We start from the raw sequence: 144179 nt of genomic DNA on the forward strand, positions 1-144179 counted from the left end.
CATGTTCAGATCTAACTTTGCTAATAACCTTTTAAGAAAACTTGTTAATTATCTAATTTGTCTGGCAAATTAGGTTAAGACCCCCAATATACCTGCTACATTCTCCTTATAGTTTAGAATGTTCAAAACTTATGAGAAAATATGATTGGCTTGATTTTTCCATTATGGAAATATAATTCTTTATTAGATTCTACCCCATCCCCCACTCCAATTCCTAAATTATCTTTGATGAGGCATCAAGAAAGACAGGACTTTGGAGAGGGCCACTAGGGGTTACACTGGTTGAATACTGCTATCAAAACTAAGGAATCAGGAATCTTGAAGGTATTCAATTCTGGCACAGAAAAAGAGACAATGCATAGCAAAAAAGAGAAAAAATGAAAAGGAACTGAAGACACATTCAAGTCAGGGTGAACATAAGCACATCATTCTGGCTAATTTGCCCTCATCCAGCCAGCACTGGACAAGACCCAAAGGAGTCAAAGTCTTTATGAAAGAAATTAAGATGACCGATAAAATGTCTCGAAGGTAAGAAGTGGTTAAAAGGGAAAGAGTGGTGGAGTTTTGCAGCTAATGTGGATTAAAAGACATTCTAGGCTCTCTTTTCTTTCTTTTTCTTTTCTTTTAGTCTCCTCCCACCCTATGCTCCTGCATCACAAGACAAAAACATCTTGAAGTGGTTTCTTCTGTGTTATGTTCTTAGAGGGAAGGGAGGAGAAGTCTTGGCATTTCAGCCTTGCTTGGAATATGACAGCAGTGTATAACCCATGACACCCCTATTGCCTCACCTGCGCACTGAAGTATTTAAAATGAAGGTGTTAGTCGCTCAGTCGTGTCCGACTCTTTGCAAGCCCATGTACCATAGCCCAACAACTTCTCTGTTCATGGAATTCTCCAGGCAAGAATACTGGAGGGTTGTCATTCCCTTCTCCGGGGAATCGAACCTGGGTCTCCTGCATCACAGGCAGATTCTTTACTGTCTGAGCCACCAGGGAAACTGGGAAACATTTAAAGCATATGCTCATTGTAGACCTGTCCTTCTCTAGACAGAAATAGAATAAAGTTGAGGAAGGATAAGGAGGGACAGGAGACCTGAGCTGGCATCTAGGGAGGTGTGAACTCAGAGGACTCCCTGTCTCCTTTGCTGCAGGATCCTCGTCTGTTAATAGGTATAAAGTAGTGTGAAGTGCCATGTCATAGGGCCACACACACCTGACTCTTGCCTGGATTTCATTGTGGAGGGATTCTGGCTTTCAGCAAAGTGGTCTTGTCGCACTCCAGTAGTGAAAGTCTTACTCTTTGGAATATTTTAGACCTGATTTTAATTCAGGGCCCATATCTTATGAAAAATGAATAATCCTTCAATCGCCTTATCTCTAAGGTGTAGACAATAAGTTTTTCAGTGTTACTCATGTGTGTGCGTGTGTGTATGTGTGTGTGTATGAAAACTAAATGAGATAAACACAATGCCTAATGAAGAGTAAGTCTCTGATGAAAAGACAGAGTCTTTTACAGAACGTGGTTTTTTTGTCTTAGGATCCACTAGTGTGAGTATTGGGATCTGGTGCTTCAGAAGCCTTTGTAAAACCATGAGATAACAAGTACACAGATGAAATCCTGGGTCCCTGATGGCATCACTGACCCACAGAACCAGCCCTGGGATTGTCAAATACCAGATTTCGTGATCAATCAGTTAATACGTATGTGCATGCTCAGTCACTGAGTTGCGTCTGACTCTCTACGACCCCATGGACTGAAGCTCACAAGGCTCCTCTGTCTCTGGGATTCTCCAAGCAAGGGTACTGGAGTGGGTTGCCACTTCTAAGGGATCTTCCCGACACCTCTCCCATGTCTCCTGCTTTGGCAGGCTGATTCTTTACCACTGAGCCACAGTGGATACATATCTGCATTATTTTAATGACTATTACTCAGAATTTGCTTAGTTATAATTGACATTCTAGATGGTACATGATAAGTGCCTAATTGTGGAGAGGTCGTGGTAAAAACTCAAGTATGGCCTTTTGAAATGATAAGTATTCAGAATGGTAGTTGTAATTTAGGTGCCACCTAAAGGCTTCATTTTTCTCCCTTTTCCCAACTTGACTCTGAGCTCCTTGGGAGCATTAATTTCTGTCACCAGTGTCCAACAACTGAAGATGACACACTGTAAAGCTTCTGGTCTATTGGCAGGAATCAGATTCACTTTTACAATGCAATTTTATTATAAAGTCTGACGGAAGAGAGGTAGGTAAATTTGGGTTAGAATTCCAGTCTCACTCAGACTTTCTTGCTGTGTCACTTTGGGTAAGTCACCAAAACTCTCTAAATCTTATATTCCCCCTGTAAAAAAAATGGTGACAATACTTTCTATATCTTAGGGCTATAGGCATTCCAAGATATAAAGCAGAAGATGCTAAAAATATTATAAAACTTTAAAGTGTGTCCCCACTCTGATTTGAGTTATTACCCAGAATTTGGTCATTGGAACAAACTAGAAAAATGAGGATCCTCTTTAAATCTACATCTCAAATGTGGTTGAGCTTGGTCATCCCTGTACATTCTCTAGCATGTTTGGAGGCTTTGCTCCAACACATCTGGCTGTTTTATGACTTTAATCCCAATTTAAAATTCCACAATGCCTCACACAAACATTTTTCTTCATCCAGAAAATGTTTTGCATCAGACCAGATAAGGAAAGCAAAAGCCTAATGTGTAATCCTTCCAGTTGTCTTTTGATCTCTATTCTGCTTCTACCAAGAGTTCAATACATAAGTCATTTCTCCACCACTAAAGTAAGGGGTTGTACCATAAAGGCCAGTGATTCTTTTATTTCATAATGGTAAAAGCATTTTAGCAAGTCAGCTAGGTTTAGGTCTCTGTTCTGACACATAGCAACTATGGGATCCTGGGAAGACAGCTCGCTGAACTACTATCTTCTCATGAATAAAATAACATGGAAAATACAGGCTTGATGTGGGAACAAAATGAGATCATGCATGTGAAAGAAAGGTCCTGGTAAACAAAGAAGTTCTGCACGCCATTATCTGTATTAAAAATCACATGATTTGTGAGTCATTTCAGTGGCCTGTTTCTTTTTCTACAAAAAAGCAACTGGAACGATGGTTTGCAATGCACTGTAGGTGCTTCCCCTGATTTTCCCAAGGAAATTTATTTTAAGAACTCTTTCTTGTGTAATGAAATCAGCGGATCCAGATAGGGCTTGCAAAAGAACAATCAGATATCAGCTATTTTCTTTTTGCTCTTTTTCTAACCAGTGCCTATAGAATCTTCCTGCAGAGGTACTCCTTGAGGCTAAAGAAGGAAACGTATATAGAAGAAGATATAGGATGTGAAAAAAACACACCCACATGTATATTCCTTTCCTAGGACTGCTGAAACAAACTATGAAAAACTTGGTGATCTAAAGCAACAGAAATTTATTCTCTACAGATCTGGAGCCCAGGAGTGTGAGGCTTGGCAGTGATGGATCTCTTTGGAGGGCCTGAGGGACACTCTCTTCCATGCTTTTCTCCTCACTTCAAGTGGCTGCCAGCACCCTTGCCTTATAGCCACATCACTCCAGTCTCTACCTCTGTTTTCACACCACCTTTGAAAAATAGTCTCCCTGCCTTCTTGTGCAGAGAAAGGCTAGGAGCTGGAACACAGAGATTATCCGGACAGTCACAAAATGATGCATGCAACCAGGCCTGGCTGTGTAATCCATGAGGCTTCTTGTTCAAAATCAGGACAAAAATGCCATTAGGTACTGAAATATAATAGCTTCCTTCCGTCCACAGTCTCTCTCAAGCTATCAGAATGCTGTATGTCTGCTAATGAATGCTGTACTCCCTCTGGCAGGAGGATGCTCATCGCATGAGGGCAGACCTTCCTGGGTGCCCTGGGCCCCATCACACGCTTGTGTGCACTCACCTGGCTCTTGGTGGGATGCTCCAGACTGATGCAGTGTGCCCTGACTGGAAGCTGAGATGCAATCTTCCTACCCAGGGGCCTCTGCTCCAACCACCAGCGGTGCACAACCATCAGAGAATTGCGGCCTTCACACTGAGTGACATTTGGTAGCTGGATCATGGGTGGGTGAAAAGTTCACCCCCACCTCTGACTTCCCTGGAGGCTGAGACAGTAGAGAATCTGCCTACAATGCAGGAGACCCAGGTTTGACCCCTGGGTAGGGAAGATTCCCTGGGGAAGGGAATGGCAACCCACTCCAGTATTCTTGCCTGGAAAATTCCATTGACAGAGGAGCCTGGTGGGCTACAGTCCATGTGGTTGCAAAGAGTCAGACACAACTGGGTGACTAGCACTACCACCACTGACTCACCTGTAGAATGGGCTGAGTCCCTGCCTACCTGGGGCACGGAATGTTGCTGCCACACCCCTCGCAGATTCACCACAGAGCATGTGTGTTCAACCGCGTGGCATCCTGCACTCGGGACCCACAGGAGGTAGAGAGCAACAGTGGATGAAAGGGCCTTACCCTGTCCACCATGATCTGGTCATCATTCTGGATGAAGGAGGCAGAGGGTGAGGCTAGGATGGGGAGGTCTGTTTGGAGCTCTGACTCCAAACCTCTGCTGTATCGTCCATTTTCCCATCAGACTTCACTTAGACCATACAAGTCTGAACAAAACATTAGGGATTTCAAGGCAGTGGCTGGGGTGCATTAAACCTAGATTGTGGGACCCTTCTGAGTGTAAGGTCTTTGTGACTGCACTGGTCCCACATCCATGGAGCTGGCCCTACTAGCAACATAAGTATGAATTCCAGGAACTGATCTCCTTTGGATGTGACTTATTCGATCTTCCCCTCTCAATTAAAGAAGAAGACGTTTCCCTGGAATTTGGGAATGTTTCGAGAAGCCCCTTTCCACTCATCCTCCCACGTAAAGTTCTGTGAGGCTCTAAGAAGGACTCAGCTATCTTCCAAATTGAGATTTGATAGAAAAAAAGAAAAAAGACAATATTTAGCTTCTGGATGGACATAGGAAAGATTGTGAGGGTCCTGGCTTCTTTAGTAGCTCAGCTGGTAAAGAATCCACTCTCAATGGAGGGACCCCAGTTCGATTCCTGGGTCAGGAAGATGCCCTGGCGAAGGCAATAGCAACCCCCTCCAGTATTCCTGGGCTTCCCTGGTGGCTCTGACAGTAAAGAGTCTGTCTGCAATGCAGTAGACTTGGGTTTGATCCCTGGGTTGGGAAGATCCCCTGGAGAAGGGAATGGGTTACCCACTCCAGTACTCTGGCCTGGAGAATTCCATGGACTGTATATATAGTCCATGGGGTTGCAAAGAGTCGGACATGACTGAGTGACTTCATTTTTTTTCACTTTGAGAGACTTTGAAACTACTTAACCAACTGTGAGCTCCCTGAAGGTCACTGTGTGGCCTCATGTTTCTATGTGAGCTGTTTGACATGGGACAAAGAACTCATGAATCCAAAAGAAGCCATACTTTCTTTTATACCAAAATTACTGTAGCATGTACTGTTCAGTTCAGTTCAGTCACTCAGTCATGTCCCATTCTTTGTGACCCATGAACCGCAGCATGCCAGGCCTACCTGTCTATCACCAACTCTGGAGTCCATACAAACCCATGTCCATTGAGTCGGTGATGCCATTCAATCATATCATCCTCTGTCATCCCCTTCTCTTCCTGTCCTCAATCTTTCCCAGCATCAGTCTTTTCAAATGAGACAGCTCTTCGCATGAGGTGGCCAAAGTGTTGGAGTTTCAGCTTAAACATTAGTCTTATCAATGAACACCCAGGATTGATCTGCTTTAGAATGGACTGGTTGGATCTCCTTGCAGTCCAAGGGACTCTCAAGAGTCTTCTTCAACACCACAGTTCAAAAGCATCAATTCTTCAGCACTCAGCTTTCTTCATAGTCCAACTCTCACATCCACACATGACCACTGGAAAAACCATAGCCTTGACTAGACAGACCTTTGTTGGCAAAGTAATGTCTCTGCTTTTTAATATGCTGTCTAGGTTGGTCATAACTTTCCTTCCAAGGAGTAAGCGTCTTTTAATTTCATGGCTGCAATCACCATCTGCAGTGATTTTGGAGCCCCCAAAACTAAAGTCTGACACTGTTTCCACTGTTTCCTCATCTATTTCCCATGAAGTGATGGGACCAGATGCCATGATCTTAGTTTTCTGAATGTTGAGCTTTAAGCCAACTTTTTCACTCTCCTCTTTCACTTTCATCAGGAGGCTTTTAGTTCTTCTTCACTTTCTGCCAAAGGGTGGTGTCATCTGCATATCTGAGGTTATTGATATTTCTCCAGGCAATCTTGATTCCAGCTTGTGCTTCTTCCAGCCCAGTGTTTCTCATGATGTACTCTGCATAGAAGTTAAATAAGCAGGGTAACAATATACAGCCTTGATGTACTCCTTACCCTATTTGGAACCAGTCTGTTGTTCCATGTCCAGTTCTAACTGTTGCTTCCTGATCTGCATATAGGTTTCTCAGAAGGCAGGTCGGGTGGTCTGGTATTCCCATCTCTTTCAGAATTTTCCACAGTTTATTGTGATCCACACAAAGACTTTGGCATAGTCAATAAAGCAGAAATAGATTTTTTCTGGAACTCTCTTGCTTTTTCGATGATCCAGTGGATGTTGGCAATTTGATCTCTGGTTCCTCTGCCTTTTCTAAAACCAGCTTGAACATCTGGAAGTTCATGGTTCACGTATTGCTGAAGTCTGGCTTGGAGACTTTTGAGCACTACTTTACTAGCGTGTGAAATGAGCACAATTGTGCAGTAGTTTGAGCATTCTTTGGCATTGCCTTTCTTTTGGATTGGAATGAAAACTGACCTTTTCCAGTCCTATGGCCACTGCTGAGTTTTCTAAATTTGCTGGAATATTGAGTGCAGCACTTTAACAGCATCATCTTTCAGGATTTGAAATAGTTCAACTGAAATTCCATCACCTTCATTAGCTTTGTTCGTAGTGATGCTTTCCAAGGCCCACTTGACTTCACATTCCAGGATGTCTGGCTCTAGGTGAGTGATCACACCATCATGATTATCTGGATCATGAAGCTTTTTTTGGTACAGTTCTTCTGTGTATTCTTGCCACCTCTTCTTAATATCTTCTGCTTCTGTTAGGTCCAGACCATTTCTGTCCTTCATCGAGCCCATCTTTGCATGAAATGTTCCCTTGGTATCTCTAATTTTCTTGAAGAGATCTCTAGTCTTTCCCATTCTGTTGTTTTCCTCTATTTATTTGAATTTATCACTGAAGGAGGCTTTCTTATCTCTTCTTGCTATTCTTTGGAACTCTGCATTCAGATGCTTATATCTTTCCCTTTCTCCTTTGCTATTCACTTCTCTTCTTTTCACAGCTATTTGTAAGGCCTCCCCAGACAGCCATTTTGCTTTTTTGGATTTCTTTTCCATGGGGATGGTCTTGATCCCTGTCTCCTGTACAATGTCATGAACCTCCATCCACAGTTCATCAGGCACTCTATCTATCAGATCTAGGCCCTTAAATCTATTTCTCACTTCCACTGTATAATCATAAGGGATTTGATTTAGGTCATACCTGAATGGTCTAGCGGTTTTCCCTACTTTCTTCAATTTCAGTCTGAATTTAGTAATAAGGAGTTCATGATCTGAGCCACAGTCAGCTCCTGGTCTTGTTTTTGTTGACTGTATAGAGCTTCTCCATCTTTGGCTGCAAAGAATATAATCAGTCTGATTTTGGTGTTGACCATCTGCTGATGTCCACATGTAGAGTCTTCTCTTGTGTTGTTGGAAGAGAGTGTTTGCTATGACCAGTGTGTTCTCTTTACAAAACTCTATTAGCCTTTGCCCTGCTTCATTCTGTACTCCAAGGCCAAATTTGCCTGTTACTCCTGGTGTTTCTTGACTTCCTACTTTTGCATTGGAGAAGGAAATGGCAACCCACTGCAGTACTCTTGCCTGGAGAATCCCATGGACAGAGAAGCTTGTTGGGCTACAGTCCATACGACTGAGCGACTTAACTTTCCCCTATAATGAAAAGGACATCTTTTGGGGGTGTTAGTTTTAAAAGGTCTTGTAGGTCTTCATAGAACCGTTCAACTCAGCTTCTTCAGCATTACTGGTTGGGGCATAGGCTTGGATTACAGTGATATTGAATGGTTTGCCTTGGAAACGAACAGAGATCATTCTGTCGTTTTTGAGATTGCATCCAAGTACTGCATTTCAGACTCTTTTTTGTTGACCATGATGGCTACTCCATTTCTTCTAAAGGATTCCTGCCCACTGTAGTAGATATCATGGTCATCTGAGTTAAATCCACCCATTCCAGTCCATTTTAGTTTCCTGATTCCTAAAATGTTGACATTCACTCTTGCCATCTCCTGTTTGACCACTTCCAATTTGCCTTGATTCATGGACCTGACATTCCAGGTTCCTATGCAATATTGCTCTTTACAGCATCAGACCTTGCTTCTTTCACCAGTCACATCCACAACTGTGTATTGTTTTTGCTTTGGCTCCATTCCTTCATTCTTTCCAGAGTTATTTTTCCACTGATCTCCAGTGCATATTGGGCACCTACTTACCTGGGGAGTTCCTCTTTTGGTATCCTATCATTTCGCCTTTTCATACTGTTCATGGGGTTCTCAAGGCAAGAATACTGAAGTGGTTTGCCATTCCCTTCTCCAATGGGCCACATTCTGTCAGACCTCTCCACCATGACCCTCCCGTCTTGGGTTGCCCCGCAGGCATGGCTTGGTTTCATTGAGTTAGACAAGGCTGTGGTCTGTGTGATCAAATTGTCTAGTTTTTTTGTGATTATGGTTCCGGTGTGTCTGCCCTCTGATGCCCTCTTGCAACACCTACCATCTTACTTGGGTTTCTCTTACCTTGGACATGGGATATCTCTTCACGGTGGCCCCAGCAAAGCACAGCTGCTGCTCCTTACCTTGGACGAGGGGTATTTCCTCACGGCCACCCCTCCTGACCTTGGACATGGAATAGCTCCTCTCGGCCCTCCTGCACCCACGCAGCCACGGCTCCTTAATGGGGGAGCATTGCAACCCACTTCAGTATTCTTACCTGGAGAATCTCTGTGGACAGAGGAGCCTGATGGGCTATTATCCATGGGGACATTCCTGTCTGACTCTCATATTAACCCTACAGAGGTACTAATATTGCTACCTCTACTTTACAGAAGAGAAAACTGAAGTCAAAGGAATAAAGTGATTATCTCAGGCTTACATAACTCCTCTGCATCCTGAAATGCAGGTATCCTGAGCCTCTGGTAGTTTGCTGATAAGACAAAGAGTCCTGGAAAAATCTCCCTGTGTATAAACCTCCAGGAGGCTTTCTCTCCATCACTCTACATCAGCCAGACTCTGACTCACAGCTGGAGAATTAGCCTCCTTATTATCTAGTGAGTTCCATGAGTACACACCAAGTGCTGTTTTCTATAACAGACTGAAGTCTCTCCCCATCTCTTTCTTCCATTGTAGTTGCTGTTCAGTAGCTAAGTCATGTCGAACTCTTTGTGACCCCATGGACTGCAGCACACCAGGCTTCCTTGTCCTTCAGTATCTCCCAGGGTTTGTTCAGATTCATGTCCACTGAGTCACTGTTGCTATCTCACCATCTTATCCTCTACTGCCCTCTTCTCCTTTTGCCTTCAATCTTTAAGCTTCAACTAGTTTTCCTTGGAAAACTATGCCCAGGTTAATGGGACTTCTGCCTAGTTTTGCATAGATGCTTTGATATGCTCCAAACTCAATGACCTTCCTTCAATCCCTGGGGCTTTGGGAACAGCCAGCCCACATGTGGTGGGAAGCAGGGCAAGAGGGAAGGAGGAATGGGATGGAGACACAATCACAGCACAATGTTTTCTTTCTGAGAAACTTCATCAAGGCTCTGATTCCAGTGACCTCACCTTCAAGCAATGCCAGCTCCTTTGCTCCAAATCAAAGTTCACTTGTGGTGGTTCACATGTTTGGAGTCGAATGAGCCTACAGCTTCTGAGGTTGCAAAAGAAATCCTGAAGTTAGTCTGCATCTGTTCTTTGAAATCAGGACAATCCATGATCCTGACATGCTTGACATGCTTGTTGACATGTTTCAGTGCAGAAACCTGAAGGATGTTGTACATGGGATGCTAGTCTGTCCACATGGTAAGCCTCCTTCAAACAGGGAGACTTACTGAAACCTAGCAGGGCTTATTCTGTACTCTCCTTTCAAGTCCATGAAACTAATTATATAAACAGGCTCTCAAGGTAGCTCCATGCTTTCATTCTCGTCCCTTCATGTAACTTCTCTGTACATATTCTTCTAGTGCTGACTTTTCAGAATTAGAATATAATCTATGTGTTTTTGGTGTCTACAAGGCAATTCATAACCTGATCCCTGGCTGTACCTCTGACTCCTTTTATAGCAATTTCCAATACTCATTCCCATACAAGTTGCTCTAGTTTTCTTGCTATTCCTAAAACATATTTAGGATTCTCTGAAAACACTGTTGCCTTTCCAAATGAACGGAAACTCTTTCCATGAGTCTCATGGCTCATTTCTTCAGCACATTCAGGTTTTTGCTCAGATATGACATCTTAAGAGAACCCTGATATTATTATAGTGGTCTCCGATAGTCCTATAATGACTAATATGGTCAACTTGATTGGGCCAGGGGGTGCCCAGATATTTTCTTAAACATTATTTTGAGGGCATTTTTGGATAATATTAACATTTAAATCTGAGCAAAGCAGATTGCAGAACCAGAGATGGAATTGGCAACCTCTTTGGATCATAGAAAAAGCAAGGGAATTCAAAAAATTTATATATACTTCTGTTTCATTGACTATGCTGAAGTCTATCACTGTGTGAATCACAGAAAACTGTGGAAAATTCTTATAGATGGGAACACCAGACCACCTTACCTGTCTCCTGAGAAACCTGTATGCAGGTCAAGAAGCAACAGAACCAGACATGAAACAATGGATTGGTTCAAAATTGGGAAAGGAGGGCATCAAGGGTGTATACTGTCAACTTGCTTATTTAACTTATATGTAGAGTACATCATGGGGTTGCCCTCATAGCTCAGTTGGTAAAGAATCTGCCTGTAATGCAGGAGACCCTAGTTTGATTCCTGGGTTGAGAAGATCTGCTGAAGAAGGGATAGGCTACTCCTTCCAGTGCAAAATGCTAGGATGGATGAATAACAAGCTGGAATCAAGACTGCTGGGAGAAATATCAACAACCTCAGATATGCAGATGATACCACTCTAATGGCATAAAGTGAAGAGGAACTAAAGAGCCTTTTGATGAAGGTGAAAGAGGAGACTGGAAAAGCTAGCTTAAAACTCAACATTCAAAAAACTAAGATCATTGCATCCAGTCCCATCACTTCATGGCAAATAGATGGTGAAAAAATGCAAACAGTGGCAGATTTTATCTTCTTAGACTCCCAAATCACTGCAGATGGTAACTGCAGCCACAAAATTCAGACACTTGCTCCTTGAAAGAAAAGCTATGACAAACATATATAACATATTAAAAAGTAGAAAAATCATTTTGCCAACAAAGGTCTGTGTAGTCAAAGCTATGTTTTTTGTTTTTTTTTTTTTTCCAGTAGTCATGTACAAATGTGAGAGTTGAACCATAGAAAAGGCTGAGCACTGAAGAACTGATGTTTTGAAATTGTAGTGCTGGAGAAGATCAAACCAGTCAATCCTAAAGGAAATCAACCCTGAATATTCATTGGATGGACTTATGCTGAAGCTGAAGCTCCAGTACTTTGGCCACCTGATGTGAAGAGCCAACTCATGGGAAAATACCTTGATACTGGGAAAGATTGAGGGCAAGAGAAGGGAGTAACAGAGGATGAGATGGTTGGATGGCATCACTGACTCAGTGGACATGAGTTTGAGAAAACTCTGGGCAATGTGAAGGATAGGGAAGCCTGGTGTGCTGCTGTGTGGGGGGTTACAAACATTCAGACATGACTTAGCAATTGACCAATAGCTAATCAAATTGCTCTCCCTAATTTGGGTGGGTCTCAACAATCAGTTGAAAGCCTGAATAAAACAAAAAGGCTGACCCTCCTTGATAAGAGAGGATACTTCTTTTCTAATAGTTTTTAAACTGGGATATCAGCTGTTTTTCTGCTGGATATTCTTTGAACTAGGACATCTGATTTGTCTTTAGATTCAAACTGAAACATTGTCTCCTCCTGAGTCTCAAGCCTGCTGGCCTACTGATTAAAACTACACTACTGGCTTACCTGATTTCAAGCCTTGAGACCAGATTGGAACTAAACCATTGACCGTTCTGGGTCTCAAACTTGCTGACTCATTCTGCCCATCTTAGGACCTCGTTGGCCTCCATGACTGCATGAGCCAATTCCTTATCATCATCCATCCTAATTGTTCTGTTTTTCTAGATAAGCCTAATACAAATACCAAGTTAAGAGTAAAGTAAGATAAAACGTAGCAAATGTAAAGGGTTTTTAGTTAAATACCAATGTACCATCAGATGTCTAGATTGCATTGTTAATATTTTAATTACTTGTCTCCTCTGATATGAACTTGAACACCTCAAAGGAGTCTAAGAGATCATCAACAACTGTGACAGTCTAAATTTATGCCTTTTAATGAATCTAAATCTGCCTTTAGTGTCAGCTTATTGCTTATAATGTTTGTCATTTAAATACTAAATTACTAAGAAAGCATCTTTTAAATGCCAAACCATAAGCTGAATATTTATGACAAAGTAAATTAATTCCTCTTTGCCAATTTTATATAAACTTAAATACATTTTTATAAAATATTTTTGCATTAATATGTTTTATTAGGATTTCATTGAGTCTACTGGTCAGTTTGGCAGTATTGACATTTTAATAACATTGAGTGTTTGACCCACAACACAATATACTTCTATATTTATTTAGTCCTTATTTAATTTTCTCAGCAATGCTGTGGAATTGGCAGCATACAGGTCTTTGTCAGATTCATTCCTAAGTACATCATATTTAGTCTGTTAATATGAAGAATTGTATTAGTTTACTTTCAAATGTTAAACTAACCTTGCATTCCTGGGATAAATCTTACCTGAATATTGTGCGTTATCTATGTCACATATTATTTTTTTGATTTACTAAAAGTTTATTTAGAATTTTGCATTTATATTCAGAAAAGATACTGGACTATGTACTTTTATTTTGTTATTTTTGGATAAGAATACTGTTTGGCTCATAGAATGAGTTGGGCAATAGTCCCTCCTCTACAGTTTTCTGGAAGAGGTCAAGTAGAATGGAATATTGTTCCCATAAATGTTTGGTAGCATTATCAGTGAAGGCATTGAAAACTGGGATTTTCCCTGTGGGATATTTAAATACAAAGTCAATTTATTTAGTAGATAGAGATTATTTACTTTAGCTGTTTCTTCTTGAATGAACTTTGGAATTTTCTGTCTTTCAGGGATTTTTTTCCATTTCATTTAATTGTTGACGTTTTTAGCATTAAGTGGTTATAATATTTCCTGATTAACCTTTTAACATTTGTAGAATGTATAATGATGTCAATTCTCTGATTCACAAATGATAATGTGTGTCCTCTCTCTCTCTCAGTAGCTCATAGTCTCTCTGTCTCCATCTGTCTCTCAATCGCTCTCAATTAGTCTTAAAAGTTTGGAAGTGAAAATCGCTCAGCCATGTCTGACTCTGTGACCACGTGGACTGCACAGCCCATGGAATTCTCCAGGTCAGAATGCGGGAGTGGGCAGCCTTTCCCTTCTACAGGGGATCTTCCCAACCCAAGGATCAAACCCAGGCCTCCCGCATTGCAGGCAGATTCTTTACCAGGCTTTCCTAAAGGCTTTCAATTAGCCATACTAGTTATTAATTTTATTGATATTGTAAAAGAATCAGATATTGGGTTCAATGATTTTATCTCTATTATTTTTCTATTTTCTACTTTATTGATTGTTGCACTAATTTTTAATGTGTCCCTTCTCTAGCTTACTTTAGATTTAGTTTATTCTTCTTTTTCTAGTTTTTAAAAGTGGACATGATATCATTGTATTGGGATCTTTCTTCTTTCCTAATAAAGATATTAATGCTATGTTTCCCATAAAGAACTGCATTAGCAGTAACTCACATATTTTGATATGTTGTTTTTATTTTTATTAGTTCATTTTTTTCCAATTTAATTTTTAATTTTCTCTTTGTCCTATGGTCACTGAGAAGTGAGTTATTTATTTCCCAAAGTTTTTGGGTTTTCTGGAGATAATTCTAATTTAATTCTACCTTGATCAAGGCAATGCTTTGTATGAATTGAATCTTTCAAAATTTATTGATACTTGTCTCATGGCCTAAAATATATAAGTCAAGTTGGTTAATAGTTTTGTTCAAATCTTTTGCATCTCCTCTTATTTTTTGTCGACTACTTCCATTAATTACAGAGGTGAGTATTAATATCTTTAAGTATCATGATTGATTTGTCTACTTTCTAAAAGAAATATGGGAGTATAATTTAGTTACAATGTGTTACATTCCAGTGTACGGCACAGTGAACCTGGTTTACACGTATCCGCTCTTGCCTAGACTGTTTCCCCATATAGGCGAGAAGTGTCTTGGGTAGAGTTACCTGTACCATACAGTATGTCCTTCTTAGTTCAGTCATTTCAGTCACTCAGTCGTGTCTGACTCTTTGCGACCCCATGGACTGCAAGCACGCCAGGCTTCCCTGTCCATCACCAACTCCCAGAGCTTACTCAAACTCGTGTACACCAAGTCAGTGATGCCATCCAACCATTTCATCCTCTGTCGTCCCCTTTCCTTCTGCCTTCAATCTTTCCCAGCATCAGGGACTTTTCCAATGAGTCAACTTTTCACCAAAGATGGCCAAGTATTGGAGTTTCTGCTTCAGCACCAGTCCTTCCAATGAATATTCACGGTTGATTTCCTTTAGCATTGACTGGTTGAATCTCCTTGCAGTCCAAGGGACTCTCAAGAGTTTTCTCCAACACCACAGTTTAAAAGAATAAATTCCTTGGCCCTCAGCTTTCTTTATAGTCCAACTCTCACATCCGTGCATGACTACTGGAAAAATCATAGCTTTGACCAGGTGGACCTTTGTCAGCAAAGTAATGTCTCTGCTTTTGAATATGCTATCTAGATTAGTCATAGCTTTGCTTCCAAGGAGCAAGTGTCTTTTCATTTCATGGCTACAATCAGCATCTATATTGATTTTGGAGCCCAAGAAAATAAAGTCTCTCACTATTTCCATTGTTTCCCCATCTATTTGCCATGAAGTTATGGGACCAAATGCCATGTTCTTAGTTTTTTGAATGTTGAGTTTTAAGCCAACTTTTTCACTCTCCTCTTTCACTTTCATCAACTGACTCTTTAGTTCCTTTTTGCTTTCTGCCATTAGGGCGGTGTTATCTGCATATCTGAGATTATTGATATTTCTCCCAGCAATCTTGATTCCAGATTATGCTTCATACAGTCTGGCATTTTGCATGATGTACTCTGTATATAAGTTAACTAAGCAAGGTGACAGTACACAGCCTTGATGTACTTCTTTCCCAATTTGGAACCAGTCTGTTGTTCCATGTCCTGTTCGAACTGTTGCTTCTTGACCTGCATACAGATTTCTCTGGAGAAAGGTAAGGCGATCTGGAAAATTTAAGAATTTTCCACAGTTTTCTGTGACCCACACAGTCACAGGCTTTAGTGTAGTCAGTGAAGCAGAATTTTTCTGGAATTCTCTTGCTTTTTTCTATGATCCGCTGAATGTTGACAATTTGATCTCTTGTTCCTCTGTCTTTTCTAAATCCAGCTTGAACATCTGGAAGTCCTCACATCATGTACTGTTGAAGCCTGGCTTGGAGACTTTTGAGCATTACTTTATTAGCATGTGAGATGAATGCAATCATGTGGTAGTTTTAACATTCTTTGGCATTGCCTTTCTTTGGGATTGGAATGAAAATTGATCTTTTCCAGCCCTGTGGCCACTGCTGAGTTTTCCAAATTTGCTGGAATATTGAGTGCAGCACTTTCATAGCATCATCTTTCAGGATTTGAGATAGCTCAACTGGAATTCCATCACCTCCACTAGCTTTGTTCATAGTGATGCTTCCTAAGGCCCACTTGACTTTGCATTCCAGGATGTCTGGCTCTAGGTGAATGATCACACCATTATGATTATCTGGGTCATGAAGATCTTTTCTGTAGAGTTCTTCTGTGTGTTCTTGCCACTTCTTCTTAATATCTTCTGCTGCTGTTAGGTCCATACCATTTGTGTCCTTTATTGAGCCCATCTTTGCATGAAATGTTCCCTTGGCATCTCTAATTTTCTTGAAGAGATCTCTAGTCTCTCCCATTCTGTTCTTTTCCTCTATTTCTTTACATTGATCACTGAGGAAGGCTTTCTTATCTCTCCTAGCTATTCTTTGGAATTCTGCATTCAGATGGATATATCTTTCTTTTTCTCCTTTGCCTTTTGCTTCTCTTCCTCTCTCAGCTATTTGTAAGGCCTCCTCAGACAACCATTTTGCCTTTTTGCATTTCTTCTTCTTGGTGACGGTTTTGATCACCACCTCCTATACAATGTCACTAACTTCCATCCATAGTTCTTCAGGCACTCTGTCAGATCTAATCCCTTGAATCTATTTGTCACTTCCGCTGTATAATCATAAGGGATTTAATTAGGTCATACCTGAATGATCTAGTGGTTTTCCCTACTTTCTTCAATTCAACTCTGAATTTTGCAAGAAGGAGTTCATGATCTGAATCACAGTCAGTTCCTGGTCTTGTTTTGCTGACTGTAGAGAGCGTCTCCTTATTGGTTACTTACTTTACATATAGTATGCGTTTGTGTTGATCCCAATCTTCCAGTTTATCCTTCCCCCTCGTATCCCCTGGTAACTATAAGTTTGTGTTCTATATCTATAACTTTGCTTCTATTTTGTATACAGATTCTTTTCTACTTTTTTTTTTTTTTTTTTTTTAGATTTCACAATTCCAGGTAATCTTAAGGTATAGTCAGGTTTGGGAACACTGAATTAAAGATTAGGAGGAGGGTAGTGAGCAGAGTAAAAGTGATTTGAAAACTTCATCAGGGTTCATCGTTGAAAAAGTCATCAGGGTTCTGACTTCATTGAGACCTGAAAGCCATGTAAATGAGTTGGATTTAATCTAGAGGGCAATTGGAACCACTGAAGTTTTAAACAGAGAAGCAACAAAATGCCATTCCCATTTGAAGCTGCCATGTGGAAAACTCATTGATCAACAAAGAATGGCACTATTAAGAAGTCAGTTGCAAAGATAATAGTGGTAACATATACAACCAGAGATGGAAGAAAAATAAAAGTATTTGAGAATGTTGGGTGTTAGGAGTATAAAGACTTGGAAAATGATTCTTTGTGAAAGGTACATCAGAAAGAGGAGTCAAGAATAATTCCCCACATTTTTGTCTTGCATTTGTCACTCATTGAGATAAGTCAACATGGATAATGGAGGAGATTTGAATAAAAATTATTAAATATTGAGCATTTTGGTTAGGAGTACTTGTGGGATATTCAGGTAGAAATATTTGAGAGGCACCAAGCACACAAGTTGGGAAGATCCCTTGGAGAAGGACCTGGCTACCCACTCCAGTATTCTTGCCTGGAGAATCCCATGGACAAAGGAGCCTGGTGGGCTACAGTCCATAGGTTTGCAAGAATTGGACATGACTCAAGGAACTTAGCACAAGCACATAAGAGTGAAGCCCCTGAGGAGAGCAACCTGCCCCGGGTCTGTGGAGTTAGACGTCCTTTGCAGTAGGTGGGGATCGAAACCGTGTGTTTTCTGGTGGTGTTGCTGGTGGTTGGTTGGGTGTTTGATTGGTTTTAAGAATTTGCTTTTGGAATAAAAGTATGTGTAAGTAAAACTGAATCATTCCACTGTATACCTGAAAGAAACACAACATTGTAAATCAACTGTACTGCAATAAAAATAAAAATTAAAACAAAATGAATTTGCTTTGTTTGATCAGATTTTATAATTATTATTATTTTGGTATTTGCTTGTTTGGTTATTACAGCTGTTGGAGAAAAATATTCTAAAAAGGAGAGAGCAGATAGGGTTTATAAAATGCACCTGCTTGTAACTTGTTGCTCTTTTGTCAGTTTCTGTTATTTTTGTTTTCCTTGGAGAGAGAAATAATTCAAGCTTATTTATAGGTTTATTCATGCTTTAAAGTCATCTCCTATATAATACAGGTGAAATGGTAAATGTTAAAAAAATAAATTTTTGTGGCAGGAGAAACATGTGCGTCATGAATATATACATTCAGTCTGGTCATAGTGGAAGGTAAGAATAAATTTCAAAAATTAATTTTTGTTCTCCTGGCAAATGCTTCGAAGTAGAAGAGCTTATTCTGCTTTTGGCCACAAAACCGATGTTCACTTTCTATACTGTGGATACCATTAGATATTTTGCAAAAGAATACCATAAATTGGGTTCTGTGCCTGTGGCCAAGAGTTTAGCAGATAACCACCTCTCCTGATGCTTTCTAAAGTGCTCTGAGAAATGCCTGAACAATATTTGAGTAGCTGTGATGATGTGGGCAATTAAAGACTACTACTCAGACAAAAATTTAGTGAGGTGGAAGTAAAACATGTTGAATATTTTATGAAATATTTGTTGAATATTTTGTGTAATCCTAATCACATTAAATACTCTCATTTTACATGTGGGGAAATTGAATCTAATGAGGGGAAGTCACATGCCTGAGGGTGCAAAGCAGGGATCAAAGCGTGATCTGTCTGGATCCAATGTTCTCATTACAAATTTCCTAAACTGGGAAGAGTGGGTCTAACTTCCAAGCACAAATGAGAATAAAGAACAGTATACAAATGGGATTTAGTTGGCCTCAACTGGGCCAGATGATGGACTGTGGGACACAATAAACTTTTGTTATTTTAGTTAAACTATGTAGGACAGCACTCCCACTGAGAATTTTTCCTCTCCACATACGGTTGTAGAAAAGAGAAGACTTTGCACACAATTACATTAGTACTTGATGTTGTCTAATGTGAATTTGGAAATGGAAAAATTAGATTAAATCAGTAAGTGAGGCCTAGTCACCTACTGGGTGAGACAAAGAAAGTCAGGAGGTAAAAGAAAGGAAGTCAGAGGGTGGGACGGGCTGTCCCTTTCAAGCAGAAACACTGAATTTCTTTAAACCAGTGGATCTCTTGAATTCCCCAAGAGAGGAAACAGTGCTAAAAGGGAAATATAACCCTTCAGATGGAAAGAAAACATATGATTCCAGCACATTTGTTTAGTCTTTCTGCAACTCAGATAAAGCAAAAAGCTCATTAATTTAGAATTGGTGATAATTTGTACAGGGCCTATTCTGAAGTTTACCTTTGCTTTATCTGGCTAAAAGGATTTGGAAAGCAAATTAACAGTGTAAACAGGATGGCAGGCAGCAATATTTAACCTCTTTAAGAGAGCAAACTTTCTCCCAATATCTTTAAGACACAATTTATACATACAGATATGACATGCTAGTTATAGATTATTTTTATCTATTGTGTGTAGCAGGACCCTGATGATTTCTACCTAGGACACTTCACTTAGTTTGACCCAATGTGTGGGTTTCTAAAAGAAGTCAATTTGCATTGACTTTATAATCATCATACTTTTAAAATATTGATACTAACTTGGACAGGCTTTGAGTATCATAATTAGTTCCATTTAATAACCTCTGACTTTGTTTCTATCAAGCAAGAAACACCAGGTTTTAACCAGCATGTGGTATAAAACAAAGAGTCAGTATAGAAACCAAAGTTCTTGAGTTCAAGTCAATGTTCTTGTGTTTATTTGAGCAATGTCTCCTTGAATACACTTTAGATGGGGCTTAATCTTCTTTGTAGAACCATCTTAAATAGGAATAAAGAGAGTTCTGCTGTTAGACTCACGGTTAACTCAAAGATGAATTTTGCTAACAGATATGAAAGTTCATGATGAGGCAGTATCAGAATGCAAAATAATTCTATTAGTACATTTAGCATTATTAAAGACTGAATGCTGAAGCAAAAAGAAAGACTCTCATAAACCAACTTGTTGCTTTCTTCAGGAATTCCATTGTTTGGCCATTTCTTGCTAGCATAAACTCTTAGCTAAAAGTTCACATCTTTGGAGTAGTTAGCTTCACTAAGCTATTATTAATCATTGCAACCTCCGTTAAGAGTTCCTAAGGAATTCCCTGTCAGTCCAGTGGGGCTCCACATTCTCACTGCAGAGGCCTCGGGTTTGATCCCTGGTCTGGGAACTAAGATCCCACAAGCTGTGTGTTGTGGGCACAAAAAAGAAGACTTCTTTCAATTAGGGAGTCTAGGTGCCTTTGCCTTCCTCCTGCTCCTCTCTCAGGCTCCTTTTCTATATAAAATTGGCCCTCTTTAATTTTGTATGTGTGCTTTGACATACTTCCATGCTTGCACCCTAAGGTGCCTTTATTAATCTCCCTGTATATTTCTGTATCCACACCAATACCATGGATTCCTTTCTTCCTATCTTATGTCTAATTCATTCCTGTGTCCAAAGTGCTTGGCACACAGTAGGCAGTCAACAGAGGCTTAATAAATGAACAACTGAATAAGTGAGAGAGATGACATATAGAAGGTGAATGGGTAAGAAAGGCACAGGATCATGGTTCTAACAACTCCTTAAACCCCATCTGAAGATAAACGCTCCATTTACAGTTGCTGCCACAGAGAAATGTACATTTTCTACCAAGTGGTCTCTTGACCACAATTTACTGGATTTATAGTGGGTACCAGATTTAAGAGTAGACACATCCATAGGTTAGCTAGACAGCGAGGATGTGCCCACATAGCATCCTACTTGGCCTTGGTCATGGACAAAAGGATAGGAAGTGGCCACTCAATCCAAAGTCAGCTGAATCAAATACCATTACCACCAGTATCTAAATCCATCTTCTTCTTGATAACATAATCTGATGTTTGTACAAGTATCAGTCATTTAGGAGAGTTGACTTTATCTCCTGCTCAGAAGGGAAACCTAAAGCCATCTTAGTAATCTGGTTCCCTTTGATAGCATTTGTTTTAGACATGGCATGTGTCATAGTTCCAGTAAACGAAATGTGAAGCTGATGTGGGAAATTCTCCTGATGAACTTCTGGGAAAAGTTTCCTCATTCTTAAGAAGCAAAACTTAGTGTTGTCCTGTACAGGATGTTGCGATGTTTGGTTGAGATGCTTAGACTCAGCTACTACAAAGATCATGAGGGGAGAGTCAGCCTTAGAACAGATCTAGCATCCAAAGAGAGCAAAGAAGACTGAAATAAAGAACCCAGATCCTTGGGTCATCAAAGAGATGCTGAATTAAAGGACCTAGGAGAAGTCCTACTGTAGGACCTCATAACTAGAAGGCAGACTTACCTTGCTGTTTAAGCTAATTGAATTAGGGTTTTCTGTTACGGGTAACCAAAGGCACAGTAATGAATAAAAACCTCAGTCCATATGCAGAGCGATTATCTATGTGGCTATCTAGTGTAAAATGAGGAACTGACCTTTTAGATTCCTTTTTTATTTTTTCAGAAACTAGAACTTGGGATTACTGAAAGAAGAAAAATGTAAGTTTGGAACTAAATCCCTAACATTGCTAATTAGAGAAAGAATTTAGAATTGCCTTAATGAGTCATGAACAAACTCAACTCTTAAGGAAGTAATAATTGTGAGTAAGAAAAAGGTAGCCAGATGGTGGAAAGAAGACAACAGCACAAAAGGTCAGACAGACATCAAAAGGCTGACTGTGAGCCCCAGAAGGACAGAGTGATGGTGGGAGTATTCAGTTCAGTTCAGTCAGTTCAGTTGTGTCCGACACTTTGCGACCCCATGAATCGCAGCACGCCAGGCCTCCCTGTCCATCACCAACTCCCGGAGTTCACTCAGAGTCACGTCCATCGAGTCGGTGATGCCATGCAGCCATCTCATCCTCTGTCGTCCCCTTCTCCTCCTGCCCCCAGTCCCTCCCAGCATCAGGGTCTTTTCCAATGAGTCAGCTCTTTGCATGAGGTGGCCAAAGTACTGGAGTTTCAGCTTTAGCATCAGTCCTTCCAATGAACACCCAGGGCTGGTCTCCTTTAGAATGGGCTGGTTGGATCTCCTTGCAGTCCAAGGGACTCTCAAGAGCCTTCTCCAACACCACAGTTCAAAAGGATCAACTCTTCAGCACTCAGCTTTCTTCACAGTCCAACTCTCACATCCATACATGACCACTGGAAAAACCATAGCCTTCACTAGACAGACCTTTGTTGGCAAAGTAATGTCTCTGCTTTTGAATATGCTATCTAAGTTGATCATAACTTTTCTTCCAAGGAGTAAGCGTCTTTTAATTTCATGGCTGCAGTCACCATCTGCAGTGATTTTGGAGCCCCCCAAAATAAAGTCTGACACTGTTTCCACTGTTTCCCCATCTATTTCCCATGAAGTGATGGGACCAGATGCCATGATCTTAGTTTTCTGAATGTTGAACTTTAGGCCAACTTTTTCACTCTCCTCTTTCACTTTCATCAAGAGGCCTTTTAGTTCACCTTCTGCCATAAGGGTGGTGTCATCTGCATATCTGAGGTTATTGATATTTCTCCCAGCAATCTTGATTCCAGCTTGTGTTTCTTCCGGCCCAGCATTTCTCATGATGTACTCTGCATATAAGTTAAATAAGCAGGGTGACAATATTCAGCCTTGACATACTCCTTTTCCTATTTGGAACCGGTCTGTTGTTCCATGTCCTGTTCGAACTGTTGCTTCCTGACCTGCATATAGGTTTCTCAAGAGGTAGGTCAAGTGGTCTGGTATTCCCATCTCTTTCAGAATTTTCCACAGTTTATTGTGATCCCCATAGTCAAAGGTTTTGGCATAGTCAATAAAGCAGAAATAGACGTTTTTCTGGAACTCTATTGCTTTTTCCATGATCCAGCAGATGTTGGCAATTTGATCTTTGGTTCCTCTGCCTTTTCTAAAACCAGCTTGAACATCTGGAAGTTCACAGGTCACATATTGCTGAAGCCTGGCTTGGAGAATTTTGAGCATTACTTTACTAGCATGTGAGATGAGCGCAATTGTATTGTAGTTTGAGCATTCTTTGGCATTGCGTTTCTTTGGGATTGGAATGAAAACTGACCTTTTCCAGTCCTGTGGCCACTGCTGAGTTTTCCAAATTTGCTGGCATATTGAGTGCAGCATTTTCACAGCATCATCTTTTAGGATTTGTAATAGCTCAACTGGAATTCCATCACCTCCACTAGCTTTGTTCATAGTGATGCTTTCTAAGGCCTCTTGACTTTGCATTCCAGGATGTCTGGCTCTAGGTGAGTGATCACACCATTGTGATTATCTGTGTAGTGAAGATCTTTTTTGTATAGTTCTATGTATTCTTGTCACATCTTCTTAATATCTTCTGCTTCTGTTAGGTCCACACTATTTCTGTCCTTTATTGAGCCCCTCTTTGCATGAAATGTTCATGGTGGGAGTATTAAGTCCTATAAAATACCTTTATATTTAATGTCATCCCCCCCCATTTCCTGTACATATGAATTCCTTACCTAGAGTTAAACTGGGCCTCATTGGCTTTTTATAATCAAAATAACTGAACAGAAACACATATCTACTGAGTAAACAGAGTCAAATAGTCTAATGAACGATTCTGAAATTTTTCATTTAATGAATAAAATGGAACCAAACATACAAACAAACAAAAAAAAACACCTACCTGACATCCCTTTCTCCGTATTGCATCTCTAAGTAGTATTATTCACTATCTGCCTAATATCCCTAGACATGGAGTGAATTCTCTCCTTTCAAGGACACATTCTACCATTATTGAGTGGTATTGACTGATAAAATGTTCCCTCTCAGGTAGAAATTAAATTGATTCTGTGAATCCCTGTGATCATCTCCAAACATATAGATCAGTAGTTATCGAATAAAACTAATCTCTCTCCCACCTCAAAAAACATCCTGCCAGTGGAAAATTTGTAAAAAAAAAAAAAAAATAGAGACATTTTTAGCTGTCAGGACTGAGGAGTTGCTGCTGGCATCTGGCAGGTGGGAGAGGGGGATGCAGCTCGATTGCCAGCAATGGACAGAACAGCCTTTAAAAATAATTATAAATAATTAACCAGCCCCAAATGTCAACAGTGCCAAAGCACAGAAGCCCTGATCTAAATGGGATCTTATGTTGTTGATTTAGTTACTAAGTCATGTCCAACTCTTGAGACTCCACGGACTGTAGTTCACCAGGCTCCTCTGTCTGTGGGATTTTCCCAGGCAAGGATACTGGAGAAGGTTGCCATTTCCTTCTCCAGGGGATCTTCCCAACCCAGGGATCAAACTCATGTCTTTTGCATTGGAAGGCAGATATTTTTTTACCACTGAGCCACCAGGGAAGTCCATAAAGGGCTCTCATATATACCAAATAAATCCCTTCTTTGGAAGAGAAGACAAAAATGAATACTGTGATTTTGAAGCATTTCTATTAAGCCTTTCATATTTTCCATTAGTACCGAGGCCTGGGTATTAATTAAATGGTCTTGTATACAATACCTGGTCCCCAGGTCCTAAAATACAGTTGACCATTGAACAACATGGATTTGAATTGTGTACATCTACATATATAATAAATATGTACTATAGTACTACACGATCAGTGGTTGCTTGAATCCAAAGATGAGAGGACTATGGATACAGAAGGCAAAATGTATAGTTACAAGCAGCTTTTCAACTGGGCAGTGAGTTGGTTCTCATTCCCCTCTGAGTTGTTCAAGCATCAACCATAGTTGGAGGTGAAATAGTCCTTGTTTGGAGAGCAGTGGAGCAAACAATACTGAGGAAGAGGTGCGTCAGAGACTTAGAGGTACCCAGGCTTTCCTTGCTTTGGAGCTAAGGCATCAGCAATGCACAGGGAACTCACCCAATGAGAATTCATGCTGTGGTCTCTGAGTAGATGCTTCATGGCTCTCCTTTGGAAATGCCTGAGTCATATCCTTGGCTTTGTTCCTGCAGTGGACATCTGTTGTTTTTGTCTCCCTTCTCCTTTCTTTTTTGGAATAGCATGCAATTTTCCTTTGGGAAAATACTTCTCCCTATAGAGGTATTTCCTAAAATGTCTTGAAGGAGCCATCCATCAGGGGCTCATATTTTCTTGTCATGTGTTGGCAAGTGTATCAAGCTAGGCCGATCAGTCTTGATCTCCTTGGGATTTAATCTTGAGTGAAGTAATATAAGAATGGGAAATATTTGAAACTGATTTATAATGAGCTGTGATGGTGTCCTAAAGAGACAGCCTGCAATTCCTTCTAGATTCCCAGTTGTTCCTTGTTTCTGATCCAATTGTTCCATTGTTCTCTAAGTCTTACAAATTGCCCCTGCATTCTACCCCCACTTCAGGACTAGTTTTAGTTTCCTATAGTTAATAATCCCTTTACAGCAAGAGAATTGGGTACTAGTAGGAAGTCAATACATGCGGATTCTCTGTCTATGGCTGCTCTTGACTGACTGTAACATTCATGAGAAGGGTACTGTTGCTCTCCGAGTCTGTCTCCTCATGCATAAAATAGAAATAACAGACTAGGTCATTGCTAAAGGTTCTTCTAGTTCTAAGGTCCCAAATTGCTAGTGTTAAATATTGGATCTTCTTTGACTGGTAAAGGCAAATAAGACCTCAAATACAGCCAGGAGGTGGTGCTCCAGGACCACAATGATCCAACCACTAACAATGTCAAAGTAGTACTGCCCTTGCTGGGGAAAAGGGCTTCCAAGAATCCTGCAAGGTCATTTCCACACTGTCTGGTTGATCAGACACATTTTCCTTCTCTATTGCTAAACACAACTCTGTGTGTGGCAAGCGTGAGAAGTCTTTGCTTCATCTCTGTTGGGATAGATAAACGTTCTTCCCCAAATATTTCCCTATTGGACAGTGGAAATATTCTTTCTCGATATTTGGTGAGTCACAGTGATGGTTGATAGAGATGGGTGGTAGAATTATGCATGTATCAGAAATATCAGCAGACAAGCAGTTCCAAATGCCATGGGAGATAAAAACAAATATGGACCTTGCATGCTGGTATCAGCTCTGCCATGTATTTGCTGTGTAATATTGGGGAAATGACCTTGTATTTTCCTTCAGTTACCTCCTCTGTAAGCAATTACATTGGATGAGATCAGCAGTTCCCAAATTTATGTTTTGTCAGAGAAAAACAGTGGAAAAAATCTTTCCTTAAATAAAGTCATACATGAAATACCCATATATAAATACATCTCAAAACTTTTTACATTACAAGTGGCAGAAATGGAATTCAAACAAGTTTAAAAGTAAAACAAGAGGGAAAAAAATCAAAGCATGCCAGACATGACTGGGTCGGGGATCAAAAGCTGTCATCAGAGATCCATTTCTCTACCCGAAATATACCTATAACTACTTGGCTTCATTCTCAGCCAGAACTTCAACGTGTGGTAGCAAGATGGTCCTAGAAGAGAGACGGAGGGAGAACATATCTGCTTCCCCCACCCCTACTCCCTGTCTCTTATGTTCTGAGAAATTCCAGTGAAATGGCACATCTCTGCTGCTAAAGAAGCAAGACTGCATGCTTGCCAGTTCTTTCAGAATAATACAGAGTTAGAAAGGGAATATTCCACATGGCAGACAAGAAGAAGGAAGGAAAGATATTCAGTATGAAAAATATACGTAAAACTGGGGTTTCTCTCATTGGAGAGGAAGAATGAACTATAGTTTTACCAGCTTATGGTGGAACAGAAACTGAAAACCATAGGAATAGGAATCTATAACATTTCTTAAGGCTCTGAGGGTCCAGACCGCTAAACTGAGCAAAAGGAGACACAGTTCCTTTCTCACTCTTTGTCATGTTAACTCTGAGGCTTCCTCATTTTCTATGGGCTAGCTATTTATTTAGAAAACAAACTGATAACTTACCATCTTGGCTTTTTCTCATTTTTCAAAATTATTTGTGACCTTGTTTACATGATAATCTTCCTTTGCACATGGTTGAAAATCCAGAAATGATTCTATTATTCAAATAATGTAATTGAAGAACAGATAATTATACAAGCCAGTTACAAAAGTATTGGTATAAAATGTTAATAACATACCTGTAAAAACCCAATGAAATCACCTTGTCCAGCTCAATCATTTTCTACTGGAGGAGAATGAGATCCCAATGTCATGCAAGATTTTGTCCCCAGATAAGAATTAGAAATTCAGATTGCTATTTCCAAACCCATTGCTGTTGCTGTTGTTCAGTCGCTAAGTCATGTCTGACTCTTTGCAACCTCATGGGCTGCAGCACACCAGGCTTCCCTGTCCTTTACTACCTCCCAGAGTTTGCTCAAGCTCCTGTTCATTGAGTCACTGATGCTATCTACCCATCTCATCCTCTCCCACCTGCTTCTTCTTTGCCTTCTATCTTTCCTAGCATCAGGGTCTTTTCCAATGAGTCAGTTCTTAGCATCAGGTGGCCAAGAAGCTTCAACCAAACCCATTAGTCCCTCTAATTGTTGCCTTGGTGTGTGTTGTTACCAATGATATCTTTTTCCTAACACAGTTCTGATCATGTCACTTCTTTCCTTAATTATTTACATGATTTCCATCTTTATTGAATAGTGTAAACACTTTAGCATCAAGACCCTTTTTGATACAGGCCCTTGCTTACTTACAGCTTTATTTCTATCGCTCCTTGTTTTCCCTTTAAATCCACTGCTTTTCCCTGGCATCTCTCATACATTGTGGTATCTCTGGCTTCTGGTTTCACCCAGACAATCTCTCCGTCTAGAACACTATGCTCTCCTGCCTCTCATCTCGTGAAACTCTCCTCCTTCTCCAAGGCTCGGTTCATTTGTTAGTCCCTTCGAAGCATGCTGGGACACATTCTCCCAGAGTTTGCTCAAGCTCCTGTCCATTGAGTCACTAGTTGTGATGCCCCTCTGTTTCCCTTACGGCAATTCTGTTTATGGTTTCTCTTGCTAAATTGAATAGAATTGTCAGTTTATTGACTCAGCACTGTGCATGTCATTTTGAATAAATGAATCATATGATGTTAGGCTTTGTGAGAGAGGAAGCTGGGGGCAAAAATGCTTTCCCAGGACCTCTGAAAATACACTAGAACAGGCTAATGATTCTCTTTCTTAAAAGCCTGAGCAAAACCAGAATCCTCCTCTACAACACAGTGTGGCCACTACCACTGAATTGGAGTTGGTTACTAAATGGAAATATAACTTACCATCCCTATCTTTATCTAAAATAAAAGGCTTTAAAAAGGTATATTTCTTCTAAGATGTCACATTCATTTGATACTGGTTATTGAAGGCTACATCTGAGCTCAAAAACAATCTCTGTGATTTGATAGTCCTGTCTGTCAATGAAGAGGAAGATATAATAGTGATGTACATTAGTTCACTTGCTGCTCCACCTCAATTCAATGGCTCTCAATCTTTTAGTCCCTTTTTCACATTTGAGGTTTCGTTTTCACTGCTTTACACACCTTAATCGCATCATAGTGATGGCTCACTGTCGGCCATGCTTCCATAAGCATTCTTTACCAACTGAGCCACAAGGGAAGCCCCATAGGTACAAGCAGGTTGCAATTTACATGCACCCCCTACCTCTTACTATAATAGCACCCATTTCTCTTTCTCTGAAAAAAGTGAAATTAGCCTTTCTGCAACCCAGACCTTTCAATGATTTGACTCTCCACAAAGCATCATCACCGACTCAAAGAACATGAGTTTGGGTAAACTCCAGGAGGTGGTGATGGACAGGGAGGCCTGGCATGCTGCAGTCCATGGGGGTTACAAAGAGTCAGACATGACTGAGTGACTGAACTGAACTGAACAAAGCATCATAGTGACTGGGGTTCTCACCTACCCCAGGTATATATGGTACTCAAAGTAAGAGAAGCTATTTTCCCATCTTTGCATCCAAAGTTCCTCCTTAGGTAAGATAAGCTCAAACTATTTAACTTGTTTCTGTCTTTGCACCAGTGCCTTACAAATATGATCCCATTTCATCTTTATGGCAATTCTATACAGTAAGTATAATTATTCTCATTTTCAGGAAAATGATGTTGGAATCAGATAAAAATAACTGATTTACTCAAAACCAAACTGTTTATAAATCCAAAAGTTGGAGTTTGAACCAAGCCATTCTAAATACAATACGGAAACTTCCCTGGTGGTCCAGGGGCTAAGATTCCATGCTCCCAATAGAGGGGTGGGGCCAGGTTCTATCCCTGGCCTGGGCACTAGATCTCACATGTTGCAACTAAGAATTTGCATGCTGTAACTAAAGATTTCATAACTAAGACCAGGTGCAGCAAAATATTTTTTAAAAATACATTTAAGTACAAATGTATTTATTTTAATTCTGTTAATAAGTATTCTCCAAAAGAATAAATGGACAAACGGATGGATGTTCAGGGTGTAAGACATTTTTCAAATAGTCCACCGTGCCCGCCTCTGGTGCAATTTATGTATTTGCCAAGAAATTTACATATTTTGAGATCACAGCCTTGTCAGGGCAAATGGGCTTGTGTAACTCAGTAAAGCTATGAACCTCGCCTTGCAGGGCTACCCAAGATGGACCAGTCTTAGTGAAGAGTTTTGACAAAATGTGACCCACTGGAGGAGGGATGGCAAATCACTCCAGTATTCTTGCCTTGAGAACCCCATGACAAGGCTGTATATTGTCACCCTGCTTATTATCATGCAAAATGCTGGGTTGAATGAGTCACAAACTGAAATCAAGATTGCAGGGAGAAATATCAACGACTTTAGATATGCAGATGATACCACCATGCTAATGGCAGAAAGTGAAGAGGAACTAAAGAGCCTCTTGATGAGGGTGAAAGAGGTAAGTGAAAAAGCTGGCTTAAAACTCAACATTCAAAAAATTAAGATCATGGCATCCAGTCCCATTACTTCATGGCAAGTAGAAGAGAAAAAAGTAGATACAGTGACAGATTTATTTTTCTGGGCTCCAAAATCAGTGCAGATGGTGACTATAGCCATGAAATTAAAACACACTTGCTCCTTGGAACAAAAGGTATGACAAACCTAGACATTATATTAAAAAGCAGAGACATCACTTGGCTGACAAAGGTCCATACAGTCAAAGCTATAGTCTCCCCAGTAGTCATGTATGGATGTGAGAGTTGGACCATAAAGAAGGCTGAGTGCCGAGGAATTGATGTTTTTGAATTGTGGTGCTGGAGAAGACTCTTGAGAGTCTCTTGGACAGCCAGGAGATCAAACCAGTCAATCTTAAAGGAAATCAGTCCTGAATATTCTTTGGAAGCACTGATGGTGAAGCTGAAACTCCAATACTTTGGCCACCTGATGTGAAGAACCAGCTCACTGGAAAGTCTCTGATGTTCAGAAAGATTGAAAGCAAAATGAGAAGAGGGTCAGCAGAGGATGAGATGGTTAGACAGTATCACCAACTCAATGGACATGAATTTGAGCAAACTCTGGGAGATAGTGAAGGACAGGGGAGCTGTCAAGCTGCAGTCCATGGGATCCTAAAGAGTCAGACACAATTTGGTGACTGAACAACAACAAATTACATATTTTTCTACCTTTGTGTTATTGTCAAAGAAATGGGAGATTATAATTTCACTTGAAAATTTTAAATAGTTTTAATTAGGTTTCTGTAACTAGAAACTAAAAGGATTTTGACTAATACATGTAAAGGAAGTGAATATATGGTACAGTTGGCTGAGTCTGAGTCGAAAGTCATGTCACCAAAGAAAAACTTCTGGAAAAGTGTCATTGCTGATAATCAGTTGATTATCTGGAACCTCAAGTCACAGAGCATGTGTACTCTTCATGGTGTCACAGATTAAATCCCAAAGAAATATTTGAAAATACTTCATCCAGCCTTTCCCAAAGAATTCTGCAAGACTTTGCTTCTGTAGGAAGCTTTTAAGTGGTTCCATGGAAAAATGAGTTTCACTACTAAAGGATTTATTGGGATTTTGATTGTTAATACACATCATGAATCATATAGTGTTATGTATGTCAAAGTATCTACTGAACTCATTTTACCACAGATTCTGTAGTTAATCTTGAAAAGTGATGTCCTGAGGGATGTACTCTGTGGAATTCTGGCATATTTTGAGCTCCCTGTTTTAAAAGTGGGGGATCAGAGGCTCAGAAAATTTGAGTCACTTGCTTGAGGTATATGGGAGCAGAACTTGAGGGTTATTTCTCAGTTTCTATTCCAAAGTTCTATTATTCTCCATTGGGCTGAAATGTGGTCACTATTAAATCAATTAAACAAGGAGGTCGTTACATAGGCTAAAGTGGCTTTCATGCTGTGAGAGTCCATATAAGCAAACCAAAATCTAAGGTTATAAATGCCTCAAGTTTAGGAAATAAAATGCTAAGGACAACAGCCACAAATAGTGAACTAGATTCTAAGCTATAGCCAATTAATAATTGCTTTACTTCACTTCTGCCTCTTCTCTATAAATGTCTCTCCCCTACACTTCTTGGTGGTGCATTCCTGGTTACTTCTGATTTAGATCTGCCCAATTTCATTTATTCAGAATTCAGTTCAGTTCAGTTCAGTCACTCAGTCATGTCTGACTCTTTGCGACCCCATGAATCGCGGCACGCCAGGCCTCCCTGTCCATCAACAACTCCCGGAGTTCACTCAAACTCATGTCCATTGAGTCAGTGATGCCATCCAGCCATCTCATCCTCTGTCGTCCCCTTTTCCTCCTGCCCCCAATCCCTTCCAGCATCAGAGTCTTTTCCAATGAGTCAACTCTTCACGTGAGGTGGCCAAAGTACTGGAGTTTCAGCTTCAGCATCATTCCTTCCAAAGAAATCCCAGGGTTGATCTCCTTCAGAATGGACTGGTTGGATCTCTTTGCAGTCCAAGGGACTCTCAAGGGTCTTTTCCAACACCACAGTTCAACAGCATCAATTCCTCGGCGCTCAGCTTTCTTCACAGTCCAACTCTCACATCCATACATGACCACAGGAAAAACCATAGCCTTGACTAGACGGACCTTTGTTGGCAAAGTATGTCTCTACTTTTGAATATGCTATCTAGGTTGGTCATGACTTTCCTTCCAAGGAGTAAGCGTCTTTTAATTTCATGGCTGTAGTCTGACATTCTTTCCACTGTTTCCCCATCTATTTCCCATGAAGTGATGGGACCAGATGCCATGATCTTCATTTTCTGAATGTTGAGCTTTAAGCCAACTTTTTTACTTTCCTCTTTCACTTTCATCAAGAGGCTTTTTAGTTCCTCTTTACTTTCTGCCATAAAGGTGGTGTCATCTGCATATCTGAGGTTATTGATATTTCTCCTGGCAATCTTGATTCCAGCTTGACTTTTGCTCAAATAAACTCTTAAAAATTGTAAAAATTGTAATAGGCACCAGTTTATCTTTTAACAGCCTAGGGAATCTATGACAAACCTAGACAGTGTATTAAAAAGCAGAGATACCACTTTGTCAACAAAGGTCCATATAGTCAAAGCTATGGTTTGTCCAGTAGTCATGTACAGATGTGAGTGTTGGACCATAAAGAAGGCTGAACACCAAAGAACTGATGCTTTCGAACTGTGGTGTTGGAGAAGCTCTTGAGAGTCCCTTGGACTGCAAGGAGATCCAACCAGTCCATCCTAAAGGAAATCAACCCTGAATATTCATTGGAAGGACTGATGCTGAAGCCAAAGCTCCAATACTTTGGCCACATAATGCAAAGAGCTGACTCATTGGAAAAGACCCTGAAACTGGGAAAGATAGTAGGCAGGAGGAGAAGGGGACCACAGAGGATGAGATGGTTGGATGGCATCACCAACTCAATGGGCATGAGTTTGAGCAAGCTCCAGGATATGGTGAAGGACAGGGATGACTGGCGTGCTGCAGTCCATGGGGTTTCAAAGAGTGAGACAAGACTGAGTGACTGAACAACAAAAGCAAGGGACAGAAAAGGGATCAGGAGCCCCGAGGAGCAACAAGCAACAAGGTGTAGGTACCTGTTGAGCTTCTTGAACTCACTGTTTCCTCGGTGCCTCTGGAGGAGGTGGGTAAGTTTTTCTTAGATCCTGGATGCTAGACCCATGGCTTTTTTGTCATAAGGTTTCAGATTTTATTTGTGAACTTTTTATTTTTTGGGAACTGGATCCACAAAGCACTGGAGTTGAACTGGGTGAACCTTAAAAACCAGACCGGGTCTAGGTTTTCCTTTAGAATGGACTGGTTGGATCTCCTGCAGTCCAAGGGACTCTCAAGAGCTTCTCCAACACCACAGTTCGAAAGCATCAGTTCTTTGGTGTTCAGCCTTCTTTATGGTCCAACACTCACATCTGTACATGACTACTGGACAAACCATAGCTTTGACTATATGGACCTTTGTTGGTTAAACTTAGGAACTGGACTGGATCTGACTTAAATTTGACCGGGTTCAGTGTAGAGGCTTAGGTGAATAAAATTTTGTCTTACAGGTAACCTTACATGGGTTATACTTACCAAAGATACTCAAATTACAGTGGCCATAGTAAAGAACTTTTAATCATCTTAGATAAGCTTATTCATTTACAAGTTGCCCTAGAGAAAGAAGTGTCTCAGCAAGGCACTCACTATAAAGAGTAGAGAAAAAAAAAAGTTTCCTCCCCTACAGTTTCTGGTGACCAGAGTGGGAGCCTCTGGAATACCCTACTTGCTCTGGAGTCTGCAGAAGGCATCCTAGAAAACTTGCCAGAAGCTGGAAAAAAATTAATATCAAGTCCATGGCTGGTGGAGAGAGGAAGGAAGAATTTCACATTGGCAGAAGAAAAAGTCATACATCTTTTTTCTTTCAGGGACAGCTACTGCTTTCTTGTTTGTGACCTGAGAATTTGGCAACTGTCATTGGTGGCCCCTGAAGTATTACCAAACCAGAAATATGGTTGTACCTCATGCTTGCTTGCTTGCTAAGTTGCTTCAGTCTTGTTAGATTCTGTGTGACCCTATGGACTGCAGCTTCCCAGGCTCCTCTGTCCATAGGGATTCTCCAGACAAGAATACGGTAGTGGGTTGCCACGCCTGCCTCCAGGGGATCTTTCAGACCCAGGGATCCAACCTGTGTCTCTCACATCTGACATGCATTGGCAGGAAGGTTCTTTACCACTAGCGCCATCTACGGCTAAACATGGCTGGCTTGTACGTGTGGTTTGGTATGTCCTTAAGGTGTGCCTACTTAAAAATATTTTCCAAAGCATCTTTGTTAACCTAAAACTTTAAAGTTATACTGAGATAAGGTAAACAGTGAGCATTTATTGACACTCTAGATTATTTCCAAATAAGATAAACTGACACATTAACTACTGAGCATAGGTTTATCCACTTTCAGCTTCCTCTTATCTAGAAACTTAAGATATCTGGATATATTTGTAAACATATTTTGTGCCACATTAAAAATTTTATTATGAGGAAGAATGTATCTCTGAAAATCATGAAATATATTTATAATATGCTGGTCCACAGAATACTAGTGTAGCAGACAGTCCACAATTGCTTACTTTCAGTTTTTACTAGGAATAAAGGGTTCTAGTGGTTAAGAATTCTCATCAATATACGTAATTAAAGTGATTTAGGAATAACAAAGGTGAAAAGAAACAAGTGTGTATGAAAAGTAAGTGAGGAAAGTACAATGACTGGCTGTTCCAAAATGAGAGAGAGAAAACACAGAACAAAACCAGAATGGAAAACAAAGTTGTAGATTTGTGAAGAAATTTTGCGTCTGTGGGGGGAGAGGGGTGGAGGGGGGGGTCAAGCTGACTAGAGCAGCAATAGATTTATTCAAGTTTTCAAAGAGTGAATTTTAATACCAGAAGTACACTGGTGCAAAATCAAAATTAGATTTTCCCTGTTAAAATGATACAGTGTTTTTAAACTATTGGTTTCCTCCTGACAGGAGATTATGAAAGGTTTTGGATAATCAACACTGAATATTCATTGGAAGGACCGATGCTGAAGCTGAAGCTCCAATACTTTGGCTGCCTGATGCAAAGAACTGAGTCACTGAAAAAGACCCTGATGCTGGGAAAGATTGAGAGCAAGAGGAAAGGGGGGAGACGGAGGATGAGATGGTTGGATGGCATCACTGACTAAATGGATATGAGTTTGAGCAAACTCTGGATGATCAAGAAGGACAGGGAAGCCTGGTGTGCAGCAGTTCAAGGGGACTCAAAGAGTTGGACACAACTTAGCTATTAAACAACAGCAATAACCTATAAAGTCAAGATTTTGTGTCTTATCAAAATGATGTATTATACTTCATGTTGCCTTTATCAGGTCTTTGGTTACCTAAGAAAGCCCAGTCTTCTCAATATTAAAAGGTAAGCTTTATCACAACTATGCAATCTTACGTATTAGCTTTAACATCTTCTATTTTCATAGCTTTGTATGTAGCTAAATATTGTTTCCACAATGGCTGCATGGGCTCAGGAGGGCATAAAGGAGCTATTTCATATTCAAGGTCAGGAGGGGTGGTGGTGAGGAGATACCCCTCGTCCAAGGTAAGGAGCAGCAGCTGTGCTTTGCTGGAGCAGCTGTGAAGAGATACCCCACGTCCAAGGTAAGAGAAACCAAAGTAAGATGGTAGGTATTGCAAGAGGGCATCAGAGAGCAGACATACTGAAACCATACTCACAGAAAACTAGTCAATCTAATCACACTAGGACCACAGCCTTGTCTAACTCAGTGAAACTAAGCCATGCCCGTGAGGCCACCCAAGACAGGTGGGTCATGGTGGAGAGGTCTGACAAAATGTGGTCCACTGGAGAAGGGAATGGCAAGCCACTTCAGTATTCTTGCCTTGAGAACCCCATGAACACTATGAAAAGGCAAAATGATAGGATACTGAAAGAGGAACTTCCCAGGTCAGTAGGTGCCCTATATGCTACTGGGGATCAGTGGAGAAATAACTCTAGAAAGAATGAAGGGATGGAGCCAAAGCAAAAACAATACCCAGCTGTGGATGTGACTGGTGATAGAAGCAAGGTCCAATGCTGTAAAGAGCAATATTGCATAGGAACCTGGAATGTCAGGTCCATGAATCAAGGCAAATTGGAAGTGGTCAAACAGGAGATGGCAAGAGTGAACGTCGACATTCTAGGAATCAGCGAACTAAAATGGACTGGAATGGGTGAATTTAACTCAGATGACCATTATATCTACTACTACGGGCAGGAATCCCTCAGAAGAAATGGAGTAGCCATCATGGTAAACAAAAGAGTCTGAAATGCAGTACTTGGATGCAATCTCAAAAACGACAGAATGATCTCTGTTCATCTCCAAGGCAAACCATTCAATATCACAGTAATCCAAGCCTATGCCCCAACCAGTAACACTGAAGAAGCTGAAGGTGAATGGTTCTATGAAGACCTACAAGACCTTTTAGAACTAACACCCCCAAAAGATGTCCTTTTCATTATAGGGGACTGGAATGCAAAAGTAGGAAGTCAAGAAACACCTGGAGTAACAGGCAAATTTGGCCTTGGAATGTGGAATAAAGCAGGGCAAAAACTAATAGAGTTTTGCCAAGAAAATGCACTGGTCATAGCAAATACCCTCTTCCAACAACACAAGAGAAGACTCTACACATAGACATCACCAGATGGTCAACACTGAAATCAAATTGATTATATTCTTTGCAGCCAAAGATGGAGAAGCTCTATACAGTCAACAAAAACAAGACCAGGAGCTGACTGTGGCCCAGATCATGAACTCCTTATTGCCAAATTCAGACTTAAATGGAAGAAACTAGGGAAAACCGCTAGACCATTCAGATATGACCTAAATCAAATCCCTTATGATTATACAGTGGAAGTGAGAAATAGATTTAAGGGCCTAGATCTGATAGATACAGTGCCTGATGAACTATGGATGGAGGTTCGTGACACTGTACAGGAGATAGGGATCAAGACCATCCCCATGGAAAAGAAATCCAAAAAAGCAAAATGGCTGTCTGGGGAGGCCTTACAAATAGCTGTGAAAAGAAGAGAAGTGAAAAGCAAAGGAGAAAAGGAAAGATATAAGTATCTGAATGCAGAGTTCCAAAGAATAGCAAGAAGAGATAAGAAAGCCTTCCTCAGAGATCAATGCAAAGAAATAGAGGAAAACAACAGAATGGGAAAGGCTAGAGATCTCTTCAAGAAAATTAGAGACACCAAGGGAACATTTCATGCAAAGAAGGGCTCAAAAAAGGACAGAAATGGTCTAGACCTAACAGAAGCAGAAGATATTAAGAAGAGGTGCCAAGAATACACAGAAGAACTGTACAAAAGAGATCTTCACGACCCATATAATCACGATGGTGTAATCACTCACCTAGAGCCAGACATTCTGGAATGTGAAGTCAAGTGGGCCTTAGAAAGCATCACTACAAACAAAGCTAGTGGAAGTGATGGAATTCCAGTTGAGTTATTTCAGATCCTGAAAGATGATGCTGTTAAAGTGCTGCACTCAATATGCCAGCAAATCTGGAAAACCAGCAGTGGCCACAGGACTGGAAAAGGCCCGTTTTCATTCCAATCCGAAAGAAAGGCAATACCAAATGCTCAAACTATCGCACAATTGTGCTCATCTCACATGCTAGTAAAGTAATGCTCAAAATTCTACAAGCCAGACTTCAGCAATACGTGAACCGTGAAATTCCGGATGTTCAAGCTGATTTTAGAAAAAGCAGAGCAACCAGAGATCAAATTGCCAACATCCGCTGGATCATGGAAAAAGCAGGAGAGTTCCAGAAAAACATCTTTTTCTGCTTTCTTGACTATGCCAAAGCCTTTGACTGTGTGGATCACAATAAACTGTGGAAAATTCTGAAAGAGATGGGCATACCAGACCACCTGACCTGCCTCTTGAGAAATTTATATGCAGGTCAGGAAGCAACAGTTAGAACTGGACATGGAACAACAGACTGGTTCCAAATAGGAAAAGGAGTACGTCAAGGCTGTATATTGTCACCCTGCTTATTTAACTTCTATGCAGAGTACATCATGAGAAACGCTGGACTGGAAGAAGCACAAGCTGGAATCAAGATTGCTGGGAGAAATATCAATAACCTCAGATATGCAGATGACTGAAGAGGAACTAAAAAGCCTCTTGATGAAAGTGAAAGAGGAGAGTAAAAAAGTTGGCTTAAAGTTCAACATTCAGAAAACGAAGATCATGGCATCTGGTCCCATCACTTCATGGGAAATAGATGGGAAACAGTGGAAACAGTGTCAGATTTTATTTTTGGGGGCTCCAAAATCACTGCAAATGGTGACTGCAGCCATGAAATTAAAAGATGCTTACTCCTTGGAAGGAAAGTTATGACCAACCTAGATAGCATATTGAAAAGCAGAGACATTACTTTGCCAACAAAGGTCCGTCTAGTGAAGGCTATGGTTTTTCCTGTGGTCATGTATGGATGTGAGAGTTGGATTGTGAAGAAAGCTGAGCACTGAAGAATTGATGCTTTTGAACTGTGGTGTTGGAGAAGACTCTTGAGAGTCCCTTGGACTGCAAGGAGATCCAACCAGTCCATTCTGAAGGAGATCAGCCCTGGGATTTCTTTGGAAGGAATGATGCTGAAGCTGAAACTCCAGTACTTTGGCCACCTCATGCGAAGAGTTGCCTCATTAGAAAAGACTCTGATGCTGGGAGCAATTGAGGGCAGGAGGAGAAGGGGATGACTGAGGATGAGATGGCTGGATGGCATCACTGACTCAATGGACATGAGTCTGAGTGAACTCCGGGTATTGGTGATTGACAGGGAGGCCTGGCGTGCTGCAATTCATGGGGTTGCAAAGAGTCGGACATGACTGAGTGACTGAACTGAATTCAAATATTGTTTTATAATTATCTGAGATTTTACTTATCCAAATGTTCAAAGCTTTTAACATTTGACAACTTCCCCAAATCAAATTCTAAACAGAGATTTCTTTTTAATATCAAAATAGCTGAGATTTCCCAGAGAGCTCCAGAAAAATCTCAAGTGTTTTGTCTCTCACTTTATAGAAGAGAGATACTAAAATAATTAGGTTTATTAGGAATGCTAAAATTACAAGGGAAACACTGTTAAATAGGAAATGATCATTAATTTTCTTGAGTTATGTGTTCATAGATGTATGTTACTAATATAGGTATTCTAGAAATTGTTTCAAGCTTCTAGAAATTTGTCAATACTATCATTGTCGAATTATTACCCTAAATTTTCATATGTCATGAAAATAAGTACATTTTCTTATCAAATGAACTCTCATCAGATCTTTAACCATGACCTTTTAAAAGTCTTGTTGTCATTTATAGACAGTTACTATTTCACTCTGATACTTTTTCCAAGGTGCTTCATCTTCAGATAGATTCTTGGAAAGGACTCTGGCAAGTAACCTAAAATATAGATTTCTCACAACTTTAAGATCATATTCTGAACTGCCTAGTAATTACCAGAAGTAATGAAAAAACTGGATTGAAGCAGAAAAAGAATTAAAAATGAATTAAATTTAAAAATTTGGGGATTGGATAAATTTATGAGGATGATTCTAATTTTTTTACAACTTTTTTTTTGAAATGTTGCTGGTTCCTTAAGGTTTTATTTTTCCAGATTTAAGGAAAGCTTTTTCTCTTCAGCTATCTATGATTTACAATAATTTTGTAAAGTATATATAGCTCCATAAATATAATTGAAATATTTACTTATTCTCCCTACCTGATCCTTCTAGAATTCAGAAATTTATCAAGTATTCTTATTTCATGGCAATATAGTTATTCACATAAGTTCGATAGGAATATATAACAAGACACAACTGGAAACACTGGTTATATTGGACTGGGATATTGGAGAAGGCAATGGCAACCCACTCCATGTTCTTGCCTGGAGGATCCCAGGGACAGGGGAGCCTGGTGGGCTGCCGTCTATGGGGTCGCACAGAGTCGGACACGACTGAAGCGACTCAGCAGCAGCAGCAGGACTGGGATATCATACTTGAGAATATGTATAAGATCATATAAGACCAGTCTTATGGAACTAAGATCGACTTTATAAAGCCAATAAAAGTCCCTTGGAAAAACTGGCCTGGTATCTTATTTACATCCTTCTCAGTAGTCTTACCAGGTGAGTAAGGAAGGTCACTTTCTGGCATGCCTGGAACCTCAGGAAATCCTGGCAACCTCAAGAAGAGAGGATTTTACCCAACTCTATAGGGATTTCAGGCAAACTCTGATGGTACACTCTTGGCTTGGTTTCTAGTCTGCAGAGGCTTTTAAAATCTAATTTAAGATTATGATAAATTCATAATCTTTAACTTATAAAAAGTTCCAGCAAAACACATTTTAAAAGAGCCTGTATTGTTAACCACTATTCTTGTTTCACTTATGTAAAAAATCAGGCCAAGTTTAATGAAACTAGATTTTTTTTCTTGCTAAAAAATTACTCACTGTGATTATTTTTGATAGAAATGAGAGTGATTGTAGAGAAAAAAATACGTTTCAGTAGAAAATTATGATACAATCTCGTGGATATCAGATTATAATTCTGATCATTGCCTTTGAGGCTTTGTACATATCTGTAAACCAAATTGAATCCTGAATTCTAGTTTCCTCAAACATCTAGCTACAACTCTCCAAACTAATGTTTCCAACTTCCCCCAAACCTTCTGATTTGGAACTACTAAAAGCAAACTTCTTTTGAACCTACTTGGAAGAGATTATACCAGATCCTTCTCACTACCGAGATGGGATCCAAACTCCAGAAATTTTATAACTGAGTACACATCCCCCAATTAAAAAGGGCTCCTCTAGACTCTTAGAACAGCCCACAAGCTGGACATTAAAATTAAAGTTGACTAAGGAGGTTCTTTCCCCAAAGTTTTTATCATCTTGTAGTGGACAGCTCTCCCAGGATTGTGGGTCAATATCTTTATCTCAAACATGAAAACTTGATTTCTTTTGCCTCTTTGCCACTTGCTTTTTCTGTCAATGCACAAGAAGATGATGCTTTTTAACTTTGGCAATTACAGCTGAATCTATTGCTAAGGTCGTTGCTGTACAATAAAAGTCTCTAAATTTTCTGGCTGAGGCAGTTTTAGATAATAGAATTGCTTTAGTTTATTTTTATTGGCTGAACAAGGAAGAGTATGAGGCATAGCAAATACTTTCTGCTGCACCTAGATCAGAATCTGTGGTATCCTAGCGAGTACAAGAAATTAATAATCTACTCAGGTAATACAGGATGACGCGACTTCAGGTATATCTTTTGTTTGACACCAACCGGTTTGATTACCGTAGTCCCTGGCTAAGGAGTATACCTCCATCTCGAGGTATTACCCTGCTAAGTCACCACTGCAGTCTCCCTGGTGTGCTACATTATCTGAAGTGTATTAAATTTATGATCACAGCCACACAAGTACACAGTGACCTCACTGTGCACGGAGAAACCGAAACAAAATGATTCATAACAGCAGAAGCTCTTCCAGTGATCTGACATTATAACCTATGAAGTTCACCTTGAGATACTAGCAGCTCGACTCTGATAGGGACATAGTGTCACTAACACCAAATTTTGGGTCAATCTCTAATGTATAAGAGGATGACCCAAAGAGGGGAATGGTTAGCTTAAGTAAACAAGGGGGCCATTTGAATGATGTGGCTTAGTGCTGTGATGACATATGTAACCAAACTAAAACCTAAGCATGTAAATAGGTCAATAAGAAGTCAAAACACTAGAGACAACCATTCACAGCCAACTGGGTTCGAGCTATAGCCAACTGGGTTCGAGCTATAGCCAACTGCTATTTGCTTTACTTTGCTTAAGCGTCTGCCTGGAATGCGGGAGACCTGGGTTCAATCCCTGGGTTGGGAAGATCCACTGGAGAAGGAAATGGCAACCTACTCCAGTACTCTTGTCTGGAGAATCCCATGGAGGGAGGAGCCTGGTAGGCTACAGCCCATGGGGTCGCAAAGAGTCGGACATGACTGAGCAACTTCACTTCACTTCATTTTTCTCTGTAAAAGTGTTCCTAACCACTTCTGGTTTGATTTGAATTGCTTTTTGCTCAAATAGACTCTTAAAAATTGTAATATAGCTCAACTTACCATTCAACAACACATAGCGCAGGATTATATATACATTTTTTCCCTGCTACTTTAAGTTCCTTGAGTCCTCTTTATTTATTCTCTCTATCCCTAATCCATTCTGAAAGACTCTGCAACTATGGAACAACAGAAAGGTAGGCTCAGATTGAGTTGACATACATCAGGCATTGGGGAGCATCCTGTCAGAACTTCAGTAACAGATTTCCCCATGGTTGGAAATGTCATTGTGCCATTATTAAGAAATACACAAAATCAGCACTCTTTTATTATCAAAGGTCTTCTAAGACAAATTCCTCTCTGGAGCTTATTCTGATACTTCATAGATTATCATCTTCCACATACTTTTGGGGAAAACTTCCACTGTACTAAATCAACTTCCAAAACCTCCATCCTTCTCCATGGAAACACACGCTTTTGAGTACCTACGTTTGTTTTCCAGACAACCTAAGTGCTTTGGATACATTCTCCTTGACCAACTTGGAGTTCTGGTCTTATGTGAAAACATTCCACTCTTTCATGTTTTCCAGACAGTGTCTAATTGGAATGGAAACTAGCACAGAATTGGGTGTTTGGTGAAGGAAATGACATGTGGCCCTCTGAGAACTAAGGGGTGATGTCACTCACTAAGGTGAAGACTCTGTGGCATGATGCCTTTATGACCAGGGATTAGTGAGGTGTGGTGGACAGAGCACTGGACTGGGAGTCAGCGGGCCCTCCTGGTGTAGCTGCTAGCTTTCTGTCTGACCCTGCATACATCCCTTTCCACCAACTTGGTGCGACTCCTTATCCATACTGTAAGCACTCCCCACCCGAGTCTTGTTTTCACTAAGTTAGATCTATCAACGTAGAAAGTCTTGGTGGAGGGGCTAAGGGATATACAATTGGCGAGGGAATGGCAAAGAGTCAGCTCTCTACCCAACTGCTAGATGAACAGTAAAGTTCTGTAGGATAAACAGAGGAGGAACCACTGAACTCTGCTTGGTTGGTTCATTCATTCAGGAAAACACTTTATGGGGAAGATGAACTAACCTGATTAAATGTTATGAGATTCTTCTGATTTCTGTGTAGACAATGGATCATAGGGGACATTAGAGGAAGTGGAAGGGCCACTTAGGACACTAATCAAATATAGGGATACCTTGTTTTATTGTACTTCACTCCATTGTGCTTTGTAAAAATAAATTAAGAAACCGTGCTTTTTACAAATTGAAAGTCTGTGTAACCCTGCATCAAACAAATCTATGGCTGCCATTTTCCTGTTTACCCACTTCGTGTCTTTGGGTCACATTTCTGGCAATTCTTGCAATATTTCTAACTTTTTCATTATTATTATATTCATTATAGTCATTTATGATCAGTGATGTGATCAATCATTTGTGATCTTTTATGCTACTATTGCAAAAAAAAAAAGCCATAAAAAATGAAGTAATGCCATTTGCAGCAACATGGTTGGATGTACAGATTATCACACTAAATGAAATGTTAAAAAGAAATAAATACCATATGATGTTACTTATATGCGGAATCTAAAATATGACAGTGAACTTATCTATGAAACGGAAACAGACTCACAGACAGAGAAAACAGACCTGTGGTTGCCTAGGGGACGGGGGAGAAGGAGAGGGATGAACTGGGAGTTTGGGATTAACAGATACAAACTATTATATAGAATGGATAAACAACAAGGTCCTACGGTATAGCACATGGAACTATATTCAACATCCTGTGATAAACCACACTGGAAAAGACTATGAAAAAGAATATATATGTATACAGAACCACTTTTCTACACACCAGAAACTAGTAAACTTTGTAAACCAACTATATTTCAACTAAAAATAAACAAAAGATTGCAGCTAAGAGCAGTTTGCTTAAGGATAATGAGAGAGCCTATGGTTTATTTCATTTTTCCTCAAATTAAATAAAAAGTCTCTCTCTTTCTCTTTCTTTCTTTTTTTTTTTTTAATACCATTGAATTCATTAGTATTTGTCTTCTCCCAAGTCTAGCAGCCTCATCCAGCATAATTCAGTTCAGACTTCAGTGTCACTACCTGAGAGAGCAGGATAGATTAAAAGCAATTTAGAGAGTTTGAGTTTATTTCTGAACTTTTCCCTTTCAAATCAGTTCCAAAAATAAGCTGTGATGTCCATCTTTTAGACTCTGCCCAGTGGAAAATGTTCTTACAACATAAACATCCAGGAACCCTCTAGCCCCATGTTGCTTTAGGTTTTATTATTTCAGGGTTCCCGCAAGCCTCTTCTTCTATAAGCAGAGTTGTCACTCTTTGTTCTCTCTGGCTGTGCCACTCTCTCCTGAGTTCATCGGCTCTCTTTCTTAATCCTACTCTCATGATTGTCCTAGCAGTCTAGAAGACTCTGACATGGTCTAGCTTGACATTTTCACTTTAGGGGTGATGCATCATTTTTCCATTGCTGTTGTAACATGTTACTATAACCTTAGTGTCTTAAAACAACCAAAATGTATCATCTCACAGTCTACAGTTTAGGCATTTGGTTTGATTCTCCCAGGACTCAAATGGAGATGTTGAAAGCCTTTGTTCCTTTGTGGATAGCGTAGGGGAGAATCAATTGTCTAACGTGGTAACAGAACTTAGATCACTATCTCCTTGCTGGAGATCTCTCTTAGGCTCAGAAAAAGCACCAAGGACTCAAATCTTACTCAGCTTGTATCACTCTTGCCCACTCTTCTGCCTTCCTCCTTTATTCCCAATGACTTATCTAGAGTAATCTCCCCAGTTTAAGGTCTTTTAACTTTAATCACATTAGTAAAGTCTCTTTTGCCATGTCACCTTGCAGCATATTCAGATGTTCTGAGTAGGGGCTGGACGTCTCTGGGAGACACTAATCCGCCTACCACAGTTGAAAAAACTGAGGCCCCAAAGATCAGCATGCCTTGCTCATAATCAGTAACTTACAGTTTAAATTTGAATCCAGGCGTGAGATTTCTAGGGGCTTCCCAGGTAAGCGGTAAAGAGTCCATCTGCCAGTGCATGAGCAGCAGGAGATGTGAGGAAGATCCCCTGGAGGAGGAGACGGCAAACATCTTCAGTGTTCTTGCTGGGGAAATCCCATGGACAGAGGAGCCTGGTGGGCTGCTGCCCATGAGGGTTGCAAAGAGTCGGACACAACTGAAGTTGACTGAGCACATGAGGTTTCTAACTTAGAATTCTTTCCAATATATAAAAATATACGCAGTTCAAGTGTGAATTCAGGTCTCTCCTAAGAGCTGAATGATGTTTCGGGACTAATACAACCTCTAAGATAAGACACACATGTGTTTAGAAGCTTATTCCTCCCCTCACTAGCCGTTTGTGTGAAAGTGAAAGTGTTAGTCCCTCAGTCACATCCGACTCTTTGCATCCCCATGGACTGTAGCCCACCAGGCTCCTTTGTCGATGGAATTCTCCAGACAAGGATACTGGAGTGGGTTGTCATTCGCTTCTCCAGGAGATCTTCCTGATCCAGGGGTCGAACCCCGGGCTCCTGCATCGTCGGCAGGTTCTTTGCTATCTGAGCCACCAGGGGAGACCTGCACTCGCCACTTGACATCGAGCAATTCAGGTTGCATATCTGAGCCACCATTTTCTCATCTATAAAATGAAAGGAGTGGACCCATGTAGCAGGGATTTAGGGAGCATTTAATAAGCTATTTCTTGAGCACTTAGCACAGGGTTTATATTTTTTAAAAAATCACTGAAAGAGCCAATTTGAGTTCCTATGCTTTGTCAATAAGAAAACAGACCCAGAGAGGAGAAGCAATGGCACGAGGTCATACAGCGGGTTAGTGGCAAACCCCAAGCCAGATTACACAATGGCATGAGAATTCGGAGGGAGAGTAATTACAAGAACGAAATTCCACACCTGCTTTCGACAACATTCCTCAACCAGCCCAGAGGCTGAGCCTCAATTTCCTTCCACCAGGGTATCCCACAGGAATTAGAGGTTGAAAGGCAGGCATGCTGGATTCATCTGATGTGACAACTTTGGTCTTCCCCGGCATTTTCAGTTTCCACATTCCTCTATGAACCTCTGCCCTACAGCCCAATCGATGTCAGCTCACTTAGCGCTAAATGCTTCCTGTGCACCGAGCCATTTTGCATTAGCTTAGTAAAAATGGAGCCATCCAGCATCAATTCACATGAAATAATTTTCCACTTCATGTCAACCGAAAATCACCCATTTCCCGCTACAAGTGACACTTAGTACTGGGAAGCGCTTGGAGTCGTTAGGAGCTATCGTCGCCTGGACTGCCCGCCTTTGTGTGATCAGGTCCTGCATCTAGAGAGAATATGGGTCAAGACTCTATTTTCATGTGATTAAATATAAGGGTTAAAATCTAGCCCATCTTCTTATCAAGCTGAAATATGTTCACCACCCAAAGACGGAAAATAGTCTTTGCATCTGTAACTCCAAAAATGGGGCAGGTCAGAGCAGATTGCTCAATCATTCAGTGAGTGTATAGAGACCTCCTATGTTCTAGACATTCTTGCAAATACAAAGATAACAAAATAAAATCTCTACTCTTAAAAGATTCTTACTGTCCAGACAGGACGGTTAAATGTGTATACAGTCAGCTACAATAAAAGGCATGTTTAATCATATGCAGCTGTTAAAATATTAGGTCTTAAGCCAATGATGTTCAAATACTTTCAACTGTGAAACTTCATTTAAATGAAATTCAATAAATAAAACTGATAATAGGGGATCTGCAGTGGCTGAAGTGGGAACCACTGACCTGGAGACCTACCCATTAACACATTATAGTTTCTGATAGCTCTTCATAATATATTTAAAAGGATCTGTTTTGCAATATTTGTAACTGCTTTACTGAATGTACTGATCTGTAAATACAAGTAGGAAGTCATTCCTTTCATCATTACCTCTTTGAACTTACAGATTGATATTTCTCATACTCCTGGCTTGTATCTCAGGGGGATTCTATAGTTTCTCTGGTCCTTCTCAGGTGTTAATAAATAATCCTGTCTCCCAGCTCACTGTAGAACTAAAACTAATCTCAGGGAAAGGGGAAGATTTTTCCTTTCCTAAGCACTGCTCCACACAGTTGGAAAATGCACAGAGAAGAGACTGGTTGTCCACCTCTTCCCCATTTCCCCACCGTGCTCTTCTCTGCCACTCCCCTCACTTATCATGACTCCTGTGAATTCTCCCGATTAGAGAGGGTATTAGGGTGATGGCTTCCCTGGTGGTTCAGAGGTTAAAGCGTCTGCCTGCAATGCGGGAGACCTGGGTTCAATCCCCGGGTCGGAAGATCCCCTGGAGAAGGAAACGGCAATCCACTCCAGTCTTCTTGCCTGGAGAATCCCATGGATGGAGGAGGCTGGTGGGCTACAGTCCACGGGGTCACAAAGAGTCGAACACGACTGAGCGACTTCACTTTCACTTTCACTTTCTTTAGGGTGATGGCGACAGCAGAAAGAGGCACTGAATGTCTTATTTGCCCAACAGGGTTGCCACATACAGTTGTGGAGGTTGCATACTGCACAACCATACCCAGGCAAGAGAACATGGAATTCTAGTTCACTTTGCTTGTGAAGTTAAACTTACCAAGTTACTCTGGTGTGGAGCTGCATCCATTTGAGGGAAGGAAACATTTTTGTAAATTGTCACCTTGTTTTAAAACCTAACTCTGCACTGCCTCCAAAAGGAGGGTATGTCTTTTATAAAATTTTCACATGGTACATAGGGACAGAGGCAGTCCTGTTGACCAGTACAATTTAAAGCTGATGCTTGACTAAAGGTGGCAGGTGTTCAAAGACTGGTTTTTTCCTTTGCTCTGGAAATTACTAGGCTTTCTCCTGGTGGCTCAGATGGTAAAGAATCTGCCTGCAATGCAGGGGACCCGGGTTCAACCTGGGCTCGATCTGGGGGGAAAGATCCTCTAGAGGAGGGAGTGGCCACCCACTCCAGATTCTTGCCTGGACAATTCCATGGACAGAGGAGCCTGGTGGGCTAATAGTCCATGGGGTTGTGAAGAGTCAGACATGACTGAACGACTAACAATTTCACCTCCACTCCCATTCTAGGACTCTCCCATTTGACGATCTCTGATTCCAATGGCTGAATATTTCTGATCGCACTTCAGTCCTGCAACCCTTACCTCCACCCCACACAGACCATCTCTGTTGGATCTCCTCTACTTGTGGGTGGTCTCTGAACAGAGTCCATTTCAAGACATCTGGAGGCTTACTGCCTCATCTGCACCCGAGAACACATGTACTCTTCCCCCACCCTACTAGGAAGTGGAGCTCCCCAGCCACCTGCTCACCCTAGCTGTCCAAGACTCCTTCAGAAAGCATCTCCCTGTTAGGCCTTTTCAAGAATTAATCAAATTCCTGTCTCCATATTCACCAAAGTCAGGGGTATTTACATAATTTTCAGGAGTCTCCTCCATCTGAATAAATCTCCTGGCATCTCCTCTGTTCCCACACCTGGAGGATAAACCAAGTGGCAAAACCAGTTCCACAGCTGTCCTGTATCAACAGGTGGCAACTGAGAATCTGGGCCTTTGGAGCATCTGCTGAGACTCAAAGAGATAAGGGAATATCTTGATACATAATGTTTAGTGACATGAGTAAATTCTCAAGAAATAATAAATGGAAGGATGGATAAACATACAAATTTGAATGTGTGTGTGTATATATATACGTGCACATATTGTGTGTGTATGTGTCTATCTATCGCTATAGAATTGGATGAGGTAGAGAAGATATTTAAGATTTTTTTCATTTAAAGTATACTTTATTTAGCACTTGTGAAAGTCACTTAGAGTCCCTGCCTCACCACAAAGACATAGGATATAAATTCTAGGTACCACCTGTATTAGTTTCCTATAGCTGCTTTAAAAATCACCTCCAACATTGTGACTTAAAAACACAGATTTATTATACTAACATTCTGGCGGTCAAGAATCTGAAAAGGGGGTTTTATAAGGCTAAACTCAAGGTATCAAGAGAGGCATGAGTCCTTCTGGAGGCTCCAGGAGAGAATCTATTTTCTTGGCTTTTGAGTTCCTAGAGGCTGTCTACATGACCTGGCTCCTGATACCACATCACTACACACTCTGCTTCTGTTTCCTCTATCTTAGTCTAGCCTCCTTGTTATAAGGACTACTATGATCTCATGGGACTTAGATAAGCCAGGGTGAATTTCCTATCTCAAGATCCTCATTAATTACATCTCGTCTGTTTTGCCATGTACGGTAATGTTTTTGTAGGTACTGGGGTAAGAACACGGACCTCTTTGATAGGGTTCTATTATTCTACCTGCCCCATCATCCTTAACAGGAGGTCATGGATAGAGAAAATGAAAAACGGCAACAAATATGAGTGCTTTAAAGTGTGAACCTCAACAAGTGACTTAACCCCACTCAGCCCACAGTTTCTTCATCTATCAAATAATAATATCTGTTTCGTGCAGTTGTTTATTAGTGGTAAATAAGTCAATATTTTTAAAATGCTAAGAACAGGGCTGGCTCATAGTGAGTGCCACATAATTATTTTTTAGAAGCCCCAAGGGAGGGAATTTCCAGGTGGTCCAGTGGTTAGGACTCCATGATTTCACTCCAGAGGGTGAGCGTTCACTCCCTGGTCAGGGAATTGAGATCTCATAAATCAGTCGCGTGGCCAAAGGGGGAAAAACAAAACAAAGAGTAGTTAAAAAAAAGTCACAAGGGAGGATGCTCTATGTTACAAAGTAGACTCAGGATACAGCTGCTTCTTATTTGGTCAACACTGTGTTACATATTCCAGGATTAATAGCATCAGGGGCTTATTAACTTAATGAATGTTAATAAATCTCTGGAGTAAGTCTGATACAACAGTATATGCAAATACTATTTTTTTAAGAACATATTCTAACATGTTAACAGTTCTCCTGTGAGATTATGGGTGATTTTTATACTCTTCTTTACACTTGATCAATGTTCTATATTTTGTTCAATTACCCTAGATGCCAGTTATAGCAGAGAGAAAAGATAAATAAGCCATGCTATTTAAATATATATATATACACACATATAAAGAGATCAGAGTGTTTTTGTTGTGGTGGTCTTTTATTTGTGGGGTTGGGGTGGGTTTCCTAGACTTGATATCTAATGTATATAGGCTGGCTTCCCTAAACATTCAATGCTCCAACACTAGCTGAAAGAAAAGAAAGAAAGTTGCTCAGTCATGTCCAACTCTTTGCGGTCCCATGGACTATAGCCTACCAAGCTCTTCCATCCATGGGATTTTCCAGGCAAGAGTACTGGAGTGGATTGCCATTTCCTTTTCCAGGGTATCTTCCCAACCCAGGGATCGAACCCAGGTCTTCTGCATTGCAGGCAGATGCTTTACTATCTGACCACCAGGGAGAAGGACACCAGCTGGGTGTCCTATAATTCAATTAAATTCTGACACCAGCTACCCAACATAGCATCAGATTCACAGGTTGATGGCCCACAAGACTGCTCCACCAACCCCAAGTTCCTAATCAACTGGCTATAGATTGGAGATCGCCATGAATTTCTCCTTGGGCTTCAAAGTCAATTGCAAGGCCAGGCTCTTACTTTTATTTCTGACCAACTGGCTATTAATATAAATAGGAGACTCCCGAGACACCTCCTAGGATTACTATTAATTTGCTAGAGAGGCTCGCAGAATTCAGAGAAACATTTCAATAACTGGGCTACCAGTTTATTATAAAAGAATATGACTCAGGAGTAGCCAGACAGAAATGATGGGTAGGGCAAGTTATGGGAAAAGAGCATAAGCTTCTTTGTCCTCATAGCTTACTACTCTCCCCAAATCTCCACTTGCTCACCAACACGAAAGCCCTCCAAACCCAGTTCGTTTGGATTTTCCTGAAGGCTTTAATACATTCCTGCCTTCTTTGACCCCTTCCTTCTTTTCTTGCTTCCTTTTTATTAATCGGTGAAGGTCTATAAGTCTTTAGGGCCTCCCAGGTGGCACTAGTGATAGAGAACCCTCCTGCCAATGCAGGAGACATTAGAGATGTGGGTTCCACTCCTGGGTCGGGAAGCTCCCCTGGAGGAGGGCAGGGCAACCCACTCCAGAATTCTTGCCTGGAGAATCCCATGGACAGAGGAGCCTGGCGGGCTATGGTCCATAGGGTTTCAAAGAGTCAGACACGACTGAAGTGACTTAGCACACAGCACGTGAATCTTTAAGTTCTTTAGTTCAACTTCAGTGGGCTTCACTTGAACTGGTTGTTTCAAATGCAAGTTTTTATACTCCGGCCCTTAAAATTCTGATCAATAGGTCTGAATTGGGGTTGCAGGAATCTATCCTGAAAACATTCACATCTAGCCACATGCCAGGTGGGAATGTTGAGGAATGTTGTTCAAATGTGTTCTAATCCCCTCACCTAATGGTCCTGAGAAACTAAAACCCAGAAAGAGAAAATGACCTCCCTGGTAAGTCAAATGTTGACATGGTAGCAATTTTGAAGAAGGTCTATACCTGATTATTTGATTTCTTTTCAGAGCCCTTATAACTGTAGGTTCCTGAAACTATAAAAATGCAAGGACCTCTAAAAGCACTAGGGTGATCTCTAGGGAAATTCAGTGTTTAAGGCAAATCACACCTACTCATCTTCTTATCCCACAACTGAAATCAGGCTGAAAATATCACGTGGGAAAATCCTGAAAGGGAGGAGAAATCAGAAAAGAGAAGCTTACAGCCCTGCGCTGGTGTGGATATGAGGAGGACTGGCTTCCTGGTGTCCAAGCTGCTCCCACTGGGCAGTGCTCCATGTGCCAGCCAGGACAGTCTTTTTAAAAGACAAACCTCCCTGGCGACCCTCTACCCTGGCACCGCACCGCCCATATGGAGTTTGGTGTGGTGGGAACAGTATGTACACTAGGATGGATGGACTAGAATTCAAAGCTGTGTAAACTGGGACTGAAGCTCCAATATTCTGATCTCCTGATACAAAGAGCCAACTCATTGGAAAAGACCCTGGTGCTGGAAAGGACTGAGGGCAAGAGGAGAAGGGGGTGACAGAGGATGAGATGGTTGGATGGCGTCACTCATGACTCAATGAACATGCATTTGAGCAAACTCTGGGAGACAGTGAAAGATAGAGAAGCCTAGAGTGCTGCAGCCCATGGTGTCACAGAGTCGGACACAACTTAGAGCCTGAACAGCAACAAAACCCACAATCTGGGGCAAACCTTCGGCTCTCTGTGCCTTGGTTTGGAGATTTTTTAAAAATGACAGAATGGTAACCAATACACAGGGTTTATAGTGGAGAGGCTGTACAATACTAACATGTTAAGCACTTAAGGCTCTGAAATTAGACACTTAAGTTCAAATCTTGTCTCCTCTTCTTAATAGCTGTGACTTTGAGCAGGTTACTTCACTCTCTGGGACAGATGAGCACTATGATCATACATTGCTTGTGGGTCATCGTGCAGATGAAAGGAAACACTGTACTAAGGCTCTTGATTAAGTACTTTGCAAGGGCTCAGTGAGTGGTAGCTGGATGAAGCATGGTAGATGCTTGACAAACCAGAGGGGAAGCAAATGAATGGGAGAAAGGAGAATCTCAGGCAAGATGTAGTCACACGAAGCAACGTGTCTCATCTCCTCTACGAAAATGCTCTCTAAACCCAGTGAAGTTTCACTGATGGGGGAGAAGCTGGGAGGGTAGACCAGATTAGGATAATTGGTTTCCTTGGAAGCTGAAAAGTCACAGCTAGTTTGCCACAGGCACCTCTATTACCATCATTTCAATGCAATCCCCAAATCCCATTGAAATAGTGAATGAAATTGAAAAGCTGCAAAGGAAGAGAAGGAAAAATTGAGGAGAGGAGCCAAAATGCTTCAGGCTCTGTTTGTATCCTCTCTTGCCATCTCCCTACCCGGTCTTGGGCCCAAGCCTCTGCAAGCTTCCTCTCTTTCTGTACCTTTCTGGGAAGAGGTGGGAGGGAGGGAAGTCTTTATCCCTGCTGTTGGCCTGAGAAGGTCTTTTCTCTAAGGGCAAGTGCAGAAGAGGGGTGAGCAAGCTGAGGCATTGAAAGAGAGAAGCCTGAGGAATAAGAGAGCAGGGCCTTGGTCTCAGACTGAAAACACAGACAGTACAGCTCTCCATCAGGGTTCTCATCAAACCACTGTAGCTGCCTCTTTACCTGCTTGTGTTTGCACCAGACATGAGAGTGTCCGGACCTCAATGCCAAGGAATGAGCAGTCAGGTTTGGTGTTAATCCAGGCCCCTCAACAGCTTCATAGTTTATCTTTTGAAACCAAGGTTTCAACATTTGTAAAATTAGATAAGATGGGTAAAATACTTGGCACCATGCTTAATAAAATGCCCTTTTCTCCTCCCTCTTCTTGTTCATCTTTTCCTTCTTTTGTGCCTCCTTTCTCTGTCCTTTTTTTAAAGAATTTTAAAAATATGGACCATTTTTAAAGTCTATATTGAACTTGTTGCAATATTGCTTCTGTTTTATGTTCTTTTTTTTTTTTTTTTTTTTGCCACAAAGCATATGGGGTCTTAGCTTCCTGACCAGGATTCGAACCTGCATCCCTTGCATTGGAATTCAGCATCTTAACTGCTGGACTACCAGAGAAGTCCCTCTTTGTCCTTCTTAATCCTCATGCTTTTCTTCCTCTTTCATTCTCTGTCTCTGCTCCTGAAGTCAGGGGCTTCAAGAGTTTAACTCAACTCTGCTTCTCCTTAGGCCTTGTACACAGCAATTGCTCAGTGGATACTTGTATAATTGAGAAAGAAAGAAACTATCCATTGCCCTTTCTCTGTGTATTAGAAAGCACTCTCATATATGTGTTCTCACCCATGAGTACTTAGCTATTAAAACACAAAGCTTCTAAGCAAAGAATTAGAGAATCATGACAACCTAAAACAACCCATGCACTGGTCTAGGCTCCAACTCTGACTTTACATAAAGGACTCTGGAGACTCAGAGAAGACTACAGATTTCCTTATGGCCCTTGTGGGGGCAGGGGCAGAGTTATCTGTCTTGATCCTCATCCATTTCTATTTCTCTAGATCATAGCAGCTCCCTCTGTGGAGGTGAGTCTCCTGATTATCCCATTGATACATTTGCCCAATTATTCATTCAGTGAAGAAATGTCTCATAACAGTGTGTCAGACAGTTGTGCTACCAAGGACAACCATACATGAAAATAGTCCTAATATCTATTCTCACAGAGCAAACAAAGGAGACTGCTGCTAACTGAAAACATGTGAATGTCACCCTCCTGTCCTCAACACACATGGATAGATTTTCAGTTTTAAATAATAACAACATGCTTCACAGGAAAACGGCAAGACGCTATGAAGGAGGAAAGTAAAAGGTGGATGCTATTGAACTGGGGCACTGAGGAAAGCATTTCTGACTCAGTGACTTCTAAGAGGAAGCCTAAAGATGAAAGAATATTCTTGCAGGCAAGTTCTGCTAGTCCTTTCTGTCTCTCCGCCTAGAATGCCCTCTCCTGTTTCTTCCTTCGTCTAAGCCCACATGCTCTTCAAGTCCCAGTACAAAGGCCATACTTCTTTCCTTATCATCTTAACTCTGTCCTTAAAAAAAAAAAAAAAAAAAAGATCCAGTCTTCCCTCCAAAAATAGATTTTCAACATTTCAATTCATATTCAGCAAATACTTTAACAGAGATGTTTAACTCTGTTTGCCAAGGCAAATTCATCAGTATCCTTTATGTGGATGAACTTGGTTATGCTTATCTGGTTTATTTAAAGCATATTGGATTTATATGAGCTGAAGCCTGGTATAAGAAGTTCTACAAGCAATATATTACCTAATTGCTTCGTAGATATGTATGAGAGAGAGAGAGAGAGAGAGAGGCAGATAGATAGGTAGGTGATAGGTAGATTTATCACCAGGTATCTTATACTGGAATAATGAACTTTGCTGGAAAAAATGTAACCTCTTCATCAAGAGATTAGAAATAACAGAGTGGAGAACAGAAGGTGAATTTGAAGATGGTAGACATGAATATAGATTCTACTTTTAGTTTTTAATGACTAAACCAGCAACAATTACAACAAGACTAATCTCCAGCCTTTTGGAACTCTTCATATATTCTAAGCATTGTGCTAAGAGTTTCATGTATATTACCGTGTTAATCTGATTCAACAGAAATTATGATGAGTTTTACTCCAGTTTTTACAGATAAGGAAACTGAAACTTGGGAAATTAAGTAACTTTCTCAAAGTAACACACTTAACAAGTAATAACAGCAGAATTTACCCTGGGTGGTTTTATTCTAGAACTCAACACTACATGCTCACTTGCAAGTTCAGAGCAAGCTTAATAAACAATTTGGCTACAGTTTGCATCAATTTTTCTAACCTAAAATAACAAGGGGAGCAGACACGGTACGTGACAACTCAGCACCTCTGTTTTAAAGGGCCACTTCTTCCTGTTCTTTCATAATCTGGGAGGATCAAGAGGGGCTTCCTAGAAGAGCTGCAGGAAGATCTGGAATCTGGAGAAACTCTCAGTCTCCTGGGTTCCTTTCACTTCATTCAAACCCCCATCCTGCAATTCTTTGATTATTTATAGAAGATATTCCCAAAGGAGGGCAGCTCCTTATTCTGCCTTAGAGATCGTGAAGAGAGATAAATAACACATTCCTCATTCTCTTATTCGCTGGGGAAATTGGGGGCTGTGTTTACATCGCTTCCTTGGTATTTATCCTCCTGCTGACTATTCCATCCCCTCTATTTCACGTTGTTATTTTACTTCCATTAGGGGAGCAGAAAAAACATGAGAAGCCATTCTGATCCAGCCCAATCCTCAGAGGGCATTGCTCGGTCAAAGTCAGCATCCTCTCCCTTGTAATTTTCCCTACAAACATCTCATTCAAGAGGCATTTTCCTCCCTCTGAGTGCTAATGTCCTGATGATGATAAAAATAAATAAATATCACACACATACGCACACACACACACCCCGAAACAAAACAGAAGGGAAGAAAAGAGAACAGAAAATCAATTGCACGCTTGGTTCATTTCATGTTTATATACTTCTGGATTTCCTTCCTGGGCTCCTGAGAATTGCCTAGTTAGCAGTTAGGAAGGGCTGGCAGGGTCACTGCAGTTTTAATGCGGCATGCCTGTCTTCCGTGGCTTTTCTTCTTTGAGAAGGGGCTGGACTTTATTAAGAAAACTTCTGAATGTATGAGCTCCTTTATTTATCCATCATGTCTATGGAGACATTGATGCAGTCCATTTTGTACGGGGAACTGACAAGATTATTTGTTATTTTCTGTTCTTTTCCAGAAATAGAGGCTTTGCTTCAAGAAAACCCTGTGGTTGGTTAAAACAATTTTGACCACTGGAGTCCTTATTTGGTTAATTTTTTGTTATGCTGGCTCTTCAATGAAGGACAAGATACTCTGAGCATCTAGCTGTGTGTTAAAAACTATGCCAAGCACTTTACACATGTTATTCAATTTGATTAAACAAACAAATATATTGACGTAAACAGCAATGTCCTAACGCCATAGATGGAGATAATGAGACTCAAGAGTATAAATACAATTCTGATCGGGAGATTGTGAGTCTTTGCAGCTCACTGATATAGATTTACTTCCCTCTGATAACTTTTCAAAAATTCTTGATTGACAATGCTGCTCTAGTTTCAGATGTACACAAAGTGAGTTATTTGCACATATACAAGCATGCGTTCATTTTCAGAGTCTTTTCCCATGTGGGCTATTACAGACTATTGACCTCAGTTCCCTGTATAGGCAGCAGGTCCTTGTTGGTTATCTATTTTATGGTGGCTCAGAGGTTAAAGCATCTGCCTGCAATGCTGGAGACCCAGGTTTGGTCCCTGGGTCGGGAAGATCCCCTGGAGAAGGATATGGTAACCCACTCCAGTATTCTTGCCTGGAGAATCCCATGGATGGAGAAGCCTGGTAGGCTACAGTCCACGGGCTCACAAAGAGTCGGACACGACTGAGCGACTTCACTATACACTATCCATTATACTCAGTTCAGTTGCTCAGTTGTGTCCAACTCTTTGTGACCCCAAGGACTATAGTATGCTAGGCTTCCCTGTCCATCATCAACTCCTGGGGCTTACTCAAACTCATGCCCATCAAGTCGCTGATGCCATCCAACCATATTATCCTCTGTCGTATCCTACTCTTCCTACCTTCAATCTTTCCCAGGATCAAGGTCTTTTCCTAAGGAGTCAGTTCTTTGCATCAGGCGGCCAAAGTATAGGAACGTCATCTTCAGCATCAGTCCTTCCAATGAATATTCAAGGTTGATTTCCTTTAGGATTGGTTCGATTTCTTTGCTCTCCAACAGAGTCTCAAGTGTCATCTCCAACACCATAGTTCAAAAGCATCAATTCTTTGGCACTCAGCTTTCTTTATAGTCCAACTCGCACACCCATACATGACTACTAGAAAAACCATAGCTTTGACTAGATGGACCTTCGTCTGCAAAGTAATGTCTCAGCTTTTTAATATGCTTTATAGGCTGGTCATAGCTTTTCTTCCAAGGAGTAAGTGTCTTTTAATGTCATGGCTGCAGTCACCATCTGCAGTGATTTTGGAGCCCAAGAAAATAAAGTCTGTCACTGTTTCCATTGTTTCCCCATCTATTTGCCATGAAGTGATGGGACTGGATGCCATGATCTTAGTTTTTTGAATGTTGAGTTTTAAGCCAGCTTTTTCACTCTCCTCTTTCACCTTCATCAGGAGGCTTTTTTTTCCATCTTCACTTTCTGCCATAAGAGTGGTATCATCTACATATCTGAGGTTATTAATATTTCTTCTGGCAATCTTGACTTCAATCTGTGCTTCATCCAGTCTGGCATTTCTCATGATGTACTCTGTATATAAGCTAAATAAGCAGTGTAACAATATACAGCCTTGACGTACTCCTTTCCCAATTTGGAACCATTGTCCATTGTTCCATGCTTGGTTCTAACTGTTGCTTCTTGACTTGCATATAGATTTCTCAGGAGGTAGGTAAGGGGGTCTAGTATTCCCATCTCTTGAAGAATTTTCCACAGTTTGTTGTGATCTACACAGTCAAAGGCTTTAGCATCTTAGGTTAGCTTTTCCAAAAGCAATGTTTGGAATGTAGATTCATGCATGTGTTATCTGTTAAGGAAATGGTCCTAGGAGAGAATGACAAGCAAGAAGTAGGAGAGAGATAGGATGAAATCAAGCGGGGGTGTGATTTCAAGTATGATTCCCATCTCAGTCTGATCCTGCTCTGGAACATGTTACTCCTCAGTAACATGTTTTGCCCTGACTCAGGGCAAAAGAGCTGGATCTGCACGCTGCCATCCCTGTCTATCATTGATAAGAGCTGCCTGTGAACTACTATGTTTTTTTTTTTTTTTGAATTGCCTTCTTTTATATTTTAATTTTTACTGGAGTATGGTTGATTTACAACGTTGTGGTAGTTTCTGCTGAACAACATGGTGAATCAGTTATGTGTATATATCCACTCTTTTTTTAGATCTTTTCCCATATAGGCCATTACAGAGTATTGAGTGGAGTTCCTTGTGCTTTACCGTAGGTGTTTATCAGTTATCTGTTATACTTCTGACTCTGCTTGCACTGAGCAGAGGTCAGGGCTAAGACAGACCTAAGCAGACCTGGGTGGAGCAATATGTGTTTCTAGGTATGACATTTCACATTTCTATTTTATCTTCCTGTCTTTTCATTGGTCAGCCAGATTCTACCACTTCAATCTGTGTAATTGCTCCACATGATATTGGAAGAAAAAGCTAAGTTCCTCCCAGTAGAACTTAAGTTTCTTGGGCCAGGAGTCTTGACTTTATTCAGTCACATAGCTGATACTCCCACAAGGCAGACTGATAGTTTCGTTTAGTCACCAAGTCATGTCCCATTTGTTGAGACCCCATGGACGTCAGCATGGCAGGCTTCCCTGTTCTCTGTCTCTCAGAGTTTGTGCAAACTCATGTCCACTGCGTCCGTGATACTATCCAACCATCTCATCCTCTCCCACCCACTTCTCCTCCTGCCTTCAATCTTTCCCAGCATCAGTGTCTTTTCCAGTGAGTCAGCTCTTCATGTCAGGTGGCTAGTAGAAGGAGCTAAATAAATATCTAACAAAGGAATGAATGGTGAACAAATGGATATCCACCAAGTGCTGAAGGAGAGTTGTATCCATGATTAGATCAATCTTCTAACTATATCATCAAATATTTTATATCCTCTCATTGGGCTTGTCACATATATCATAGAGCTTTAATCACTGGAAAGACATCAATGGACCCAGAGAATGTAAAGTTACTTTAATGAAAAATGATACAGAAACATACAAAGATATATAATGAAAGAAGGAGATAACACAGTATATCCTAGACCAGGGTGTAACTTTCCAGGCTCCAACCCCACAGGAAAAATTGCTATGAATGATAACAATTCTTAGAATGAAGATTATCCCTTTTCCATTTTTATGGGATTTTATGTCCTCTGAGTGCCTCCCATCTTGGAGACTTGGCTAAGCAATAGCCTTCTACTCAATATAAGAAACTGAAATTTGTAACAACCCCAGAATCCATAAAATATCAACTTGAGCATTATGTGGGTTTGGGGATTTAATTTATATAACTAACTTTGTCCATTAATCTTCATGCTGAGAAAATAATATACAAATATTTTTATAAGTGAAAGAATACAGTCACAAAAAACACATATTGTATAATATCATTTACATGAATTGTTCTAAGATGTCCTTTGTACCCTTGGAGACAATAGTACCTATCCTATAGGATTTATTATCAGGAATAAATGAATAATAGCAAGTTAAGCGTAGAAAATGGTGCTTGATGCCAAGACATAAATGTCTTATAAATATTAAGTATAATTAACTATCAATAAGAAAAAGGCACTAGTGGTAAAGAAACCGCCTGCCAATGGAGGAGACATAAGAGACACGGGTTTGATCCCTGGGTCAGGAAGATCCCCTAGAAAAGGGCATGGCAACCCTCTCCAGTATTCTTGCCTAGAGAATCCCATGGACAGAGGAGCCTGTCAGGCTACAGTCCATAGGGTCGCAGAGTCAGCCACAACTCAGTGACTGAGCATGCAAGAAAAACAAATGAACAAAAATGCACCCAGACTGGAAACTGGAAATTGACACACAGACATGCAATAATAATTCACAACTGACACAGTTGAAACACATATGAAGGGATGTTTGGACTTCACAGAAAAACAATTTCATGCACCTTAAATTTTAAAAGATATGTTATTCTATCACATTGGCAAAGATGACCTTTGCAGCACACCCAGAAGTTAGTAAGAAGAAAAAAGGGCTTTGTCAGACACAGTTAGGACTGTGTAAACTGCAACAAACCGTTCTAATGAGCATCTGGACAAGTTTATCAAGAAGCACTGCATATCATTATGAAATCTCTCATTATATTATTTTCAACCAAGAGCCAAGGGCAGGAGAGAGAACTTCCTTTAATGGGAAATGATACAGAACACATAGAGGTATTTACATACAAAAGAGATAACAGCACTCTTCAGACTGTGTTGTAAATTTCCAGGCTCCGAAGGGATGGAGTGCTGTGAGATATACCTTTGCTGAGAAGGGCAAATTCAAGTTCACTTCACCTTTAATTGAGGTGTAGAATACTGACAGGCCTGCCTTGATGATGATAATGTCTAAATTTCAACTATTATGCACGAGCGGGCCCAAATTCTCCTTCCCCCATCCTTACATCACCAGGACCCCAAGAACAGCCTTCCGCTTTTCCATTACTATACTAGGACAGCTACAGCATCCTTGGACTTGATCATTTTCTGGATCTCAATTCCTTCTTCATTTGTGTGTGTGTGTGTATGTGGTTGTATATGTACTTGTAAAATTCTATTTTATTGAAGAATAAAGAACTTCTTATATAATATCTAGGGTTTCCAAGTGTCATATGGCAGTGGAACTTTCCAATTCTCCAACTCATTCTATGGCCCAAACCAGACATCTATTTTTAAAGGATCTACAAATTTGCCAAATCCCATGGTCCTATGGTTCTAAGAGGAAAACCTAGAATCACACATAATTAAAGGACTTTTTGAATGAGAATAAGCCTGAGAGAACAAGGAAACCCTACACTTGGCCACACACTGGAGCAGTTTGTGCTTTCATCTCTTTCTACGGTTATCTATAGAGTCCTCTGCAATGCCATCCCAACCCTATTTGCAAGTGCCCAGCACTAATGACGCTGTCAGTCTACAAGCCTGTGTTCAAGCCTGTCAGCCTATAGGCCTGTCTGTCCATAAGCCTGTCTGTCCTAGAAGACAGTTGCCTCTCTAGAAGCTAGCATTCCTATTCTTATAAATCTGTATCCCAGTTTCTAGAACTATATCTCCGACTATAATATATATGCTCTTGCATGTTTGTTGAAAGAATTAGTGATTTCTCTTTTAGAAATAGATCTGATGAGGTGGTAGAGAGAGAGAGAAGGTCTTGGATGACATGCTTTAGGTCAACAGTAATAAAGGATGTATTTTAAATTTCACAAATATCAATTGAACACCAAACATAACTGTACCTACTTTCTGAGTCCTGAAGGATGAATAAACTTTGTTTGATTTAAAAAAAAAAGCGACTGTTTTTTAAATCAGGATTTCATTTACATTATATAGGAAGAATTTCTGTGGGTGTGTATAGTATGTACGTGTGTGTATGTGTGTGCATGTGAGAGAGAGAGAGAGACAGAGAGATTTCTCCCTTGTAAATTGTCAATATGGTTTTTCATAGGATCTGAAGAGAAATGCTTCACTATAGTAGCAAAAACATTTGCTAGACAAGTTAGATACTTTCTAGCTCTGTGACCTTTAGCAAGTTGCTTCCTTTCACCAAGTATCAGTTTTCTCCTACGTGCCTTCAAGGGTTGTTATGAGAATTGAGAATTGTAAATAATGTCTATAAACTACCTGGCCCCATAGTAGATGCTCAATAAATCAGAGTTGCTGCTAAGACATCATAACATGAGACTCCTCAAATGTGAGGGTCAACTCCCTTGTTGAGTTTCTCTTCCAAGTTCAGGGCCTGGACACTTGTTTTGTTTAAAATCAGGCACAGTGTGACTCCTTGGTACTGATTCTAATCCTGTGAAAAGCATATTATGATGGGCAATTCTGCCAGTTAGGAAGAGACAAGATTGAGCTTGCACATTCTCTTTAGACATGAAGTAAGCATGAAGCAAGCCTCGTTTATTGGCATTTCCAATTCAGAGCCAGCAGGGGAAATGTAGATAGTGCCATAACCTTGATGCCTTGAGATTCTCTAAAACGCAAACCTATTTGATATGACAAAAAGTTGACCACATTGGTTACTAGGAAAACCTCAGGATGTCCAGAGGAGCCCTTAGGGCATCAAGGGCTAGGGTATCTCAGTGCCCCCCTGCCTCTAAATGGATAGCATCTCACAGAGACATTTTACCGCATTACCACATTACTCTCATCTGGTGCCAAGAATGTGCTGGAAAAGCCAACAGGAAACAAAAACTAGCCAATTTGTAAAACTTTCTCATGCCTCTTTTATTTCTCAGTGTATGCTTCCATTGATCTCTTGGAGTTCTTGAGGCTGGAATCGTGAATAATAACCTCAGGCAATGCATGGTCTGACCTTGGCAGAGGTCTTTCCTTTTGCCTTTCCTGGCCGCCTTGGGTCAGATTCCCATGGGTGTGCAGCATAGCCCCAGAAGAATCGCCTCTGTAGTTCCTCTGTCTGCTTATTGAGAGGAAAGGGGCGGCAGGGAGAATATCAGACTTGGAGTTCTACCACTCGTGGACTTAGAGGTCTTGGGTAAATCATTTTATATCCCCAGACCATCATGTTTCAACTGTAAAACAGGATCAACGTCTAGCTCCCCTGAGAACCCATTGGTGAGAGTAGTTTGTAAACACTAAATCCCGAAGCATGTGGAATCTTTTTATTTTTGCCATCTCTAGCACTAGAGGGAAATGAAACACCCTCCATTCATCTTTCAAGCTAATACCATTTCCAACACTGTCTTATCCACAGTCGGAGCAACAAGCTAGAAATAAGATTATGAAAAGATCTTGTGTTGCAGAGACAGAGAGGAGGAAAAAAAAAAAAAGGGCAGGGAGAGAAAGAGAGAAGGTTATCATAAGGGACTGGGTTATGTGACTGTGGAGTCCTTTTTGTCCGAAATCCATAGGGCAAGCTGGCAGGCTGGAAATTCAGGTAAGAGTTGATGTTGCTTCTACAGCCTTGAGTCCAAATTCTGCAGGGTAGCAAGGTAGAAACTCAAGTAAGATTTCTATCTTCCAGTCTTGAGAATTCCTTTCACTTTGGAGAAACTTAGCCTTTGCTCTTAAGGCCCTGAACTGACTGGATAAGGTGCACCCATGTGATGGAGAAAATTTTACTTTCTTGAAAATCTAGTGATTTAAATGTTCATCATATCTAAAATATACTTTCAAAGGTATTCATATCATATCCAGGCTAGTGTTGACAAAACAAATGGATGCCATAGTCTATTCAAGTTCACACGTAAAATTAACCATCATTGCACCAAAAGCCACGTAAAATTAACCATCATTGCACCAAAAGCCATAGAGGATTTCCAAGTGGAAAGGACTGGATGGTGGTTTGGAAACAAAATGACTGGGGGAGCACATGACCTCTGATTTGCACCAGCAGAAAGGCAGCTGTTGAGGAGGACTTGTTTTTAGGAATCACTGAAGACCCAATAATGACCAAGAAGTACAGCTTCCAAGAGGCCCCCTCTAGGTAAAAATAAAGAAGAACATATGATCAGTGACATGTGTTGGAAACTAGATGTTTTGATTCACTGGAGGTCTTCAGCCTAAAGTGGAGCTGTTGCACTCCATGAATGCTGTGCTCAGATGGGAAGCCCCTAAAGTAGCATCGAAGGTCTTCCCAAGGTGTGAGATTCTGTGATGTTAAATAGATACTCCAAATCATTTCAAGCAAATTTCAAATTTATTTCATTAGCCTGTGTGCTACTTTCCTCTTATGAGGCCAGATTGTTTCTTGAAAAGAAGCAATTCATTAATAGCTTATTAAATAAAGCTTATTTAATATTCATTAAATAAAAATCATTTATTTTTTTCATAGTACCTGCTACCTGCCTCTGAAATAAAAATTGCAAGCATGACCTGTAGGTTGTCTGCTGTTCAATGCAGTTAGTTTTCTGCACGGCAAAACCACCCATCTTCCATTTGCCCTTGACTCATGCATAGTAGCGGAGAAGGCAATGGCACCCCACTCCAGTACTCTTCCCTGGAAAATCCCATGGGTGGAGGAGCCTGGTGGACTGCAGTTCATGGGGTCGCTAAGAGTCGGATATGACTGAGCAACTTCACTTTCACTTTTCACTTGCATGCATTGGAGAAGGAAATGGCAACCCACTCCAGTGTTCTTGCCTGGAGAATCCCAGGGATGGGGGAGCCTGGTGGGCTGCTGTCTATGGGGTCGCACAGAGTTGGACACGACTGAATCGACGCAGCAGCAGCAGCAGCAGCAGCAGCAGCAGCAAGAGCATGCATAGTAGTTTAACCACTAGCTGGAAGGAGGGGTTCTCAAATGAAGCAGGCACAAAATGAAGTGCCAGATTGAGCTAAGTCTTTCAGATCCTATGTAAGCTCTTGATCTATCTATCTATACATATATATATATATATATATATACACACATATATATATCAATGTCTCTCTATTGCCCATGGGATAAGCAGAGATAGGGTGGCACTGGAGCTAATGTTGTTCCCTTGCATAGAAGGATCAGGGCAAGGGAAACAGTGGAAGAATCCAGTAACTCTAACAGAAGGGCGTGAAGAGAGCCTGAGCTCAGATGAAAAGCTGGATGTGGTGATCTCTGAGATATCCTTAAAATTCTGAGATCAGGTGATCAGTGAGATACAGGGGATCGTCTTCAGGCTTGATCATCATTGATTACATTAATAATTGATAAACACTTTGCAACCAGCAAAATCACTGGATGATAACAGGTCTTTTCATACATTATATATTAAAGAGCAATTAACTACAAAAAAGAAGCAAATTCATTTATTCATTTTACCTAACGTTTTCCTTTTCTCTCTTCGCATTTTTTTGCCCCCAAATGTGCTCATTCCTATCTGATGTAAGACTTATTTTATGAGATTTATTCTGATTGTTTTCTTAATATTATGCCAGAGGAAGACTGAAGTACATAAAAGATGGTGCTACACTCAGGAATTCTTTTTCGTTGGTGGACTGATCATATAAGCTTTAAAATTGGTATCAGAAGGGCTTTGATCACACTTCAAAGTATTGTATTCAGCTATACAGGACACAAATCAATATGATTATTTATGCACATATTTCAGGTTTTCCTAAATGTGATGGTATGGGTAGCATTTTGATTTTGCGTGCCTGCTCAGTTCCTCAGTCATGTCTGGCTCTTTGCAACCCCATGCACTGGGGCCCACAAGGCTTTTCTATCCATGGGATTTCCCAGGCAAGGATACTGGAGTGGATTGACGTTTCCTTCTCCAGGGGATCTTCCCCACCCAGGGATCGAACCTGCATCTCCTGCGTTGCAGGTGGGTTCTTTGCAACTGAGCCACCAGGTAAGTCCCTATTTTGTCTTTGACTCATTCGCTAATCTTAGGCAAGTGAACTTCTCCATGTCTTAGCTCCTCCATCTGTAGAATGGGTATGTTGGATTTACCTGAGCACTCAAATTTTCAGATTCTAGCTCTTACATTTGGTGACAGTGATTCTAAGTTATCTTCAGAAGTCTTTCAGAATTCTACTAACTTTTGATGTAGGCTACTATTGCTAAACCTCTATAGTATTTGGGATTAACTGATACTTTCTTCTTGCAAACCAAATGTGTTAGAATATCAGAGCTTCCCAGACAAGTATTGGCTCAGAGTTCAAACTCGGCATCATGAAGAAATCCAGCTTATTTTCCATTATAGGAGAACACATTTAATAGAGCTTGTCATATTTTTCTTTCAAGTGAAAGGTATTTAGAGGTGCAGTTGTGTCCCTTGGTACCAATCTGATTGGAAAAATAATCCTTAAATCCTCCCATGCGATGACTCTCAACACAGCCATGCTTTTATCCCATGCTGTTCATCTTCTTCTGCTGTGTAAGTCCCTTTGTGAGGCTCATGTATTATTATTTCCTAGGTTTTAAATTCTTGTTTCCAGGGTAGAATTACAAAGGAGGGAGGAATTGGAAACATCTGCTCCGGTTTTGGACACCGGGAAGGCACCTCCATCACGCACCTTCCTGCTGCTGAGTGATTAGATACAACTAAAAGCAGAATCTAGACTTTCCAGTTGGTGCAACGGTAAAGAACTTCCCTGCCAACACAGGAGATGTGGGTTTGATCCCTGAGTCAGGAAGAGCCCCTGGAGTAGATAAATAGCAACCCCCTCCCTTATTCTTTCCTGGAATATCCCATAGGCAGAGGATCTGGCAGGCTACAGTCCATAAGGGTCATAAAGAGTTGGATGCAACTGAGCACACACACAGAGGGACAGAATTGCTTTAACTTCGGACTGGGATTTTCTTCTTGGCAGTGAAAGAATGAAATGCACAAGATGGAACTCTCTTTTCTCACCCACTGAATGGATGTGATCTGTCTGTCACTCGATCTGATTAGGAGGATGGATCCTACCAAGACAGGAGTGGAAAGGATCACGAACAGTTGAATGCCCCAAAGCCAGTTTGTTTTCCTAATGTTGGGCTGATTCTATGGCAGCATAGTAATGGATTTTGTCTACGTTGCCATGAGGGGATGGTTATAAAAATTAAAACAAAACAAAACAAAACTATCATGAGTTTCCAAAGTAAATAAAGGCTGAAGATGCTGAACAAACCATGTACATCATCGCTTTAGATGTAGGGTTAAGAGGTGCATCAACACAGTTACTGAGAATTGCACACAGCCATTGATGATCAGAGCTAGAAAAACTGTGGAGAATTCTAGTCCAGATATGGGCATTCATAAATGGGTAAACCATGGCCCAGAAAAATAGGTTGACATAATATTACTGATAGCACACAAAATTTACTGAACAGTTACCATGTTAAGTACCATGGAAGACACTTAACAAAGGCAAACTAAATTTTCATGAACTCTTTCAGAGTTTGGTACTATTTTCCTTCCTTCCTTCCTTTTTTTTTTTTTTTTTTTCCTTCTCTTGGAATTCTCCAGGCCAGAATACTGGAGTGGGTAGCTGGTCCCTTCTCCACGGGATCTTCCTAACCAGGGATTGAACTCAAGTCTCCTGCATTGCAGGAGGATTCTTTACCAGCTGAGCCACCAGGGAAGCCCGACATGGAAAATAGCAATTACCTCTCAGGGTGGTCACTGGGATTAAATCAGTAACACGGAAATGATGGTTTTAGTATACGATGGGTCCTCAGAAAATGGGACAGGTACTTGACAGATATTTCAGAGGGCATGATGCTACCACCCTGTGCATGGAAGGGGGTGCGGTGAGTGGTGTGCTAGCATTTCTAATGCTTTTCAAGCTGGTGCTCCCATGATGCTGTGAATCATTTGCTTGGGATCAAAGGTACCTGTCCTTCCTGAATCACAGTCCCACAGTCTTAAGTCTAACTCAGAGATGTCAAAAAGAGACAAGCATACATTGCTGCCCAAAACTAACAGAAATATGAAATATTGATTCTAAAAGCTTTAGATTTTCAATTAAAGCTTCAGTCCCTTCAGTATATACTTATAGAAACAAAAAGCAAAGTTTTACCCTGAAGAAGCAATGAACTATTAGATTTTTTTTTTCCTTAGGAAAGAATAAGCACAGATGTGGTAAGGAGGGAGCTGGATGGGGGGGGTTAGATGTAGCAGATTCTCCTCTGCTACACCTACTGAGTAGGTGGGTTTTGGCACTCTCTACTGCGATGGACATACCCTAGACTCCTAATCAGGCTTAGTTTTCCCATTTTTTTAAATGAATAAATTAACTTAGAACTAAATGGACTCTTAGAACCTTTCCAACACAGTGTAATATCTATATGAAAAACAGAAAACTCTAATCTTTTACCTACCTGGTAGCTACCATGTAACAGTGTCTACAGGTCTTGTATTGGAATGGCATTGAGTACCTCCCAATGTGCCTAGCATTGTGTCATTTAATCCTTGAGAGCATCTAGTGATGAAAGTGATTTAAGACAACAAGCAGACTTCATCATTCCCTTCCCCCAGATCTTTCCCACGTCCATCTTGACCACTGCAAGAGTGAGTCTGGCAGACTGCATTCCACTGTGGTTGAAGGATGCGTCCGGGGTCTGCAGTGTATTCCCCTTCCTCATGTTTCCATTACTCAAGGAACATTTTCAAAGGATGAGATCTGCTCGATTTTCGAATAGTTTCCAGAGGGATGTGGCAGAGTGCCACCTCATTTGATTCACTTAAAATTAGACCACAGTGAGGAATCCCAGTGTCCCGCTGGGAGCAGCTCTGTACCGGTGGGAGGGTGGGAGAGAGACCTACCCATTTGCTGCTGGAATACAAGAAGGGTTCTCCATCCGTGTCTCACAAGTTTCTCCAATTCTGATTATTTTGAGCACTAACCCTCTCGATGAAAACAGGATATAATATTATTCCTGAGCTCCCCCTCCCCTCTTCCACCTATCACCTCACATTACAGTTAGGAATTCATGGATACTAATTCTAACTGAAATGAAGGGCACTTATTGGGAAAAAAAAAAAGTCATTACAAGTTCATATCCTATTTTCAATCTCTAAAACGTCAACCACAGGTTACATTTGGTAAAGACTTAAAATATACTCACACTGCATATGGGATATATTGTTGTTCAGTCTCTCAGTCTTGTCTTACTCTTTGCGACCCCATGGACTGCAGCATGCCAGGCTTCCCTGTCCTTCACCATTTCCTGGAACTTGCTCAAACTCATGTCCATCGAGTCAATGATGCCATCCAAACATCCCATCCCCTGTCATCCCCTTCTCCTCCTGCCTTCAATCTTTCCTACCATCAGGGTCTTTTCTAATGAGTCAGCTATTCACTTCAAGTTGCCAAAGTATAGGAGCTTCAGCCTCAGCATCAGTCCCTCCAATGAATGTTTATGATTGATTTCCTTTAGGATTGACTGGTTTGATCTCCTTATGCCCAAATGCAGTACTTGGGTGCAGTCTCAAAAATGACAGAATGATCACTGTTCATTCCCAAGGCAAATCATTCAGTATCACAGTAATCCAAGACTATCCCCCAACCACTAATGCTGAAGAAGCTGAAGTTGAACTGTTCTATGAAGACCCACAAGATCTTCTAGAACTAACACCAAAAGAAGATGTCCTTTTCATCATAGGGGACTGGAATGCAAAAGTAGGAAGTCAAGAGATACCTGGAGTAACAGGCAAGCTTGGCCTCAGAGTAGAAAATGAAACAGGGCAAAGGCTAACAGAGTTTTGTCAAGAAAACACATCAGTCATAGCAAACACCCTCTTCCAACAACACAAGAGATGACTCTAAACATGGACACTATGAGATAGTCAATACTGAGATCAGACTGATTATATTCTTTGCATGTGGGATACAATCCTGGGTATATTAGCTGACTTGGGTTGTCATAACAAAATGCCATACAATTTAAATCTATGTTCTCACACCTGTGTGTGCTGGAAACCCAAGACTAGGGTCCAGTGTGAACAGTTCTGGTGAGAGCATACACACAGACAAAAGGAACAAGAGAGCTCTCCTCCTTTACTTACAAAGTCACAGTCACATCACATTAGAGCTCCATCCTGACAATCTCCTTTAACCTTAATAACTGCTAAAAGGGGGCTTTCCCAGTGGTTCAGTGGTAAAAAACCCACCTGCAATGCAGGAGATGTGGGTTCAATCCCTGGGTCAGGAAGATTCCCTGGAGGAGGGCATGACAACCCACTCCAGTATTCTTGCCTGGAGAATCCCACGGACAGAGGAGCCTGGCTGGCAGGCCTCAGTCCATGGTGTTGCAAAGAGTCTGACATGTCTGAAGTGATTTAGAACATGTGCACAACCCTTGAAAGGACCTTCTCTCCAAATACAATCACATTGAGAGCTGGGGCTTCAGCATGTGAATTTTGGTAGAGAGGAGAGGGGAACAGTTCAGTTCATAGCAGTGGGGTTTCCAAAATTTTCTTTAATTTCTCTGTCCTCAGAGATAAGTCCCCAAAGAGAAATCAAACTCGGCTTAGATTTCCCAGGGATTTCCATATCTATAAACTAAAGGAAAATTTGGACTAATTTGCCTGAAATGGGTAAGTTCAGTGATCTGGTTTTGTTTTTTTCTTGTACCTATTTATGGGTTGGAAAGAATTCAATATTTGGAGAGAGCAGATTGAGTTCTAATCTTGGTAATATTACTAATTTGCTTTATGACCTCAGCTTTTTCCATCTGTAAAGTGAAATCTTCTGGGAAGACTTCTTCCCACTCTGATATTCTGGGGATCTGAGATGTATGGATTGGTATTTGTGTTCCTTTTGGAATAGAGACTTGTAATCAAAATCTAAAGGGTGCTCTAACGTCATTGGATTTACATTTTCAGTGGCCTCATGGCTAGGATAATGGAGTAGAGAAAGCTTAAACAAAATATGAAAACAAACTTCCTGGGGAGAGATGGAAGACAGACACTGAACTATAATCTAGAAGTGGAATTGGAAGCAGTCAGGTAAAATATTCATGTCAAAAGGAGCAATTCTTGGAGTGTTCTTCCTGCCTGCTGGTTTACATCTTATGGAGTGTTGGATAGATGAGACATCTGAGTGATTTATAGAGTCTAGTCACTAGTTAAAGGACAGAGTAATGTTAAGTGTTTTCTTAACTAACAGGCATTTTCTAAAAGTAAGAGATTTATTTATAGGCATTTTACATTTATTGTTATATTCAACTTAATTCTAACTACAAACCTTGGAGTATCACCTTTATTCTTAAATTCCAGAAAAGAAAAAAATGAAACTTAGAGCACTTAAAGCAATTTGTCAGAAATCGTATGGTTGGAGAGAAACAGGGAACAGATTCCAAACAAGCCAGTTGACCTGAGATCTCCTAAGGACTAGCACATTCTGTCTTATCAGGAAAACTGAGGTTTAGTAATATCTTCTCCACCAGACAGTGTTCCAAGAAGATGGGGATGCATGCAACCTTTTACCTCCAACACAACGTGGTGTAAAACATACTTGGGTGTAGAAAATACAGGATGATGGCAAACTCCAAATAAGTATCCTCAAACTTAAACAGAATCAGGAGCATCCTCAAGAAGGAAACAAAGTCTATGGTGAGAACAAAAGACTAAGAATGACTTAGACAGGTGAGAATAGGGGAAATACAGTGGGACAAGAGGGACAGAGCGAACCACGCCAGGACCCAGGAAGAGTTTCATACCAGACGGTATCTGCCTTCCATGCTCAGTTACTCCATATACCCAAAACATTATTTATTCAAAAGTACATTCTGAATACCACAATTATGTATGCCATAGCAGGTTCACCACTTCCTAATGGCATGTTTATTCATCTCTCTTTACCGACAATGAATTCTGGCTATTTGTCTTGGATTTACCATTGAATCTTACCCAATTAATGTTTTCTTTTCACTTCATTTGCACTAGGTGGGTCTTCTAGGCATCATGGAAGTGAATAAACAAGATCCAATGCCCTACTTTCCAGGATTTCATCATCTCTGTTGGAGATGGTAGACAAATATGCAAGTCGCTGAACTTCAGGATCTTTATATGTAAACTGGAGATGAGAAAACCTCTACCAGCTATCTCTCAGGAAAATGGAGTGCCTGGTAAAATAATGCCTCAAAAATACTTTACAAAGTATCATTTGTGTGTAAGCTTACAGCTATAAATAGTTAAATGATGATGGTGTGATCACTCACCTAGAGTCAGAAATCTTGGTGCAAAGTCAAGTGGGCCTTAGGTAGCATCACTACAAATGAAGTTAGTGGAGGTGATGGAATCCCAGCTGAGTTATTTTAAATTGTAAAAGACGATGCTATTAAAGTGCTGCCCTCAATATGCCAGCAAATTTAGAAAACTGAGCAGTGGTCAAAGGACTGGAAGAGGTCAGTTTTCATTCCAATCCCAAAGAAGGGCAATGCCAAAGAATGCTCACACTACCACACAGTTGCACTCATCTCACATGCTAGTAAAGTAATGCTCAAAATTCTCCAAGCTAGCCTTCAACACTATGTGAACCAAGAACTTCCAGCTGTGCACACTGGATTCAGAAAAGGCAGAGGAACCAGAGATTGAATTTCCAACATTCATTGGATCATAGAAAAAGCAAAAGAATTCCAGAAAAACATCTACTTCTGCTTCATTGATTATGCTAAAGCCTTTGACTGTGTGGATCACAACAAACTGTGGAAAATTCTTCAAGGGATGGAAATACCAGACCACCACACCTGCCTCCCGAGAAATCTGTATATAGGTCAAGAAGCAACTGTTAGAACTAAACATAGAACAAGGGACTAGTTCCAAATTGGGAAAGGAGTATGTCAAGGTTGTATACTGTCACCTTGCTTATTTAACTTATATACAGAGTACAACATGTGAAATGCTGGGCTAGATGAAGCACAAGATGGAATCTTGATTGTTGGGAGAAATATCAATAACCCGAGCTATGCAGAGGACACCACCCTTATGACAGAAAGGGAAGTGGAACTAAATCTAGAGCCGCTTGATGAAGGCAGAAGAGGAGAGTGAAAAAGCTGGCTTAAAACTCAACATTTAAAAAATGAAGATCATGGCATCTGGTCCCATCACTTAATGGCAAATAGATAGGGAAACAATGGAAACAGTGACAGACTTTATTTTCCTGGGCTCCCAAATCACTGCAAATGGTGACTGCAGCCATGAGATTAAAAGATGTTTGCTCCTTGGAAGAAAAGCTATGACAAACCTAGACAACATATTAAAAAGCAGAGATGTTACTTTGTCAGCAAAGGTCCATATAGTTAAAGCTATGGTTTTTCCAGTAGTCATGTATGGATGTGAGATTTGGACCATAAGGAAGGCTGAGTGCTGAAGAATTAATGCTTTTGAACTCTGGTGTTGGAGACTCTAGAGAGTTCCTTGGACTGCAAGAAGATCAAACCTGTCCATCATAAAGGAAACCAGTCCTGAATATTCATTAGAAGGACTGGTGTTGAAGCTGAATCTCCAATTCTCTGATGCAAAGAGCCGATTCCACCTGATGCCGAGAGCCAACTCATTAGAAAAGCCCCTGATGCTGGGAAAGATTGAAGGCAGGAGGAGGGGGTGACAGAGGATGGGATGGTGGGATGGCATCACCGACTCAATGGACGTGACTTTGAGCAAGCTCTGGGAGATGGTGAAGGTAGGGAAGCCTGGTGTGCTGCAGTCCATGGGGCGACAAAGAATCAGACATGACTGAGCGACTGAACACCACCAAAAATGAAAGAAAAACAAAGCTCTTTCCTTCAGTTGTTGCTCAGTTGTCTTCTTAAGTTTGTGTTGTTGTTGTTCAGTTGTTGTTAAGTCTCATGAAATGTGGTCCACAGGAGGAGGGAATAGCAAACCACTCAAGTATTCTTGGCTCGAGAACTCCATGAGCAGTATGAAAAGCTCTTTCCTTAGTAAAGTCCCAATTTTTAAATGAAGAAGCGACGCTGGACATTATCGCTTAGTGAACACCACAACACTGTTTCAGGTAAGGTTCTTCAATAGAAATGGAAACTAATGGACTAAGGATACATAGGGAAATGTATTTTCTGAATTTAAATATTAATATGAGGAAACAGCAGATAACAGACCTTCCACTAAAAAGACTGACCTGTGTCCTGTATTCTTCCAAAGTGTCACAATCATTTAAAATAAAAGAGAGAGGAAAAACAAAACCCTGAGAAATTGCCTCAGATTGGGAGAAACTAAGGGGACATGACAACTAAGAGTAACATTTAATCCAGGAGTGAACCCTGGGCCAGAAAAGGACATCTGTGGTACAAGTAGAAAACTTCATATAAAGTCTGTAGTTTACAGGATTGCAACCATAATTTTATAATTCCATAACTGCATGAAGGTTATATAAGATGTTAACATCTGGGGAAATCTGGTGACAGGTTTACAGAGACATTTTGTCCTATTTTTTTCAACTTTTTTGCATGCCATTTTTTTTTTCAAATAATAAAAAGAAGGTACTTCACTCATGCATCCAGGCCTCTGAAGTTAGAAGAAAATGGTCATGTGATCTGTCGCCAGCATCTGAGGGCGTATTTTGTTGTTCCTGTAATTCAATGGGATTATGTCTGACCTGCTCAGAGTCCCCAAACCCACAAATCCATATTCAGAACCTTTGGGTGATGAAACGCAAAAAACCAGCGGCACGCGCTGTGCCGGGCGCCGGGCGCCCCCTTTACGTGCGCCCCCTTTACGTGCACCCTCGTGCCGCTCTGCACTTGGCATCGTGTCCTTTCGGTGCTCTTACCTTGTCTTGCAGCGTGAATTCTGTGTCATAGAAGGAGGCCCAAACCAGTCCCCTCCTCCCTCTGAACCCAGAAAGCAAACAGCTTAATTGGAAATGGCTGTTTTTCTTCTCCCTGAGATGGTGAAAATCATTTTCCATTTCTTCAGGCAGTTGAGAGTCACTGCCCTCCAGGAAATGAGGAACGTTTCCCTGGACTTTATTTTTCTACATACTATAAAATTAATTATAGTTTTGTTTCATTTCAGGGTTGAGGTAGGGTTAACAGAGGAGGGGAAATGCATTAAGGCAAAGGAGTAAATAATATGCAAACCTAAAAGATGTTTTGAAAGGTTGCCAGAAGCCAGGTGAATAATTGATGACACTCTAAAGCATCCAGATCTCTCCCATGAAGTGGTAGTTATGCCAAAATGAATTGCAAGTGATCTTTTCCCTCTCTCTTTTCCCTTACACACACACACACACACACACACAACACACACACACACACACACACACGTCCCTTTACTGACCCCTTCACAGATAAGAGATACTATTATTCATCCATTCAGAGTGTCCTGAAAGTCACACCCATTCTGCTCTTCCCTCATTCTCAAGCCCACCGCCCTTACATGAATCTTGTCTACATTTACATGCAGGTAATTTTATGCACTAGAGGAGGAAATGGCAAGCCATTCCGGGATTCTTGCCTGGGTTATCCCATGGACAGATGAGACTGGTGCGCTAGCATCCATGGAATAGCAGAAGAGTCGCAGAAGAGTCAGGCACGTTTAGTGAGTAAACAGTCTTAGGTATCTGGTCTCCCTGCCCAAGTCTGGACAGTCTACTGCCTCCTCCAGAGCTTTTCCTGCTCTGCTTTTATGGTGCCCTGCTAAGCAGAACCCTCTGTCCTCAATTCCTGCCTGTGAACAACAGTCCAATCCTTCTAAGTTCTGGCTTCTGACTTTATTTCCACTGGACAATCTAGCAATCCTAAGTATCTTTTCATTAAATATTTATTCCCTTCCTTTGTCCACATAGGCTGTCCACCAGGAATGAAGGTACTCTGCCCTCATTTCAGCCTGCTGAAATTCTATCTCTCATGATTATGTAAGTGCTATCTCTTTCTTGAAACCCTCCCCAAATTTTCAGTTATTCTGGTAGTAATTTGCCTGAAATTACATTTGTAGGCAGTTGCCTCTACTCGCAATGGCACCCCACTCCAGTACTCCTGCATGGGAAATCCCATGGATGGAGGAGCCTGGTGGGCTGCAGTCCATGGGGTCACTAAGAGTCGGACATGACTGGGCGACTTCACTTTTACTAATCACTTTCATGCACTGGAGAAGGAAATGGCAACCCACTCCAGTGTTCTTGCCTGGAGAAGCCCAGGGAAGGGGGAGCCTGATGGGCTGCCATCTAGGGGGTCGCACAGAGTCAGACACAACTGAAGCGACTTAGCAGCAGCAGCAGCAGCCGCCTCTACTCGACTACAAACCTCCTGAAGGTAGAAAAGGTGTGTTTTAGTATTTGCTCCTCTTAAGAACATAAAGATATGGTTCAGAAAGATTTTGAGAGAAAAAGTTTATGGAATGTTGGGAGATTGTATCTATTTTATATCTGATGAATAGGCTTGTAACATGGAAAATATAATTCTGTGGCACACAGCATGCCATCACGATTCTGAAAAATGTGATGCTCTGTGAACATTTTTATAGCACTGTTTTACAATTTTCTTTCCACATCATTAATTCTCAGAATCCACTCAATACAGTAGGCTTGATTCTCCTCATCTTTCTGATGAGAAAACTGTGAGTTGGGCAGGGATCAAGTCTAGCCTGATGCAAAGAGGTGACTCATTGGAAAAGACCCTGATGCTGGGAAAGACTGAGGGCAGGAGGAGAAGGGGATGACAGAGGATGAGATGATTCAGTGGCATCACCAAATCAATGGACATGAGTTTGAGAAAACTCCAGAAGACAGTGAAGGACAGGAAGGCTGGCATGCTGCATTTCATAGGTTTGCAAAGAGTCAGACATGACTTAGAGACTTCTGAACAACCAAAGTCTAGCTGGGGCAGAGTGAGAGGACTTAGAGCTATACCCTTAGAGCCCTAGGTAATCGTGGGAAGAGGAAGCCATTGAAAGGGGCGGGGGGTACACTCGACTCAAAGATCTACAGACTGAGTTTCTAGCCTCATCTGTTCCATCTAGAAGCTCAGTGGTCTTGCATAAGTCATTTGGTTTTCCAGTCTTTTATTTCCTGTTTATCTTGTATATGTGTGTATGTGTGTGTGTGGTATTCAATGTTGAATCATTCGACCATTCTTATGTTTTGGACGTGGGGGAATGTTTCTTTTTTTAAGCCATGATGAATAGCCCCGTGATGAATATCTGTTACTGGAGTGCAGTTGATTTTCTATGTTGCATTCATTTCGGCCGTGCAGCGATGTTAATCTGTAGTGCACATACATGTATCCGCTCCTTTTAGATTATTTTCCCATCTAGGCCACTCCATAATCTTGAGCAGCGTTCCCTGTTCTATACGGCAGGTCCTCGTCAGTTATCTAGTTTATATGCAGTAGTGGGTATATGTCAGTCCCACAGAGGCGCTGGCGTAGTGACGCCTCTAGAAGATGTATAATGTGGCGAGCTATGTCCACAGTGGAGGCCCCGCTTGGCCAGGTTAAGAGGCCCCCGAGGGCTCTGAACTGCTAGAGATGAGTCGTCTACACTGCTCTCTGCCCCCGAGAGGCCATGCTGTCACGCTGATGCTTCCACTTGTCATCTTCCTGTATGCGAGCTGTGAAGAGTGAGCACCACTCTGGTCTCGGGAGACAATCCAGTGCACTGGTTAAGAACACAGCCTATGGGGCCAGACGGCCTGGGCTTGTATCTCACCTTGACCTCCAGACTCGGCCTGTGGCCTCAGGAAAGTCGCTTCCCCTCCCCACGCCTCCCTCCCCCCATCTCCAGTGGCAGCGGTAGTACTCACCTCCTAGGACTGCCTGAGCATCTGTGACGTAAATCTCTGCTAACAGCACCTCTTGTAAATGGTAGCTATTTTTACTTCTGTGCCAACCACACAGGCTCCTGGGAGGATCAAACGAGAACAGTTTGTAAACTTTAAAGCACTAATGGAAAATAAAGACTTAGTACAAACGAATATGCTTTTTTCTCTAAAACTGGAAAAAAAAAAAAAAAGTGTCCTCTTGTTCCAAAATCCTTCTGAGATCATGAGCTAAAAAACTCAAAGACTATTCATACCCTTTACGAGACATAATTTTCTTCTAAGACATTTTCAAAGTTAACTTGACAGTGAACTTTCTCCAAAATGTCTCTTGTTGGAATCAGTTTATGCAGACTTGAGCTTTGGACTACTTTATTTTAAAAATCCCCCCTTTCAAAGTTAGGAAAACAATTACAAGAAACAAATAACACAAAGTTATAAATTACAAAAGCCATTTTTTTAATCTGTGAAGATTTTTAACTTGAAATGGGTGTGTCTTGTATCCTCCGTGGATAGCTTCTCCTTATAAATTATGTATTCAAATAGTAACGTTAAGCCCTCAACTCAGAAATCAGTAAGGGAAAGTGCCTTTTTTATTTTGGAAGCACCTCGATACTAAATGAAATAGATGGCTGGTACATGCTTTTCCTACCATTTGCAAAGTAATAAATAAGAGCAGAATAATAGCATATTTTAAAATGCCACATTGATATACACACACTGACTACAATATACACACATAGTAAATAACCTGGGAGGTGGTTTAGGTCAGCTTCCAAACTGGTCATAATTTGGTACAATTACCCAATTTTTAGTAAAACTTTGTGAAGGGTATTGTCTTAGAATTGTGGAGGATACAAGACAGCTGGGATCTAGTAAAAATAAAGTATTGATTTCAATCCAAAATCCATATTTATTGACAAGACTGTATTTGAGTTTGAAAAGGTCAAGGGGAGCTCCTGGAATGGTTTTGTTTTTTTTTTTTTTCTTTTTCTTTTTCTCACTGCCTCTTTGTTCAGGTCATTATTCAAAATTAGCTGTCCAAAATGATTTGGCACTTATGGAATAAACAAGTTTAAGCTTATGCAGCAGCCTTCTTTTCCTCTGTGGTAGGTTTCTTTTCTGGAGGCTTCTTTTTCAGCTGTTGGTTTCTTGGTCCCTGCTGGAATGGCTTTGATCGGGCTCAGGGCTTTCTGTTCTCAGATCTGCCCACCATCATCTTTCCTAACTGGGTGTGCTTCCCTAACTCTGATGACATTTTCCATAGATTGCAAGTTCTACATGATGTTATACTAAACACATACATTTCTTAAGTCAAATAAACAGTATAAGTTGAGCTCAGTTTATATTTGATTCCTACAAGGCTTCTCAGACTCTTTTGGCAGGGGATGGAGGAAGTTATGTTGCTCAAACCCATTAGATTAAACAGTATATTTACAGATTAGTGTTCCACAGAATAACTGGGGAAACACTGCATTAAGAATTAGCTTAGATTCCTTTGTTCAGTAAAGAGGAACTTGATGTGGGTAATGGAGATACAACTGTTAACACATAGCCACTGTCCTATTTTCATGCAGCTCACACCTGGGAGGTGAAGCCTAGCGCATGAATATTTTAGCAGGAAGTGTGAAAGGCTGGGGAACACCTTGGGGGAAGAGGGATGCCTTATTAACTTTCAGATGCATGACATGTTGCCTGGTGTGGAACCAATGCATAGTTGATGTTCAACTGATGTTGGTGAACAGGTTGGAGAAGGAGAAAGAAATCAAGGGACCCTGCAAGGAAAAAGATTTGGGGTGGGGGAAAAAATGGGTTGAGAAGAGACCAGTGTGGGAGTATCATAAAAGACAGACAGACAGTTGACCAACATTGAAAAATCCCGAGAGTTTCTAAGAGAATGGGAGGTGACTCTGTCTGGGAAATCTGAAGGTAGCAGTTAAAATGACACATTCTGCATCACAGAGCTGCTTCAGGTTGGTCTCATTACAGACAGACACGTTCCATAAAGTGAGAAGTGAGGTAGTCTAGGGAGTTCCTGCTCCAAGAGATCTTGGCCATGCCCCACTCTGAATGTCTTGCCTTGATCTGTCCATGTGACCTCTCACACACAATTTTTTATGTGTGTGTTTTAAGCAGACAATGAGATCCACTTAATCCATTGTGTACCCTTCTCCTTTGACCTTTAGGAAGTTCAGAGCTTAGTTTGGTCCACAATTGCAATAACACTTACCTATCCGAGTCCAGTTGTATTCATATCTCCCCTTTCTGTCAACATATCCAAAACTGCTACAATGTCTCAGAAACTACCCTAGGCTATGTGAGTGCTGTACGTAATGCCTCAAAGAGCTCTGACCAGTCACGGGACATGTGATTTTTATTCACTGATTCATTCAACTCATGAAGTTACTGGCTATCTAACATGGGTCAAGATCTTTACCAGGAATATTAAAGAAGATAAAAATGTAAATAATACTGACATTTTCCACCTTGATTATAGTTTCCTCTGCTGTGCAAAAGCTTACTGACATTTTCCACCTTGATTATAGTTTCCTTTGCTGTGCAAAAGCTTTTAAGTTTAATCAGGTCCCACTTCTTTACTTTTGTTTTTATTTCCATTACTCTAGGAGGTGGGTCATAGAGGATCTTGCTTTGACTTATGTCATCAAATGTTCTACCTATGTTTTCCTCTGTTTTACAGTTTCTGGTCTTACATTTAGGTCTTTAATCCATTTCAAGTTTATCTTTGTGTATGGTGTTAGGAAGTGTGCTAATGTCATTCTTTTACATGTACCTGTCCCGTTTTCCAGCACCGTTTATTGAAGAGGCTATCTTTCCCCCTTTGTATACTCTTGCCTCTCTTGTCAAAAATAAGGTACCCATAGGTGCATGGGTTTATTTCTGGGCTTTCTATCTTGTTCCATTATATTTCTGTTTTTGTGCCAGTACCATACTATCTTGATGACTGTAGCTTTATAGTATAATCTGAAGTCCAGCTCCATTCTTCTTTCTCAAGACTGCTTTGCCTTTCTGGGTCTTTTGTGTTTCCATATGATTTTTTGTTCTAGTTCTGTGAAAAACGTCATTGGTAATTTGACAGGGATTGCATCAAATCTGTAGATTGCATTTGGTAATATAGTCATTTTTGCAATATTGATTTTTCCTACCAAGGAACATGGAATATCTCTCCATCTGTTTATATTGTCTTTGATTTCTTTCATTAATGTTTTATAATTTTCGGTGTACAGTTCTTTTGTCAACCGAGGTGAGTTTATTCCTAGATATTTAATTCTTTTTGTTGCAATGGTGAATGGGATTCCATAAATTCTCTTTCTGATTTTTCATTGTTAGTATATAGAAATGCAAGTGATTTCTGTGTATTGATTTTGGATCCTGCAACTTTGCTAAATTCACTGATTAGCTCTAGTAATTTTCTGATACTATCTTCAGGGTTTCTTTAAGGTTTTCTATATATAGTATCATGTCATCTGCAAACAGTGAGAGCTTCACTTCTTTTCTTATCTGGAGTCCTTTTATTTCTTTTTCTTCTCTGATTGCTGTAGCTAGGGCTTTCAGAACTATGTTGAATAATAGTGGGGAAAATGGACACCCTTGTCTTATTCCTGATCTTAGGAGGAATGCTTTCAGTTTTTCATCACTGAGAATAGTGTTTGCTGTAAGCTTATCACATATGGCCTTTACTATGTTTAAGTAGGTTCCTTCTGTGCCCATTTTTCACTTCAGTTCAGTTGCTCAGTTGTGTCCAACTCTTTGCGACCCCATGAATTGCAGCACACCAGGCCTCCCTGTCTATCACCAACTCCCGGAGTTCACTCAGACTCACGTCCATTGAGTCAGTGATACCATCCAGCCATCTCATCCTCTGTTGTCCCCTTCTCCTCCTGCCCCCAATCCCTCCCAGCATCAGAGTCTTTTCCAATGAGTCAACTCTTCGCATGACGTGGCCAAAGTACTGGAGTTTCAGCTTCAGCATCATTTCCTCCAAAGAAATCCCAGGGTTGATCTCCTTCAGAATGGACTGGTTGGATCTCCTTGCAGTCCAAGGGACTCTCAAGAGTCTTCTCCAATACCACAGTTCAAAAGCATCAGTTCTTTGGTACTCAGCTTTCTTCACAGTCCAACTCTCACATCCATACATGACCACTGGAAAAACCATAACCTTGACTAGATGGACCTTTGTTGACAAAGTAATGTCTCTGCTTTTAAATATGCTATCTAGGTTGATCATAATTTTTCTTCCAAGGAGTAAGCCCATTTTTGGAGAGTTTTAATTATAAATGGGTGCTGAATTTTGTCAAAGGCTTTTTCTGCATCTATTGAGATTATCATATAGTTTTTATCTTTCAGTTTGTTAATATGGTGTATCACATTGATTGATTTGCATATATTGAAGAATCCTTTCATCCCTGGAATAAACCCAACTTGATCATGCTTTTTGATGTGTTGCTGAATTCTGTTTGCTAAATTTTGTTCAGGATTTTTGCATCTATGTTTATCAGTGATTCGGGCCTGTAGTTTTCTTTCTTGTGTGTTGTCTTTGTCTGGTTTTGGTATCAGGGTGATGGTTGCCTCGTAGAATGAGTTTGGAAGTGTTCCTTCATCTGCAATTTTTTTGAGTTTTGAAGGATAGGCATTAGCTCTTCTCTAAATGTTTGACAGTATTCTCCTGTGAAGCCATCTGGTCCTGGGCTTTTGTTTTTGGGGGAGATTTTTTTTTTGTTAATCACAGCTTCCGTTTCAGTGCTTGTAATTGGGTTGTTCATAATTTCTATTTCTTCCTGGTTCAGTCTTGGAAGATTGAACTTTCCTAAGAATCTGTCCATTTCTTCCAGGTTGTCCTTTCTATTGCCACATAGTTGTCCATAATACTCTTTATAATCCTTTGTATTTCTGCATTATCTGTTGCAACCTCTCCTTTTTCATTTCTAATTTTGTTGATTTGATTCTTCTCTCTTTTTTTCTTGATGAGTCTGGCTAAAGGTTTGTCAATTTTGTTTTTCTTCTCAAAGAACCAACTTTTCGTTTTATTGATCTTTACTGTTGTTTCTTTCGTTTCTTTCTCATTTATTCCTGCTTGGATCTTTCGATTTCTTTCCTTCTCCTGATTTTGCTTTTGTTGATGTTGTTTTTCTTCTTTTTCCAGTTGGTTTAGGTGTAAAGTCAGGCTCTCTGTCCGATGTCTCTCTTTTCCTTGCGGTGGGGCTGTATTGCTATAAACTTCCCTCTTAGAATTGCTTTTGTTGCATTCTATAGATTTTCAGTTGTCATGTTTCCATTGTCATTTGTTTCTAGAAAGACAACCCTCAGAATGGGAGAAAATAATAGCAAATGAAACAACTGACAAAGGATTAGTTTCCAAAATATACAAGCAGCTCATACAACTCAAAGCAAGAAAAACAAACAACCCAATCAAAAATTGAGAAAAAGTCCTAAACAGACATTTCTCCAAAGAAGACATACAGATGGCTAACAAACACATGAAAAGATGCTCAACATCACTTATTATTAGAGAAATGCAAATCAAAACCCCAATGAGATATCACCTCACACTGGTCAGAATGGCCATCATCAAAAAGTCTACAAACAATACATGCTGGAGAAGATGTGGAGAAAAGGGAACGCTCTTGCACTGTTGGTGGGAATGTAAATTGATACAGCCACTATGGAAGACAATATGGAGAGTCCTTAAAAAACTAGCAATAAAACCACCATATGACCCAGGAATCCCACTCCTAGGCATATACCCTGAGGAAACCAAAACTGAAAAAAAGACACATGTATCCCATTGTTCATTGCAGCGCTATTTATAATAGCTAGAAGGTCCCAGCTAGACTTCCACTACTGAATTACACTGGATTTGGGATAATTACCCAGGGACAATCTCACTATAGCAAAGTTAACTCCAGCTCATTCACTCAGCATGTGTTTGGAGGGTCCCTACCAATGCCAAGTCCTGAGCTAGGCAACAGGGTTCTGAGTTACCTTTTGGGTAACTCTGAATGAGGGCCCTCTGCCTATCAGCACTATAAATGTATTATCTAGGTGCTCAGCATAGAGAACCCATGTTCCAGTCTTATGATTGCATAAGCACTGTGACCAATCTCTGGGCAGAGCCATCAGGAAATAACTGCTCTTTGGCTTCACATTTCTCTGTTAAGCTTGATACCCTCACAAAAGGAGGATTATACAAGGAAGTAAGATAAACTGAGGACACATCCTGTAAACGCGTTCTTTTCAGAATGGGGCAAGCTGCATGGGGAGAGTTACGGCAAATGTCTCATACAGTCCAGTAAAGAAGCTTTAGGGTGTGGACCTGACACTCTCTGACACTTTTAATTCCTCATCATTTGCCAAAACAGTGTGTCAACAGCATTTTCTTGGTGGCCAAAACGTAGAGAGACTTGCATTTGGAACAGCAGATGGAAAATGTAGAGGAGTCAGAAACACTCCCCTTCACACAGTGTGCTTAGTCGCTTGGTCGTGTCCAGCTCGTTGTGACCCCATGGACCATAGGCCACCAGGCTCCTCCGTCCATGGAGATTCTCCAGGCAAGAATGCTGGAGTCTGTTGCCGTACCCTCCTCCAGGGGATCTTCCCTACCCAGGGATCGAACCCGGGGCTCCCACATTGCAGGTAGATTCTTTACCATCTGAGCCACCAGGGAAGCCCCTCTTCACCTAGACGGCGGTGTAAATGGCGCCCTCTAGAGCTGTGCAGTGGTATCAAACGTGATTGAGGAGCATTCCTCACATTCATTCACGTGTTTGTATATGAACAACAGGGATGAAGAAGGTGAAAATGCAAGGCCATGGGCTATGAGAAAATATCCATGAGAGAAAGTAACAAACGGTATAGCTGAGGTTTAGGGAGGGGTAAGGGCTTCCCTGGTGGGTCAGGGGTAAGGAATCTGCCTGCAATGCGAGAGACTCAGGAGACGTCGATTCTTGGGTCAGGAAGATACCCTGGAGGAGGGCTTGGCAACTCACTCCAGTGTTCTGGCCTGGAGAATCCCTTGAACAGAGGAACCTGGTGGGCTATAGTCCATAGAGCCACAAAGGGCCGGACGCAGTTGCAGCGACTGAGGACTGTACACAGAGAAGGGTATGGTAGATTTAGATTGGTCGGGCTCAGATTTGAACTCAATCTGCAGGCAGCATTAGGAATCCATGATGCAGGCTGATGGAGAAACAGAGCTGATCAGAAGGTGTGACTGAGATTAGAAACATGGGTTTAAGATTTGTCAATAGAAAGCTGATAAATGGAAAACATGAGAAGGAGGGTAATTTCTCTCATGGAAACAGAGCACAGAATTATAATAGAAGTGAAAGGGGTACAGACTTAGACCTTGCAAATCCCTGTTAGGGAGAAGGATTAGGAGGAAGAGGATCTGGAAAAGCAGCTGGAGGCTGACGCTTTCATCCTTTGAAAAACACTGTCCAGTGTTTTGAGTGAATTGCAGTGGCATATCTCAGACCACAAGGGCTCTGTGGGTTACAGAAACTTTGTTTGGCAAAGTAGAGTTTGCCATATAAGGGTACAAGCTGTCATTTTTCACAGATTCCAACCTTCTGTTTCTCAAGATATGCTTCAAATGCATTCATCAGTTTCATCAAGGATGTTTCCCAGTGGTGAGGGAATCATAAATCTCACAATGTTCTTACGAATTAAAAAAAAAAAAAAAACCCAAACTTTGGTTATTTAGATAGTAAATTAGTTTAAACTACCACTGTTTTTATATTCAGGGGGTGCTTAGACTCAATAAACATCCCATGAAATACAATAGATGGGCACAATTTAACAGAAATTCCTTCCATCCATTAGGTATTTAATCCTGACCATGCAACAGTGTTAGGGACTGAGGTAAAATGGAGAATAAGCCTGACATCACCCTTACCTTATGAATTTACATTCTGATGGGAGAAACAAACAAAAAAATAAAGGCAAAAAAAAAAAAACCACACATATTAAGTATGAGATAAAGACTGTGAATAAGGAATTAAAGTGGAGACTAACAAGGGGCTCACCTCTTAGACAGGGTAGTAAGCAAAGGCCATTCTGCAGAGATACTATTTTAGCCAAGCACTAAAAGAGAAAAAAAATACAACCTCATGAAGGGGCAGAAGGAAGAACAATTCAAGTAAAGGGAATGGCATGACCAGAGGCTCTGAAGGAGGAAAGAACCGGATGAGCTTTAGGACCTGCAAGAACCAGGAGAAGAGTTCAGAGGATTGAAGGGGGAGGAAGTCAAGGGGCAGATTATTGCTATGTGGACAATGGGTTGAAGGTCAGTAATAAAGGAGACTGCCCTTGTGGTCCAGTGGCTAACAGTCTGTGCTCCCAATGCAGAGGGCCCAGGTTCAATCCCTGCTCAGGGGACTAGATCCTACTTGCCACAAGTAGAGATCAAATATCTTGTGTGCTACAGCTAAGCCCTGACACAGGCAAATATATACACACACACACACACATTAACAGGTGAACAGTAACATGCCTAGAAATCATGAAGGGACGACTATCATCTTCTGGACTTCTGGACTAAGACATTGGCTATCAGAGAGAGAGAGAGGATGGGGGAGAGAGAGAGATGCGTGGGTCCAGGGATATATGTGGAGATAGAGTTTACAGCACTCATGGGCCTGTATGTAGCCCCAAAGACACGGATGTCTCTCCAGGTATTTTGTTTGAGAAACAAGGTAAATGGTGGGACCCTTTGTTAATATAAAGAAGACCTGAAGGAGAACCACGTTTCTGGAGGGAAAGCCACAGTTTTATTTTAAACATGCTATGCTTGAGATATCTGTGAATGATACAGTCACACATAATATTAGCACAATTTGAGAGGGAAAAGGAACCCTTTGCTGTGTGGTAACTCTCAACGAGGTGAACAAAAATGTGATCAATTCATTTGTTACCTTAAGCCTGTCTATGGCTTCAATTTACCTCTTGCATAAGGACCTTGATTTTTAGCCTGGAATTTGTTTTTGAAAATATGCAATACTCATTATTTTCCCTTCTCAGATATATGTCATCTAAATACAATGATACTAAGAATAATAAGAAAATGAAAAAGAAAGGAAATGTTGATTTACTCTGAGCCATGAATCACGGACTTCTGGTCCACGTCTGTTGTATTACAGAGTTTGAAAAGTAGAAAAATAAATACTTGCTAAGCCCCTGGTTTTTGCTTTTCTGCTATCAGCTGACAAGCTCACTATGAAGAATGAAGAACTGGCTACTAGATAAGTAAATTGCCAAAATGCTAAACCTTCTCAAAGAAACAGGAGTGGGGTTATGAAGCTCCAATATTTTGGTCACCTGATGTGAAGAGCCAACTCATTGGAAAAAACTTTGATGCTGGGAAAGACTGAGGGAAGGAAGAGAAGGGGGTGGAAGACGATGAGATGGTTAGACATCACTGACTCAATGGACATGAGACTGAGCAAACTCCTGGAGATAGTGAAGGACAGGGAAGCCTGGTGTGCTACAGTACATGGGATCACAAAGAGTAGGACATGACTTAGCAACTGAACAACATCAAATATACAGAATATGTGTCTCCAGAAAAATGACCCCAAAACCCATTGGCTGGTCTACAATATTCAGGGCAGGTACTTGGTACTCTAAGGCAAATCAAGGAGAAGGGAGGCACAGTCTTGTTTCTCAGAGAACTTGCATCATCTAAAAGAGACCCATACACAGTGTCAGTAGGAGAATAGATTGGAAGTTATGCAACTCAGAATGCTAGGAAATAAACATTGCTATTGGAAAAATGATGATAGAGAACTTCCAGCTGAGATTATGGAAGAGCTTCAAGGAGGAGGGAGTGTTTGAATAGGACCTCAAAGGATGGGTTTGATTTTGAAAATATGATGAGAGGGACAGTTCAGGAGGAAGTAGAATGGAGCAGAGGCTGGAAGATCAAGGTGTGTTTGTGAAACTAGAAATAGTTCAGTATGCATGCACATACAGAAAGTAAAATCCAAAGTGGGAGGTGAGGATGGAAAAATTGGTTGATTCAGAAGTTCAAGAAACAGGTTGATACTAGAGTATCCAGTCCACCAACCTCCACATTTCTGAGCCTTGAAAATTTGATAGAATTAGTTCCACTCCCAATTGATGGGGGTAGGTTCTGTTTTGGAAGGAAGTGTTAGTTGCTCAGCTGTGTCCAACTCTTCGCAACCTCATAGACTATATGGCCTGCCAGTTTCCTCTGCCCACAGAATTCTCCAGCAGGAATACTGGAGTGTGTTGCCATTCCCTTCTCCAGGGGATCTTGAACCTGGGTCTCCTATGGCTCCTGCATTGCATTCTTTACCTCCTGCACCATCAGGGAAGCCCATATATGTGTGTATTTATATATGTATCAGTTCAGTTCAGTCACTCAGTTGTGTCCAACTCTTTGCAACCCCATGACTGCAGCACACCAGGCTTCCCTATCCATCACCAACTCCCAAGATTGCTCAAACTCAGGTCCATTGAGTCAGTGATGCCATCCAACCATCTCATCCTTTGCCGTCCCCTTCTCCTTCTGCCTTCAATCTTTCCCAGCATCAGGGTCTTTTCCAGTGAGTCAGTTCTTCGCAGCAGGTGGCCAAAGTATTGGAGTTTCTCAACTTCAGCATCAGTCCTTCCAATGAATATTCAGGACTAATTTCTTTTAGGATGGACTGGTTGGATCTCCTTGCAGTCCAAGGGACTCTCAAGAGTCTTCTCCAACACCACAGTTTAAAAGCATCAATTCTTTGGCGCTCAGCTTTCTTTATATTCCAACTCTCTCATCCATATATGACTGCTGGAAAACCCATAGCTTTGATTAGATGGCTCTTTGTTGGTAAAGTAATGTCTCTGCTTTTTTAATATGCTGTCTAGATTGGTCATAACTTTTCTTCCAAGAAGCAAGTGTCTTTTAATTTCATGGCTGCAGCCATCACGTGCAGTGATTTTGGAGCCCAAGAAAATAATGTCTCTCATTATTTCCATTTTCTCCCCATCTATTTGCCATGAAGTGATGGGACCAGATGCCATGATCTTAGTTTTCTGAATGTTGAGCTTTAAGCCAACTTCTTCACTCTCCTCTTCACTTTCATCAAGAGGCTCTTTAGTTCTTCTTCACTTTTTGCCATAGGGTGGTGTCATCTGCGTATCTGAGGTTATTGATATTTCTCCCGGCAATCTTGATTCTAGCTTGTGCTTCATCCAGCCCAGTATTTCTCATGATGTACTCTGCATAGAAGTTAAATAAGCAGGGTGACAATATAAAGTCTTGTACTCCTTTCTCAATTTGGAACGAGCCTATATATACACACAGACACACACACACACATATATACATTGCTCTGTTGGTTTTATGCAAGAAAATCTCTTTCGCTTCAGTGTGTGTTATAAGATAATGTTCTTTTTTCCCCCTGGGTGTGAACAAGGAAACCTAAAGCTTTGATAACTTCTGACAGCCATCTTGGGACCAGAGGAAAAATAAATTTTAAAAAAATTAAAAATAAATCTGGCACTGAGAAAACAAGGCTGAAAAATGAAGACAGAGAAAAACTGTGTCCTAACATTTTTGAGTTAATGGATTAAGCTTCACATGAGAGCAGTGCTATTTCTGGACTTTTGTGTTACATGAGCCAATAAATTCCCTTTACGGCTTAGACCAGTTTGACTTGAGTGTGCTATTATTTGCCACTCAAAGTATCTTGATACAGAATCCTTGGAAGGCACATTAAGGTTTTGGTAGGCAGTAAGGATCTACTGAAATTTGTAGCCCCAAGAGTGTCATAATCTGGAAAGAAACCCTCCTAATAGTGGACAGTGCAAAACACCATGAAATCAAGGTAGTCTAAAAGAGAAGCCAAAAAAGTCAGCCAGTGTTTTAAGCTGAGATTTGTCTTATTTTTTTTCTCTCTTTCCCTGTCTAGTCATTTGACTTCTGTCTCTGTCCCCCAGAAGAGGAAAGGAAATAATTCTACTTAAGTCTTTCCTTGAGACCAGCCATCTCCCCTGGGCTTGGAGCCTGACACCATTTTTCTCTCTTCCACTGACGCCATAGATGTATTCATTTCTCTTTGGGTATTTAATGTAAACCAGATAAGCCACAAACTTATAAAAACTTTAGTCAATTTCAATTCTCAGGCAAGCTGAATCACTGAGGCCAATGCTTCAAGTACAAGATACTGTGATTTCACCGATGGTGAGGCTGTTTGGGGAATTGCTTTCCTAAACTTTCCTTCCAGTGTTTAGATTATGGCATGCAGTCTAGAGGTATATTATGAGTGATCCTCTTGAACTTAGTCAGAAAGTCCTCATAAATCACATTCAAGAAAATATATTTAACTTCCTTATACATATATATGAAACTCAAGAACTCAGACAAGTGGAATGAATTCCAAACTGTCAGTTTATAAGAGTAACTTGCCTTTCCAATTTGAGGATTGAAATTTGGGGTGAGAAAGCTCTAATGGAAATAATATGTTCTTCGAGAAATAAGAGGATCTGCCTGACTTCTGAAACATTTTATATGAAATAATATTTAACCTTGGAATTTAAAAAAGGTTAGGTTATGATCCCGGGTATTGGTGGGATTCCAATAGATCCCAGTTGCTAAACCTTAGTCTTTCATCTATGAAATGGGCTTAATTATTCCATTTTGTGTTATGACTCTAAAAGAAAATATTCTTGAATTAATACAATATTTACAATGGACTGTACCCTTAATATATGCCAGGTACTGTATTACAGACATTAGTTATTATCATTTATTGAACTCTTAATAGGTACCAGGCTGGAGTAAGAAATGGTAACCTACTCCAGTTTGCATGCCTGAAAAATTTCATGGACAGAGGAGCCTGGTGGGCGATAGTCCATGGGGTTGCAAAGAATCAGGTACAACTGAGCATGCACACACACACACACACACACACACATTCACACGCGCACACACACACATGCACACACACACATTCACACGCACACACATTCACACGCGCACACACACACACACACATTCACACCGGTACTAAGACTTGATATATATGAACATACTTAATACTCACATCATTCAAACATATGGATGCTAATATTTTTGCCATTTTATAGATGAAAAATTTGAGGTACAGATATGTGAAGAATTTTCCCAAGGTCTCATATGGCCGAGTAAAGAACCAAAGGGAAAAGGGAGGCAGTATGCTCTTGGTACGTCTTATCATTTTTATGCTTCCTAATAGCACTGATAACTAGGGATTGTGAATACTAGTTTTTAGATAAAAAGTAAGACTAACAGAGGATATATACATTTCTCAAGGATACACAGCTAATTAATAAAAGAGCTTAGACTTAAAACTTAACTCTAGGACTTCCCTGGTGGTCTAGTGGTTAAGACTGTGCTTCCACTCTGCTCTCCACCCGGGTGCCCTTTCTCAATAAAATCTCTTGCTTTGTCAGCTCATGTGTCTCCTCAGACAATTCATTTCTGAATGTTAGACAAGAGCCCAGTTTCAGGCCCTGGAAGGTGTCCTTCTTCCTGCAACAAATGGTGACTCTGGTGGGACTCTTCTTTGCTGAGACTGACATCCTGACCACTCGGGGTACTCAGGGCCCAGCTTGCCTGCCAATGGACCAGACCCAGCGGCCGCAACTGGGACCCTTTTGTCCCTGGTCTCCTCCTGACGCAGACAACTGGCCAGAGTGCCCCAACTGGTAAGGAACAAGAGACTTTATTGACCTCTCTCCCCTTTCCTCTCTCTTCCCTCTCCTTAACCCTTCCTATCCTTCCCTGTTTTTCTAGTCCCCCAGTCCTGGACGCAGGAATCTGGTTGAAGGGCCCTCAGCCTGAGCTGAGGATTAGAGACTGATCACCTCCTCTTGGCAGAGAACTCGAATTCTGGTTCTGGTCTGGTCTGATTTCTGGTAGGGCTGAGTTCCAGTTCTCCCTTCTCTGGAGGCCCAGGGGAAAGTCCCGTAACGCCTGGGCATCTGTAGGTGGCAGGAGACATCTGTAAGGCCACCCCTTTCGCCCCACCTCTCCCGCCTCCTCCCCCTTCTTCTTTCAACCTGGCTTCCTTTCCTCCCTTGAAATCTTTGATTCTTATATTTAAGGGCTTCCCTGGTGGTGCAGAGGTTAAAGCGTCTGCCTGCAATGTGGGAGACCTGGGTTTGGATCCCTGGGTCAGGAAGATCCCTTGGAGTGGGAAATGGCAACCCACTCCAGTATTCTTGCCTGGAGAATCCCATGGACGGAGAAGCTTGGTGGCCTACAGTCCATGGGTCGCAAAGAGTCGGACACGACTGAGCGACTTCACTTTCCACTGCAGGGGGTAGGGGCTTGATCTGGTTGGAGAAGTTCCACATGCATGGTGTGGCCCAATCCCACCCTCTCCCCCTCAAACACACTTAACTCCACTATTGCTTTTATCCTGTAGTTCCCATAGTATTCTCCTCATATACTCAGTCTCTTCACTTCAAAGCTTTCCATTCTGTGCTATCTTCAAATCACATTGTCACCATTCTCTTTCTGAGGTAGAGTTGAGTGGCAGAGAAAAGGAGATGAATATTAGATAAATCACAAATCACTAGATTTGGTATGTACCCATGCTGCATTTTAGGAAATTATTGAAAGAACTTGATGTAAATAAGATAGTTGACTCAGTGGCATATTCATTTTCAAATATAATTTTGAGTTTCATTTTGAAATTTAGCATGCTTTTTGATTTTTTACCACATTCAATAATGTCATAAAATCATTAACACATTAGCGAATTCCCCTAAAATAGGGAAGGCTTATTGATTCCAAACTCAAATTTAATCAGGATTAGGATTTCTGAGTTCTCATTCTTTATTAGTAGTAAATTGTGTGTGTGTGTGTGAGTTGCTCAGTCGTGTTGACTCTGCAACCCCATGGACTTTGGCCCACCAAGTTCTTCTGTCTATGAAATTCTCCAGGCAAGAATACTGAGATGAGTTGCCATGCCCTTCTCCAGGGGATCTTCCAAACCTAGGGACTGAACCCAGGTGTCCCACATTGCAGGCAGATTCTTTACCATTTGGGCTACCCAGGAAGCCCAAATTGTGCAGTACTAATGTACAAATAAGCTGTTGCATGTTATTGTTAAGTTTGGCAGAGTCTCCTAAACTCCTTTTCTCTAGGACAGAAAATGTAGAATAATTGTTAGTATTTATAGTTTTTGCCTCATTGTCACCTTGTGAAACCTGGTTTTCACCTTGACCAACTTTCACAACCCCATTCCTTACAAGCTGTTCAATAGATAAGGTGTTAAGCTATGAGGCATCATGATTTGACTTATGCTAACTGGAAAGAATTTGTTAGTGTTATAAAACCAGCAAAACCATGAGATATAAGTGGGCCATATTGGAATAAGGACAAGGTATAGAAAGTTATTGGTTACAGAATCATCAGAATAAGAAGGAATACTCTATGGAACTACATGAGATGCTCAAATGAATATTGTGTTTTGTAACTTGCAGAGATCTTTCAGATAACTCATCTCTTATAATGCACACAATCACCCTGTGAGGCAAGTATCCTTTTAAAAATATTCCTGGAATAAGGATCAGAGATATGGTAAAATTACCCAAGTGTCTGCAGTTAGTAAGTAGGGATGCCAGGATATGAATCAAATTCTGACTCCAGAATCCAAATAGATGAAGTGTTAAAATCCCATGGGCTTTCGTTCTGCTCTCACACAGGAATCTACTGGGTGATTTGGGTTTCTCATCCTTTCTGTCCTCTTCTTTTCTTTGAGTTTTCTCAGCCACATTCATGGGAAAGGACTCTATTTAGAACTTTGGGAGATGAAAGCTGGTTAATGCATCACTGACCACAGATGCTCCAGGATGTGGCCAAACCTTGGTTCCTCAATTGTCTGCCGTTCACTCCAGTCCTGTCCGGCCCCCTCTAGACCTTCTATTGCCAGGACTCAGAGCTGGTATCTTTGCCCAGCTTTGGCCTCCAGACCTAGAGACCGGACAATTGTTCATATTCCCAGATTGGGCCATTTCTGTGCCTTGTTTTCATGTGAACACTTTAAAAGCACAAAGCCCTAATGAACTCTACTTTCTTTTCTACCTTCCCTAGATGAAGGCCTTATTTTCAAGGTCTTCATCATCTTCTGCTTCAAGATAACATCCTGAGTCTAGAGCAGGGGAAACACTAACTAAGCCTTGGCTCTAGTATTTTTACATTCTTTGGGGTCTTGTGCACTAAAATTTTGGTTCTTTAAGATTCTGACCAGTTATGCCAGTTATGCCCTTTGATTCACTTAGATTACCAACATCTGCATGCATACATATGTCCACACATACACAGATACATATATACATACATAAATCATAAATGTTGCTCTCTTATTACCTACCGTGTGTTGTCATAGGATCAAATGGAGCCAAGTTTCATATCTGGATCCACTCTTCAAGTAATCCAATTATATCTTTATTCCCGTCTAAACCATCCACATAGAGAGAAAAGGGATGAAGCCCAAGTTTGCTTGGTGTTGAAGCCAGGATTCTTACTCTCTCCCTGTAGGGGTACTTAAGATGAGATACAAAATTTGTTGCTATTGTTGCTGAGTTGCTAAGTCTTGTCAGACTCTTTGTGGCCCCATAAACTGCGGCATGGCAGGCTCCTCTTTCACTATGTTCCAGGATTTGCTCAAATTCACATCCATTGATTTGGTGATGCTTTCCAACCATCTTATCCTCTGCCACCCCCTTCTCCTTTTGCCTTCAATATTTCTAGTATGCATGCATGCATGCTAAGTCACCTCAGTTGTGTCCACTTTTTGCAACCCTATGGACTACAGACCTCCAGGCTCCTCTGTCCTTGGGATTCTCCAGGCAAGAATACTGAAGAGGGTTGCCTTGACCCCTCCAGGGAATCTTGCAAACCCAAGGATGGAACCCACATCACTTATTTCTCCTGCATTGGCAGGTGGGTTCTTTACCACTAGCACCACCTGGGAAGCCAAGACAAAAATTCTATGGTAAATGTTAGGCTTTCTACTTTTGGTCCCAATATCTGTCTACTGGACCAGTTTTCATACTCCCAGTAGCTTTGAGTCACAGCTATCAGGTGAGCACATTACCATCCACCTATAAGATTACATTTCCATTCCAATTTTTCTCTTGTATAATTAGTTGCCACCATGGGATGAAGTTCTGGCTAAAGATATGTAAACTAAAGTAGTGTGTAGAAGATTGTTCTGGGAAGTTTTCTTAAACGAGAAGTTATATGTCCTTTCTTCTTCTTTCTGTCCTTCCTGATTCTTAGTGCACAGTTTCAATGGGTACCACTGTAGCAGCCAATTTGGTAATATGAATGAGGTGCACACTCAAAGGATGCTGGAGACGAGAGGTATAAGGATCGTGTTCTCTGACATCAATAGAGCTGCCATACCAAATTCAGATCTCCAACCCATAACACACTTTCAAATACAGGACACCAAAATTTGCCTTATTTTAAGATATTATTATTTATTTCCCTTATATACAACTGAAACCAATGCCAATTGATATAGATGGATATATCTCTTTAAAAAGAATGGATAGAGAGAGTTACACACTGATAAATTAAAGAAAATTGGCATGTATAGAGAATGTAACTATTGTATTGAGCCAAGAGAAATCTTTTCAGAAATGTAGATTATTCCAGTGTTACCTATTATCTTTGTATTTATATAACTTGCATATAATACCCTCTAGTCTTCCAGTTTTACCTTAAAGGATAAAGCCTACAATCAAATTCCTGGAATCTCCACTTGCTAGGTGTTTGACATCAGATGAACTCACTTTTCCCTTAAAGATTTTTTTCTACATCAATGCAATGGATTATGAGTTATCAATAAATTGCAGCATGTGTGCCTGGAATAGAGAAGACACCAAGCAGTGGGAATTCCCAGAGAGTCAGACACTATCTTCAAATCCAGGGACTTCATTTCCAGTTAGCTTTGAAGGAGCTAGATAGCTGTATCTGCTGAGAAAGCTTGTCTCCCATATTTGTGCTCTGTTCCCTTTCCTCTTTGGACACACAGGGAGATAAGATCCTGTGATTTCACTATGATTCCATCAGCATTAAGTGGAGCGCACATGACCCAGGAGAATCGAGACTCTGTCAGTGGAAAACTCTAAGTGGAAAGGTTCTTGTCCACAAAGCTATGCTTTAGAGACCTTGTCAGTAAGAGCTTTTGTCTTAGGGGTTTGTAAATATTTATATTTTCAAACTACTATGAGAGGAACAACAGCCATTCCACATGAATGGATTACATTAAATGTACCCAAAGTCTGTAATTCAAGCTGTCAAACGTGAGGAAATACCAGACTTAAGGCTGCCATTCCAATCCACTCAGAATAAATAAGGACTTTGGGCAGAGTTCGTCCGCACAATGGCTCACAGACATATGGAAGACGTTACTAGGGAAGACGACTGAAGAGAAGAAAAAACAAACTAAATGAATTCAAGAAGTACCTAGTCTTTCTTCCAGAAAGGAAAGGGATTGGGGCTTGAGGGAGAAGGTTGTTGGCCCAGAAGCAAGGAATTGGGATTAACATTAAACCAAGAATGAGGGGTGGCACGTGGAGGCTTTTCCTGTTCCTAAGACACTTGTCTGTTTTTCATTTCTTGTTTATGGTCTTTGGTGATATGACACCAATATAGAAATCAAAATGTGTGTCTGAATGGGCTGGATGAAGGGTAGGGGATTTACTTGCTGTGAAAGTTCTGTGTTAAGCATGCAGTGGAGTTTTCTAGACCATATAACACAGGTGGAAGCTGTGTTTATTGAACAGAAAAAAAAATGAATTTCAGGGAGATGTTGACCAGTGGGTCATATAAATTTGATTCAATTCTACAGACGTGTACCAGCCACCTACTTTGTGCCAGACATGGGCAATGAAGCTTGAGAGACAATCTGCTTTAATGGAAAGAGATTTAGCTTCTTGTCCTTACTCTGAATTTCACAAATTTTGCAGAATGAGGCAAGTAACTTTGCCTCTCTGAGCATCAGCTCAAAATACCAGTATTTTCTTTTTAATAACTAGGTTAGATGACTTGGCAAAGGCATGGGACAAATTGGGCTTGCTAATGCTCTCCTATTAACCAGGTGTGATATTATGTGTTACCATTCACTCTCATTCCATGCTCTTCTCCGTGGTACCTCTAACTGTGACAGGATATAACACCCCACTCTTTTTAATTCAGGCGAGGTCAAAAGATTTGGTTGCCTAGTGAGGTAAATGGAAGTGATACATCTGAGAGGAGTATATGAGAACCATTGAGAGGTTCACTGTATCTGTATTTTCTTTCCTTCTGCCCTGATGATTCAATAATGGTCCAAATGGAAGCAGCCTAGTTTCTGGAATGACAACATGAAGCTGCGTTATTGCTTTCCTGCTATGAACATTCACCATTAGTGGTTTTAAGTCACTAAAATCTAGGCGTCTTTCAGTACTGCAGCAAAACCTACCCTTGCTGAGACTGAAACTCACAGAATAAGAGACAGCTCTTGCCGTCTATGGGGTCGCACAGAGTCGAACATGACTGAAGCGACTTAGCAGCAGCAGCAGCAGCTATTCTACAAAGTATACATTCTTACCTTAGAATAACCTAAGTCACAGTGACCCTAAGTATCAACCTAGTCTATGGCAGAAAAGTAAGAAAGAACAAATTCTAAATGTTCATGGTCTTTCAATAAACTAGCTCCACCCAGTTAAGAAATGTAGGCCAATCTCTATCTGTGGTTTGCTAGCTTTTCCTTTATGAGAAGGAGACAGTAAAATTAGGGTCAATGACAAAATGTGTTACTTTAGTAAAGTCTCCTAAGAAAGAAAGTATGGTGCCTGTTCCCCATTAATAGCACCTAAGACTTCTTGAAGAAGGAGGTGGTACACTCAGGTCTTTGTCTGAAATATCCCTTGATGGGCCTCGGAGGGTGGACTGGAGTATATATGACTGCAGCTAGGCTGACCAAGTAGAAGGGGGTATAGTAACATATGGAATGTGGAGAACAACTTTAATAAGGACACTTGCAATAGAGATTAAGACTGCAAATATGAGAAGTCTTTTGCAGGCAGAATCAATAGTGAGGGTTTAGATGTGTGGAAGATGTGTAGTTAAAGATGACAGTGACAAGACAAGGATCAACTCATTAATAGACAGGAAGCCTGCATAAGGTGACTCAGTGAGTAAGTCATTTAGTTATGGGCTCCTCTTATGCTTCTGTACAGAATATCAGTCATCACATGGTTCTGCCCTTTGGGAACATATTTAGGTGCAGACCACTGGGCAAGATGCATCATTCAACTGGTCAGCTGTGACCCTTTTAGAAAATCTATGTCAGAATTACTGGAAGACCACATTGTTTATGATTCGTGGGAGGCATTCACAGCAAGTTAAAAAAGCAGAGTTTCGACCACAGTTGTGGACCCTGAGACAGGAGACAGCTGGGCAGGATGCCAGGAGAACAACCTGAGGAATTCTACAGGCTTGGGTTCAAATTCCAGCTCTACCACTCTCTTGATGTTTGGTTTAGAACAAATTACTCAAAACCGCTGAGTCTCAGTTTTCCCACCTATGAGATTGGGTATAATAATATGGACTTCAAAGGATTGCTGTGAAGATCCCAGAATGCAATCAATGTAATGCAACCAAAACATAGTAGGCATTCCATAAATGCCGTTTCCTTTTTCCTTCCCACATACCACTTAAACGCTGTGAAATGAGGCTGTCTCTAAAAGACACCATTGAATGATCTGCTTGTTATCGGTCGACTCACCCTTTCATTTTGGGAGCCCCCAAACAATCCTTTCTGGTAAATCAAAGGGATTTTGCCATCAAAGAAAAGAAAGGGACCAAACATTTTTGGTTTACTACCCATTGAAAATAGCTTAAGCCAGAAGGGCATTTTGCCTGGAGATGATGACTTCTGTGGGCATGTGCATGGTGGGGCTGGTAGGAGGAAGCCAGCGGTCACCATTTCCAAATATCAGATGGTCATCTGAAAGGCGGGGGAAGTAATGTGCTTTGTGGTCCAGACAAGAAAGCTCTGGCCAGTAGGTTAACGTTATCATGAGACATTTCTCAGTTCAAGTCACTGCAATTAGTCACCCCACAATGCCTCTTTGGAGGCAGTAAGTACTGTTACTGGATGTATGAAAGCTGAAGTCAGACAAACACTGCCTAATTAAGCAAGGAGCAGAGTTGCCCACACTCGGTGGGTGGGTCCGCTAGATGCAGTTTAAGGTAGCAAATATGTAATGAGGACCCAGTACATGTAGGATTCTGGCTGTAACCTGGGAAAGAAACAGATGCAAAGAAGACAACCATGTAATAAGTAGGTGCTAAATATATACTGTAAATCAGATGCCACCTGAGGAAATGAAGTGAAGAAAGTAACAAGGCATAGACCCTATCCTGGAAGAATTTGCCTCTTGTAGATAAAGCAGCAAATGATTACAGGAAACAAGACATAAAAGCTTGTTGCTACTAGACCTAATGCTTATGAAAATGAATAAACAAATGATTTTTGCCTTGGAAGATTAAGGAAGGTTTTTTAAACTGGGGTTGCCCTAAGGTTTTATATGTCAGAATGATGAGGAAAATAAAGATGATTCTGAAAATACAGATTCTGACATGTGCTTTAACTAGAACTGTGTAGATTCATGTGCTATAAACTGGATAAATGAAAGCCAGTAAATGACAGTGAGAAAGAATTGAGTGCCAGGCACTGTAGACCGCGCAGCGTGCTAAGCACATCGGGTGCATTAACTCACTTAGTCCTCCTGACAGCTTATGGTTGATGGTACCACCTCCATTTTCACTTTACATAAAAGGAAACAATGGCACACTATTTTAAGTTTAGTTAAAGTTACAATTCAGATCCAATGGTAGTGGCTAACAGCTGTTGAAAGGATTTGGAAGCCACATATGATAAGAATGGTGACCTAAGTGGGAAGGAAATCAAAAAAAGAGGAGCTGTATGTTTTATGCAGAGCTGATTTACCTTCTGTACAGTAGAAATTAATATAATACTGTAAAGCAATTATACTCCAATGAAAATTTAAAAAATGAATGGATAGAATGACATGCTTATTTAGGAATTCACACCAGAAATATTGCCAAACTCTTTCTAGGTTTTAAGCATTGTTGTAAATGAGTAGAAAAGACTGGTAAACAAAAGCAGACATGGGACTCTGCTCTTCTGTTGCTGATTTCTAGAGGAAGACATAAGGAACAGTAAATATAAAAAACAATAAAATGCATCGCTTTTCAGCCATTAAAAAGAGCTATGGAAAACCAAGACAGTGTAGCCAGGGTTTGTGGGCTGTGCAAGCTGACAGAGGTGTTACAAGCTTCATGTGGTGGACAACGTAGGTCTTAATGAGAAGATGGCATTTAAACAAAGACTTGAGCATGGTTCAAGGGTTAGCAACAGCAGGGACGTGAGCATGGGTGCATGTGAGACATCACAACAGCAAAATGGACAGTAAGGTCAATCTCTAATTATAGGTCTTGGTGGCTCAAAAGCTTCAATAAAAGATTTCTGGTTAAGTAAAACAAAAACTGTGATTTCAAATCTTAGTAGAACCATTTCAAGCTTAAGGTATATTTATATTTCCAAGCTATGAGACTCTGAAAACAGTTATTTTCCCTTTTATGAGCTCCAGTCTTCTCATCTGGAAAATGGACTTCAAAATATCTAACAGACTATTTGTGGTAATTTAATGAGATGGTGACGGTGATTGTAAAAACCCTGGTGTGGAGCCTGACACAGAGCTGGTGCTCTATAAGTGGTGTTTTTTTTCCCCCACTCTTGAAAGTTTTAGGCACCATGGGGAAAATAAATAGTGAATGTTTTGCTTTGGATAATCCACTCATTGTGCAGATGTTTCTGGAATCTGCAAGCCACCATCCACCAGTTTCACTGCATTGTTGCAGGCTTATGCTCAAGTCTTTGCTCAAGTATTTATACAGCTTTGACTCATATTTGGGGTACCCAGAATATTTCTCTTTCTTGTTCTCTGTTGGATCTTACCACCCTCTTACCAGTTCCCTCTGCGAATGTCAATTTTGTGAATTTAAACACTACATCTACTGCCATTGAAGCGTAGCAATTTTCTTTTTATGGGTTAAAAAAAGAGGAAATACAAAATTGATAGACAATCAAAGTATATGGTAGGAGAGAATTTTAAAGTAGGAAGAGTAAATGAACCTGACTTGTAGGCTGGTAATAGTTCATACTCTCAAACACAAATTCATTAAGACATTTCTTCACACGTCTTTGGAATTAGAAGCTCTACCTAAAGATGGTTTAAATAAACCTCACTGAAGGGCATGAGAAATAGTGTTTAATGAAATTTTACTTTGGTTCAAATCTCACTTACCATACCTACTGTGCATTTACTGATATTCTATGTACCCTAGGCACCATGGAAGGGACTTTAATACCTTATCTAATTGAAGCCTTGCAACAACTCTGAGACATGGAAACTTTTTATCCTCTCACATAAGGAGTCTGAAGTCTTCTGTATCCTTACTGTGCTGTGCTGTGCTTAGTCCCTCCATCACGTCTGACTCTCTGCGACCCCGTGGACTGCAGCCCACCAGGCTTCTCAGCCCATGGGGATTCTCCAGGCAAGAATACCAGAGAAGGTTGCCATGCCCTCCTCCAGGGGATCTTCCCCACCCAGGGATCAAACCCAGGTCTCCCGCACTGCAGGCAGATTCTTTACCATCTGAACCACTAGGGAAGTCCTATACCCTTACTACATAAGGAAATAGACTTTTTTGGAAAAAAAAATTGTATTCAAAAGAATACAAATAGAATTCCTAACCTTCAGAGTCAATAGTCAAATTCTGAATCCCCCTTAAGCCTATGCTTTTTGCTTCCATTATATACCACCATTCTGTATTTTTAATGAAGTAGGTTTTGTATGAGAAATTTGAAGAATAGATTTGTATTTTATATCACATGATTCAGAAAACTCTGTTTGGGGAGAGAATTTTCATAGTGTTCTGGAATAATTTTTAACAGAGGGGGACACCCAGTGTTTATTGCAGCACTATTTACAATAGCCAGGGTATAGAACCAACCTAGATGCCCACCAATAGATGAATGGATAAAGAAGTCATGGTACATATATATAATGGAATATAACTCAGCCATGAAAAGGAATAGACTTGAGTCAGTTTTAGTGAGTGGATGAATCTAGAGCCTATCATACAGAGAGAAGTAAGTCAGAAAGAAAAAAAAAAACAAATGTTGCATATTAATGCATACACATACACATACACACACACACACATATATATAATCTAGACAAATGGCACTGATGAAGCTATTTGCAGGCCGGAATAGTGACACAGACATAGAGAACAGGCTTGTGGACACAGCAAGGGAAGGAGAGAGTGGGGGAAGGTGAGAAAGCAGCACTGACCACACGCAAGAGAGAGGGATAATAGGAAGCTATTGAATTACACCAGGAGCTCAGTATGGTGCTCTGTGACAACCTAGAGGGGTAGGATGGGGTAGGGAGTGGGAAGGGAGGGTCAAGAGGGAGGGGGCACATGTACATTTATGGCTGATTCATGTTGCTGTATGGCAGAAACCAATGCAACCTTGTAAAGCAATTATCCTGCAATTAAAAGTAAATTTTAAAAGAGTTAGTTTAACTCTCAAATATGAAAGCTATCTAACGGTAGAGCTAAATTTCAAAGCATCGTTTCTGGTTTCAGCATAGCAACTGAAAACACGGTATGAATGCCATACCGGCATTATCTAACTCTTGACTTCCAACCAATGCGGAAGTGTAGACAGATGAGACATGCAGGAGACCATATCTGAGTGACTTCCTGGGGCAGAGGGATAGAACAAAGACATCTGTCCTGGGAGGCAAGAGACAGACCTTCTGGCTCTTGACTGGAGGGTAATTTGTTTTGCAAAGATCTTGGGCAAGTTGCTTTGTTCTCTCTCAGATTAGGCACAGGTAGCAAGTGCCTCTCTGGCATTCAGCCCCCACCTGCAGGCTCTGCGTCTCTCTAGACTGGATGGATGTTTTTGGCTCCCTTGTGTGGGAAGCTTCTTGGATCAGCCATTGAATGTAACTCCTCTGATTTGGTTCTTTCCTATTATAAACACTGTTGCTGCTGCTGCTGCTGCTAAGTCGCTTCAGTCGTGTCCGACTCTGTGTGACCCCATAGACGGCAGCCCACCAGGCTCCCCCATCCCTGGAATTCTCCAGGCAAGAACACTGGAGTGGGTTGCCATTTCCTCCTCCAATGCATGAAAGTGAAAAGTGAAAGTGAAGTGGCTCAGTCGTGTCTGACTCGTAAGGACCCCATAGTCTGCAGCCTACCAGGCTCCTCCATCCATGGGATTTTCCAGGCAAGAGTACTGGAGTGGAGTACCCTTGCTTTCTCCGACTATAAACACTAGAAATGAGAAAAGGTAAAATTTTCTCTAAACATCACCTGGCCCTACCCCTTAATGATCAAATGAGAGACACAGAGGATCACAAAAGGCTAAACTCAGGCTTCCCAAAGCCACATGTCAATTTAAAGCAGAGCAGGGCCAGACCCAGGTCCCTGCATCCTGGTTCAGCAACCTCCATTGCTTCAGTGTGATTAAATCTGACGTCAGACCTCACAGAGAGATGGTGTTTTGTTGTTTTGTTCTGTTATCTCAGTCCAGACCATACAAGTTTTTCCTCCATAATGAAAAATGATCACCCTTCCTGAAGAATAATTGAAATGAAAAAGACAGTGTAATCATACTGCATCTGCAGCTATTGGCATTTCAAAACACTGAGTGCATAATGAAATAATCCTTAAGGAAATGAGTTACTGTCCAAGCATGCTGCCTGCTTTGACTTCCTCCAGTGCACTCTCACGTATATTAACATTGTACTGAAAACAAGTCAAGGTCTTCTCTCTTTGGTCTGCATGACAATGCTCGAAGAGAAATGAGACACTTTAATATTACAGAGCAATGTCATTTAATAGAAGTGTGATAGCCAAAGTCATGGCGATGAGACTTCAGCTTTGCAATTTACTTGGAACTATTTGCCCCCTCCAGACGCCTGAGCTTCCTGGGAGACAAGAAGAAGCGCTGCATGATAAAGGGGCATGAAGTCATATTATACCCTATCAGGTTTGTAAAGAGAGAAGAAAAGCCGATGCAGACTGGGAAAAAGAAGATGGCTCACCATAGCAAAGGCTTCATGCGCTTCCTCTCATTCATCCTCGTGGTGATCCTGTGATATAGTCATTATTGCCCATTCATTAAAAATGAAGACGCTGGGGTGCATGGGCATTAAACAGAGAGTTCAAGGTCACTGCTCAGTTGTGTCTTTCTGTGACCCCATGGCCTGCCGCACACCAGGCTTCCCTGTCCTTCACTGTCTTCCAGGTAGTGACAGTTTGAGTTTGCTCAGACTCATGGCCATTGAGTCAGTGATGCCATCCAGCCATCTCATCCTCTGCCTTCCTCTTTCCCTTCTGCCTTCAATCTTTCCCAGCATCAGGGTCTTTTTCCAATGAGTGGGCTCTTCACATCAGGTAGTCAAAGAATTGGAGCTTCAACTTCAGCATCAGTCTTTCTAATGAAGATTCAGGGTGGATCTCCTTTAGGATTGACTGATTTGATCTCCTTGCAAGCCAAGGGACTCTCGAAAGCCTTCTCTAGCACCATAATTCTAAAGGATCAGTTCTCTGATGCTCAGACTTCTTTATGGCCCAAATCTCACATCTGTACATGGCTACTGGAAAAACCATAGCTTTGACTATATGGACCTTTGTTGGCAAAGTGATGTCTCTGCTTCTTAATACATTGTCTAAGTTTGATATAGCTTTCCTTCCAAAGAGCAAGCATCTTTTCATTTCATGGTTGGTTTTACTGGAACTGCAGGACTTTCTGAATTCAAAGACCTTGCTTTATTTTGCTTGTTCATGTTACTTCCAATGAAGGAACAGGTTATTTATATTTTTATACATGGTAGGACATCTTTTTCACCTTTAATATTCAGTGTCACTTTAGAGACTGACAGTGAGATTTTTCTTCCCTTGGATCCTCAGAATGGTGAGCAGGGAATACAGATAGGAAAACCAGCAGACATACTATTAAGAGAAGAGAGGCCTTCCTAATGATAAGACGTATGACTTTGATAGGTCAGCTTCAAAAACTGCATGTTTTCAAAATAAGTATGATCAGTAAGTCAAGTAATGATCTCACAGAGATATGGGGAAGATCCAAGTCTTAGATAGGACTTTGGGCTAAAAATCTGTACATTCCTGTGATTTATCATTTGATTTGCAGCACTTTGGTTAACACAGAGGTAACATTCGATTCCTGTAATTTTAGGTTCCTAAGTTTTGTCCAAATGCATATTTTTGCAAGAAAAGAAAAAGATCCTCGGCAGTGTTATATTATGGCTTTTGGCTGAAATCTCATGCCTAAAATGTGCAACTGAAATATGGCTTTATGGAGGAGCTCCAAGTTTTTCAGAATTATGTACTGTTTGAGAGGGGTCAACCGCAGAACTGCACATCTCTGCAGTGTCCTCAAACACTCTGAATTGCTGAGGTCTGCAAAACCAATTTGGAAACCTTCAGAATGGGAGGTCCTTTTGGCTTTCCGTCCCCAAGCTGCTCTCCAGCAGAATAGGAACCAGGAAACACTATGCACTCACTCAGAGACACCAGGTTAGAAATTTACTGGCATTAGAAAAAGGAAGGCCCTGGAGAACTGTCAATGGTGAAACTCCTCCTTGATGCCCTGAAGTCTCCATAAAACTGCAAAATATTGGAGGTGAGAACTCAGCATTTTTTTTTTTTCAGCCAGAGACACTAAGCTGAGGCTCAGAAACAGGAAGGAAATTGTTTAATAAGACACAGTGACTTTGTTCCAAGATTAGTACTAAATTCTAAGTTGCTTGACTCATTTGGTGCTTGAGGAATTGTAGAATTCCAGGATGAGACAGAACTTCAGGGGTCATCATTTCACCACCATTACCCCAACTGGATATTAGTAGGTTTCCAGGGAAAGGGAGTTTCCTGAACAAGTAAGTTGATGGATCAGTGCCTACTATATTAGAGATCCATAATGGCTTTGTGCAAAGTTCTGAAAAGTCTAGCATAAAAGATTTTTGTTTTGTTTTTATTACAGTATAATTGGAGTATAATTGCTTTACATTGTTGTGTTAGTTTCTGCTATTCAACAAAGAGCATCAGCTACTTGTATACATATATCCCCTCCCTCTTGAATCTCCCTCCCATCCCACCCCCATCCCACCCCTTGGGTCATCACAGAGCACAGAGTTGGTCTCCCTGTGCTATGTAACAACTTCACAATCGCTGTCTATTTTACACATAGCAGTGTATATGCCTCGATGCTACTCTCCCAGTTCACCTCCCTCTTCCCTCCCCCTCCTGTGTCCACATGTCTGCTATCTACTTCTGCATCTTTATGCCTGTCCTGCAAATAGGTTTATCTGTACCATTTTTTTTTAAATTCTACATATAAATACATTTGATTTTAATTGTTTCCCTAACTCATTTGACTGCAGAGCCATTTTCCTCCAGGCCACGTATTGACATACTGGGAAACACTTGGACTTTGCAGAATATGGTTTGGAAATGCTGGCTTTGGCTGTTATCACTGGATACTTTGTTCCTCTACCAGGCAGGCTACCATGTAATGTCCGGATAGTGTCTACAGCAATGAGGCTCTCATCAAACCATAAGTTTATCAAGCAGATGATCATAATATGTTCCCAGTCAGGTTTCCTGTGCATAAAAACAAGGGCTTAATAATTACATGACTATTGCTCCCACAGGCATCCCTGCCACAGCTTTCAACAATTCCAATTGTCAGAATGTCAGTCCTAACATTTGGCTCCAATTGACTTGCTGCAAGCCTGGTTCTCCTCAACGGGATCTCTCTATGCAGATGATAGCCTTGCAAAGATTTCAAGATGTTGATCATAACTCTCTTTCTCTCAGAAGCCTGAACTTCTTGTTAACCACTCCCTGGTTCTTTTTCTATTTCCCACTGAGAATGGTTTCAAGTCTCTTCACCATTTTGGCCACTGATTTCAGTTAAAACCACGGGCTGTTATGCTATGAGACAAATTTACTTTCAAATTTTTAGTTATTATGCTTGGTACAATAGATGCATGAGATTCTCAAAACATTTCTGACCTTTGTTAATCTCATTTTTTTTTTACCTAATAAGTGGTATTTATCTCATATCTATCTTATAAAATCAACCCCATAAAACTATGTTGACAAATAAACTAAAGTGCATATATGACCTACAATATAGTACTCGATATATTTCAGCCTTGACACCTTTATTCCCAGAACCACACTGATTGATAGGAATCTATCCCAAAGCAGCATCATTTCAGCCAATCTTGTGAACATTTGGTTAACAAGTAAAAATAGAAGGCGATACAAAGGGAGGTGACTGTCCCTCTGCTTCTGACCACTTTCAGAGGGCTGAGTTTCAGTTCTTCCTCGTGTTATCAAGTTACAGTTCACTTCTTCTCTGTGTGGTCCTGCTCCCCTCTGTTCTTTACGGGTGTTTCTGAGAGCACTCCTCAAAAAACCACCCACATGCAAGTGCCCAGTGACATTCCGCGTTTGAGACTCCACCAATGACACAGAAATAACATGGGGATTTGGGAGAAAGGAAGAGTAGCTGAGATCTTGATATTTAAAAGAGCAACGAGCTAGAAAATTTCAAGTTATAAGAGCAACATGCCATCACTTCATACTCTTGAGGTAGAGAAATCTGAGAATACACGTGTTACCTTGTATGAGAAAGTTATGGTTTGAAGAGAACCTCACTGCTGTAGACACTATCTGAACACTATGTGGTAGTCTGGCTGGTAGAGGAACTAAGCATCCAGTGAGAAGAGCCAAAGCCAGCATTTCCAAACTGTATTCTGCAAAGTACAAGTGTTTCCCAGTTACAAGTTAGGTCTCTGTCACTTGGAATTAATGCAGTTTCTAGTTGGACAGGGAATTCTTTTCTTCTCTTTAAGGATGTACACATTTTATAAAGTTCTGACTAGTGAGCAGACATAAGAAATGAGTTAACACTAGTTTAAACCTGTTGGACCAGTCTTATTTTTTTTTGTCTAGGTCTCAGTTTCCCAGCAACACGATGGAAAAGTTGAACCAGATAATCTCTGAAGGGTTGTGCAGGCTGTGTCCTTACAATGTTCTATTTCTTTTCCAGAACTTCATCAATTATTCTCCTATCCTTTGAATGGAATTTTGAGATCTTTTAAGCAATTGACAGGTAATTATAGTGAAACAATCATGGGGTAATTCCATTGCTTGGTTTTAAAGACACAATCGTAAGAGTGCTAGAAAAAGTCTAGAAGTCCGTGAAGATTTCCATCTAAGTGGCTAGACATCCAGTTAAATGAACACTATGAAAAGGTAGTGGGTAATAGATAAAGTGGTAATGGCAACCCACTCCAGTGTTCTTGCCTGGAAAATTCCATGGACGGAGGAGCCTAGTGGGCTGCCGTCTATGGGGTCACACAGAGTCGGACTCGACTGAAGTGACTTAGCAGCAGCAGCAGCAGGATGCTATAGGAACGCAGTAGAGGGAACTCAGTAATACAAAGAAGTGAAGACAGGTTTTTCAAGAGAAATGTCCTTTAAACTAAGGCTTGAAAAATGAGCCACAATAGATAAAGAGTTTCTATATGAAACAGTTGCAAAATCCTAGAGGCTTGTATATACTTGACTAATCCGAGCAACTAAAAAAGGCAACCCTTGTAAAAAGCTTCTACATATGCTGAAGATTATGAAAATAAATAATATGTATATGAAAAAGAAGGTTCATCTTATATTTTGTCACCAAACTTAAATAGTCTATGCCATAATTTGTATATGTGAATTGGCACATCTGTATAATCTAAGGGTTTCCAAGAAAAATAAATTCTTGGGCCTCACCCCAGACCCACTGAATCAGGATCTTTTTGGTTGGGGGTCCAAAAATCTGGGTTTCAATTATTTTGGGGGGTAATTCTTATGTAAACCAGAGTTGAGGTGGAGTTTTGACTCATGTTTACTTAATTCATTCAGATGTGATGGTGATACATTAGGCTGTATCAATGGCAGGATTTCCTGCAAAATGTATTGGGATGCTTGGTGATGGTTATAACAGGGACAAAGAACTTGTAGCTGTTTCTTACATCAAAATTGACTTTTCCTCAGCCACCCAAGGCAGAGAGAGAATGATGCCATCTAGTTGTTTTTTGAGTAAAGTTTCTTGGGCTGTGGGTATTTTCAATGCAAAATATACTATTCTATTTCATTTCAAGGTATTGAACATAGCCTTCTGAGATATCTGATTCAAATCCTGGTATTTGAAGTTGCTTTCATAAAGACACAGAAAATCAAACACCCAGTCTTGAATATCTGATGTTTGGAAGCCTGCCTTTTATCCAGAACTCCAAATCCTCTTGCAGCATCCCTAAAATTTGTGTACAAAACATGAGCTCATTCAGATCTAAAATATAGCTCTCTAGAGAGCATGATGTTTATAGAATTTTAGGATATCAATTATAAGACAAAGACACTTTTCTCTCTGCAACCAGACAACAATAGCCCTGTTTCTCCATAAATATCAATGGGGATGTGGGGGTTGGTCAGATAGGATCTGGTTGGTGCTGCCATGTGAAATACCTTTTATGTGTCAGTTTTTAAAGAAATGGGATAATTTAGCCTCACCCTAATATCCTACATTAGCATGCTGAAACCCAGGCCCAGATAAGAAAACCTGCCCTGCATTGCTAAGAGTCATGTTAGCACCTCTTTAGGGCAGTAAAGGAAAAGATAAATGATAATGGTAGGAAAAAAAAAACAATTTCCATAGTGCTTTCAGTCATGACTAAAGGCCAGTGTGTGAGGCAAAGACTTATATTGAGAGATCGTAACATATAATGCATCATAAACCCAACAACCATCAAGAGGGACAAATGGCATGTAAGTAAGAAAACCCTTCCTTGGTAAGACACTTGGTGAGTGCACCTGGGGAATCCTAGGATAATTTAAGCACTAATTTGGTGCACTGAATTTATAACACAGAGCAATTTCCATCTCAAATGCTATTGTTTTATTTACAGTCTGAACTAATGGCTCCACCACGTTGCTCTTCTGGGTTCATATGGCAATCAAATACTTAGAGGGAAAATAAAGCAGGTTCTAGGACTTCTGATAAGGCTCCCAAAAGACGGAAATTGTGAAGTAAAGAGCTCTAGATAAGAATGTTTCTCTCTACAAAAACTGATTTGGTTCTTCATAGTTCTTATCCCTGAATTCAGCTCCAGAACTTTTTAGTATAACTATACTCAGTAAGGTGGTCAGAACAACTGAAACATCCCTCATTTGGCAGAGTCTACTTTCTTGAGAGGGCTTCCCTGGTAGCTCTGTGGTAACGAACCCTCCTGCCAATGCAGGAGATGTGGGTTTGATCCCTGGGTCGGGAAGATTCCCTAGAGAAGATGGCAAACCACTCCAGTATTCTTGCCTGAAAAATCCTGTGGACAGAGGAGTCTGGTGAGTTACAGTCCATGGGACTTCAAGAGTCAAACACAACTTAGTGACTAAACAACAACTCTCATCAGAAGACAATTTTGGCTTTAAATAGCAAATATTTTTCTTCACTATGCATCCATAGGTAATTTATTCTTTTACTCGTCAGCTGGCCTTATTTTAGAGCAATTAAATATTCATATTGGTCTTCACCAAATCATGACATAAATACCTTGGTTTTCCTTTGAGCATGTAGCATCATGCTTGGGACATAGAGAACTCTAATTATTCTCATTTTCTTTATGCTAAATCACGTCCCTGGATCACAACCCATGAAAACCCATCTGAGTTCCGAGGAAAGGTTCCAAAGCACCCACTTAAGCTGGAGTTTTGACTCATGTCTACTTAATGCATTCAGATGTGTTTGTGATGAATTAAGCTGTTAGCAATGGCAAGATTTCATGCAAAGTACATTGGGATGCTCAATGATGCTCATAAGAGGGACAGAGACCTGTGGCTGTTCCTGGTCTCAAAACTGACTTTTCTTCAGCCATCTCTGGCAGAGTATGAAGTCATCTAGTTGCTTTCAGAGTAAAATTTCTTGGGTTGTGAAGTAACTCTGTCTATGGATGTTTTTAATGAAAATGATTTGACCTGGTAAAGTAGAGAGAGTACCATGGTGTTTACCAGGATCACCTGGAGTCTCATCCCAGCTCTCTACTAACTGCCTGCATGAGCTTAGGAATTTCCTTCCCCTCACTGATCTTTGTTGTATTGATCTGTGTAAAGTTATAAAAGTAAGCGATCTCTAAGGTCCTTTCAGCTCTAAAGTTTAAAGATCTCTGTCAATTTTGAAGTCACCTATTTTGGATTTCACCATTTTTACACCTAATTTTGTTGTCTCTTTTGAGGCACAGGAAACTAAGTCTTGTAAACGTAGCATGGTGGGTGTTTGAATTTCCCACTAATAAAGACTATTCATCAAATTCAGGTTGTATTAATATAGCAATGAGAATAGAAAAATGCTAATTTTAATGCCTTATAATAAAGAATGCTGATGAGTTAATGGAGAGGAAGGTTCACGAATATGAAAGATTTAATATGAGATAGAACAGGCTTGTGACGAGTGTGGCATAAATAAAATCAAAGAGCTGGAGGGGTCAGAAGAGGAGATTGCTTCCGCATAGTGGGGTGGCTTAATGGAAGCATTTTAATTGACACTTGAAAGTTCAAGTAGGAGACCTTCTAGAGTTTTGACTGATACATAAAATGTGATGAAACAGCACGAAGGATATAAAACTAGATGAAAGTTAAGTCATGTCCGACTCTTTGCGACCCCATGGACTGTAGCCTACCAGGCTCCTCTGTCCATGGGATTTTCCAGGCAATAGTCCTGGAGTGGATTGCCATTTCCTTCTCCAGGGGATCTTCCCAACCCAGGGAGTAGTTATCAATCCTGGCTGTACATAAAAATCACCTGGGGAACATTTAAAAATTATCTCCACTGGGGCCTTATCTTCAGAAATTTCGTTAATGGTCCATATTGAAGCCCAGGCATCAGTATTTTAATTTTTAACTCTCTAGATAAATGTAACACGCAGGCACAGGTAAGAATCAACCATTTATGTATGGTGGGACAATGGAAGGTGTAAGGCAGGTGGAGGACATAACTTCAGTAGCCTTGTAATGAGTTGGAGAGATTTGTGTCCTCAGGACAACTGATACATGAGTTGCTTTTGGGAAGGGAGATCCCTTCTTTTTGGAAAGATGCCCTTTATAGTGGGAGTCATCTCTGGTTGACTCCAGGTATCATAAGGAAAAAAGAGTCTACTCTGCATGCTTATGGGTTTCCCTTGCGGCTCAGCTGGTAAAGAATCCACTTGCAATGTGGGAGACCTGGGTTTGATCCCTGGTTTGGGAAGATCCCCTGGAGAAGAGAAAGGCTACCCACTTCAGTATTCTGGCCTGGAGAATTCCATGGACTGCATAGTCCATGAGGTCACAAAGAGTCAGACACAACTGAGAGACTTTCACTTTCACTGCATAATTAAAGAGAGAGGAAGACCAGAGAAAAGCTTGGCACTGCTTGGCAGGAAACTTAGCCTCAAGAGATGGGTGTGACCTAGATAAGGCTGGGGTGAGGAGACCCTTAGGAAAGGAGATATATCTAATGGGTTGTTCCAAGTGAAAAGCTGTTGCCATACTACATTTCTCTTTCTCAGAACCTCATAAATCTTCAGTAAAATATCTAAGAAATGAAAAATGCTGGCTGTTGTAGGACTTCTTGTGGAAGCTCATGAAAGCCTAGATAGTCGTGTTGAGATTTTCATGGTGCAAAAGAGCTCCTGTGGACAGCTAGCATGTTATATTCTAGGTTAGACAGCTGTACAGAGCTAACTAGTATGCCTTTAGAGAAGGTTCTAAGCCACAGAAACTGTGAAGCAACTAATTATAAATGTAGAGGCCTGGACTCACTGCCAAACTTTATGTTAACCTGGGTTTTGATGGTGAGGAACCTGTACTTTTTAAGGTTTTTTTTTTTTTTTTAAGTAGAGCCAATTAACAATGTTGTGATAGTTTCAGGTGGATAGCAAAGGAACTCAGTCATATATATACATGTATCCCTCAACTGCTGTCTCATCCAGGCTGCCAAATAACATTGAGCAGTGTTCCCCATGCCATATGGTAGGACTTGTTGATTATCCATTTTAAATATACTGGAGTGTTTATGTCTATCCCAAACTCCCTAACTATCCCTTCCTCCCATTTCCCCACTAGCATAGGAACCTGTGTTTTTAACCAGTTCCAAAGACTGAAACTGTCAGAGGTCCTGAGTTTGGGCAAGACTTATATGGAAGATATAAAAGAGAGTGGGAAGATCTGGAGATAGGGAGGAAGAGAGACAGCTAGAACTGAGAAGTTCTTAATCATAGTTTGATAAAGAGAAAAAAATGCCTTTGATTTAGATAATTCTAACAGAGAAGGCAATGGCAACCCACTCCAGCACTCTTGCCTGGCAAATCCCATGGATGGAGGAGCCTGGTAGGCTGCAGTCCACGGGGTTGCTAAGAGTTGGACACGACTGAGTGACTTCACTTTCACTTTTTACTTTCATGCATTGGAGAAGGAAGTGGCAACCCACTCCAGTGTTCTTGCCTGGAGAATCCCAGGGACGGGTAAGCCTAGTGGGCTGCCATCTATGGGGTCGCACAGAGACGGGCACGACTGACGCGACTCGGCAGCAGCAGCAGCAGTGAGTTTATATGAAGAAAATAAGATAGCTAAAATAACTGCAGGTCATATGAAATAAACAAATATTTCCATGTGTCTAGGCCTGGCCAAAGACATCACAAAGCATCTTTTTTTTTTCTTTTCTATTTCTGCTATCCCTTGGGACAGATCGCTCTGGGCCTCACAGAGTTATGAATCAGAGTGTTCTGACATATGCAGCTAATAGACCATGCATTAGTCTTAAAATTAGGAGCTCTGTTCTGAGTGTCCCTGATTTCATTCTTTATTCCAAGAATATTAGCCTCTCCTAATATAGAAGAGATGTGAAATTTTCCACTGACTATCTTACAATGGATTCACCATTCATTTAGTCTTTTCTTCACCAATTCTACTCTGACTATCCAGGAGACAGATCACAGGAATGATTCCCTACTAGCTTGATTTCAGAATTACTAAGGCTATCAATCACAGTGTCTTTAAGTGAGGAATTTTCATTTTAGGGTATATATATCTTCTGCAATTAAACAAAAATGAATGTGTGTGTGTGAGTTCCTCTAGCACTAGGGAGGGCATCCATAAGATTTTCCAAGAAGACCACAAGCCATTTATTATGAAGTGTCCCTGGTGTACAAGAAAAGTGAAAGTTGCTCAGCCATATCTGACTCTTTGTGACCCCATGAACTGTAGCTCACCAGGCTCCTCTGTCCATGGAACTCTCCAGGCCAGAATACTGGAATGGGTAGCCATTCCCTTCTCCATGGCATCTTCCCAAACCAGGGATCAAACCCAGGTCTCCTGCATTGCAGGCAGATTCTTTACCAGCTGAGCCACCAGGGAAGCCCGGTATGCAAGAAAGAGCACTGCTAAATTTAAGTACTGGCCCTGACATGTGCATGAGTGTGACTTTGCAGGAGGTCATCACTCCAAGTCTCATTTTCCTTCCACTCTACACAGGGATATGAATTTAAATTATCCAATGCATTTAAATATGTCAATTAGAAAGCAATAGAATACAGGGAGTTCTTGTAACCCCATAAGCAATCTTATGTACCCAGAGATGGAGCACCATAGCTAGATCCGCCACAGATTCCGTTTAAAAAAAAAAAAAAGCCATGAATGAAATACATAATGATCTTTGTAACTGAAGAATTGTGTTCATATAAATTAAATTATCATGCTCTTTAATTCATTCAACATCAGGATTGCCATGAGTATAAATGTAAGACTTGCTTCTTTGGTGGCTCAGGCAGTAAAGAATCTGCCTGCCATGCCGGAGACTTGGGTTCATTCACTGGGTTGGGAAGATCCCCTGGAGAAGGGCATGGCAGTCCACTGCAGTATTCTGGCCTGGAGAATCCCCATGCACAGAGGAACCCGGAGGGGAGGGAGGGCTACAGTCCATGGGGTTGCAAAGAGTTGGACATGACTGAGCCACTGAGCACAAATGTAAAACTAATGAGAGTGATGACAGCGACTCTTGTTTATTGAGTGCTTACCATGTATCGGAGAAGGCAATGGCACCCCACTCCAGCACTCTTGCCTGGAAACTCCCATGGGCGGAGGAGCCTGGTGGGCTGCAGTCCATGGGACCGCTGGGAGTCAGACACGACTGAGTGACTTCACTTTCACGCATTGCAGAAGGAAATGGCAACCCACTCCAGTATTCTTGCCTGGAGAATCCCAGGGACGGGAGAGCCTGATGAGCTGCCGTCTAGGGGGTGGCACAGAGTTGGACACAACTGAAGTGACTTAGCAGCAGCAGCAATACCATGTATAGGCACAGTTTTATTGAAGCCTACAATCCTATTAGGTGAATATACTTACATCCATCATAGGAATGAAGAAGGAAACCTGAGCACATTGAGTGAGTAAATGAAGGCCAGAGTTAGGGCTGGAGTCAGGGTTAGCAACTGGGGAAAAAAGTTTGCATCAAAGCTGCTCTCACTTATCTTCAAAGACAGCCAAAGGGAAGAGAAGTTGATTTTCGTCTGTGTGACTCCATAGAGTAGCAGAACCATGATCAGGAGTGGCTATGCTATGAGGCTATAAGTGTCCAGCTTTATTCAATGCAGAAATATTCAATGCAGGGCAGGAGTAGAGACACAGACTTAGAGAATGGAAGAGCGGACGTGGGGTGGGGCAGGGAGAGGGTGTAGGGAAAGAAGAGGATGGGACGAATTGAGAGAGTCACGTTGACATATATACACCACCATGTGTAAAGCAGATAGCTAGTGGGAACCTGTTGTGTAGCACAGGGAGCTCAGCTCAGTGCTCTGTGATGACCTAGAGGGAGCTCTTGTCTAGAACATTACAGACAAGGCTCCTGAACTGGAGGGAGGGATTAGGGTGGCCCTTTGTAGAGGTCTCTTCCCAAAGTTGGAGCTTATATTTGCATGATAAAAATGATCTGTTTCCTTGGTGATCACTGTAAACTCCTCAGGGAGGAAATGGAATTGACAGGGACATTTGCCCCTTTGACTCAGATTTGATAGTCTGTCTTAAACAAAACCATAACCTGATTCCATCTCAGCTCTCTCCTGAGATACATGGTTGCTGTAACGCTGTAACGTCTGTTGCTGATTTCAGAAACAGATGATATTAGCATATGCCCCAGATGCCTTGGGAGGCTCACCTGAAAGGTGGTTTTGCTACTGACATTTTCATAGCTAGGAAGAGGCTAGCCCACTCATTTGTGAATTTACAGATGGCATAATGACCCTTTCCCTTGAAAGGCTGGGAGACTTAAATGAGGTAATGTATGTGAAATGGCTAGACACACTGTCTGGCACATAGCAAGTCTTCAGTAAATATTACTTGAGTCCAGTTCAGTTCTAGTAGGCATAGAGATGTGCTCTCCCGGTCCCCTTTTAAGGAAGGTCACGCTACCCAGGGACCATTGATGGAGCTGGCAGAGAGCGTCCTACTGCTAGCAACCCCAAACCCATCTTGACTGCAGAGAACTGCCTCACAGGAAGTGGACCCTCCTGGGAGAGTCTACACCCAGAGACTGAGCCAGGCGACTATTACGTCTTCCCATTTTGGTCTAATGTGAGACACTCGGATAAGCTCCTCTCTGGCCTGGTGGAGACTTCTCCCTCTCTCAGTCCCGCACTTCACACCTTCCTCCTCCTTTCACAGGCATTGATCCCCAAGAAGCACCTTGTGTTCTAAACTCCACCTCAGTGTCTGCCCAGAGAACCCGACCTGTAACACCTGCCCATACCCCACAGACTTAGGTGTTAATTGAGAAGATCCTCCTCATTCCAGCTTCCTGGAAGGTGTCACAGGATTTGTACAAAAATACAAATCTCTTGCATTTTTAGGGTATTTCTTGGATATTTGTTGGGTGATTCTTGGGTATTTCTTTTTTGGGTATTTCTTGGGTAATTCCTGGGTATTTCTTTGGGTAATTCTTGGGTATTTCTCTAGCCTTTGGTTGCCTTTGGTCTTCAGCAGGACAGCTGGGGCCACAAGGCCTGTAAGGGTCCTCTCAGTGCTGACCCTGCAGGAGGTTTTATTGCCTCCACTCATATTCTCATCACACCCGCTGGGAAACTTCCTTGGTGTCATATTTTCTATCTTGTGTTCTCAGAGCATCCTGCGTCCACAGCAGAAAACCCTTCCACTGCACTGTCGTTTGGCTTTCATGCAGCTGTCTTCTTTACTGGATGGAAACCTTTGGCTTAAAGACGCTATCTTTCATCTTAAAGTCACCTGTGGCACCCACTGTTGAGTCAGGAGCCTCAGAGGAGCTGGTGCACTGGGATGACCCAGAGGGATGGTATGGGGAGGGAGGTGGGAGGAGGGTTCAGAGTTGGGAACACGTGTACACCCATGGCGGATTCATGCTGATGTATGGCAAAACCAATACAATATTGTAAGGTAATTAGCCTCCAATTAAATAAATTTAAATTTTAAAAAAAGGTATTTGATAAATGGATGCTGAATAAATGAACCCATGCAGACATTGTCTGGGTTACTCTGGCTGAGGAATACAAGATGAATGGCACTCCATAACTCTCTTTCCAATTGTCCTCTCTTTGGATAAACCATATCCTATTTCGTGAAGATCAACTTGTTTTCAAATTGCTGCAGGATACAAACGTGTCTAAGTAACTGGTTCAGAAAATGAAGGCAGGGCACTGTATTTTAATCAACTGTCAAAATCAGGTGGTACAATTCGCCAAAACATCATCCCTTCCCAACCAAACATATCTTGCTTAAAATGAAATTGCTTTGTATTGATTTCTTTTGTTTCCATGTAAGAAAGTAAGGATGACAGCTACCAAAAGACGAAAGGGCAAAGGGTGATGCAGTGATTGGCATGAGATAGACTGAAAGGTTGCAGGAAAATTTGGGAAGGGAAAGCAAATTATACATGCCAGGCATTGTTTTAAGCTCTCATTTAAGCTCTATATTTAACTTAATCATTGTATTTAGCGGACAAGAATGCTGGGGCACAAATTGGTTAATGATTTGCCATGAATCCTGTAAGAGAGGTCACAAAAGTAGAAATAGAAACTCAGACATTTCATCTCCATTGAATGGAGCTGTCTGAACAAATAAATGGAAATGAAGACCTCAGTGGTATCTTGATAATGAATCATCAAGTACGTTCTATGCAAATTGTTCACAGAGTGGGAAAGGGGGAAGGAGAAAGAGAGAGGATGAGAGAATTACCAATAATTGCTAAATAAAATAATACTTATCTTACTTAAATGTAGAATCTAAAAAAAAAAAAAAAAGTCAAACTCATAGCAGAGTAGAACAGTGAATACCAGAGTCTAGGGGGTGGGGGGAAGAAGAGATATTAACCAAAGGGTACAAACTTTCCGTTATGAGATGAGTGCATTCTAATGTACAGCCTGGTGACTACAACTGATAACCATGTATATTTGAAATTTGCTAAGAGTAAATCACAAGTGTTCTTCCCATTTCCCACCACCAAAAATGGTGGCTATGGCGGGGGGGTGGTAAAGGCTATGGTAATTTCATTGCGGCAATCATTTTACCATGCACACATACATCAAAACATCACATTGTATACTTTAAATATGTACAACTTTTATTTGTCAAAAATAGATCCAGGGACTTGCCTGAAAGTCCAGTGGTTAAGACTTTGCTTCCAATAAAGGAAGTGTGGGTTTGATCCCTGATGGGAAAGCTAAGATCCCATATGCCTCATGGCCCAAAAACCAAAACATAAAACAGAAGAAATGCCATAACAGATTCAACGAAGACTTAAAAATGGTTCACATTAAAAAAAAAAAAACTAAAAATAAATAAACAGAGGCTCTAAAAATACTTTCTGAGTAGAAAGCAATGCTCTAAAGAAGAGGACATATATAATTGCAAAGCATGTTTCCTGCCCACAAAGAACTTCAATAGATAGTTGGGAAGAGAAGACATAAGTGCATTAAAAATAGAACTAAATGGAATACTACTCAGCCATAAAATGGAATGCATTTGACTCAGTTCTAATAAGGTGGATGAACCTCAAGCATATTATACACAGTGAAGTAAGTCAGAAGGAGAAAAACAAACATCATATCATATATAGCACACACATATGGAATCCAGAAAGATGGTACAGGGAAGCAATGGGGACACAGACAGAGAACCCACCTGTGGGCACAGCAGGGGAAGGAGAGGGTGGGGCAAATTGAGAGAGCAGCATGGAAACATATGTTACCAGATGCAAAATTACCAGATGGAAATTCACTGTATGACACCTGAAGCACAAATCCAGAGCTCTGTGACCACCCCCAGGGTGGGGTGGTGGGAGGGGGATTCAAGAGGAAGGGGACATATATATGCCTGCCACTGAGTCACGCTGATGTGTGGCAGAAAGCAACACGACATTGTAGAGCAGTGCTCCTCAAATTAAAAGTAAATACATTTAAATTAAAAAAAGAGAGAGAGATCTGGCTACCCAGGGCAATGAGGCAGGGATGTTCCACCACCTTCACAGTAAGTTCAGAGTCAAGAGATTGTTTCCAGTAGGGCAGTCAAGATTGACTGGAAGGAAGACCTGTCTTCACTCCCAATTCATCTGGCTGTGAAAGTGAGTGATGTCTTATTTCCTCCACTTCTCTCTGATCCCTCCTTTCAGGGTCTCCTCACACTCACTCCAGAGTTATCAGAGGTGGCCTCATGACAACAGAGGTCAGGACTTCCCCGGTGGTCCAGTGGTTAAGAATTCACCTTCCAATGCAGAAGACACAGGTTCAATCCCTGGCCTGGGATGATTCCACATGCTGTGGGGCAACTAAGCCCTTGCTCCCAGAGCCCGGGAACCACAGCTTCTGAAGCCTTGTGTGCTCTGGAGCCCAGGCTCGGAGACAAGAGAAGCCACCACAGTGAGAAGCTGACACACCGCACAGAGGGCAGCCCCTGCTCGCTGCAACCAGAGGATTTGAGCTGCAACAGAGACCCAGCACAGCCAAAGATAGATACATTAATAAAAATAAACAAATAAAGCGAACTGTTTTAAAACAGAAAACAGAGGGCGCACTGTACTCTCCTCCCCAGGCACTTCAGTGGCTCCCTGTCCCCCCAAGGATAAAGGACCTTGCTCTACACTGTCATGAGTTCTTTACATGTCAGTTCAGCTCAGTTCAGTTCAGTCGCTCAGTCGTGTCCGACTCTTCACGACCCCATGAATCGCAGCACGCCAGGCCTCCCTGTCCATGTCAACCTACTACTAATTGAATTACTACTAATCGGCCATAAGACAGAAGGAAAAGAAATCAGATTTTCAGAAATCAGCCCCTATGGCCAGACAGGTTGCCCCATTTCATGGAGTCCTGTGGGCCTTGCCCAGAAAATTATCCACTTTTAGTTTACTTTCAATTATGAATTGATTCGCAGACATAGACTTTGCCTATAACCACCTCAAGCTATGTACCTTGAGTATTTTCAAAGAGAGAAAATATAAGATGATATGGAAGAATCAAGGAAATGTCTCCATTAAAAAACAAAACAAAACAAAAAAAAACTACTGATTTCAAACATGGTCCCTAACCAGAAGAAAGGCTTTTGCTGAAAATGCCAGGACTCAAAAACACAAGGCTGCTTTAAAGTGGGAAGCTGTTCTGGTGAAAAAGCATAGAAAAGGCAGTCCTCTCTGTGAAGATTTTGCATCTGGGTGTGTAATATAGACATGCAGGTCTGATTTCCTTTGCAGAGAAGGAATGTAACATTGTGACGTTTTTGAAATTCTAAACCTGAGAACAGAGGTCAGGGGGAGTCATTAGAGTCTGAACACAAATGCCAAGGTATGCTTTATGAATGCTAAAGCTGGAAAGATCACTTTTAAGGACGTGCACAGGTTCCCCCCCTGGCCACCCCTGCATCCGGCCCTTCTTTAAAGGGTCTCTCTTGGAAAATAAAGTCGGGGATTTTGTTTTGTTTCTGAAAGGACCCACAAAGCAAGAACAGATGTGACGCGAGTAACCTCTACTTTGTGCAAACCTCAGAGAAAAACGACACGGACTAGCGCTGGGGATCTGGCCGCTGGCCAGAGAGAAGGACAATGGGAGTGCAGGCCTCTAACTGCAGGGCTCACCTCAGCTCACTCCTTCCACCTCGCGCAGGGAGCACAGGTGGGGAAAAGGGGCTGTGTCCCCGACTGGCAAGCAGAGATGAAGGATTTGCGAAACGCTGCTGTGTTCCTCCCTCTTCCCCACCTCAGAATGCCCCGCTGCTTTAGCTGACCCCTCTAAGTGCCTGGAAGATGGGACCTGACACAGTGCTGCTGGCTTGGGTACCAGATAACGACACCCAGAGTTAGCCTTCTGACTCGGCCACCTACTGACGATGTAATTTCTGAATATATATGTGCGTATGTCTATATATATGTGTGTGTATATATATATGCTTCCTACGCCACCTTATTAACAACACAAGGATAAGAACACGATCTACTTCACCAAGTTGGTTTCGAGAATTTGACAGAAAGTAAATTAGGAACAGGGACTCCCCTGGTGCCTCAGAGGTACAGAATCTGCATGCCACTGTAGGGATGTGGGTTCGGTTCCTGGGTCAGGAAGATCCCCTGGAGACGGAAATGGCCACCCACTTCAGTATTCTTGCCTGGGTAATGCCATAGCCAGAGAAGCCCAGTGGGCTACAGTCCATGGGGCTGAAGGAATTGGACATGGCTTAGGGACTAAAGAACAGCAACAAATTAGGAGCACTTCCAGCAATGGCCAACACATAGCTAGTTTTCCATTGCTGTTGCTTGTTCTAAGGACTAAGAATCACTTTCCATTACATTTTATATTCATTTGGGTACATTTCTTGTTTTCCCCTTGCCAGAAAGTAAGACCCTCAAGTGTGGAAAAACATATCAAATTCATTTTAATATTGTACTATCTGAACTCAGCGTCAGTGGCGTGCTGTTACAGGCTCTCTGAAAAGGAAGCTGGGATCTGTCCTGTTTGCCAATTTCTGTGGTGTAAATGCTCCCACCATGGTCATTTTCAAACTATCAACAGGACATCAGCTGACTCACAAGATTCCTGAAAATTTAACAATGGCCTCTTGTTAATGCTGGCAATGCAAGCCAGCATCCCTCTGCTAAATGTATGCACGAGAGACAGATGAGAAAGAATAAACATGTCAACAAACAAATTTAGAAATTACCGATTCCCAGATTCTCAGTGATATGAATGAGCATGCAACCATTTATTCACTGCCCCCAGCTTTATGGAGGCAAAACTGACAAAAAAATTGTATGAATTTAAGGTGCACACCAAGATGTTTTGATAAACCTATACATTATGAAATGACTATCACAAGCTAATGAACATATCCATCACCTCAATTAATTGTCTTTTTATTTTATGGAATGGGAACACTAAAGATGTACTTTTTTTTACAAATTTCAAGTATGCAATACATTATTATTAGCTATAGTCACTATACTGTACATCTCCAGAACTTATTCATCATTTTGTTGTTGTTGTTGTTATGCTGGGTCTTTATTCCCTGACCAGGAATTGAACCTGGGCCCCCTGCAGTTGAAGCATGGAATCCTTGGAGTGCCAAGGAAGTCCAGAACAAATTTATTTTAAAACTGGAAGTTTGTACTCGGTGACCACCTTCTTTCCATTTTTCCCACCACCTGGAACTACTGTTCTACTCTGTGTTTCTATGACTTCAACCTTTGTTTTTTAGATTCCACATGCAAGTGAGATCATACAGTATTTATCTTTCATATCTGACTTATTTAACTTAATGTCCTCTAGGTTTATCCACATTGTCACAAGTATTAGGACTTGCTTTTTTATGGATGAATAATGTATTTAACTCACAGTTACTTTATCCATTAACTTATCAGCAGAGAATTCAACTGTTTCTCTGTCATGGTTATTGTGAATGCTGTTGCAATGATGGGAGTATAGATCTCTCTTTTCTACCATTAACTAGGTTTTGATAATCTTGTCTATCATCTTAAAAGAGGCCCCTGGCCAGAAGGAATCTTTACTATAGATTTCTACAGAACATGGGTCCCTTGTGTTGCCTCTCCAAAAGAATGTGCTTTGCTTTGCTGCTCAGTCATGTCCGACTCTTTCTAACCCTTTAGACTGTGGTCTGCAAGACTCCTCTGTCCGTGGGATTTTTCATGCAAGTAGACTGGAGTGGGTTTCCATTTCCTACTCCAGGGGATCCTCCCAACCCAGGGATCAAACCCAAGTCTCCTGTGTTTCCTGCACTGAAGGCAGATTCTTTACAGCCATGGACGCTGTCACACATTATGTGTTTCTTGTGAACACTCACAACACACATGCATGTGTTACAGACAGTAAGTCTCACAGCAAAGAAACCCATCTCTACACTGTAATGTAAGTGTGGAGAAACAGCTCCTAAACATATTTGATCACTAAATCTAGTTTGCCTCAGTAAACAGTAACATAATAAGGAGTTAATATCTCTGCAAAACACTGTCAGGACTACTTTTTATACTTATACAGAAAAAAGTAAATGTCCTTAGTAATTTTTGGAGAATATGTTTTTTTTTTTAAAACTTGGAACAAAATACATCATGGATATTCATCAAAAGAAAGAATATATTAATAAAAAGTAATAGCCACTCTGTGCTGAGGATTGTTAATGTCTAAATCTGCAAAGTAGATAAAATTACCCCATTGTACAGATAATAAGATGGAGACTCAAGAAATTTAATTAATCTACTTACTGTCATACTTTTGAACAGAATTCAGATCCAGCTCTTTGTGGCTGCAAAACCAACATTTTTCTTGTGATGTCACATGTCAACATTAGACATGTGATGTCATTAAGAAATTATGACCGTTAGTTCATGGTTAACCCTTCACTGTTCTAGCCAATTTCAGTAATGTTTTCATTTTTCTTCCTTTTTTTCATAATAATTATTGCAAAATTTCTACATTTTGCCTGCCACCCTACTTGTAGAAGTTTATTTCACTTCCTTTTAACCGCTACAAAAACATTAGAAATGAGTGTCCTCAACTGTTTGCAACCTAAGCTGTACACTTAGCTTTATGTGTACCCATCTTTCCATCTTTGTTCCGTTCATCTCAAGAAATAAAGAGAGGAAAAGAAAAGAAAGTCTCTACATCTGTGCTACGTAACACTTGACTTTTCAAATTCCTTTTTGTACCCATCCCTATCTCATTCTCTACCTCTCCCTCCTCAGTGGATTTTTTCAACATTTTTAACATGTTCAGTTCTCTCCCTACAAGCAGTCTAGAGCAGCTCTTCCTCCTCCTTCTTTCTTACCTGTATATCTTCCAGCTCCCTTTTCCCTCTCCTTAGCCAAGCTTCTTGAAAGTCTTGTCTACACTAGCAGTCTACTTAACTCCACTTCTCACTTTCCAAACCTCTTCAATTAGGCATCTCCTCCTTTTCCCTTGAAACTTTTTCAACAAGATCATCAGTGAGCTCTTAGTTGCTGAATCTTCGGGCACCTTTTGATTCTTTATTTAACCAACCACCCCTTTCCTCTTGCAAAATGCTATTTCTTTTCCATCATTACAACTCGGTTGACTTGGTTTCTTCCTGCTTCTCTAGTGACTTTGTCTCAAACTTCCCTTCCTCTAGCTGTCTTCTAAATGATGATTTTTCTCAGAGAAGTCCAGGCTCATATTCCTTCTCAGGAGTCATACTTTTTGAGTCATCTACTCTTGTGGATCCAACTTAACCCAGTTACGCTTATAATTTTAGGTTCACCTGCAATACAGAGGAACTGCTGGCTCAAAAGTCCATCCAATTCTTACAAGACATTTCAACTTGAATGATCTACACGTATGTCTAAACTGAAATTATTGATATTCTCCTATCTCAATATGCTTACTACATACATTTCCTTTTGAAAGTAACTTGCACTCAGACTTTTAGGCAAATGAATGAATGAATGAACAGTAATCCTCATTTTTTCTGTCTCATCTCAGATCTAATCCAGCAACAATTCCCTTTGAATTGTTTCTACCTAACACTTCTAAAATTAATCCATTTTTCTCTCATACGCGATAAACATGCTACATTTTTTTTCTTGGGTGTCAATAGCAGCCTTTTATCTGAACTTCTAACTTCTACTCTTGCCATACTATAGTTAATTCTGCATTCTAAAGCGAGAGATATATTTCTTTTTATCATTGTTATTCCAATAGATTTCTTTATTATTTGTTTTAAAATTTATTTTTTTGAAGTGTAGTTGATTTTACAATCTTGTGTTAATTTCTACTGTCCAGCAAAGTGATTCAGTATTACATATATATTATATATGTATATATAATCATGGAGGGGAAGAAATAAATATGCATATGAATGTGAAATAATTATATACATCAAGGCACAACATGATAAAGGAACACTGAGGATGTTGGGAAGAACACAAAATTTTTGGAGAATAGAAGAAATCGGGTTCACATACAATGTTTGGGGCCTCAAAACGCTACCACAATTCTAAAAATGTAAAAATGTTCTTACAATTGTAAAGAATTTCTAACATCTAAATTTCTAGATTCATATTAAATATAAAAGTAAAATAAAGACTGACTGAAATGTGCAAGGGCTAAAATATTATGCAGGAAGCCCAGAAGTCCTGATAAAATAAGGCACCAAAATGTAAACAAGACAAGACTGGGATTCAGAAAATCATAGCTTCTATACTGAAGATAAAAGAACCCAGGATAATGATAAAGGGAATATCTAAGGTAAGAGCTGTTTAAAAAGCCTGGAGAGAAGTTAGAGTTACGTTGGTGGGCTCCAGGAGGAAGACCTCTAAGAGACAAAAAAACAGATATATTACTTACCTCTGTATGTTCGGAACATGACTGAAGCGACTCAGCAGCAGCAGTGTGTACATTCACACATACACACACACCCATAGAGATGACTGATACACAAATACGAGGATAGTCTTTTCTTTAACAGAAATAAAGTTTCATTGTTCTGGTAGATATTTGAAGGCTTAAAAGAACTTCCTGAACAAATGGATTATTAAGACAGTTGTTAACCCAAAAAAGAAAATTTATACAAATAAAGGAAGTAATTTTGCTATATTTCATGGCTCAGCTCTGAAAACATTTAAACAGTCTAATAATATAAACACTAAAATGTTTATTTAATTAAAAGCATGGTAGAACTATCTTGAAAAGTTAAGGGAAGGAAAATGTGTATGCTGCATGTTGGTACAAAGGAAAGGCCATGGAGTACACTGTGAGACAGCAGCCAGATCATCATAACTGATCAATAGATAACGCCTGCAAGGAGATCCAACCAGTCCATTCTGAAGGAGATCAACCCTGGGATTTCTTTGGAAGGAATGATGCTAAAGCTGAAACTCCAGTACTTTGGCCACCTCATGCGAAGAGTTGACTCATTGGCAAAGACTCTGATGCTGGGAGGGATTGAGGGCAGGAGGAGAAGGGGACGACAGAGGATGAGATGGCTGGATGGCATCACGGACTCGATGGACATGAGTCTGAGTGAACTCCGGGAGTTGGTGATGGACAGGGAGGCCTGGCCTGCTGCGGTTCATGGGGTTGCAAAGTGTCGGACGCAACTGAGTGACTGAACTGAACTGAAAGTTAAGACTAAAAATAGATATTGCATAATTTAGAAAATGGAAGCAAATATCCAAAGAAACATTTTGAAAATGTTGATTGTGTCTTCAGGAAGTAAGAGTCAGTGATGAAAAGGGGAAAGGATTGCTACTTTGTGCTAAAAGTCAGAGAATAGTATTTGACTTTTATAAAATATTTCCATACAAATAACAAAACAGTGATGCGGATGGGGAGGAACACAGAGGTAGACACGAATCAAAGGTCATGTTCTTGTCCTTGAACTGGATACTAAGTTCAAAAGTGTTGGTTATATTATCATGTTCTATAGCATACATAAACCTTACATATATTATTTCATATACATCAAAAACCTAAAAAGTATTTTAATACATAATCATTAAAAAATTAAATACTTGATAAATCGGTACAACCACTATGAAAAACGGCAAGGAGGCTCCTCAAAAAAACAAAAAAAGCTAAAAATAGAATTACCACATGTACGTCTATTAGTCACTCAGTCATGTCCAACTTTTTGCAACCCCATGGACTGTATCCATGGAGCTCTCCAAGCAAGAATACTGGAGCTGGTTGCCATTTCCTTTTCCAGGGTATCTTCCCGACCCAGGAATTGAACCTCGGTCTCCTGCATTACAGGCAGATTCTTTAACATCTGAGTCACCAGGGAAACCCTGAATTACCATATGGTCCAGCAATTCCACTCCTGGGTATAAATCCAGATAAAACAAAAACATTAATTCAGAAGGATGTCTGCATCCCAATGTTCACAGCAGCATGACTTACCGCCGTCAAGATATGCAAGCAACCCAAGTATCCATCAGCAGAAAAATGGATAAAGAAGATTTATAATGGAATATTACTCCATTATATAAAAATGAAATGCTGCCATTTACAGCAACATGGATGGTCCTACTAAGATTATGCTTGCTAAAACAGATCAAAGACAAATACTACATGATAACACTTTAATATGAAATCTAAAAAATAATGCAAGTGAAGGTGTATAACAAAACAGAAGCAGACTCACAGTGCATAGAAAACCATCTAGTGGTTACCAGAAGGGAGAGGGAAGTGAAGAGGGGCAAGTTAGGAGTATGCAGTTAAGAGGGACAACAAATAGATAAGCAGCAAGGGTGTGTTACAGAGTACAGGGAATCACAGCATCATCTTACAATAACTTTTAAAGGAATAAAATCTGTAAAACTGCTAAATCACCATGCTGTACATCTCAAACTAATATAAAGTTATTGCACATCAATGATACTTCAATTAAAAAAAAAACTTGAAACCAAAAAACCTCATCTGCATTCAATGTTGAAGTTTTCAGAAATGGGGAAATAGATTTCTCGACGTCTCTAAAGACTATTGGCTGCAGAGTTTCCAATAAGTTTCTTTTCTTTGACTAAAAAGGAAGTAAATAAAACAGTTAAGTGTCTTTGTTACACAAATCTCTGGTGAACCATGGGTAAGTTAGCATGTGGTGTGTTTCAATAAAAGATGCATTGTCAGACATAAGACCATGGAGACCACTGGGCTGGGAGAAAGAAGTCTGAAGGCAGCATTTCACTGATGTCTGTTCTATTACTACAGACACTTGCTCAGGGCACCTTGGGGTTACGTCTGCCTCTCATCCTGGAATTTACTGCAAAACAAAGGGACACATTAACATAGATCTAAAAAGTAATTGTCTACTCTTTCCAATGGATCTGCCAGTGAGCAGATCATATGCTCACTCAGTGTTCCCCTTCCCTTTTTGTCTGCAAGCTCCATGCAGGTTGGGACCTTATGTCTTGTGCATTCCTGGATATGCCTGCCATTTGCCCTGCACTTTGGGAGAGTTAAATACATAGCAATCAAATGAATGATTGAACTATTGATTTTTTTTTTTGCTATTGATTAATCTGAGGTTTAGCCTATGAAAAATTGTATCAGTTCAGTTCAGTCACTCAGTCGTGTCCAACTCTTTGCGACCCCATAGACTGCAGCACACCAGGCCTCCCTGTGCATCACCAGGTCCCAGAGTTTACTCAGACTCATCTCCATTGAGTCGGTGATGCCATCCAACCATCTCATCCTCTGTCATCCCCTTCTGCTCCTGCCTTCAATCTTTCCCAGGATCAGGGTCTTTTCAAATGAGTCAGCTCTTCGCATCAGGTGGCAAGAGTGTTGGAGTTTCAGCTTCAGCATCAGTCCTTCCAATGGATATTCAAGACTGATCTCCTTCAAGATGGACTGGTTGGATCCCTTTGCAATCCAAGGGACTCTCAAGAGTTTTCTCCAATACCATAGCCAAATCTTACTTCCCTCTCAGATGATGTAATGACGAGAATGTAAAATTTAATGGCAGAAGACTTCAGGTTAATTCCTGGGTATGTCCTCCTCCAACTGTGTCATTCTGAGCACCCCTGCGTAGTTCTCTGAGCCTAAGTCCTCTCATGCATTCATCCATCATATCATGGTTATAAGACTTCTCTTGCTCTGGGGAGGGAATGAGTTAATAACTGGGTATTCTATAGGCTGTAAAATAAGATATGAATGTCAGTTGTATCTATGACAAAAATCTTTCTGATATGTATTTTCTAAATATCATAACCATTTTATTCACCTCAGTACATGTTAGTTTTCCAAATTAAATTTATAAGCAAGATATTTTAGTGCACTTTTAATAGTCTTTGTGAGTTTCTGTGGCACATAGATACAACGGATTATTACTCAGGCATAAAAAGGAACAAAATTGTGCCATGTGCAGAGACATGGATGGACTTAGAGACTGTCATATAGAGTGAAGTAAGCCAGGAAGAGAAAAACATGTATCATATATTACTGTATATATGTGGAATCTAAAAATGTACAGATGAGCTTATTTGCAAAGCACAAATAGAGACACAGGCATAGAAAACATATGTATGAATCCTGAGGGTAGAAGGGGGAGATGGGATGAATTGGGAGATTGGGATTGACATATATACACTGCTATGTATAAAATAGCTAGCTAATGACAACCTACTGCATAGCACAGGGAATCCCACTCAGCGTTCTGCGGTGACCTAGGTTGGGGGAAAGTCCAGAAGGGAGGGGATGTGTGTACACATGGGGCTGATTTATTTTGCCCTATAGCAGAAACTATCACAGCACTGTAAAGCAACTATCAGTTCAGTTCAGTCGCTCAGTCGTGTCTGACTCTTTGCGACCCCATGAATCCCAGCAGGCCAGGCCTCCCTGTCCATCACCATCTCCCGGAGTTCACTCAGATTCATGTCCATCGAGTCAGTGATGCCATCCAGCCATCTCATCCTGTCGTCCCCTTCTCCTCCTGCCCTCAATCCCTCCCAACATCAGAGTCTTTTCCAATGAGTCAACTCTTCGCATAAGGTGGCCAAAGTACTGGAGTTTCAGCTTTAGCATCATTCCTTCCAAAGAAATCCCAGGGTTGATCTCCTTCAGAATGGACTGGTTGGATATCCTTGCAGTCCAAGGGACCCTTAAGAATCTTCTCCAACACCACAGTTCAAAAGTGTCAATTCTTTGGTGCTCAGCCTTCTTCACAGTCCAACTCTCACATCCATACATGACAACAGGAAAAACCATAGCCTTGAGTAGACGGATCTTAGTCGGCAAAGTAATGTCTCTGCTTTTGAATATACTATCTAGGTTGGTCATAACTTTTCTTCCAAGGAGTAAACGTCTTTTAATTTCATGGCTGCAGTCACTGTCTACAGTGATTTTGGAGCCCCCCAAAATAAAGTCTGACACTGTTTCCCCATCTATTTCCCATGAAGTGATGGGACCGGATGCCATGATCTTCGTTTCCTGAATGTTGAGCTTTAAGCCAACTTTTTCACTCTCCTCTTTCACTTTCATCAAGAGGCTTTTTAGCTCCTCTTCACTTTCTGCCATAAGGGTGGTGTCATCTGCATATCTGAGGTTATTGTTATTTCTCCCGGCAATCTTGATTCCAGCTTGTGTTTCTTCCAGTCCAGTGTTTGTCATGATATACTCTGCATATAAGTTAAATAAGCAGGGTGACAATATACAGCCTTGACGTACTCCTTTTCCTATTTGGAACCAGTCTGTTGTTCCATGTCCAGTTCTAACTGTTGCTTCCTGACCTGCATACAGATTTTTCAAGAGGCAGGTTAGGTGGTCTGATATTCCCAGCTCTTTCAGAAAGCAACTATATTCCAACAAAAATTTTCAAACTAGAGAAATAATAAGTTCTTACACTGCACACACATACACACAAATTGTTAAGATAGGAACTGCCACATATATTCATGTCTACCTCCTGCAGTCATAAGACCTCAAATATGTGAATCAAGTATATTTTGCCCAAGGTACCATTTTCCCGCCATTTTTCTGACAAACACAGAGTTGATCAGTTGTATTATATGATTAAGTCACTAAGATACAGGGAAACAAGAAGTTACTTTTTATTTTCTTTTTTAAATCACCTATGTTTCAGATAAGTGGATGCTCTATGAAGTTACAGATAAAAGTTCACTACATTTAACTATTGAAGAACAAAGAAACCCTATCATCATTAAATTACAATTATTTCATTATTAGATCTCTGTGTGCATGGATGACTTTCTTTTAGATCAGTTAACATCTTGGCAACGTAACAAAGATTAGACCTCTATATGAATTATTTAGAAGAGAATCTGATGCAGTGAAGCAAGACAAGGTTTTGTAGCAATGCGCCCTGAATTCAAATTCTGACTCAGTCATTAATTTCCCTGAGCCTCAGTTTCCTTACATGCAAAGAAAAAAAAATGAAGAAAAAAAAAAAACAGATACTTGAAAGGATGACAGAAATTTTATAGAAGGTACCTGATTGGCAATCAATTAATGTTGGTAATCAGTGTTAGTAATCATTGTATTAGAGTCAGATTTTGGGCTTTCGAACCCCTCATGCTCAGATATCATTCTCCAACTATGCTTGTATTTACATACTAAGTTGGCTGTGCGGAAAGCAGCGGATACTGGCTGATTCCCAAGAAGAAGAAACGTGGCTTGGATGTGCAGGTGCGGGGCAGCAACATCCGCAGATGGCGGGAGTGGCTGGGCTGCATCTGTGTGGCTGTGTCACACGTGATCAGAGACCCACAGATGCCAGAACTGTGCTAAGTGCCCTGCATGTGGAACAAGGATGAAAACAAAGGCAGACAGCAAACCAAGAGCGTCTGCTTGCTATCCCCAGACCACAACTACGTGCAAAGCAGGAGGAAGCCTGTCAGATAGAAAGAGCTTTGTCCTCCTGAAAACTTGATGGCTTTGGATATGCATGTTTGGTATTAAAATCAAAGAAAAGCGGCCAATATCCTGCTTTTAGGCACTGCAAGATGAAGGGGGTGAATGGGAACAAAAGAAAGAAAGAAACAGAGAAGCAGGGAAACTCACGCAGGTCTGCGTACAGCCATCCAGGGAAGCCCCCAAATGTTTCAGCAAAGTCTACTAAACTTATGCATGCTAATGTGAGTGACTGTGTTGTTACAGTTATGTAAACTGGAGGAAAAAGTGATGCCTAAATCAATGCAGTAAGGGGAAGAGGTGGTAGACCATCATATCAAGAGAAACTAAGTATCTCGCAGGGATTGCTATAAACCTTGGGCAGGACTTGGACTTGCACAGGCTTTTTGGGAGTTGGAAGTAATTTGATCAAATCCAAGTGTACATGTGTGTACCTTTGTTGGGGGACTCTTAGCTAACCCAGAGATTATACACGGGTCATAGTATTCTAATCTCAATACTACAAACAAGGCTGGAAGATGTTTAAATGACTTGTCCAAGGTCACTTAGCTAAGTACATGGGGAAGGGGGTGTTGGTATTTGAACCTGTGCCCACCTGTCCCCTAAACAGAACCCTCAGTTACCATGTCATTTCTGTAAGATGATTCTCTCCATCATCTAGTGCGGGTTAAGCTGCCTGGTTACATCATAAATCACATCAGAGCTCTTGAATAAAACAAGCAAGCAAGCCCTGACTGTGCATATTCTGATTCATTAAGTCTAAGCAATATCAGGGGAATCTGGTGTTTTTTTTTTTTTTTTTCAATTTTATCAGACATTTCTAATAGGAATTCAGATTTGGACCCAAAGATAGTCTGGTCTCTTAATATAAACGTGGGAAGCTCAGGGTCTCCATTGGGAAGGGTCTTATGCAAAAACAAACACCAAGAACTCAACTTATTCCAGAGTCAGGGTTAGAACCTATATTTCTGGTCTCAACACTCAGTGGGAAATCTTCACAAACACAAACCAAGAATCCACACAACATAGCCCACAGGAATCAAGTGATCAAAAAAGTAGTTTAATGAGACACTTCTTTTTTAAAGAAACTCACTGGAAAGTATAAGAATGCTTTGGTAATTTTCTAGTTACCAGTTCTGTAATGTAAGAAGTAGTAGCCTTATTCTAAAAAGAACACAAGGCTAACAGAAGGAAATGATTTGACAAAGACTACAAGAGCAACCCAAATAATCACAATAGTGTGATCACTCACCTAGAGCCAGACATCCTGGAATGCAAAGTCAAGTGGGCCTTAGGAAGTGTCATTACAAATAAAGCTAGTGGAGGTGAGGGAATTCCAGCTGAGATAGTTAAAATCCTAAAAGATGACGCTGTGAAAGTGCTGCACTCAAGATGCCAGCAAATGTGGAAAACTCAGCAGTGGCCACAGGACTGGAAAAGGTCAGTTTTCATCCCAATCCCAAAGAAAGGCAATGGCAAAGAATGCTCAAACTACTACACAATTGTACTCATCTCACACACTAGCAAAGTGATGCTCAAAATTATCCAAGCCAGGCTTCAACAGTATGTGAACCATGAACTTTCAGATGTTCAAGCTGGTTTTAGAAAAGGCAGAGGAACCAGAGATCAAATTGCCAACATCTGTTGTATCATCAAAAAAGCAAGAGTTCTAGAAAAACATCTGCTTCTGCTTTATTGACTATGCTAAAGCCTTTGACTGTATGGATCACAACAAACTGTGGAAAATTCTTAAAGAGATGGGAATACCAGATCACCTGACCTGCCTCCTGAGAAAGTGTATGCAGGCCAAGAAGCAACAGCTAGGACTGGACATGGAACATCAGACTGGTTACAAATTGGGAAAGGCGTATGTCAAGGCTATATATTGTTACTGTGCTTATCTAACTTATATGCAGAGTACATCATGAGAAATGCTGGGCTGGATGAAGCACAAGCTGGAATCCAGATTGCCAGGAGAAATATCAATAACCTCAGATACACCACCCTTATGGCAGACAGTGAAGAAGGACTAAAGAGCCTCTTGATGTAAGTGAAAGAGGAGAGTGAAAAAGTTGGCTTAAAACTCAACATTCAGAAAACTAAGATCATGGCACCTGGTCCCATCACTTCATGGCAAATAGATGAGGAATCAATGGAAACAGTGGCTGACTTTAGTTTGGGGGCTCCAAAATCACTGCAGATGGTGATTGCAGCCATGAAATTAAAAGACGCTTACTCCTTGGAAGAAAAGTTTTGACCAACATAGACAGCATATTAAAAAAACAGAGACATTACTTTGCCAACAAAGGTCCATCTAGTCAAAGCTATGGTTTTTCCAGTAGTCATGTATGGGTGTGAGAGTTGGACTATAAAGCAAGCTGAAGAATTGACGCTTTTGAACTGTGGTGTTGGAGAAGTCTCTTGAGAGTCCCTTGGACAGCAAGGAGATCCAACCAGTCCATTTCCACTAAAGGAAATCAGTCCTGAATATTCATTGGAAGGACTGATGTTGAGGCTGAAACTCCAATACTTTGGCCACCTGATGCGAAGAACTGACTCAATTGAAAAGACCCCAGTGCTGGGAAAGATTGAAGGCAGGAGGAGAAGGGGACGACAGAGGATGAGATGGTTGGATGCATCACCGACTCAATGGAGATGAGTCTGAGTAAACTCTGGGAGTTGGTGATGGACAGGAAGGCCTAGAGTGCTGCAGTCCATGGGGTCGCAAAGAGTCCAACATGACTGAGTGACTGAACTGAACTGAACAAGAGCAAACCAGGATTGTAATTCAGCTCTCTCAGCATGAAAAGAAAGACTACATACGCACTTGATAAACAACACTCTCAATTTCAAAGCACATGTGTATTACATGAGCTGCTCTTGAGGTTGTAAAAACAGGGTCATTTTGTGCGTAATAAGAAGGATTCCTCTGGCTCCCACTCTCACCCACTCTTGTGCAATCCCCAGGCCCTTGTAGAGTCTTGTTCAGGCACTCCTGAGGGTGATCGAGGAGAGAATACTACACTCTCCTTACCAGCTTCTCTGCCCTCAGGATGAAGCTAGCCTGGGAAACTATAAACCATAGTGACAATGAAAGGCAGTTCAAATGAGACAGCATGCAAGTCAAAGAAAAGCAGACCCCTGGATAAGCAAGGAGCTGAAAGTCAGAGAGAGGACACTGTTAGAAAAATGCAAGGAGAAACTCATTCATGACAAGGTTTCCAGTCAAGTGTCCTTTATATGCTGGAGACCACACCACAGCTGTACCAATGTCTGCATAGCTGTAACTTCCCAACTGCTATGCTATTACAGCAGTGATATAATCAGAATAACAACAGAATGTCTCTTCCTTCTACTCTCTTCCTTTCCTTCTTCTCTTCTGCCTTCTTCACAGAAGCAAATGCATGCCTTGCAGTTGAGAAGTAGAGCTGTGGAGAGATGGGGTCGTGGTAGCATCCGCAGAGCACGGCTGATCAGAGGTGCTCATGTGAGTGTGTGTGCGGTGCGGGGAGTGCAGCAGGATACCTAGTGCCCAAGGGAGCAGATGGGGGCAGGTGAAGGTGAAACCAGGACGGTGCGGAGACTGCTTACATGAAGCGAATGACTGAGCAAACGTGCAAATATTTTGAGAATAATGACATCCAGTTTTCTCAATGTTGAGAAAATGATTTAGAAACATAAATAGGGTGAAATCTAGAAAGAAGCTTGATGTATTAGAATTAGAAGTTGTTCTAGTTACATGCCAAACCTTCCTGAAATTGAGTTGCATATAGCAATTGCGTTTTCTGTTTGCAGATCCTGTGGGTCAGGAATCCAGGCAAACGCAAGAGGGCACAGAATGGCCTGGCTCCCTGGTGTCTGGGGCCTCTGCTGGGGTAGCCTGGGCACAGTGGGCCGCAGTCATCTGGGACCCCCAGGGTGGCTGAGCTTCTCCCACGCTAGCCCAGGGCTTCTGTGCAAGCGTTCTGGTGAACAAGGCAGAACCTGCATGGTCTTTTCTGCACTGGCCTCAGAAATCACGTAGCATCATTTCTGCCATGACCATGGAATTACATACGAGTCAGAGGTTAACCCAGACTCAAGTGAAGGGAACATGAATTTTCTCTTTGGTGGAAAGAGCGACAAGAAATTTGTGGGTATTCAGAAACACCCAGAGGATGGCCATGAACTCATGTAGGTACGTGTATACATGTTTAAGCATATATGTATGCATGTGTGTGGGCTTCCCTGGAGGCTCAGTGCTAAAGAACCCACCTGCAACACAGGGGGCACAGCTTTCCCTGGGTCAGGAAGGTCCCCTGGAAGAGGAAACGGTAACCCACTCCAATATGCCTAACTGGAGAATCCCACGGAGAGAGAAGCCTGGTGGGCTACTGTCCATAGGGTTGTAAAGAGTCAGACATGACTGAAATGACAGCATGTACACATGTGTATACTTATGTGTATAGACAGGCATGCATACATGCATGTGTATACATATATATTCATACATATAACAACATGCATATATATTTTCCTACCTCTGTCCATCAAGAGTTCATTGAGCAATGCCAGAAAAATAGTGATGAACACACTGAATAGCCAGATGATCTTGGCTTCTAAATAGCTTACTTCACAAGAAAGAATGATGATGTTTCCAGAGCTAAGAAAGGAAAAGTGATGATTGTAGGTTATCTTGTTTTGCCGTAAAGTAAGGAAAGGTTGAAAGAATACAAGGCATGTCAAAAAGATATAGGAATCAGCTAGCAGTTGCTCCCAAGGACCAAAGATGGGACAATTAAGCATCAAAATAAATAGTGAGAGTGACATATAACAACTCACAAAAGTAACTGGTATTCATGAGTCCATACTTGATAAAAATAAAAATATAAATGAACAGGGTGAGGGGATATTTATTCCTTAAGAAAAACTGAAAGTGAAAGTTGCTCAGTCGTGTCTGACTCTTTGCAATCCCATGAACTACACAGTCCAAGGGATTCTCCAGGCCAGAATACTGGAGTGGGTAGCCTTTTTCTTCTCCAGGCAATCTTCCCAACCCAGGGACTAAGCCCAGGTCTCCCGCATTTCCGACGGATTCTTCACCAGCTGAGCCACAAGGGAATTCCTTGAGAAAGATGCCAACTGATACATGTAGAAGGAATAATGGAAATAGAAAAATCACTACTTGGCTATCATCATGGTCTGGATTGATTTAGGCAGAATTTGTCTCAGATGGTAAAGAGTCTCCCTGCAATGTAGGAGACCCAAGTTCAATCCCTGGGTCAAGAAGATCCCCTGGAGAAGGGAATGGCTACTCACTCCAGTATCCTTGCCTGGAGAGCTCCATGGACAGAGGAGTCTGGCTGGCTAAAGTCCATGGGATCGCAAAGAGTTAGACACAACTGAGTGACTAACACTTCCACTTTCTATCAATGGATGCTAAGGCAGTGGGTGGGGTTCTGGAAAAAACAAAGATACCAGAGTAATTTCTGAATATCCACCCCTCGAAGACTCATCAACTACAGAGGGAAAATGGTGACCTCACTGTAGGGCAATCTGGCAGTTAGCAGTATGACCAGGTGATCCACGCCGTGACCATTGGTGGGACCAGTCAATATCATGTGTCTCCTGACGTGAGTCACTGAGAAGAAATCAACGCAAGGTCTCTGTTGCTTCTCTCAAGAAAGCATGGCCCATGTTAGGCGGCAAGGAAATAACGGACTCTGGTTGAGGCTTGTCCTACAAATTGAACAGATTATGCTCTTAAAAACTGTTAGAGAAAGGACAGAGAAAGTCTAAACCACTGTTCCAGACTGAAGAAGAGTGATGAGAGCTGTTAACTAAAACAACATATTTCTGAAGAAGCTCCTTGGCCAGAAGAACAAATTGGATACTGTTGAGACCATGGCGAAATTTGCATGGGGTATGGATAATAGATCAGATGGTAGTGCTGTGTCAAGATTGATTTTCTGATTTGGAGGGTTGTCGTGTGGCAATGCAAAAGTCTGTCTGTGCCTGGGAGGTATACATACTGGAGAATTAAAGAGTCATGGGCAGGGGGTTATACCTGCTATTGCTCTCCGATAGTTCAGAAAGACTAATGACAATGGGTGTGAGGAGAGAAGAGACAGCAAAGAAGGAGAATCCATGGGTTGAATGACGTTCCCCTTTCTAAATTCACATGTTGAAGTCCTATGCCCCAGCACCTCAGAATGTGACCTTATTTCAAGATAAGGTCTTTAAAGAGATAACGGAATTAAAGGGAGGTCATTAGGGTGGGCCTTACATCAATATGACTGATGTCTTTACAAGAAGAGGAAATCTGGACACAGACACACAGAGGAAGAAGTGTAAAGAGACAAAAGGAGAAGACCAGCATCTGTAAGCCAAGGAGAGAGACCTGGAACAGACCGTTGTTTCACAAGCCCTCAGAAGGAATTTACCCTGGATACACTTTGATTTCAGATTTTAGACTTGATCTTTGACTCTCCAGAGCAGAGACAGTAAACTTCTATTGTTTAAGCCATCCAGTCTGTGGTACTTTGTTTTAGTACCCCTAGCAAATCAACACTGTGTGAAAAGGATACAGATGTTCTTCATAATGTTCTTTGCAATTTTTCTGTTTGAAATTACTGTACACTATTATTAAAATAGTGAGAAGGTATCATTTTACATGTAATCATCTAGCACTATTTTCACACGTGCTATTTCCTTTGGTCACTACACCTCAAGTGGGGTAGTGATTATTAATTGATTATTAATTATTCATTGATCCATTTCACGGTGCAGGAGGCTCTGAGTAAGTTGCAAAGGGATTTTTATAGTTAACAACTAATAGAGAACAATGAAGCTTAATGAAGTATCCTCTGAGCTTCTAATGTTGACAGTAGGGGAAGCTACTAGTTCATATATGTTAAACTTTCAATGAAGTAATTAGAAGAAGAAGGGCAATAAGAAAGTTTCCTTTACAGATTTACAGATTGCCCTAAACTCCATTTTCTCAAAGGAAAGACTTGGAGGAAGGATAGAAGAGAAGAGGAAAGAGAGAAGCAGAGAGAAGTGGGAAACAGGAAAAGGATGAAGGGGAGGGAGGAGTAGTGATTATCACCGGCTGTTTTTGGCCCTCACCTGGAAGCTGATGAGCAGGCAGATGGGACACAACGAGCAGCATCCTCTCCTTGCAGGGTTGGTCCCTTCCCAAGTCTCTCCTAGTTCATAAAATCTCCAGTGTCCCCTGCCAAGTGGTATTGTTATAAAATGCTAACTTTTTTTCTCTTCTCTACTAAAACCTGAGGCATTCTAGCCTCTTCAGGTTCTTGTTATAGAATCTTGGGTAAAGATAGAACTATGATCCTGTAAAAACACACTCATGGGCTTCCTGGGAAGTCCAGTGGCTAAGACTCGGTGCTCGTAATGCAAAGGGCTTAGACCAGATCCCTGGTCAGAGAACTAGATCCCACAGGCTGCAACTAAGACTCAGCGCATCCAAATAAATAAATAAAAATAGACATTTAGAAAGTACATAGTCATATGAAGTCATTCCTCCGCTCAAAACCCACTGGTGACTCTCAGTAAAATCCAATGTCGGTCCCAAAATGAGCATCGCCCCGCCTGATCTGCCCACCTGTTACCTCCCACACTGCATCCCCTCAGGCCGGCCTCCAGAAACTCCTTAAGGGACCTCAGACTCACCAAGGTGGCTCCAGTATGGGGCTGTGTGGAGTAGGCCCCCCTTCTCTGCAGTTTCATGTTCCTTGGTTTCAGTTACCCACGGTCAACCATGCTTTGAAAACATTAAATGGAAAATGCCAGAAATAAACCGTTTCTAATTTTCAATTGCATGAACGTTCTGAGTGGCGTGATGAAATCTCGCGAGGTTCTACCAGGCACGTGACTTTTCCCTTTCCTCAGCTACCCGCATCCCTTAGTTACTTAGTAGCCCTTTCAGTTATCAGATGGACCCCATGGTATCAGTACTTGTGTTCGAGGAACCTTTCTTTTGCTCGGTAATGTCCCAAAGTGCAAGAGGAGTGAGGCTGGCAATTCAGATTTGCCAAAGAGGAGCCACAAAGTGCTTCCATTAGGTGAAAAGATGAAAGTTCTTGACTTAATAAGGAAAGAAAAACATCATATGCTGAGGTTGCTAAGCTCTACCATTAGGGCAGACCTTCCATCTGTGAAATTGTGAAGAAGAGAAAAGAAACCGCCTGAAGCAGCTGATTCTCCTGCCATTATCATCAGAAGGTCAATAGCAGCCCATATCATTCATCTCAGCTCATCACCTAGGCTTTTTATCGCCTCTCATCATCACCAGAAGGGTGAGTGCCGTGTTATGAAAGAGAGGCCACATTCACATAGGTTTTATCACAGTGTACTGCTACAAGTGTTCTATTTTATTACTAGTTACTGTTGTTGATCTGTTACTGTGCTTAATTCATAGATTAAACTTTACCATAGGTATGTATGTATAGAAGGAAATGATATATTTAGGGTTTGTACTATCTTGAGATTTCAGGCACCCACTGGAGGTCTTGGACCATATCCCCCTGTGAAAAAGAGGGCAGGGGGTCTGCTATACTTGCTGTTCCCTCTGTCTCCAGTGTGCTTTCTTGAAATGCCCAGAAGCCTGGTCCCCTTACTTCCTCTGATCTTTACCAGAAAGTCACCTGCACGGCCAACCCTTTTAAAATTTAAAAGCTACCCCAAATGCCCCATTCCCCTTTCCCTACTTGGTTATTGTCCTTAGAGCTTGTCACTGTGTAACATTCTGTGGTTTTTACTATTTGGCTTTCTTTTATACATTGCTTATCTTTTTCACTGGAACATCTCTTCCACAAGGACAGAGAATTTTGTTTTATTTACTGTTGTATCCTTAGCACATAGAGGGGTATTTGGCTCAACAAATACCTGTTGAGTGAATAACTGGGGTTACTTGACCACCGTGTGTCCCCAGCGACATTATCAAAACCAGCATAGTAAGTGTTATCTGCTGCTGAGAACGTGGAGAAACCAATCGCTCATATACCGCTGGTGAAAGTCTGAAATGACATAGCCACTCTGGAAAACCATTTGGCAGTGCCTTATTAAAGTAAATACGCAGTTATCATATGACCCAGCAACTGTACCTTTGGGCATTTATCCTTGAGAATGAACAGTTATGTTCCCTTTAATAAAAAAAAGTACATAGATATTCTTAACAGCTGTGGTACATCCATACTATGGAATATGACTCAGCAATGAAAACAAATATAATTGTTGATACAACTTTGGTAAATCTTGAAGTAAAAATCAAACAAGCAAAAGAAAACACACACACACAGCAAAAAACAAATCCCAACAGGCTATACACTGTACGATTCCATGTATACAATATTCTCAAATGGTAAATGTAAAGAGATGAAGGGATTTCCACGGATTAGGGATGAAGATGGTGTTGGAGGAAGAGAGGTAAATGTGTTTATTCAAGGATAATATAATGAGGTAAAAAGAGCTATAGAAGGAACACGTGGTGATCAAATTGCGGTTTGACTGTGGTGGTATATATGCAAACCTACACTCATGATAAAATTACACACATCTAAACACACACAAACTGTTACTGACCCTTTTGAGTTGGCTCCCATCAAACGTCCTCCTTCAGGTGTTGCTTGCGCCAGTGGAGTGAGCTGGAGTTTGGTTCAGAAGCAAAGTTCTTCGATTGAACTCAGAGGTGCCAGCTCCTGCAATAGACTCCGTGCTCTCCATGATAGGGTACAGGTGGAGCTGCTTTATAGGGATCAGCTTTATTAGGATCAGCCTGTAGGAGTCTCCTGAGTGGGGAGGGGCGGAGTTCTCGCCTCGAAGCAGTTTCTGCTGCTCGAAGGACCGTAGCGCCTTTCTGCACAAGGCCTGCTGCCGCTATCTTGAGTTGCACTGCCACACACAGTGCTTCAGCACACGCCCTCACTGCATGGGCCGGCCTCCACCCCTCATGCTCTAACTCTGGTCCAAGCACAGGATGAACGTCGCTGCACGCAGCATCCTATGAGCAAGTTAAACTAGACGAAGCACAAAGGAAAAGGAAAAAAAAAAAGTTAGATTTAATTTTATTACTTGGGATCTATTTTTATTTTGCCAGGAATTGTGAATGGACTTTGCGGGTAACAAAATGTATCACTGTCAATTTCTCGATTGTGATATTGTAAGATACCACCATTGTGGGAGACTAACTAAACAGTACACGAGATCAGTCTGCATTATTTCTTACAAGTGTCTGTGAATCTACAGTTTTCTCAAAAGAAGGAGGAATGATTGAAACACTGCAGTATTTTTAATTCTGGAAATGTGCACTGAGTGCTCAGTATGCATGTACGTCACCTTTGCAGGGTAGTTGTAGACATTAAATGGATATATACACACACAAGTGTCTATGTGTGTAAATAATGCACTGAAAGTCTGCTCAGGGCACTTCCTTGGTGGGCCAGTGGCTAAGGCTCCATGCTCCCAAATCAGGGGACCCAGGTTCAGTTCCTGGTCAGGGAGCTACATTCTGCATGCTGCGACTACAACCTGGCACGGCCAAATAAATAAACAAAAATAAACGTTTAAAAAAAATTCTGCTCAGCATATAATAAACCCTCGGCACATTTCAGCTGCTGTTATTCCAATCCTTGAAGGCAGAGCTTGTGTTCAATTCATCTGATTCCCAGGACCTGTATTATTGTTGATGCATATTGCTAGCACCTGTCAAGGTAAACTGACTAATTGGCTTATCTAATCCCTTGTACCAGGGTCAGTAAGACCTCTCTGTGGAGTCCAGGGTAATCAAGAGCCCTAACCAGAAAGATGATAGGACTACCTAGACTCCACCTCCCAGCATTGCTAATTTATTATAAGCCCATCTCCTTCATTAAGTCTTTGTTTTGTCATTTGTGAGAGGAGGAATTGGAATGACATTATTTCTAACTCTTAAATGTACATCATTCCATGTTTTATAATACACAGAGAATTATTCTTTTAATTTAAACATTTTGTATTGGAGTATAGCTGGTTTACAATGTTGTGATAGTCTCAGGTAAACAGCAAAGAGACTCAGCCATACATATATCCATTCTCTTCCAAACTCCCTATCCAAGCTTCCACATAACATTGAGCAGAGGTCCCTGTGCTATTCAGTAGGTCCTTGAAACTTGAGCCTTGGGCCAGGAGTCCAAAGGGAGTTATATACCGACTCCAAAATTCCAGTCTCCAGTTGCACTTCAGTGAAGTAGACTCTTCTCTTTCTGGCCCCCATTAAAGCACAGTTATTAGCAGCTGTTTTTCAGAAACTTTATAGGTCTTTGAAGTATGTGGTAGTCAGAATATCTGCAGATGATAGCAAGCCAAGATTTTTGAAACCTATAGGGGATAAGAAATTGTAGAAACTTAAGCCGTAATTATGGTATTAATCACTAGCATTGCATCATTATCCTCCAGAGCCGAGGGGAGTTATACTTGCTACATTTAAAAACAATAAAGGCATGTTGGGATTTAGGAAAGCACAAAAAAGGCTTCAGAAAAAATACGTTTGTTTATTTTATCTAATATTTGCAATACAACCTGATGCATTTCTGTAGTGTTTTGGGGAGGACTCCTGGGTAATTTTTCATGCTAAAAGTTAGCCAATAGCTGACAGATGTTTTACTCATGTTTTAACATTGCAATGAGCATTGCATGGATCCTTCTTGCCTGTCCTGTTACCCTATGTCAGAGTATCTGGAATGTCTAACCCTTCAGAGTTGGCATTGCTTATATTTTAGTATCAATTTGGGATTCCTTGAATATTAAATCAAGTGCTTATTAAACACCTTGTGTGAACTCACCCTTGCAGAAACGCTATGAACTAATTACAGTGAAATATGCAAGTTTCTCTATTAATAGTAAATACAATTTGTTGAGGAACTACTAAAGGCCCACATTATATGCATATTAACTCATCTAATTCTCATAACTCTATCAAAAGCACATTAGTAACTCCAGTTTACAAAGAAAGCATACCAGGTCAGAGAATTTATGTTAATAAAATCTTAAGTATTTTTCCCAATGTGATAGGCTGTTGCAATCAAATTTTTTTAATTCAAGTCAAAATAAATGCATGGATGCTGGCACTGAAATTACAATGACAAGAAATAGAAATCAACTATGGTTAGAGTAATTGAAAAAAATAGAAAAAAAAATTTCAAAGCGCTGAAAAAAGTTGGTTAGGTTGTATTTACAGCAAAAACCATCCTTTAAGTATCTGGCTGAAATAAAGACATTTTTATATAAACAATGAATAGATTATGAATAAATTCTCATAAAATAAACTTGGAAAGGATGTACATATGGGAAAAAAAATAAATTCAGTAATAAGGTTCATAATGTAAAGGAACAGCAAATGTTTGAGCTTGTCCAAACAAACACTGAGTATCTGAAAAACAATAATAGTGTATAATTTGAGTTTAAAAAGCT

The sequence above is a fragment of the Oryx dammah genome, unplaced genomic scaffold (assembly GCF_014754425.2).
Source record: "Oryx dammah isolate SB20612 unplaced genomic scaffold, SCBI_Odam_1.1 HiC_scaffold_1, whole genome shotgun sequence".
NCBI classification, from domain to species: domain Eukaryota; kingdom Metazoa; phylum Chordata; class Mammalia; order Artiodactyla; family Bovidae; genus Oryx; species Oryx dammah.